General features: G+C 41.8%; 3 protein-coding genes across 3 annotated transcripts; all 3 read right to left on the bottom strand.

Annotated features, from left to right (window-relative positions):
• Positions 1-10,116: 10,116 nt before the first annotated feature.
• On the bottom strand, positions 10,117-22,955 carry LOC106566027 (plakophilin-1). Its single transcript, XM_014133829.2, has 13 exons — positions 22,510-22,955; positions 20,688-20,785; positions 19,224-19,723; positions 16,351-16,492; positions 16,058-16,265; positions 14,436-14,601; positions 13,942-14,059; positions 13,498-13,677; positions 13,124-13,294; positions 12,771-12,924; positions 12,281-12,467; positions 12,001-12,085; positions 10,117-11,187 (listed from the first exon to the last, which is right to left on the bottom strand). The coding sequence occupies exons 1-13, from the start codon at positions 22,700-22,702 to the stop codon at positions 11,113-11,115; spliced, it is 2,277 nt and encodes a 758-aa protein (XP_013989304.1). The 5' UTR covers positions 22,703-22,955; the 3' UTR covers positions 10,117-11,112.
• A 30,685-nt stretch (positions 22,956-53,640) lies between these two features.
• On the bottom strand, positions 53,641-129,107 carry LOC106566028 (transcriptional enhancer factor TEF-5). Its single transcript, XM_014133836.2, is given in 14 exon segments — positions 53,641-56,168; positions 56,404-56,556; positions 56,739-56,882; positions 58,492-58,665; positions 58,869-58,981; positions 58,984-59,004; positions 60,945-61,009; positions 61,956-61,999; positions 62,226-62,354; positions 69,546-69,608; positions 72,593-72,657; positions 91,419-91,668; positions 128,447-128,591; positions 128,902-129,107. Coding segments are annotated over 12 exon segments (1,209 nt in total). The 5' UTR covers positions 91,543-91,668; positions 128,447-128,591; positions 128,902-129,107; the 3' UTR covers positions 53,641-56,054.
• A 1,352-nt stretch (positions 129,108-130,459) lies between these two features.
• On the bottom strand, positions 130,460-142,427 carry LOC106566029 (tubby-related protein 1). The gene is made up of 13 exons (XM_014133837.2): positions 142,186-142,427; positions 138,082-138,205; positions 137,669-137,800; positions 137,441-137,561; positions 137,062-137,175; positions 136,265-136,426; positions 136,076-136,155; positions 135,596-135,763; positions 135,296-135,408; positions 135,031-135,139; positions 133,527-133,625; positions 132,022-132,193; positions 130,460-131,747 (listed from the first exon to the last, which is right to left on the bottom strand). The coding sequence occupies exons 4-13, from the start codon at positions 137,544-137,546 to the stop codon at positions 131,614-131,616; spliced, it is 1,257 nt and encodes a 418-aa protein (XP_013989312.2). The 5' UTR covers positions 137,547-137,561; positions 137,669-137,800; positions 138,082-138,205; positions 142,186-142,427; the 3' UTR covers positions 130,460-131,613.
• Positions 142,428-144,179: the final 1,752 nt, after the last annotated feature.

Genomic DNA, 144,179 nt, shown 5'->3' with positions numbered 1-144,179 from the left:
ATTTGAACATCTTGGCCATGTTCTGTTATAATCTCCACCCGGCACAGCCAGAAGAGGACTGGCCACCCCTCATAGCCTGGTTTCTCTCTAGGTTTCTTCCTAGGTTCTGGCCTTTCTAGGGAGTTTTTCCTAGCCACAGTGCTTCTACACCTGCATTGCTTGCTGTTTGGGGTTTTAGGCTGGGTTTCTGTACAGCACTTTGAGATATCAGCTGATGTAAGAAGGGCTTTATAAATACATTTGATTTGATTTTAAATAATGTTTTATTCCTCATCTGGGATTACACTCGTATTAAATTTGTTAGCGTTAACTCAACCAAGTTAACCCAGATGGTACGCTTTATTTTGGGGCCAAGTGCTAGCAACAATGTTGACTGGAGATATATTTTGAACTGTGCACATTCATGGTTAAGTAATTAGAGCCTATTGAGCATAGGCTATAATCTCTCAGACACCCAGCGCATCCATAAGGTATCCCAACCTTTGTCACAGTTGTTAATGAATCAGATGCAGCTGAGAAGAAGCGAAACAGTTGAATTTAGTGGAACCCATTAGTAACAAGAATGGTAACAAGCATTTGTTGTTACACGTCTCTAATTACAGACCACAATTACTACCAGGTACATGTTGTTAGTACATTGTAACTATGAGCCATTACAGTTAACTACTATACGTGTTACAGTGCAATTACACATGTAATTACACTGTAATAAGGGCCCCTTTAAAAGAAGTGTCACCGAGATGGATAGAGTTTCTCTCATTTTTAAATCAGGCGATCCCAAATGCGGTCGAAACCACTAGTTTGGAAAATGCTGGGTTAAGTTAAGGGTTAGGGTTAGGTAAAGGCATGCAAGTTACAGGTCCAATTCAGCCGTTCTTATCTCTATATCAAATTATTTCTGGGTAACAATTAAGTACCTCAGTGTACACATTTTCAATTAAAATAGTAAAAAAGCAACAAAAATAGCTTCTTAGTAAAGGGACATTTCTCAAGCAGGAATTCATTTTGCTAAGACTGTATGGGAGTGGTCTGAGTGGGGAAGGAAAAGCTGTTATTGGCAGAGAGGTTTGGAACTATCTTTCTTATTGGTCTATTAACTAATTTACTGCATGGTGATGTCACCATGGAAGGCCAAAACTCCATCCCACCAATACAGGCTGAAATCTCAGGCGTTCTATTCAAAAAGCTCTTACACTGAAATGTCAGCTCTTACATCTTTTTCAAAATGTCACACTATTATTCCTACCTCATAGTGTGTAAATATATATATAAAACACAGGAAAGTCACGTTTTTCACTGCACTGGGCCTTTAACATTGGTTTGGCATTGGTTCTGACACCATTCCTTTTCTGCCAGTTAAATATACACTTCCATAATTAGATAATGAAACACCGTGGAGGTAGAATAATGATGTGACAGGGTGGTGCTTCACAAGATCCAGACAGTACAATGCTCTGCCTCTTCCTGATATACAGTATCCATGGCTCTATACCCATGGATGTGTTGGTGAGAACCTGAAGTATCTACGTTAATGATGATTAATGCCATGGTCATAACCACACCTTCCTTGTAAACCACTTATATGCCGACCTGGCTAAGTGCCAAGTCTCAGTAGTGTCAATGATCTGGGATTGTTTCACACTGTGGTTCTGTACCATGTGACAGAGTAGATATTGTGTTCTTTGGTGGGTGTAGTCATCCTTAAAATTAGTTGTAAGCAAAGAATATATCTCAAGTTAAAAGGTCAAACATTACCCAACTCCATTCCCTATACATCCCTCTTAGAAAAAAAGGTGCTATCTGGAACCTAAAAGTGTTCTTCTGCTGTCCCCATATGTATGGGAGTGGGTAGCCCTTTCACGAACCTTTTTGGTACTAGGTAGAACCCTTTCGAGTTCCTTATAGGACCCTTTTCACAGAGGGTTCTACACGTAACCCGTTCTACCAGCAACCAAAAACGGTTCTACCTGGACCTAAAAAGGGTTATCCTATGAGGACTGCCGATGAACCCTTTTGGAACCCTTTTATCTAAGAGTTTATATGGTGTATATTAAAACATTACAATATTCAAACGGGCCAACAAATCTGTACACACCATAGTTTGTTGTTACTTCCTAATCCCAGAGCCATAAATCAGTAAGATACAGTAAATACTGGATGAAAGACATAAACTGGTATTGTGCCCACAGAACAGTTTGCGCCCTATGCCCAGACACAACATTTTTTAATTTAATCTTTATTTAACTATGCAAGTCCGTTAAGAAGAATATCTTGTTTACAATGACGACCTAGGAACAGTGGGTTAACTTCCTTGTTCAGGGGCAGAATGACAGATTTTTACCTTGTCAGCTCGGGGATTCAATCTAGCAACTTTTTGGTTACCGGCCCAGTGCTCTAACCACTTGGCTACCTGACACCCCATGAGACAAGACAGGCAGGGTAAGCAAAACAAATCACAGTGAGGTAATGGGCGTAGACCAGAGCACAGGGTGTGTCTGCTGCTGCACCACCTGCTGTTATTCAGGTGTAGCTCAACCGTCCTTGTATGACCAAGTGGCTATCAAGAGTCGTCTGTGTTTCTGCAGCATTTACCGTGAATGCGATCTCCGTGAACGTCGGAAACATTGCCTTTAAAAGAATGTAAACGTTTAGACAGGCAGCCCAATTCAAAGACCAAAAAATATAACAATTGGGCCGCCTGTCTAAACGCAGCCCCAGAGTGGCATTCCACATTTACTGATCTGCTGCCTCTGGTTGATATGGTTGTGTTAATCAAGGTTTCCCAAACTCAGTTCTCAGGACCCCAAGGGTTACACGTTTTGGTTTTTGCCCTAGCACTACACAGCTGATTCTACTAATCATCAAGCTTTGGTCATTTAAATCAGCTTTGTAGTGTTAGGGCAAAAACCAAAATGTGAACCCTTTGCAGTCCCGAGGACAGAGTTTGGGAAGCGTTATTTAAAGTAGACCATGCATTCACACGGTATTGACATTGGCACTGTTAAGACTGGTAATGCCCTGCGATAGACTAGCATCCTGTCCAGGGGGTGTATTTGTACGTAAAGATGTATCACTCTATAGAAATATGCTCCTGCTCCTATGAGCCAAGACTCGTGCAAGGCTACTTACTGGTATCGTCTTAGAATTTGTGAACTTGGGGAAACAACACAAAAAGCTAACAACACAAAAAGCTAACAAGCATAGAGTTCTCAAGAACAAATGTTTTGAAATTATTCTTTATCCATTATCAATTGAGATCATACAAACAGAATAACAGCAATTATCTTTGGCAAAACATTACATATACAATTTCTCATCTGAATTTAACCCAAGTGTGGAGGTTGGGTCTGTAGGATCCATTTTCAATGTTTACTAAATTAAAAATTATACAATGAAGAGAGACAAGCTCGCAGAGAGACAAGCTAGCTGCAATCAGGTCAGTGTGGGACAAGCGGCTGGACCGCCTTCCCCTGTTTTACAACCCTGGGCACAACGTTACTGTTGATGAGCAGCTTATGCCTTAACGGCCGCTGCCCTTTCAGGCAGTACATACCGTCTAAATACGGAATCAAGATCCGGGCTGCCTGTGATGCTGCTTCATCACATGCGTGGAACTTGCAAGTGTATACGTGGAAGCCAGATGGAGGAGCCCCTGAGAAGAACCAAGGAATGCTGGTTATCCTGGACATGACACAGGGACTCCGTGGCCACAACATCACATGCAATAACTTTTTTACTTCACACAAGCTGGGACAGGAGCTCCTCAAGAGGAAGCTGACGATGGTAGGAACAGTACAAAAAAAAACAATCCAGAGCTCCCACCTCAGCGGATCAATACATGGAACAGGCCTATCAATTCCTCTAAGTTTGTGTTCACGGCTGACAAGTGCCTAGTGTCCTACGTGCCAAAGAAAGGCATAAATGTTGTACTCATGAGTACGCTTCATAGAGATGGGAGAATCTGTTGCCAGGAACATCAAAATACAGAAATCTTAATGGATTACAATGCCACAAAGGAGAAGTGGACAATTTAGACAAGCTGCTGACTGGCTACAGCTACAATGCGTTTGTCATCTGGAAGAAATGGCAGCAGTTTTACGGGTTTTTTTTGGCGTTATTTGTAACTTATTTTGTACATAATGTTTCTGCCACGGTATCTTACCGCAAAAAAGAGTTTCTGGATATCAGGACAGTGATCACTCACCTCAGATTAGACAAAGACTTTTTCTTCAACAAACAAGACACACAAGAAATTCTCCAAACACCCGGCAGGGCCGACATCCACGTTATTTGCAAAAGGAAACGACGCAGGTACAGAGGACAAAGAGCCGGATGCCTGGTCAAGACCCGGAAAAGGCGAGTGGGAAAGCTGCCGTTACCATCAATACTACTCGCCAACGTGCAATCATTGGACAATAAACTAGACGAGGTACAATCACTAATATACTACCAACGGGACATCAAAAACTGTAATATCCTATGTTTCACGGAATCGTGGCTGAATGACAACATGGATATTCAGCTAGCGGGATTCACGCTGCACCGGCAAGATAGAAAAACACTCCGGTAAGACGAGGGGGGGGCGGTCTGTGCATATCTGTAAACAACAGCTGGTGCATGAAATCTAAGGAAGTCTCTAGATTTTGCTCGCCTGAAGTAGAGTATATTGTGATAAATTGCAGGCCACACCACTTGTCTAGAGAGTTTTCAGCTATAATTTTCATGGCTGTTTATTTACCACCACAGACAGATGGTGGCACTAAGACCAAACTCCGTCAGCTGTATAAGGAAATAAGCAAACAAGAAACCACTCACCCAGAGACGGCACTCCTAGTGGGCGGAGACTTTAATGCAGGGAAACTTAAATCAGTTCTACCAAATTTCCATCAACATGTTAAATGTGCAACGAGAGGGAAGAAAATTCTAGATCACCTGTACTCCACCAACATAGACGGGTACAAAGCTCTCCCTTGCCCTCCATTTGGTAAATCCGACCACAACTCTATCCTCCTGCTTACAAGCAAAAATTAAAGCAGGAAGCACCAGTGACTCAGTCTATAAAAAAGTGATCAGATGAAGCAGATACTAAACTACAGGACTGTTTTGCTATCACAGACTGGAACATGTTCCAGGATTCTTCCGATGGCATTGAGGAGTACACCACATCAGTCACTGGCTTTATCAATAAGTGCATCAAGGACGTCGTCCCCACAGTGACTGTACGTACATACCCCAAACAGAAGCCATGGATTACAGGCAACATTCGCACTGAGCTAAAGGGTAGAGCTGCCGCTTTCAAGGTGCGGGACACTAGCCCGGAAGCTTACAAGATATCCTGCTATGCCCTGCGACGAACTATCAAACAGGCAAAGCATCAATTCAGGGCTAAGATTGAATCATACTACACCGGCTCCGATGCTCGTCTAATGTGGCAGGGCTTGCAAACTATTACAGACTACAAAGGGAAGCAAAGCTGCGAGTTGCCCAGTGACGCGAGCCTACCAGATGAGCTAAATTACTTCTATGCTCACTTCGAGGCAAGCAACACTGAGGCATGGATGAGAGCATCAGCTGTTCCAGGCGACTGTGTGATCACGCTCTCTGTAGCCGACTTGAGTAAGACCTTTAAAGAGGTCTACATACACAAGGCTGCAGGGCCAGACGGATTACCAGGACATGTGCTCCGGACATGTGCTAACCAACTGGCAGGTGTCTTCACTGACATTTTCAACATGTCCCTGATTGAGTCTGTAATAAAAACATGTTTCAAGCAGACCACCATAGTCCCTGTGCCCAGGAACACAAAGGCAACCTGCCTAAATGACTACAAACCCATAGCACTCACGTCTGTAGCCATGGAGTGCTTCGAAAGGTTGGTAATGGCTCACATCAACACCATTATCCCAGAAACCCTAGACCCACTCCAATTTGCATACCGCCCAAACAGATCCACAGATGATGCAATCTCTATTGCACTCCACACTGCCCTTTCCCACCTGGACAAAAGGAACACTTACGTGAGAATGCTATTCATTGACTACAGCTCAGCATTCAACATCATATTACCCTCAAAGCTCATCACTAAGCTAAGGTTCCTGGGACTAAACACATCCCTCTGCAAATGGATCCTGGACTTCCTAATGGGCCGCCCCAGGTGGTGAGGGTAGCTAGCAACACATCTGCCATGCATATCCTCAACACTGGAGCTCCTCAGGGGTGCGTGCTCAGTCCCTCCTGTAGTGCAATAAATTCATTTGCAACACTCACACAGTAAAACTCTGTCCCTCATGTGGTGTCTAGACCTGCCTTAATTTGTGTTCAATGGGGCTCATTTATAATTTCCATAAAATACTGTATGTAAAATTTGTCCTTCTAATTTGTTCACTTCAAAGCAATAAACATCAACAGTTTCACTTATTTTTGTTCAAGATAAACATGATTTCTTCCACCCATGTCTTGATTATAATTGATTTTTGTTTCCAATAGCTTTTATTGATGAATGTGATCTAGCAGAGGTAAATGGCAAATGTATACAAAAAAAATGTATTTAACCTTTATTTAACTAGGCAAGTCAGTTAAGAACAAATTCTTATTTACAATGACGGCCTACCCTGGCCAAACCCGGACGACGCTGGGCCAAATATTAACCATCTATGCTGTCTATATTGCTTGCAATTGATTTAAGTCAACATCTAAGTATTAAGTATTTTTACGTAAATTCTTACAGCTGTATTGTTTTAAATACCCAATAATGTTGTGGGTCCATTAGACCCAAGAACATTGGGGCAATAACAAAACATGTACACCACACAAGGGTTAAATACACAGAAGTGACTAAAATGTCAAGGTTAAACATTGGTGACAAACACAATATGTCAGTTACAACATCTGATCATTTCAGTAGCCTATGGCCTAGATTCAGTCCGGACCGCGGAATATCCATGTTATAGAGCTGTTGATATTTAAAGGAAACGTTTCCGTGTTCATGGAGACTGTAATAAACCATACTTTTCAGGCAAGCTAAGGGGCTCTATTCAAGCAAATCCCTTATCCTTTCAGTAAAGATAAAATATTCTAAACATTAATCCCTGATACACAATATCATCCAATGGCAAATAAAGACCATAGGGTATCAGAGTACAAAAGGCATACATCCTTATGACATAACCGGATCATTCATACAATATAACACTTCAGCAAGGTTGGGTTTAGTTAAGTTAACCTTAAGGTTAGGTATATCTTTAGTGAGGTTAAGGTCAGAGAAAAGCATAAAAGTTACCATTGGATTAGAGTACCGCTGTCCGCCGCCATTCATTTTCCTGCCAGTTAAATAGACTGCCCAGTTCATTAGACAATGAAACACTGTGGATGTAGAAGAATGATGTCACAGGTTGGTGTATCACAAGATCCAGACAGTACAATGCTCTGCCTGACTCTATCCACGGCTCTATACCAATGGCTGTGTTGGTGGGAACCTGAAGTATCTACTTTAATGAGAATTAATGGCATGGTTATTACTTGAGTCCCACAATCACACTGGCGTTATTTAGTGCTTCAAAACCCGTTTAAACTGTGTGTGTTTACAGATTATTCAATTTCTTCTCCCTCCATAGATACCAACCATTAGTCTGTGTGATTAATGGCGGCTGAACTAGAGCGGTGTTTGTGAGACATGGGTGGATCCCGAAGGGGATTTTGTCAAAAGTGTCTGTAGAGACCGAATGGTTTGCGCTACAATCTATGAAAAGCTGAGACTCTCACAAACACGCAGATGTAATCTCTATGACGCTCACAAAGAACATCAGAGTCGTTATACGATAATGGGTTCTTCTGCATAGAGGATCATAGGAAATCCCAGGACACAGTGTCTATAATACTGTAATTAGCTCACATAGTTGCTGTCATAAACTCCAAACAGTTGTCACTGACCAGTTGGATATTCATTTCCCACTGAGAAATTATAGCATTCTTATCAATTCATTTTTAGCGGGTTTTTTCTTGGCTGACTTTTTTTTTAAATTGCACATCATTGTCTGTTGTTACTGTACTAATACCTCTTGCTAATCCCAGAGCCATGAATCAGTAAGATAGAGTAAATACTGGGGGAAAGACATAAGCTGGTATTGTGCCCACAGAACAGTTTGCGTCCTATGCCCAGACCAACCACAACATGAGACAAGACAGGCAGGATAAGCAAAACAAATCACAGTGAGGTAATGGGAGTAGACCAGGGCACAGGGTGTGTCTGCTGCTGCACCACTGGCTGTTATTCAGGTGTAGCTTAACCGTCCTCATATTTCAAACATAATTTGTCTTCAGGCCTCACAGAGTTGCATTTCGCATTTACTGATTTGCTACCTCTGCCAATGGTTGTTATAGTTGTGTTAAGTAAAGCATGTACAGTGAGGGAAAAAAGTATTTGATCCCCAGCTGATTTTGTACGTTTGCCCACTGACAAAGAAGTGATCAGTCTATAATTTTAATGGTAGGTTTATCTGAACAGTGAGAGACAGAATAACAAACAAAAAAATCCAGAAAAACGCATGTCAAAAATGTTATAAAATGATTTGCAGTTTAATGAGGGAAATAAGTATTTGACCCCTCTGCAAAACATGACTTAGTACTTGGTGGCAAAACCCTTGTTGGCATCACAGAGGTCAGACGTTTCTTGTAGTTGGCCACCAGGTTTGCACACATCTCAGGAGGGATTTTGTCCCACTCCTCTTTGTAGATCTTCTCCAAGTCATCAATGTTTCGAGGCTGATGTTTGGCAACTCGAACCTTCAGCTCCCTCCACAGATTTTCTATGGGATTAAGGTCTGGAGACTGGCTAGGCCACTCCAGGACCTTAATGTGCTTCTTCTTGAGCCACTCCTTTGTTGCTTTGGCCGTGTGTTTTGGGTCATTGTCATGCTGGAATACCCATCCACGACCCATTTTCAATTCCTTGGCTGAGGGATGGAGGTTCTCACCCAAGATTTGATGGTACATGGCCCCGTCCATCGCCCCTTTGATGCGGTGAAGTTGTCCTGTCCCCTTAGCAGAAAAACACCCCCAAAGCATAATGTTTTTACCTCCATGTTTGACGGTGGGGATGGTGTTCTTGGGGTCATAGGCAGCTTTCCCCCTCCTCCAAACACGGCGAGTTCAGTTGATGCCAAAGAGCTCAGGATTTCAGTCCTTCACGGCGTAGTGTGTTACCAATTGTTTTCTTGGTGACTATGGTCCCAGCTGCCTTGAGATCATTGACAAGATCCTCCCGTGTAGTTCTGGGCTGATTCCTCACCGTTCTCATGATCATTGCAACTCCATGAGGTGAGATCTTGCATGGAGCCCAAGGCTGAGGGATATTGACAGTTCTTTTGTGTTTCTTCCATTTGCGAATAATTGCACCAACTGTTGTCACCTTCTCACCAAGCTGCTTGGCGATGGTCTTGTAGCCCATTCCAGTCTTGTGTAGGTCTACAATCTTGTCCCTGACATCCTTGGAGAGCTCTTTGGTCTTGGCCATGGTGGAGAGTTTGGAATCTGATTGATTGATTGCTTCTGTGGACAGGTGTCTTTTATACAGGTAACAAGCTGAGATTAGGAGCACTCCCTTTAAGAGTGTGCTCCTAATCTCAGCTCGTTACCTTTATAAAAGACACCTGGGAGCCAGAAATCTTTCTGATTGAGAGGGGGTCAAATACTTATTTCCCTCATTAAAATGCAAATCAATTTGTAACATTTTTGACATGCGTTTTTCTGGATTTTTTGTTGTTGTTATTCTGTCTCTCACTGTTCAAATAAACCTACCATTAAAATTATAGACTGATCATTTCTTTGTCAGTGGGCAAACGTACAAAATCAGCAGGGGATCAAATACTTTTTTCCCTCACTGTATTCACACAGTATTGGCATTGGCAACATCAGAAGGCCCTGTGATATGCTAGTGCATGTCCAGTGGGTGTACTTGTACATCAGGCTGCATCACACTACATAAACAGGAGATCATAGGCTCCTAAGATCATAGGCTCCTGCTCCTATGAGCAAAGACTCATGCAAGGCTACTTACTGGTATCCTCTTAGAAAACAACACAGAAAAGCTAACAAGCATAAAGAGTTCTCATGAACAAATGTTTTGAAAATATTCTTTATCCATTATCCAATGAGATTTTACAAAAATAATAATAGCAAGTATCTTTGGCGGTACATACAATACATCAGCTGAATTCAAATACACAGAGGTGACTAAAACAAAAAAACTCAATTCAGCCGTAGACAGAAAATTGACCGCAAGAAGCCCAAACAGATCAAATAAAAACGGAATAATTTCATACCTTGCTTATGTTTGTATACAATCAAATACTGTATGTCTCTATTATTCATGGGAATACTTTGGAACAAATTTCCAACAAAAAAAAAGGAAAAAAAAAAAAAAAAAGATGGTACAATATTTTATGGAAAGAAATTGAAAAAATAACAATATATATTGGGATATATATATTGCACGGACAAAATAATACATGTATCAAAAATGCTTACAGTATGGCTGTACTATACAGAAGAACATAGTAGGTTAAACATTGGTGACAATCACAATATTTTAGTTTTGTGATGTGCTTTGTGTATGCTTTAATTGATTCTATGAAACCCATGAATCCCTGGAAAACGGTGGCAACTGTTAGTTAGTGAACTATTCTGGCTTAATAAATCTAATGAAATGAGTTACAACATCTGATCATTAGCTTTCAGTAGCTTTTGGGTAATCAACCATAATTGTCATGCAAGCTAAGGGGGCCTATTCAAGCAATCCCAGTAACCAGCCATTACCAAATCAAAATCTACATGTTTACAGTGCAAAGGAAAACAAATGATTTCTAGTAAAAACAAAAAGAGCCCAGAAACCCCCCAGAAATACAAGATTACAAACCTTTATACGGAGGTAAGATGGATAACACAATTTAACATAACAGATAGACAATCTGACTAATTTTAATGTGTTTTGAAATCTAAAGTAAACATTCAGTAACCATATAAACTGGACACAGTCTGACATGTACTGTAGTAGGTGTATAGTCCATAGGTACATTGGGAGGAGGTGATGTGAGATCCATGTCAGCTGTCTTCTTGTTACTCAACAACCTGCACAGACCTGTGAGCCACACTGGTGATGTCATTCACAAAGGAACCCTTATTCATCCCTTGCTGTAGGACAAATGATTAAATAGACATTAGAATCCCCCCCCTTGATAGTGATTGTTTTCCTAAATAATGTCATGGTAACAGTTTCTAGCTCACAGCAGGTTTCTCACTAAGTGAAACTGAAATGTCAAGCAACTGAGGTAAGAGATCTAAGCAAAACTATGTTCAGTATCAGGTAAGCATTAAAATACAAGGGATAAGATGTCCTGCGTGTACAGATAAGAGTCTAACACTGTGGTGTGAACCTGTATCCTTAGATTCCTTGGCTGTACCATTGCAGCAGCTCTACAGCTCCTGTGTACATACCGTTGTTCAGGTGAACTGTATACTGTATTCGCCCACCAGACAGAACATAATCCCTCCATTCATTCTCCACTGTTGTAAACAAATGCCTGATCGGGGCGTGGACTAGGTTCTTACTACTGAGGAAACAAATGGCACACCTCGCCTAATACAGACAGATACCAGGGATCTCTACAGCTATAGAAACAGCAAGTAGAGACAACATCAGTCAGCCACACTGAGTCATCCTCCTCTGGGGAAGGAAGGGGTGAAGAGTGATCATGAAGATACCCGTCTTTGTCCTGACTGAGCCAGCCTATTCAGATCCTCCTTTCCTACAAGAGTTATTGCCTCCATTGAAAAAACTCTGCAACCTAATAACGTTGTCTTCGCTGTCATTTTTTAAATGCATTGAAGCGTAAACTGATTGATAAAATGCAATAGCTCTTGACAAAAAAAGGTAAATATCTGCCACAGGGATATCCCATATTACTATGACAAAATTTGTTTGAAATATCAGCTCTAAATTCTTACCTTTTTTAGGAAACTCTGTATGTCCTTCTCTGACCAGAGGCTGTAGAGGAGCACACCTGCAGCTTTGCTTGCCTTTGGGAACAGCCTAACGAGAGAAAGAACAATCCCTGTAAGGCTGGAGTATTCTGAGCCCTTACCCTCAAAGTCAAAGCTCTGTTATCTGGCTTCTTTGGAAAGTCCCCAAAGAGGCTGTCCACAATTGTTAGATTTTGCAAATGTTTTCTTTACATAGAGCAGATCTTGTACTTTTTTGTTACAAAATATAATGAGCAGGCCTTACTTGTTCTTGCTCAGGTCGTTGAGTGAGTTGACCAGGTTGTTGCTCAGCAGGCACTTCCCCAGCTCAGGCTCCTTCATCAGAAGACTGTGGCTGGTTTGGCACGCCATGGCCAGGGTGTCGTCAGACTCCGTCCCTTCCTTGGTCCATGAGCTGAGGATGCCAACCAGCTCTGGTAAGGTCTGTCGGGCTTCAAGACACATCCCATTAGGTCATTCACTTCCCGCAAACACACTCTATGAAGTGTTGCTAACTCGACAACAAGAACAAAATGTTAAAACTAACACAAACTCAGGTCAGGTATAAATGAAATGTTTTCTTTTCTTGTTTAATCCTCTCTGAAAATAAAAGTGGCAAAATTGTTTAGCTAACCTGACCCTGCTGGATGTTTGCTCTCAATGCAAACTAAACCATTATTGAAACAAGGTAGCCTAACATTCTAGGTTCTATCCATTTCACTATGAACATGGTTATGATTGGTGTCCATGCTCACCCATGATGCTCTGAAGGCGTTGGTTCTTGGCTAGGTTTCCCACCAAAGCCACAGCCGTCTTCTGTAGGCTGGGGTTGGAGGATTGCAGCAGGGGAGAGATTTCAGGCAAGCCATTCAGCTTCTGGACAATGCTCTGGCTCATCACTCTAGAAACCTGTGAACACAGAGATGAGGGTCTTATAACGGGTCTATGAAGGGTTTCTAAAGATTTTTTGGGAGGACCATGATTTTAATCGTGATTTTTCTACACACATTTGGTGCATGTTTTTCTCTATACATTTGATGCATTTAAAATCATTTTTGTGTGAAAATAAATAATTAAATAAAGAGTAAAAATGATGTGTCGTTCGTACAATGCCTTGGTTAGCGGTGAGGTTCTGCAGGGCTCCACAGCAGGCCTCCAGGGTGTCTTCTCTCTGGCTGGACCTCAGCAGAGACAGGTAACTCTGCATAGTCTTGGAGTGGAAGAGCCAACCTGCTCCTTTAGGATGCTGCTCCTCCATCACGGGGTAGTCAAAGTGACTCTACAGGAGTAAAAGTTATTATCAATCATCAGATTTTTTAGGTGTTCAGATCTATGATGGACGTTGATGTACACAACATTTGTGTGTTTTAAAACATTCAATACTGTGCAGTACACGATGATGTCATTGTGTATCTATGTACAGTTTCCATCCATCTCTCTCATCTCTCCCTTGATGTCATTAGACCTATATGCCTGTCTCACCTCCTGCTCCTGGACCTTGCTGCTCTGTTGGCTGAAACAGCCGATGGGGCCGGTCTCAGCGGAGGCGTTGGCCCGGCTGATGGTCCCGGCCAGGGCAGAGATCCGGCTGAACAGGGCCGGGGCCTCATTCTCCAGCTGGAAGCTCAGGTTGTGCAGGACACAGACACAGTTCTCCACAGACTGGCACAAACAGAGGCAAAATAACTGGTTTGGTTAGTTTGCATTAATCTGTACCTACCATACACATGTCCATGGTATTATTCTTCAAACACCAAGATAAAAAGTAGGTATCAAGAAAACGTAAGTAATGGAGAAAATGTATCCCATGATATTTTCACATGCAGGTAGAACTTATATTATTTGGAATTGTGAAGAATGGCATTCCATAAATGCATCATCACTTGTTTCAACGTTATTTTAAGATATTTAATGTTGCACGCCCACCTTGTCATCTGGCCTCTCTGCAGCTACACAATCCTGGACGTAACTGCCCAGAGAGTCGATGAGGCCTCGACAGTTACGCATGGCCTGCCTGTTGCTTTGCTTCGCACAGCTCAGATTTCTGTTGGAAAAGTTAAACTAGTCTTGTCATGCATCAGGAAGAGGCAGGTCAGCATTGTATAGTCTGACAGTGGAGGACATGACAGATTAGAACAAAACCGTACTTTATCATCCATTTGTGCCATTCACCCAATCCTCTGATACAGCACCGACAAGTTGTCGGCTGGGAGCCTACTGGTTCAGGCTACTGGTTCAGTCAATGCAGTGCCCCTGGAGCAATTTATGTTAAGTACCTTGATCAAAGGCGCAACAGTAGTAGATACTCCTCCCATTGCCAGTTCATACGTTTGTCTTTGTAACCTCTGAGCTAACTGCTAGTATACAGTAGATCTGTGCAGTGTGCACCCCGGTCTACAGTATTGATCGATGCGTCTCACCTTAGACATGCTGTAGCATGGTAGAAGACCTCTGGGTCCAGGTTCTTGTTGGTCTCATCTACTCCTCCTGTGTAAGGTACTACCACAGTCTCAGTCAGAACAGGCAGAGCGCTACGCACAAGCTCTGGCTTCAGACTGTCTGCAGACGACAGGTTCCAAAGAAGACCTGGAGAGACAGGACAAAGTTCTGAACTTCTGAGTTCAGTGGCAGTAGAAACAGCAGTTGTTCAAATAACTGATTACCTCTAATGCTACTACTGTGACATGATCATGGATCTTAGCCAGTTCAACTCAAACACAAAAATTAAACAAAAGCAATACTAGTTAGCGACACAGTGCACTTTGATCAAACTGTCATGACACGGGCATGGCATGTACTTTCCAATGCATAACTAGGCAAGAGAACAAAAACAAGCAATCCCTGTGAGTCTCCATGACCAGGGTTGACAGGCAATATGAGGTGTTTCAGTGCTTCAATCTACTACATCTCTGTCATTGTCACTGTACAGCATAGACACTGTAGCTACGTACTGTTGCTAGTCAAGAACCAGGGTAAATATTTGATAGCATTAGAGCCAATTTTAGAGCACGGCTTCAGGAAGACAGAACAATAGTGAGAGCAGGATGCTCTATCCTCTAGAACAGCCTACTGTGAGACATCTCACATATCAAGTTTCGCTGGTACAACGGCACACCATAGATCATTTGTGTGACTGACAGCAAGAACTGATTAGGATTAAGGTGACAGGGTTTAGTGAGTGTTTCCCTGTGCTTTATGGCATGAATGCACTTAAAGCAGAAATTAGCAGTTCAAACAATAACAAAGCGTACTCCCCGCCCCTGTTTCGGTAAAAAGCAGAGGGATGGGCTGGGAAAATATGACCAAAATAATAGACATAATAGAGCTATGGATACAACTGTTACGTTCGTCGTAAAGATTGGACCAAGGTGCAGCGTGGTAGGCAAACATTTTACTTTTATTTAAAATGAACACCGACAAAACAACAAAATACAAAACGAACGTAAAGGCTACACAGCAACTATACAAAAACAAGATCCCACAAACTAAGGTGGAAAAAAGGCTGCCTAAATATGATCCCCAAATCAGAGACAACGATAGACAGCTGCCTCTGATTGGGAACCATACCCGGCCAACAAAGAAATAGAAAACAGATTGCCCACCCTAGTCACACCTTGACCTAACCAAAAAGAGAATAAAAGGGATCTCTAAGGTCAGGGCGTGACAACGAGGACTGTTTTAACCATGTTTTAAGGCTATATAGTGCTTGTTTTACTTTGTTTACAAACACTGGAGTAAAACAAGCATGCATTTTTGGTTATGATGGGGTACGACAGTTGAACTAAGCTCATGACGCATTTCTAAGTTATATTTTTCATGAATCAAAGGTATATCATTCATTTAGATGTCCAAAAATGGATGCAGAAAATGCAGATTGCCCCTTCAATTTAAATCTGCACATTTTTGCATCAGAAAGCAACACAAGCGTGTTTCATAACCGCTTGCATTCACACACTGGTGCACATGTCTGCCAACTGTCAACTGTCTATGATGTCACTAGACAGAGAAGTGTTGAGTATAGAAAGAGAACAGTCGTCTGTACCTGTGAGTTGTTTCTGTGTCTCGGTAGAGTCTGTGTCTCGGAGCAGGGCTAGGGCCTCAGTGATGCCCCCACAGCGCTGGACCTCCTCCTTGTTGCCCGCATCTTTAAAGGCAAGGTTCCGCAGGGCGGCCGAGGCTGTCTGTTGGACCTGGGGACTGGGACTCTTCAGCAGGTTCACCAGAGGAGGGATCCCTTTGAGCTGCAACACCTGAGAGACAGGTAAAGCTGTTAGATGTCCTAACAGGACAGTGTTGTTTAGTCCAGGTCCTGGAGACCCACGTCTGTATCCTTACCTCCTGCTTGGCCTTGTCCTCTGAGTAGGTAGAGTGTTGGATGAATGAGGCGCCATAGTGCTGGTAGTTCACATCTCCACTGGACAGGTACTGCACCGCCTCCGCCATGGTAATATCAGCAAGCTGGCCATCATCATTCATCCTGTTGGGAAACCCCATATAGGTACACGACATGACCAAAAGTATGTTGACACCTGCTCGTCGAACATCTCATTCCAAAATCATGGGAATTAATATGGAGTTGGTCCCCCCTTGCAGCTATAACAGCCTCCACTCTTCTGGGAAGGCTTTCCACTATATGTTAGAACATTGCTGCAGGGACTGGCTTCCATTCCAATGGACGAATCTGGGTTAAGCGGATGCCAGGAGAACGCTACCTGCATTAATGAGGATCAGACACTGATGTTGGGCAATTAGGCCTGGCTCGCAGTCGGCCTTCTAATTCAACCCAAAGGTGTTAGATGGGATTGAGGTCAGGGCTCTGTGCAGCCCAGTCAAGTTATTCCACACCGATCTCGACAAACCATTTCTGTATGGCCCTCATTTGTGCACAGGGCACTGTCATGCTGAAACAGGAACGGGCCTTCCCCAAACGGTTTCCACAAAGTTGGAAGCAGAGAATCATCTAGAATGTAATTGTATGCTGTAGGGTTAAGATTTCCCTTTACTGGAACTAACGGGCCTCTCCCAAACAATGAAAAACAGCCCCAGACCATGATTCCTCCTCCACCAAACTTTACAGTTGGCACTATGCATTGGGGCAGGTAGCGTTCTCCTGGCATCCGCCAAACCCAGATTCATCCGTTGAACTGACAGATGGTGAAGCGTGATTCATCCCTCCAGAGAATGCGTTTCCACTTCTCCAGAGTCAAATGGCAGTGAGCTTTAAAATACTCCAGCCTGGCATTGCACATGGGATCTTAGGTTTGTGTGTGGCTGCTCGGCCATGGAAACCCATTTCATGATGCTCCTGACAACCAGTTCTTGTGCTGATGTTGCTTCCAGAAGCAGTTTGGAACTTGGTAGTGAGTTTTGCAATTGAGGACAGACAATTTCTACTTGCTACACGCTTTAGCTACCGGAAGTCCTGTTCTGTGAACTAGTGTGGCCTACCACTTCGCGACTGAGCTGTAGTTGCTCCTATACGTTTCCACTTCAAAGTAACAGCTCTTACAGTTGAATGGGGCAGCTCTAGCAGGACAGACATTTGATGAAGTGACTTGTTAGAAAGGTGACATCCTATGACGGTGCAACGTTGAAAGTCAATGAGCTCCTTCTACTGCCAAAGGTCTGTCTATGGAGATTGCATGGCTGTGTGCTTGATTTTATACATCTGTCAGCAAAGGGTGTGGCTGAAATAGCCAAATTCACTCCTTTGAAGGGGTGTCCATACTTTTGTCTATACAGCGCACTCAAAGTATTTAGACCTCTTCCCTTTTTCCACATTTCGTTACATTACAGCCGTATTCTAAAAAGTATTAAATAAATTGTTTTCCTCACCAATCTACACAGAATACCCCATAATGAAAAAGCAAATGTATAAAAATAAAAAATGAAATACTTTATTTACATAATTATTCATACCCTTTGCTATGAGACTTGAAATTGAGCTCAGGGGTATCCTGTTTCCATTGATCATCCTTGAGATGTTTCTACAACTTGATTGGAGTCCACCTGTGGTAAATTCAATTGATTGGACATGATTTGGAAAGGCACACACCTGTCTATATAAGGTCCCATAGCTAACAGTGCATGTCAGAGCAAAAACCAAGCCATGAGGTTGAAGAAACTGTCCATAGAGCTCCAAGACAGGATTGTGTCGAGACACAGACCTGGGGAAGGGTACCAAAACAGTTCTGCAGCATTGAATGTCCCCAAGAACACAGTGGTCTCCATCATTCTTAAATGGAAGAAGTTTGGAACCACCAAGACACATCCTAAAGCTGTACGCCAGTCCAAACTGAGCAATCGGGGGAGAAGGGTCTTGATCAGGGAGGTAACCAAGAACCCGATGGTCAGTCTGACAGAGCTCCAGAGTTCCTCTGTGGAGATGGTTGTCCTTCTGGAAGGTTCTCCCATCTCTGCAGCATTCCACCAATCAGGCATTTATGGTAAACTGGCTAGACGGAAGCCACTCCTCAGTAAAAGGCACATGACAGCCCACTTGGAGTTTGCCAAAGGGATGTTTTTCAGTGGCAGGGACTGAGAGACTAGTCAGGATCGAGGGAAAGATCAACGGAGCAAAGTACAGAGAGATCCGTGATGAAAACCTGCTCCAAAGCACTCAGGATCTCAGACTGGGGCGAAGATTCACCTTCCAACATGACAATGACCCTAAGCACACAGCCAAGACAATGAATGAGTGGCTTCGGGACAAGTCTCTGAATATCCTTGAGTGGTCCAGCCAGAGCCTGGACTTGAACCCGATCAAACATCACTGGAGAGACCTGAAAATATCTGTGCAGCGACGCTCCCCATCCAACCTGACAAAGCTTGAAAGGATCTGCAGAGAAGAATGGGAGAAACTCCCCAAATACAGGTGTGCCAAGCTTGTAGCGTCATACCCAAGAAGACTCAAGGTTATAATCGCTGCCAAAGGTGCATCAACAAATGTGATATTTCTAAAAACCAGTTTTTTCTTTGTCATTATGGGGTCTTGTTTGTAGATTGATGAGGGGGGAAAAAAACGATTTAATTAATTTTAGAATAAGGCTGTAACATAAGAAAATGTGGAAAAAGTCAAGGGGTCTGAATACTTTCTGATTGCACTGTATAGTGTATCAACAGCTGTTCAGAAACATTTGAAAATCAACTCATCATCAAACCCCAAAGCAGCATTTACACAATATCTCACATTCACTCCTTCCACTCACCCTGCTTCAATCTTGCTCTTGACCACTGATATCTTGGGCTCGGCCATGGAGGGGTTTGATGGTGACCTCTCAATACGAGTTTGGTTGCTGGTAATTTGGCCGCTGCTTTTCGTCTGACGGGTGCCAATCAACTGGCTGTGCTTTTTCTGCACATCGTTGCCGTTGACAATGACCTGAGAGGGGCCGTTGCCGTTGGAGATGAACTGGCTGTTGCCCCTCTCAGTAAGGAAGAAGCTGGACCTGTTGGATTGGAGCTGCCGGGCGGGGGCCGAGGACTGCAACTGCTGCAGGGCTGAAGCCGGGGCCTGGGCAGGGCGCTGTGTAGTGGTGGGGAAGGGGTCCACATCAGGCACACTGCGGCTGCTGTTGCGCTGACCCCTGGCTACGGGGGGACTGAGAGGTAATCGTCTCTCCCACTGGCTGGAGCTGCTCATGTTTCTCTGAACAGTAGACCCCTTGGAGGACAGTACCATTCGCTTGGTGCTCTGCTCATAGCTGAGCTGCAGAACGAAGTCATTTTAGTAAATGCTAGCAGACACTTTGGAATCAGGAATATTGCAACACTTTCACCAGCACCTAGCAGCAAGTAGTGTAGCTGTTAAGAGCGTTGGACCAGTAACCAAAACGTCACTGGTTTGAATCCACCTCCCTGAGGTCAAAAATAAATAAATCCATTGATGTGCCCTTGAGCAAGGTACTTAACCCTAATTGCTATGGGTAAGAGTGCTGCTAAATGACTACAATATAAATGTAGCACTTACAACTTCATTCGAAAATAATAATATATATAATGAGTGAAGATAAATATTGTGTACTGCATATAATCAATTTATTGTTATTGATAACTATTGACTTGTCTAATTGGCAGAGGGCAGTGGGACATCAAAAACTCCAAAGCTGGTTGGAAACTTGGCTTGGACCAGATTTCAGTTCAGAGTACTCATAATGCCTCATCTATGTGAAAGTACATGATTAAGACAGAGGTGTGTGTTAGAAAAATGAGTCAGATGCCACTATGAGAGGATGCCTCTCTCTGGAGTTGTGCTGGAGGGAAAGCTCCTTGGAAAGAGCAACATTCCTCATACTTCTGGTGACTGGGCAGAAACTCACATGTTGACTCCCAGTCCTGTGGTTAGTCAGTCATCTGCAACACCTGCTTCTACCTGACTACTCTCATGACAGAATGTTCACATAAATCTAGTAGCTGGTCACAGTGGGTATAGTTCTGGGTTCCGAGATTAGTCTCAGACAGACTACCCCATCACCATGGTATTGCTTTCATATTAAAAGCCATCACTCAATAGGAAATAATTGTATGAGATGAACACTGATGCTCACTATAGTCCCCATACTGTATACTGCTAAATACAACGGATAAACCTAGCACAGTTATCAAAAACATGGGGCAATGTATTCTATCTTCGTATGTATGTGATGTGAAAATTAAAATTAAAAGCTTCATACCGTTCTTGAGAGGCCATTTGTACCATTCGAGAAGGCAAATCCATTGGGACTGGTAGGTGACTTAATGGAGTCAGTGAATACGCTGGTGTACATAGGACCTGTGGAGAGAAACATGAGAGATCGTAAATGACTCTTAAAAGCTGTGTAAATATGAATTATCACGGTAAAATATTGGGTGTAACACTGTTCATTAATTATATTTTTTACGTGATTGAATAAACGCCAAGAAGCAAGTCTCCAAGCCGTAATGATTCATGTTAATGCATGTGACATTTTCTATTGTCTGTGTGAACTGTTAACACGCCGTTCAGGGGCGGGTTCTACTAAGCTAACAAATGGAATTGTTTTAAGATGGTCATACCATGGCTCATTTAGCTATTTGATTTGGAATTATAGGACACGTTTAGGTATATATACAGTATTATTATTTTTTTTAAATGTAACCTTTATTTAACTACGCAAGTCAGTTAAGAACAAATTCTTATTTACAATGACAGCCTACCCCGGCCAAACCCAGACTACACTGGGCCAATTGTGCCCCGCCCTATGGGACTCCCAATCACGGCCGGATGTGATGTTCCAGTCCCTGGATTCAAACCAGGGACTGCAGTGACGCCTTGCACTGAGATGCAGTGACTTAGACTGCTGCCATCAAGGCAAAGTGTGGTTACTTTGAAGAATCTAAAATCTAAAATATATTTAGATTTGTTTAGCACTTTTTTGGTGATTCCATGTGTTATTTCATAGTTTTGATGTCTTCACTATTATTCTACAATGTAGAAAATAGGAAAAATTAGGAAAAACCCTTGAATGAGTAGGCGTGTCCAAACTTTTGACTGGTAATGTATATTTTTTTAAATAAAATATTTAATTTGGCCTTTACTACTATATCTCATAGAAACGCAGTAAATAGCACATTAATAAATAGCAAAACAGAGTTAAAAAAAATGTAGATGAATATGTTCCAAATGAGCCTGAAAACTAAATATTCTACCTATTTTCTGTTTTGACATGATCAATTGATTGGTATTGTACTCCTAACATCATTGTCATGCAATCCACAGTGTTTTATGCAGCTTTTAGATAATGAAAAGGGAACTATGCATTGTAGCGAAATATGTATTGTCGCTCTGGATAAGTGTCTGCTACAAGGCTAAAATGTCATAAACGTATTTAGCTATAATAGTTCAGTCATATAATTGGTTATTTGTTGTATGTTTATACATATTTTTCCTGAACCTGCTTTCTTTAATGTTGTTTTATTATTCAATGTAGGCTACTTATTACATATGAGAAATACAATTGACTAAGATTTCCAATGTAGGCTACTTATTACATATGAGAAATACAATTGAGTAAGATTTCCAATGTAAACTTCTTATTACCTAGTTTTTTTTTTACCAGAGTTGTGGATAACCAACTGATAAATCCTATTTGTCTAATGATTATTATCTCGTTATGGCAATTGATTACATTTCCTTTTGAACATTTAGAACAGGACTGAGTGGTAACAAACAAATTAATATTTTTGGCATCAATAGGCCTAAACATAATTATGAGAATATAGACTGTCCTTTAGCCTATGTATACTATATTAAAATGACACATGTTGCACTTTGTTTACTTAACAGAGTTAACAACAGTGGAGCTAATGATATCTAATGTATTGGGGTTATTAATTTACTCATGAATAAATCATTAACAATGCAAATCTAACGGTGGTAAGTCAAAACATATTAAACCATAACCTGATTAGACTGTAGGTAAAATAAAATAGCATTCAAATAACGTAATACGTTTTTATTCTAATAATGATGCTTACTCGTTGGCGATTTCGTTGGCGACGATAAAGATCCATTTTTACTGTACTTCGACTTGCCCCTCTTAATGGTTTGCACCTGATCCAAGACACGCTGCTGTTTGGACCGAAGTTTGTTATCAGACGGCAAAGCAAGAGATGTCTCCTCCACATTCCCAATGGCCATAGCCGATTTCAACGGGTCCATTGTCATCATGAAGGTCTGTTTCCAGTTGTAAATCCAAAGTGTTATGGTTCGTAGCCTACTGTACCTTGCTCCGTACAGGTGGCGTTTGTACAGGCAATCTAATATATGAAATGCGCACTTTACCCTGCCCTCAACAATGAACCACGCCCATTATAAATAATATACACAGTTGTCTGTGTCTGGTGTGTCTGATATGAATGTTCATATTACTAGTAATGATTGGTCTTCCTGTGCAGCTACTGTCTAGTGATTCTGTAGAAGACTATAAATGACTCAAACCCATATGAAGTCAGTGCTCAAACCCATCAAAGCCTGCTCTGACAGGTAGCCTACTTCTCCCCAGACATTCCAGCTGAGCTCATGTCATATAACCACTGAGCGAGCTGCTGAATCCTTTCAAAACCTCTTTGGGATTGTCTACCTCTCCAGCACATGCTCTTTTTTTGTAGACCTTTTTGACCCAGTGGCCTCATGTGTGGAATTTTATTCATATTTTTAAGAGTTTCATAATTAATAAACATTTCAAAAAAGCTGCCGAGTCAAACGGTTTTGTAATATTTCAGTCTTCTGTGATGTATATAGTGTAATATTGGGATGCAAACTCAAAATGTAATACATTTCAACTCTAAATCTGACATTGTACAGATGTCTTATTTTTTAAGCCCATAACCATGTGTGTAAGGAGTATATTTTTGTTTCAAAGTAGATTTGTTTAAGACTACCAAGAATCACTCTGTGTGAACTTGATTTAGCCCACTGCAGTAAAATGTTGACCTCTGATGATCATAGGCCTATTGTTTTGTATTTTCTTGTGTGCAAATGTTTTTTTCTATTTTACCCTACAGCACTGTTTCAAATGTTGAAAAAAATAAAAAAAATATAAAAGAGAGCTTGAATGACCCTACAGTTGTAGACCTATAACAATACAATAATAACATGTTGAGATTAAGATCACTGTATTGGTGAATTACATACAAGGTCCAACTGAAGTGTAACTACCGCTTTTAACCCAACCCCTTCGAAAGACATACAGTGCCTTCAAAAGTATTCACATCCCTTGACTTTTCCCCCATTTTGTTGTGTCGCCGCCTGAATTTAAAATGGATAACATTTTGATTATGTGTCACTGGCCTATACACAATAGCCCATAATGTCAACGTGGAATTATGATTTTAGAAATGTTTACAAATTAATAAAACATTTAAAGCTGAAATGTCTTGAGTCAATAAGTATTCAACCATTTTGTTATGGGAAGCCTAAATAAGTTCAGGAGTAAAAATTCGCTTAACAAGTCACATAATAAGTTGCATGGACCCACTCTGTGTGCAATAATAGTGTTTATTAATATGATTTTGGAATTACCTCATCTCTGTACCCGACACATACAATTATTTACATTTAAATTTTACATTTTAGTAATTTAGCAGACGCTCCTATCCAGAGCAACTTACAGTAGTGAATGCATACATTTCATACATTTTTTTTTCTTCCGTACTATCTGTAAGGTCCCTCAGTCGAGCAGTCAATTTCAAGCACAGATTCAACCACAAAGACCAGGGATGTTTTCCAATGCCTCGCAAAGAAGGGCACCTATTGGTAGATGGGTAAAAAATAAAAAGAAGGCATTGAATATCCCTTTGAGCATGGTGAAGTTATTTATTACACTTTAATTACACCCAGTCACTCCTAACTCAGTTGCCGAAGAGGAAGGAAACTGCTCAGGGATTTCACCATGAGGCCAATGATGACTTTTAAACAGTTACGGAGTTTATGGCTGTGAAAGGAGAAAACTGAGGGTGGATCAACCATATTGTAGTTACTCCACAATACTAACCTAAATTATGATTGAAAAGAAGGAAGCTTGTACAGAATAAAAAATATTCCAAAACATGCATCCTGTTTGCAATAAGTCACTAAAGTAAAACTGCAAAAAATGTGGCAAAGAAATGTACATTATGTACTGAGTACAAAGCGTTGGGGTTGGGGAAAATCCTACACAACACATCACTGAAAACCCCAATTCATATTTTCAAGCATGGTGGTGGCTGCATCATATTATGGGTATGCTTGAGTTTTTTAAGATAAAAATAAACGAAATAGAGCTAAGCACAGGCAAAATCCTAGAGGAAAACCTGGTTCAGTCTGCTTTCCACCAGACACTAGGAGACAAATTCCCCTTTCAGCAGGACAATAACCTAAAGTCCAAATATACACTGGAGTTGCTTACCAATACAACATGGAATGTTCTTGAGTGGTCTCGTTACAGTTTTGAATTAAACCGGCTTGAAAATCTATGGCAAGACATGAAAATGTCTGTCTAGCAATGATCAACAACAAACTTGACAGAGCTTGAAGAATTCTAAAAAGAATAATGTGCAAATGTTGTATAATTCAAGTGTGCAAAGCTCTTAGAGTCTTACCCAGAAAGACTCACAGATGTAATCACTGCCAAATTCTAATATGTATTGACCCAGGGTTGTGAATACATATGTAAATGAGATATTTCTAAAATGTTCTCACTTTGTCATTATGAGGTATTGTGTGTAGATGGGTGAGAAAACACATCTATTTAATCCACTTTGAATTCAGGCTGTAACACAACAAAATGTGGAATAAGTCAAGGGGTATGAATACTGTCTGAAAGCACTGTATACACATACATATACATGTTCATATTATTTTAGTGTTTTTGAGGTGTGGGGGGCTGCCAGACTAGGCCCTGAGATCTGTTGTGATAATAACAATATGCTCAATAATAACATTTGATAAATACAATTACTGAATTCACCATGGTGATCACTACATTCATCATAATACCAACATCCATGACAAACTGTGATTTCCACACCAGACCAGACGCTGAGTCACCATGGCAGGTAGCCAAGTGGTTAGAGCGTTGGGCCAGTAATTGAAAAGTTGTTGGATTAAATCCCTGAGCTGACAAGGTAAAAAAAAATCTGTAATTTTGCCCCCGAACAAGCCAGTTAACCCACTGTTCCCTGGTAGGCCGTCATTGTAAATAAGAATTTGTTCTTAACGGACTTGCCTAGTTAAAAATCATTTAAAAATAATTCTGCCTTTTCACACACCTGACTGTACTGTGACAACCCTTCACCTTTTTGACCCTCAACATGTTCATGAAGAGAACATTCTGTACTGTATTATTCACTCTCTCTCAAGCCTGTGACACATTTCTAACAAAGCCTCAGTGAAACAACTGGACTGCTATTATAAAGGTGAGATAGACAGCAACTGGACTGCTATTATAAAGGTGAGATAGACAGCAACTGGACTGCTATTATAAAGGTGAGAGACAACATCTTGACTTCCATTATAAAGATGAGGTAGACAACTGTCACGAATCTCTCTGGAACTTTCATTGTGCACACCTGGCCCCTATTCCCACTGATTGTATTTGTATATAACAACTTGACTGCTATCATCACAGTGAGACAGACAACAACATGACTGCTATCATCACAGTGAGACAGACAACAACATGACTGCTATCATCACAGTGAGACAGACAACAACATGACTGCTATCAACACAGTGAGACAGACAACAACATGACTGCTATCAACACAGTGAGAAAAACTTTTATGAGGCATGCGTGAGAGAAAGAGTTCAGACAGGAGTAATCATATCCAAATGAATAACATTCCATTTCAGCCTTCACTGAGTGTTTTCAAAAGCACTCTGCCAATTATTGAATATGGTGAACCTATTTGCCAGAGTTGTAGATAACCAAATTTGTCTAATGACTATTATTTATTTAGGGCAGTTGATTAAACATACTCCATTTTGAAGAACAATCGCCGTAAGAATACCCTGGGAAAATACCACGATGGTTTAATTAAATTGTCAGATTTGATGGCGTTAACCCGGCCACTCATCATCATTGTAAAAATGCACTGGTGTAGACAGAAAGAAAAAGCACCACACCCATGGGTATTGGCATAGCTTGGCACCACAGTCAAAGGTACAGATTTTGGTGGTGTCCAACCTACACTTGGCAATCTGCACCAAGCATTCATTTCTCACTTTGGTGAACCCTTAGAAGTGCTGTGACTTCAATACAACAGTAAAACTCTGCTCTAACGACACTTTAAACATGCCTGAACATCAACACCTAATTCCATCCGTCAATCATCATGCTTTCGATACAGACTAACAGTTTGTAGTTTCCAAAAGTCAGCAGTAGACCGAGGCTACATTACATTATAATCAAAACCCAATGACAATGTAAAGGGCAGACAACAAATACTATTTAAATAATGTAAGTGAATGTACAAACTAAAAAATAGCATTCATAATCTTGATTTCACTTGACATTTAAATGTCCTGTTTAAGTGCATTTCCTCCAAAGACTACACCACAGATAGGATACATTACATGGTTCATATTTGAAATATGGATCACCTTACACTCCTAATTTGTTTAGATTTGAACGTGATTGCAATCCACAGATGGTCAGTATCTGTTGGCTTCTGTATATGTGCAACATTGCTCTCTAGTGGTGAACAAGAGGCACATGTAGAAATGGAGAGAGCTTCATACTGCATGATCAATCAATCATTCAAATTTATTCAGGGAGCAGATGTCACAAAAGTGCAATACGGAAACCCAGCCTAAAACCCCAAACAGCAAGCAATGCAGATGCATGACTCTGAATTTACATTTAGGTCACAGTCTTGAAGGAGTTCCCACATATGCTGAGCACTTGTTGGCTGCTTTTCCTTCACTCTGCAGTCCAACTCATCCCAAACCATCTCAATTGGGTTGAGGTCGGGTGATTGTGGAGGCCAGGTCATCTGATGCAGCACTCCATCACTCTCCCTCTTGGTCAAATAGCCCCTACACAGCCTGGAAGTGTGTTGGGTCATTGTTCTGTTGAAAAACAAAATGGAAGTCCTACTAAGCACAAACCAGATGTGATGGCTTATCGCTGCAGAATCCTGTGGTAGCCATTCTGGTTAAGTGTGCTTTGAATTCTAAATAAATCACAGACAATGTCCCCATCAAATCACCCCCACAGCATTACACATGCAGAAATCATCATATGCCCATTATCTTAACATCTTCCTTTTCATATATAATTAGTTTTAGCACTTCATGCCATTTTAATACCACAGTGAAAATACTTATTTCCATTATCAATGTGTTTTTTTTGTAAGATAAAAAAAATGAATTGTCCATCTCTTTATGGACATGGTCTTATGTTATCCCTTGTCCTAGTTTGTCACACTGGTAGCTTATTTGGCACCTCTGGGAGCCTCAGGGCCTCTCCCGGCACCTCTGTGTTGTTGGGAACCTCTGGGAGCCTCAGGGCCTCTCCTGGCACCTCTGGGATGTTGGGCACCTCTGGGAGCCTCAGGGCCTCTCCTTCCTCTTCCACAGCCTCCTGAAATTGTGGAGGCACGGTCTGCAGAAATAACATGCCCTGGTGGGGTCTACCCCGTCTCCTCGTTATGTGTCCTGCCCACACCATCCAGAGGATAGTCACAGTCTTCCCTTGTGGCCCTCCTGTGCCCTATGTTCTCCTGAACTGGGCGTATGTCCTTCCGGTTCCTTCGATACTTTTGGCCCTTTACTTCCACTTCATATGACCTTGCGCTGGTGTGCCCTATGCATGTGCCAAGACTCCATGTTGCATCCCTGGCATGAGGTGACAGGAGCACTCTGACAGCTTGGCCTTGTTTTACTACAGGCACATTTTTTGCATGCTGGTCATAGTAATGTTTTGACTTGTCCTGAAGTGCACGCTTGTGTACCTGAACATCCCTAATGACCTTTAGGGCGAGGAACTTGGGAGCTGTTGGCAACAGAGAGTGGGTGCGTCTAGACATTAAGCACTGTACAGGACTGCTGACGAAACCCTCTGTGGGAGTATTTCTCCACGCCAAAATGCCTTGCCACACATCTGTGCCTTCCTTCATAGCCTGTGATGAGCCATACCATTACTCTGACTGTGGTAGGGTGAGGAGGTCACATGATGGAACTCCCAGGCTTTTGCAAACAAAGCAAAGTCTTGACTCGTGAAATGGGGCCCATTATTCGTAACTACACCACTGTCAGGTATGCCATATCTGCTAAACTGCTGCGTACAACAGTCAATGATGCAATCGGCTGTTGTGTCAAGCACTTTCTCCACCTCCCAAAAATCTGAATAGTAGTCTACTACAATCAGAAAAGGAACGTTCTTGACTGTGAACAGATCCATTCCCACTTTAGACCAAGGACGTGCTGGTACGTCATGTGGGTGCAGCGTTTCCTTTTGCTGCTTAGGTAGATTAGCGTTACATATGTTGCACACAGCCACAAAATATTTGATTTATTGGGTCATGTTGGGCCAGAATACTGAGTCACTAGCTTTCCTGAGACTGACTTTGGCCCCTGAGTGCCCTGCATGGATACGAGAGAGAATCATCGGGCATAGAGTTTCTGGCACTACCACCCTGTAACTTTTGTAGACAACCTCTTCCTGCATTGTGAGTCCATCTCTGTATGTCCAGTAGTCCCTTACCAGGATGGGCGTACTCTTTCTTGTGCCCTGCCAGCCTCTCAGGATAAAAGACTGAAGTCTTGTCCTCTGCTGAATGAGCTTTAATAGTATCCCATGTCTGCAGGGACATGTTTTCATCAGTAGCATGGTTCATATCTTCAAACTCAGCCTGTAGAGCATGTACAGTCTCATTTGACCTATATTGCGGCTGACTAGTTGTTGGTAGTGCTGCTGTAGTCAAGAAATCTGAAATGTGAAGCTCTACTCCTTTCTTGAATACTACCTGTAGTTGATAACGCTGAAGCTTTGGCATTATCCTTTGAAGTCACTTCAGGGCAGAAAGAAGAGTTTTTTTTAAAGATAACCTCAAGCGGCTTGTGATCAGTGAGCATACCATGAAGGTATTGATAGAAATGGTCACAGACGAACACTATGGCTAGGCACTCCTTTTCAATTTGGGCATATCCTTGATCCATGAGTGTCAATGTCCTTGAAGCAAATGCAGTGGGCTGCGCCTTCTGCAGGAACGCTGCCCCTAGGCCTTTGTCACTTGCGTCACATTGTAGGGTCACTTCCTCAGAGAGGTCATAGTTCCTCAGTATTGGTTTGGTTGTTTACCAATTTCTTGATTTTCTCCAATGCATCATCATGTTGAGGAAGCCATGCCCACAGCACATCTTTATTGATCAGCCGACGCAATGGCTCATGTTGGGGTAGGTTCCTTGTTCCTTGTCAATCATTGGCTTATTGGTGAAATCAGCAGTCAGACAATATCTTCTTTAAGTAAATCAATCAAACCTTTATTAATGCAATTGCAGACAGAAGTTGACAACGGAAACACAGCATGAATGTTTCAGAGTAAGTTCTGCAACCAACCAAAGGGTGCAGCTGATTATATACTGTGATCACTTCCCTGGTGGTGTGATCATCTACGTCAGTGTATATGTGCAGCAGTAAGCTGAGGTTACCTTATGAGGTAACCTAGTACAGTAGCTTCTCTGAATTGTCCACTGTCACACAAGATCAAAATGTCAAAACCAGATAGTGTTTACTTCACAGCTCTTTACCTAGTTCTGGTCTGACTCACACCTAGCCTGCAGGCACGTTCTTGCAACAGCTAGAGCATAACCACAAAGACTAATATAGATCGCTTGTGCAACGTATAGTGGCAGAGTTTTAGACACAGTATCTATTTTAAGGCCTGCAGCAAAACATATGAATCTTAAGGTTCCCTTAATCAATAATGGGGAGGGTTTTTGGGACCCTACCCCCTACACTCACATACGTCAGACAGGTGAGGTAAGAATTTGGCTAAGTAATTTACAAAACCAAGCAGTCGCTGCACTGCTTTTTTATCTGTAGGTGGCTGCATTTGCTGTACTGACTCCACCTTCTTGGGGTCTGGCTTCAGGCCTTCAGGTGTCGAAAGATGTCCCATGTATGTAATTCTTGTCAGCCTGAGCTTAGCTTTGTCTTTATTCAGCTTTACATTCATCTCCCTTGCTCTTTGTAAGAGCTGAGTCAGGTTGTGGTCATGGTCCTGCACTGCTTCTTCCATTGTAGCACCACAGACATCATCAGCTATGACGCTTATTCCTGGCAGTCCCTGAAGTGCATCAAGTTGCCTTCGCTGATATTCCTCAGCAACTGGTTTCACTCCAAAAGATAACCTTGTCCACCGGTATCTACCATTAGGTGTTCAAAATGTGGTGAGGTAACTACTCTCTTCATGCAAACTTACCTGCCAGTACCCATTTTTTCCATCCATAACCAAAAAGATTTTAACTTTCTCCAAGCTTGGCAGTACCTCTTCAATGGTAGGAATGTGGTAATGTGCCCTACATAAGGCTTTGTTTAGGGTACTTGGATCGAGGCAGACTCTTATTTTGCCAGACTTTTCCACCACAACTATGTTGCTTATCCACTTAGTAGGTTTGGTGACCTTCGTAATGACAACCTGTTCCTCCATTGAATCAACAGCCTTTAGTATATTTTACTACAGTACATGCACCCATCTTTAGTATTTTTCTGCCATGCATCACTGTCCGATGAATTATATTTACATTTTCTATCGACATAGTCTCTGTATTTGTTCTGAGTGGCATAATTGACAGATTCTGCCTGTTCAGAGACAGTGTTCATCTTTTTTAATTGGATCTGCGTCTGTTTGCTTGCTCTGCATATATGGCTTTAGTTAGCATAAATTGTTGTTCGCGCAGGATACTTGCTCTAACTCTGTTATCTTTACAGCCAATGATCATTTCAGCTCTCATTTACCTGAAATCACATGAATCAGACAATTGATGCAGCGTCACAACATATTGACCAGACATCTCTGCTTGAGTTTGTTCACGTGTTAAAAATGAATCTTTCATAAATCACATTACGAGTGGGTTCAAAATGAATCTTTCATAAATCACATTACGAGTGGGTTCAAAATGAATCTTTCATAAATCACATTACGAGTGGGTTCAAAATGAATCTTTCATAAATCACATTACGAGTGGGTTCAAAATGTCTTTGTAAAACGTCAAGGATTTTCTAGGTGACGCTGAGGCATATTGCACTCTCTTTCAATAACACTGAGCAGTGTTGCCAATCGCACATGCAGGTCTTTTTAATCTAAGCCTGTAGCAATTTTATCATTCTCCCACTGATGACGGAAAAACAACCAGTTTTGATACAAATCGGCATTCATGTCCATGGCGCTAGGCACCGGAATTTGACTGAGAGACATTGCAGGCTCTTCGTCCTCGCTCATCTTTTCCACTCGTTTGCGTTTATCCGACAGCGATTACATTATCCACATACCTTATCCTCTTTTCCATAGCGCTTGGCTTTGGGTTCATAGCTCTGACCATGTTTTTATGTGTATGTGAATAACTCACATCGGAGAGTTTGGTAAAGTTCAAGCATAATCCTTTACTCAGGTATTACATGTTACAGGTCACGACATCTTAATCAGACACTCATAACGCACCTGTTTATATATCCTAGATAGGTGCCCCACTAGCGCCATCTCTAGATTGGCATTATGCCCATTATCAGATTTCCACTGGTCTAATGTCCATTGCTCGTGTTTCTTGGCCCAAGCAAGTCTCTTCTTATTATTGATGTCATTTAGTAGTGGTTTCATTGCAGCAAATTTGATCATGAAGGCCTGATTCAAGCAGTCTCCTCTGAACAGTTGATGTTGAGATGTGTCTGTTACTTGAACTCTATGAAGCATTTATTTGGGCTGCAATTTATGAGGCTGGTAACTCTAATGAACTTATCCTCTGCAGCAGAGGTAACTCTGGATATTCCTTTCCTTTAGCAGTTCTCATGAGAGCCAGTTTCATCATCGCGCTTGATGGTTTTTGTAACTGCACTTGAAGAAACTTTCAAAGTTCTTGACTTTTTCCGTATTGACTGACCTTCAAGTTTTAAAATAACGATGGACTGTCATTTCTCTTCGCTATTTGAGCTGTTCTTGCCATAATATGGGCTTGGTCTTTTACCAAATAGGGCTATCTTCTTTATACCACCCCTACCTTGTCACAACACAACTGATTGACTCAAACCCATTTTTTGTCTTCAATATTCTACAATGTAGAAAATAGTAAAAATAAATAAAAACCCTTGAATGAGTAGGTGTGTCTGATGAACACGATGGGAGACAGAGAGCTGTTTCAAGCGCAGGGCGCAGCAGGTGTTAATTTGTAAAGGACCACAGGAGGAGGCAGGTAGCTGGGTCCAGGGGCAGGCAGAAGGTCATACACAGGAAGAGGCAGGTAGCTGGGTCCGGGGGCAGGCAGAAGGTCATACACAGGGGGTCCAAAAAGGCAACAGTACAGGCAGGGAAAAGGCTAGTAACATCGTCCGGGAGATCAGGCAATAGGTTGATAACAGGAAATCCGATAGGCTAAGGTACAGGCAGGGAATAGGCAAAATGCGTCGTTAGTGAGGCAGGCAAAAACTATCACACACAGGAGGATAAAATTACAGTAAAAACAGCACTCCAACTAGAAGTGTGTCACAAAAGAACCAATACCTCACAATGATGGGGTGCAAAGAACTGAACTAAATAGTGTGTGATAATGACATACAGGTGTGTGAACAGGTGATCAGAATTCAGGTGATTGGGATCTGGAAAGTGAGCTGCGTTCAGGGTATCTACGTGTTTGAGAGTGTGAGTTGGAAGCAGACGTCACAGTGTCCAAACTTTTGACTTGTATACTGTATATATAAAACATATATCACTTAGACTTTTTCCATCATTAATTTAGGAGTGTAACATATATAAAAAAAACATATAATTCAGACCTTTTCCATCATTAATTTAGGAATGTAATATACAAAAAAGAATGAAAAATATTCAGTATTTTTCCATCATTCTTTGCATTAAACTGAACCCCTGACAAAAGCATGACAGGGTTACAGTTCTGTTCTTTTTAAAATTGCATATTATATTTGCATATGCAGCAATGGTTGCACTGGTCTTCATTTTACAGTACATTCAATTACAAGGTAGATACATTAAAAGTGTTATCTTCCTAATGAAGTGCAAGTACCCAAACAACTTGATCTTATCAGATATTGTGAATCTTTATATACGTGTGCATTGATTGGTTACCATAAAATGTGTTAATTTCATAAATAATGATTAGAGCAAGTGACTTGATAAATCAATGGTTTCTAAACACTGCATAAAACAAGCTAATGCATCCAAATCTCTCCTTTTGAGACAGCGCACCAGTCAGCGATCTGATCATCTCCTCCAACACGTCTACGAAATAAAAGCCTTCTGTACAGGTTAAGATGGGAACTGTGCATTGTCCCCAGTTGTTTTGTACATTTGAAACTGGCCATGTCACAGCATCTCTTGTCCTGCAGGGCACTCTGATGCTGAATTACTCACCCTTACACCATGCCCAGACCGGACGCGTGTGGGCATAAATGTATTTTATCCCCTTACACCAAACGCGATCACGACACGCAGGTTAAAATATCAAAACAAACTCTGAACCAATTACATTAATTTGGGGACAGGTCGAAAAGCATTAAACATTTATGGCAATTTAGCTAGTTAGCTTGCACTTGCTAGGTAATTTGTCCTATTTAGCTAGCTTGCTGTTGCTAGCTAATTTGGCTAAGCCTTTATCGTTCGTTGGCTTTTCTACAGAACTATTTGGTGATCGTCTAGGTATGCCTTGAAGATCGACCGGTTGGAGACCACTGGTTTAGATGGTACAATGATTTTCTATACTATACTTGCTTGTTTTGTCAGATAAACTGAAATTAGGCAAACTATTCGAATTTTAGCAACCAGGAAATGTCAGAGCGATTTCTGCATAGTGCACCTATAAGGGTATGCTTCCTACAGAAGGACTTTATAACACATTCATAACCGATATACCTATGTACTGCTTATGAATGTGGTATGAGTCATAATGTCCTAACGTATGTATCGTTCAAGTAAAGGGTTTAGGCTAGTCCTATTTGTCTTATCATGTTTTACGGCTACAAACCTCTAGTAATAATAAGACTGCAAACTACACCAGTCCAGATATAGTCTATGTGCTGCAAAGTGTATGTGACTTCTGAATAAACTGTAAGAACAAACTGACTAAAATCAGCTGACTTTAACATTTGCTCCACTCTTTTAGAGAATTACTGAGTGGATTAGAAATGCAAGGCCTTTGAACTAATCTCCATCTTGTGCCTTGGTACAGTGGTCAAACAAGTATTTAAAAAAAATTACCTAGCTAATCCTGCTTTGAGGTCATTCTATTACAAACTAATTACCTCACAAATGAATATGAATGTTTCTTGTGGTTGACATTAGAATGCAGTGTACAATACAGAGCAGAGATCACTATGTGTATGCTGGGTTCTGATTGACATAAGGCCTTAAAGCTAGGATCCGCGAAAGGTAAAACAGTTTTTGTTTTAAAACGAGAAGATGAGCATCCAGCAACTTAATAATGATTAAAATCATCAAGTGCTGAAAAGCTTGCTCAATAGAAAGGGCTTGCTCTGGGGTGAATTTGCGGTATGGATGTGGTACATGTATGTACATGTATACAGTACATGATATGAATGTAAGGGTGACTCTACAGCTTTGGCAGAATGCCCAGGCGTTGTAGAGAGCTGTGAGATTAGTGGAATGGGGTGTAACATAGTGGACCTCCCTCACCAAAATATGAATACAACAGACCTGTGTGTGTGTGTGTGTGTGTGTGTGTGTGTGTGTGTGTGTGTGTGTGTGTGTGTGTGTGTGTGTGTGTGTGTGTGTGTGTGTGTGTGTGTGTGTGTGTGTGTGTGTGTGTGTGTGTGTGTGCTCAACAGCTCTCCGATCATGGCGTAGCGCTGCAGACAGTGCTTGCTGAGGTAACGAATACCCCTGTGAAGAGGAAGGACAGACATCACAACATTCTAAGCCTAAAAGCCTATGTGTGCCATGCAACATGAGATGCATACTCTCAAAACAACACTCCCCAGCAGTTGAGGAAAAAAGCCTGGTGGTGTTGCTGTCAGCCATGCTTATAGGAATGAATGAGCTGATGGCAGACATTAGCAGAGGTCAGTAGCTGCCTGTGTGGTTAGAATAGTCCCTGTGGGGTTAGAATAGTCCCTGTGGGGTTAGAATAGTCCCTGTGTGGTTAGACTGGACCCAGTGTGGTTAGACTAGTCCCAGTGTGGTTAGACTAGACCCAGTGTGGTTAGACTAGTCCCAGTGTGGTTAGACTAGACCCAGTGTGGTTAGACTAGACCCAGTGTGGTTAGACTAGTCCCAGTGTGGTTAGACTAGACCCAGTATGGTTAGACTAGTCCCAGTTTGGTTAGACTATTCCCAGTGTGGTTAGACTAGTCCCAGTGTGGTTAGACTAGTCCCAGTGTGGTTAGACTAGACCAAGTGTGGTTAGGCTAGTCCCAGTGTGGTTAGACTAGTCCCAGTTTGGTTAGACTAGTCCCAGTGTGGTTAGACTAGTCCCAGTGTGGTTAGACTAGTCCCAGTGTGGTTAGACTAGACCCAGTGTGGTTAGGCTAGTCCCAGTGTGGTAAGACTAGTCCCAGTGTGGTTAGAATAGTCCCAGCGTGGTTAACCTAGACCCAGTGTGGTTAGGCTAGTCCCAGTGTGGTTAGGCTAGTCCCAGTGTGGTTAGACTAGTCCCAGTGTGGTTAGACTAGACCCAGTGTGGTTAGACTAGTCCCAGTGTGGTTAGACTAGTCCCAGTGTGGTTAGACTAGTCCCAGTGTGGTTAGGCTAGTCCCAGTGTGGTTAGACTTGTTCCCGTGTGGTTAGACTAGTCCCAGTGTGGTTAGACTAGTCCCAGTGTGGTTAGACTAGACCCATTGTGGTTAGACTAGACCCAGTGTGGTTAGACTAGAACCAGTGTGGTTAGACTAGCCTCTGTGGCAGCGGAGGTTATAGTCCCTGAAGTAGAGTATATTGTGATAAATTGCAGGCCACACTACTTGCCTAGAGAGTTTTCAGCTATACTTTTCGTGATGGTTTATTTACCACCACAGACAGATGGTGGCACTAAGACCGCACTCAGTCAGCTGTATAAGGACATAAGCAAACAGAAAACCACTCACCCAGAGGCGGCGCTCCTAGTGGCCGGAGACTTTAATGCAGGGAAACTTATATCAGTTCTACCAAATTTCCATCAACATGTTAAATGTGCAACCAGAGGGAAAAGAATTCTAGATCACCTGTACTCCACACGCAGAGTACAAAGTTCTCCCTCACCCTCCATTTGGTAAATCCGACCACAACTCTATCCTCCTGATTCCTGCTTACAAGCAAAAATTAAAGCAGGAAGCACCAGTGACTCGGTCTAGAAAAAAGTGGTCAGATGAAGCAGATACTAAACTACAGGACTGTTTTGCTATCACAGACTGGAACATTATCCGGGATTCTTCCGATGGCATTGAGGAGTACACCACATCAGTCACTGGCTTTATCAATAAGTGCATCGAGGACGTCGTCCCCACAGTGACTGTACATACATAAACCAACCAGAAGCCATGGACTACAGGCAACATTCGCACTGAGCTAAAGGGTAGAGCTGCCGCTTTCAAGGTGCAGGACTCTAACCCGGAAGCTTACAGGAAATCCTGCTATGCCCTGCGACGAACTATCAAACAGGCAAAGCGTCAATACAGAACTAAGATTGAATCATACTACACCGGCTCCGACGCTCATCTTATGTGACAGGGCTTGCAAACTATTACAGACTACAAAGGGAAGCACAGCCGCGAGCTGCCCAGTGACACAAGCCTACCAGACGAGTTAAATCACTTCTATGCTTGCTTCGAGGCAAGCAACACTGAGGCATGCATGAGAGCATCAGCTGTTCCGGACGACTGTGTGATCACACTCTCCATAGCTGATGTGAGTAAGACATTTAAACAGGTCAACATACACAAGGCTGCGGGGCCAGACGGATTACCAGGACGTGTGCTCCGGGCATGTGCTGACCAATTGGCAGGTGTCTTCACTGACATTTTCAACATGTCCCTGATTGAGTCTGTAATACCAACATGTTTCAAGCAGACCACCATAGTCCCTGTGCCCAATAACACAAAGGCAACCTGCCTTAATGACTACAGACCCGTAGCACTCACGTCCGTAGCCATGAAGTGCTTTGAAAGGTAGGTAATGGCTCACATCAACACCATTATCCCAGAAACCCTAGACCCACTCCAATTTGCATACCGCCCAAACAGATCCACAGATGATGCAATCTCTATTGCACTCCACACTGCCCTTTCCCACCTGGACAAAAGGAACACTTATGTGAGAATGTTATTCATTGACTACAGCTCAGCATTCAACACCATAGTACCCTCAAAGCTCATCACTAAGCTAAGGATCCTAGGACTAAACACCTTCCTCTGCAACTGGATCCTGGACTTCCTGATGGGCCACCCCCAGGTGGTGAGGGTAGCTAGCAACACATCTGCCACGCTGATCCTCAACACTGGAGCTCACCAGGGGTGCGTGCTCAGTCCCCTCCTGTACTCCCTGTTCACCCACGACTGCATGGCCAGGCATGACTCCAACACCATCATTAAGTTTGCAGACGACACAACAGTGGTAGGCCTGATCACCGACAACGACGAGACAGCCTATAGGGAGGAGGTCAGAGACCTGGCTGGGTGGTGCCAGAATAACAACCTATCCCTCAACGTAAAAAAGACTAAGGTGATTATTGTGGACGACAGGAAAAGGAGGACCGAGCACGCCCCATTCTCATCGATGGGGCTATAGTGGAACAGGTTGAGAGCTTCAAGTTCCTTGCTGTCCACATCAACAACAAACTAGAATGGTCCAAATACACCAAGACAGTTGTGAAGAGGGCACGACAAAGCCTATTCCCCCTCAGGAATCTAAAAAGATTTGGCATGGGTCCTGAGATCCTCAAAAGGTTCTACAGCTGCAACATCGAGAGCATCCTGACTGGTTGCATCGCTGCCTGGTACGGCAATTGCTCGGCCTCTGACCGCAAGGCACTACAGAGGGTAGTGCGTACGGCCCAGTACATCACTGGGGATAAGCTGCCTGCCATCCAGGACCTCTACACCAGGCAGTGTCAGAGGAAGGCCCTAAAAATTGTCAAAGACCCCAGCCACCCCAGTCATAGACTGTTCTCTTTACTGCCTCATGGCAAGCGGTACCGGAGTGTCAAGTCTAGGACAAAAAGGCTTCTCAACAGTTTTAACCCCCAAGCCATAAGACTCCTGAACAGGTAATCAAATGGCTACCCGGACTATTTCCATTGTGTGCCACCCCTCTTTTACGCTACTGCTACTCTGTGTTCATCATATATGCATAGTCACTTTAACCATATCTACATGTACATACTACCTCAATCAGCCTGACTAACCGGTGTCTGTATGTAGCCTCGCTACTTCTATAGCCTCGCTACTGTATATAGCCTGTCTTTTTACTGTTGTTATATTTCTTTACCTACCTATTGTTCACCTAATACCTTTTTTTGCACTACTGGTTAGAGCCTGTAAGTAAGCATTTCACTGTAAGGTCTACACCTGTTGTATTCAGCGCATGTGACAAATCAACTTGGATTTGATTTGATTTGCTGTGTGAGGATGGAGCCACATCCCTGGTTAGGATCAGCAGTGAGAACTGAAAACTATGACTGGAACTCCTTCAACAAGACATTCACAGAGCAACTGAGAGTCAACTTTGAGGCTGAATGCTCACCACTGTCTATAGCCAGACTAATCAACTTTTATTGTCACAGTCTATGCTCAAAGTCCTATGTGAGATAGAGGTGAGAACATTATACAGAGGTTCAATAAAACAGCTATGAAGGCACCTGCCTGTCACCTGGCAGCACTATAAATCATGAATCCACACAGACTAACAATGCAGAGGGCCACCACACTGTCTATCTCCTCTCTTGCAGTGGACCATTGCAGACTGACCCTACTAACACACTGCTGACATAGGACACACACTGACACAGGACAGAGGAATGGGGGCCGGTGGAAAGACCAGGAGGGTCACAGTCAGAATGAGGGGTCTTCCACTGAATACAAAGGGTGAGCCTAAGCTTTACCCAGTGTCAATACTTACTGCCTTAGTCAACAAAAGCAAAACACATTCCTAAAAGAGGCCTTTAGTTTACAGGTAGGCCATACAAACATCATGTGAAAACCCAAAACTGTTCTGGCATTGTCAATACCCACATTTGACCTATGGTTTAATAGATGTCGATACCCACATTTGACCTATGGTTTAATACATGTCGATACCCACATTTGACCTATGGTTTAATACATGTTGATACCCACATTTGACCTATGATTTAATACATGTCGATAACATGTCGATACCCACATTTGATCTATGGTTTAATACATGTCGATACCCACATTTGACCTATGGTTTAATACATGTCGATACCCACATTTGACCTATGGTTTAATACATGTTGATACCCACATTTGACCTATGGTTTAATACATGTCGATACCCACATTTGATCTATGGTTTAATACATGTTGATACCCACATTTGACCTATGGTTTAATACATGTCGATACCCACATTTGACCTATGGTTTAATACATGTTGATACCCACATTTGACCTATGGTTTAATACATGTCGATAACATGTCGATACCCACATTTGACCTATGGTTTAATACATGTCGATACCCACATTTGACCTATGGTTTAAAATGGAACAATACGTCTAAGTGAATTGAGAATTTAGAAAATGTTTTTTTTTTTTGCTAAAATTGCCACACTGAGATGAATATTACATGAAATAGCTACTGCCATGCAGTAATGTTTGTTAAGTGTGTTTCTGACCAGTAAAAGGGGTTTCCTGACCAGTAAAAGGGGTTATTTGTCATTGTAGTTTGGTCAGGGCATGGCAGGGGGTGTTTTTGGTTTAGGTTCTATGTTTTCTATTTCTATGTTTAAATCTAGTTTTCTATTTCTATGTTGTGTTTTTGGCAATGACCTCCAATTAGAGGCAGCTGGTTGTCGTTGTCTCTAATTGGAGGCCATATTTAGTTGTATTTGTTTCACTTGTGTTTTGTGGGTGGTTATTTTCTGTATAGCCTGTGTGCCTTATGGAACTGTTCGTCGTCTGTTTATTTTGTTTTGAGTGTTCTTTCAAATAAAGAGGAAAGATGAGCACTATACCCGCTGCATTTTGGTCATCGTTCATCGACGCCTGTGACAGAACCACCCACCAGAAGAAGACCAAGCAGCAGAGGAAGGAGCAGCAGGAGAAGTATTTGGAGTCATGGACGTGGGATGAGATCCTCGATGACAAGGGTCCATGGAGCCAGGCTGAGGAGTACAAGCGCCCGAAGGCGGAGCTGGAGGAAGCAAAGAGTGAACGACGGAGGTACGAGGCGTTGTATTCTCATATTCAGGAGGTGGAGAGGCAGCCCCCCCAAAAATGGGGGGGGGGCATAAGGTGAGTTTTGCTAGGTCAGGTGGGAACCCCGGGCTATTCGGAGGGAGCCATGGAGGAAACCAGAGCCGGTCGAGGAGTCAAGAGCGGATGACGACGCTGGATTCCGGAGAAAGGGACCGGTGGAGAGCACACACGACGGAGCAGACGCACAGAGGGAGGAGCTAGGCAGCATGGGGGTATACGCACTATGTCGCCCATAAGCACTCAGAGCCCGGTGCGGTCGATACAGGCTCCGCGACGTCGTGCGACAGCTAGCCGGCAGCCAGGGAGAAGTGCACCGGCGCAGCGTATCTGGCCTACAGTGCGGATCCTCGGCCCAGGATATCCCACGCCTACTCCACGCACGATACCTTGCATTCCCCAGCACAGCCCAGTTTGTCCTGTGCCAGTGCTTTGCCCTTGCCGGGCTAGAGTGAGCATGGAGCCAGGACGGGTTATGCTGGCTGTAAGTGTCAGACCTCCAGGGAGAATCCTGGGTCAAGGATATCCTACGCTTGCTCCAGGTACGGTGCGCCGCATTCCCCAGCACAGCCAAGTTCGTCCGGTGCCAGCGCTCCGCCCTTACCGGGCTATAGTCTGCATTGGGCCGGGGCGGGTTGTGCCAGCCCTGAGCGCCAGACCTCCAGTGCACCTCCAAGGCCCAGTATGTCCTGTGCCTGCTCCGCGCACTCTCCAACCAGCGACGCTCCCCAGTCAGGAGCCTCCAGCGACGCTCCCCAGTCAGGAGCCTCCAGCGACGCTCCCCAGTAAGGAGCCTCCAGCAACGCTCCCCAGCCCGGAGCCTCCAGCGACGCTCCTCAGCCCGGAGTTTCCAGCAACGCTCCTCAGCCCGGAGTCTCCAGCGCGCTTCTCAGCCCGGAGTCTCCAGCGACGCTCCTCAGCCCGGGGTCTCCAGCGACGCTCCTCAGCCCGGGGTCTCCAGCGACGCTCCTCAGCCCGGGGTCTCCAGCGACTCCCCTCAGCCCGGGGTCTCCAGCGACTCCCCTCAGCCCGGGGTCTCCAGCGACGCCTCTCAGCCAGGGGCCTCCAGCGATGCCGCGTAGCCCAGAGTCTTCTGAACGGGAGCAACGCCCAGAGCCACCTCCATAGTGGGAGGATTGGGAAGGGGGGGTGTAGCACAGGGACCGTCATTGACGGTGGCCACTCTCCCTTCCCTCCCTTTAAGTTTGGGGTTGTTTTTGTGAGGTTTTTGTTTTTGAGGTGCATTCGGGGTCTGCACCTTTTGGGGGGTTACTATCACGTCCTGACCAGTAAAAGGGGTTATTTGTCATTGTAGTCTGGTCAGGGCGTGGCAGGGGGTGTTTGTTTTGTGTGTTTTTGGTTTAGGTTCTATGTTTTCTATTTCTATGTTGGGTTTTTGGCAATGACCTCCAATTAGAGGCAGCTGGTTGTCGTTGTCTCTAATTGGAGGCCATATTTAGTTGTGTTTGTTTCACTTGTGTTTTGTGGGTGGTTATTTTCTGTATAGCCTGTGTGCCTTATGGAACTGTTTCGTCGTCTGTTTATTTTTGTTTTGAGTGTTCTTTCAAATAAAGAGGAAAGATGAGCACTATACCCGCTGCATTTTGGTCACCGTTCATCGACGCCTGTGACAGTTTCAGTGTTAAGTGTGTGTGTCCCTAACAAAAAAAGATTGCAGTCAGAGTGCCGTATAACTACAGTTAGAGTGCAGTATAACTGCAGTATGCAGCAATTACTGCATCCAAAATACCACAGTTGACTGCAGTTACTGCAAATTTACAGCAGTTTCAAAAAGGCAATCTTTTTTTGTAAGGGGTGTGTGTGTGGTATCTGGTATGTAAACTTGTTCACGCAAGCACGTTAGCTACTACGTATTCAAAACAGAGGACTTTGCTGGCAACATAAGCTTAGGATCCTAAAGTTAGACACAGCCAACTGCTTGCCCTCCCTAGGTGGCAGTTAGTGTCACGACTTCCGCCGATGTCGGTTCCTCTCCTTGTTCGTTCGGCGGTCGGCATCGCCGGTCTTCTAGCCATCATCGATCCACTTAATTTTCCATTTGTTCTGTCTTGACTTCCCACACACCTGGTTTCAATTCCCTCATTACATGTTGTGTATTTAACCCTCTGTTCCCCCCATGTCCTTGTCTGGAATTGTTTATTGTAAGTGCATGTGCATGTGCTCATTTATCTGGTGTGCAACGGGTTTTGTACCCATTGATTGTTTGTTCTGGATTGCCAGTGGTTTTATGTATTAAACTGCTCCATTGTAAACAGTTTTTGCTCTCCTGCGCCTGACTTCCCTGCCGCCAGTATGCACCCCTTACAGTTAGCCATATCTATGGCTAAAAAGAGTAGGTTTTTAACTAGATGTTTTATAATTGGAGTTCAAACACTGGAGTAAAAGTCTTAGCTAGGCACCAGGGAGCTCGAGTGAGATTCTTCAGGGAGGACTGGCTTTAGACAAGCTTGCTAACACTACCCTTAGCTGGCTATTGACCACTACAGAATACATTGATGTCAGTGTACCACAACATAAACAAACTGCACCAAAAAAGGTTTTAGCTAACGTTGACTTTCATAACGACACAGAAACCGCCCCTATAAATGCTAGCTACTAGATAGCTACATACATTGAGGCGCTGGGTGTCAATATGGTGCTAGTAAACTTTAACAAATAGCTAGCTAGCTAATTATTGTAGCTGGCTAGCTGGTCATTGGCCAGTGATTTCAATGAACTTAGCCAGAAAGGAAGAAGGGAAGAGGCGACTCCGGGATGCTGGCCTTCTAGGCAGAGTTCCTCTGTCCAGTGTCTTTGTTCTTTGCCCATCTAAATCTCTTATTTTTATTGGCCAGTCTGAGATAAGGCTTTTTCTTTGCAACTCTGCCTAGTAGGCCAGCATCCCAGAGTTGCCTCTTCACTGTTGACATTGAGGCTGGTGTTTTGCAGGTACTATTTAATGAAGCTGCCAGTTGAGGACTTGTGAGGCATCTGTTTCTCAAACTAGACACTCTAACGTACGTGTCCTCTTGCTCAGTTGTGCACCGGGGCCTCCCACTCCTCTTTCTATTCTGGTTAGAGCCAGTTTGCCCTGTTCTGTGAAGGGAGTAGTACACAGCGTTCTACGAGATCTTCAGTTTCTTGGAAATTTCTCGCATTTCTAGCCTTCATTTCTCAGAATAAGAATAGACTGATGAGTTTCAGAAGAACGTTCTTTGTTTCTGGCCATTTTGAGCCTCTCATCGAAGGCCAGTTTTATTGCTTCTTTAATCAGAACAACAGTTTTCAGCTGTGCTAACATAATTGCAAAATGGTTTTCTAATGATCAATTAGCCTTTTAAAATGATAAACTTGGATTTGCTAACGCAACATGCCATTGGAACACAGGAGTGATGGTTGCTGATAATGGGCCTCTGTACGCCTATGTAGATATTCCATAGAAAATCGGATGTTTCCAGCTACAATAGTCATTAACAACATTAACAATGTCTACACTGTATTTCTGACCAATTAGATGTTATTTTAATGGACAGAAAATGTGCTTTTCATTCACAAAAAAGGACAGTTCTAAGGGACCCCAAACTTTTGAACGGTAGTGTATATGTATATGACATGTGTTTAGACAGTATGGACAGTATATGAATAGAAAAGGTGTGTACAGTAGAAGTTATATAGGATGACGCTTGACTAGAGTACAGTATATACATATGAAGTGGGTAAAACAGTATATTTAAACATCATTAAAGTGACCAGTGTTCAATGACTATGTAAGCTGCAGGGTAGAGTACTGGGTGGTAGCCGGCTTGTAACAGTGGCTAAATTCAGGGCAGGGTACTGGGCGGAGGCGGTTAGTGGTGACTAACAGTTTAATGGCCGGGAGAAGCTGTTTTTCAATCTCTTGATCCCAGCTTTGATGCACCTCCACCTTCTCTGCTTTCTAGATGGTAGTGGGGTGAACAGGCCGTGGCTCGGTGACTGAGGTCCTTGATGGTCTTCTTGGCCTTCCTGTGACACCAGGTTCTGTAGATGTCCTGGATGGCTGGCAGTGTGCCCCTGGTAATGTGTTGGGCTGACCGCACCACGGTCCTTGAAACAGCCTACAAGGCAGCATCCTAACTTATCAGCCTCTGAGGCTGAAATTGTATATTTTCAGCCTGTAAGGAATGGAGCTCACCCAGTGTAAATGCAAATATTATCCACAAAACATAAAGTGTCCCTTATAAGTATACACATATCAGTTATTATGCATGCTAACAACCAGCATAGATCACAAGGTAGCTTGCGAGCCAGCCAACAAGACTACCTAGCAAGCTCGGAAGACTTGCCAAGTTAGCTGCGTTGTTCCTTGCATGTGATTGGCTGTGGCATTGGGGGCGGAACGCAGCCTGGGAGAAAAAACTGCCTGTCAGGTATTTTCAGCGGTTAAATGCCCCACATTGCGATCAACGTAGCCACGGGCTCCTTAAGGTGGGTGTCCTGCATTTTATCAACAAATTCAAACAAATTCAAACACCACTAACTTACAAAAAAAGTTGATTTGTCCAGTCTTTCCGTAACACATTCTAACCTGTTGTAACAGGTGTCGTAAGGATCAGACCAAAACGTAGCGTGAACGTGTATACTCATCTTCTTTTTTAATGTGATGAAGGAAAAACAAACAAATCACGTACACAAACCGACCGACCGACCGACCGACCGACCGACCGACCGACCGACCGACCGACCGACCCTAACAGTCCTATCAGGTGCTCAGACACTAAACAGGAGACAACTACTCACAAATACCATAGAACAAACACCCCTCTTAAATAAGACCTTCAATTAGAAGCCATGAGGAGCAGCTGCTTCCAATTGAAGGTCAACCCCCATTAACTAAACATAGACATAGAACGACTAGAACTAACATAGAAATAAACTAACAAGAACATAGCCCAAAAACCCCGGAACACTCTAAACAAACACCCCTATTACATAATAACATAACCCAACAAACCCTGAACCACATAAAACAAACACCCCCTGCCACGTCCTGACCAAACTACAATAACAAATAACCCCTTTACTGGTCAGAACGTGACACCTGTATCTTTTGCAGCAGATAGGAAGAGGCAAAGCAAGAGGTTTCATTCTCGCCAAAATATGTCCAAAATGTGCCCAATGCGTTTCTATGGTCAAGATGATCTCGTTATAATACAGATCTCTATTTGCAGTCACGTTGCTCGTTTGACAAGATATATATCATAAGAATGTGGTACTGATGATGTTAAACACTTCTCCAATCTTTCTTGAAATCTGATATTCTGCACAGCGCAAGACGAGATGTAGGCAATGTAAAATATCGTCAACCAATCACATTTGTCAAATCCTTTCGGTCTAAATTCCAGTTAAACATGGAGAGGACCATTAACTACTTACAAAAAGCATGCTTCTGATGAAGAGCTACAAAAGTAAGTAAATAACCGTATTAGACTAAAAAGATATAAGGTGATTTCGTTCAACTTGTGAGGCTCTCCATGCTAATTAGTTGCTCATTCAACATCATTTGCTTCTACTTCACTCAATCTGGCTTTCAAAGTCTCCCTTCCTAACTATTTTACATCCCCTGAGACCAACCAGAACATTTTAATTGGCCAAGAATTCCCAGATTTTCATAAAACAACCACACATTTTGTGTCTTGTTTCTGCATGTCCAAATTTTGCGCAACGCAAAGGAGTAGCCTATATGCGCACTTCAATGAGTTACTTCGGTGCACCAGGTTTTTTTTGTGGGGGGTGCTGCCACAAAAAAAAACATCACTGTACTGTGAATGTCCAGCAAAATCATCTCTTTGTCCCGCATTTGGGAATTTTACATGTTGGTCACCCTAGGTGGTATCAAGCAGCTGAACAAATGAATGCGTGATACCTGGTACTTTTGTTTATCTCCTGATCTCGACAAAACAACTTTTGTTATGTAGTGATCATGAGATAAATAAGTTGTGATCTTGACATATCTAGGGAATTATACTTTTTTTAATTCATATGTTCTCTCTGGACTTCCGTAGATATAAGTAGGACAAGTGACATCCTGGCAACTTTGAGAAAAAACACTATATCGGAGTTGTGTCTGTTGTTCATTTTATAGCTGTGGTTCACATGCGTATCTACCCTGTCATTGGCTAGAATGGTCCCACCTGATCTTGCCTCCTCCCGACTGCCATCCATTTTCTAAGACATTTTTAATTGTGACATTTCTTTTCATTGTTAGAGCTGCCACTTGAGTATTTGGTCAATATAAGGGATAATCTGTGGTGGTGGTGGTGACACCAGGGACACTTGCTCGCTTTGCATTGTGGGACTTTAAGTTTCGATGGAAATTTGTTTGCCCGTGTTTGCATTTGAGGATTTGTGTCAAAACAAAAATGCATAGACATATCACAAATCAGTAAAGTCAATAATAACAACAATTTATATTTGTTCATCAGCCCTCACATTCAACTGACTGGACATACACACCTTGTCTATATATACAGTACTTTCGGGAAAGTATTCAGACCCCTTCCCTTTTTCCATATTTTAATACGTTACAGCCTTATTCTAAAATTGATTAAATTAATGTTTTCGTCTTCAATCTACACACAATACCCCATAATGACAAGGTGAAAACAGATTTTTAGTCATTTTTGCAAATGTATAAAAAAAACGGAATTGTCTTGTTTACATAAGTATTCAGACCCTTTGCGATGATACTCGAAATTAAGCTCAGGTGCATCCTGTTTCCATTGATCACCTTGAGATGTTTCTACAACTTGATTGGAGTCCACCTGTGGTAAATTCAATTGATTGGACATGATTTAGAAAGGCACACACATGTCTATATAAGGTCCCAAAGTTGACAGTGCATGTCCGAGCAAAAACCAGGTTGAAGACAATGTCCATAGAGCTCCAAGACAGGATTGTGTCGAGGCACAGATCTGAGGAAGGGTACCAAAAAATGTCTGCAGCATTGAAGGTCCCCAAGAACCCAGTGCCTCCATCATTCTTAAATGGAAGAAGTTTGGAACCACCAAGACTCTTCCTATAGGTGTTCGCCCAGCCAAACTGAGCAATCAGGGGAGAAGGGCATTGGTCAGGGAGGTGACCAAGAACCCGATGGTCACTATGACAGAGCTCCAGAGTTCCTCTATGGAGACAGGAGAACCTTCCAGAAGGACAACCATCTTTGCAGCACTCCACCAATCAGGCCTTTATGGTAGAGTGGCCAGAAGGAAGCCACTCTTCAGTAAAAGGCACATGACAACCCGCTTGGAGTTTGCCAAAACGCACCTAAAGGACTGTCAGACCATGAGAAACAAGATTCTCTGGTCTGATGAAACCAAGATTGAACTCTTTGGCCTGAATGCCAAGCGTCCCGTCTGGAGGAAACCAGGCACCATCCCGACGGTGAAGCATGGTGGTGGCAGCATCATGCTGTGGGGATGTTTTTCAGCAGAAGGGCCTTGGAGACTAGTCAGGATCGAGAAAGATGAATGGAGCAAAGTACAGAAACATCCTTGATGAAAACCTGCTCCAGAGCGCTCAGGACCTCAGACTGGGGCGAAAGTCAACCTTCCAACAGGACAACAACCCTAAGCACACAGCCAAGACAACGCAGGAGTGGCTTCAGGACAAGTCTCTGATTGTCCTTGAGTGGCCCAGCCAGATCCCTGACTCGAACCCAATCGAACATCTCTGGAGAGACCTTAAATAGATGTGCAGCAACGCTCCCCTTCCAACCTGACAGAGCTTGAGAGGATCTGCAGAGAAGGATGGGAAAACTCCCCAAATACAGGTGTGCCAAGCTTGTAGCGTCATATTAAAGAAGACTCAAGGCTGTAACCGTTGCCAAAGGTGCTTCAACCAAGTACTGAGTAAAGGGTCTGAATACTTACGGTACCAGTCAAAAGAAAAACCCCATTCAAGGTTTTTTCATTATTTTTACTATTTTCTACATTGTAGAATAATAGTGAAGACATCAGAACTATGAAATAACACATGGAATCATGTAGTAACCAGAAAAGTGTTAAACAAATCAAAAAATATTTATATTTGTGATTCTTCAAAGTAGCCACCCTTTGCCTTGATGACAGCTTCGCACACTCTTGGCATTCTCTCGACCAGCTTCATGAGGTAGTCACCTGGAATGCATTTCAATTAACAGGTATGCCTTGTTAAAAGTTCATTTGTGGAATTTCTTTCCTTCTTTATGCATTTGAGCCAATCAGTTGTGTTATGACAAGGTAGGGGTGGTATACAGAAGATAGCCCTATTTGGTAAACGACCAAGTCCATATTATGGCAAGAACAGCTCAAATAAGCAAAAAGAAACGACAGTCTATCATTACTTTAAGATATGAAGGTCAGTCAATACGGAAAATTACAAGAACTTTGAAAATTTCTTCAAGTGCAGTCACAAAAAGTATCAAGTTTTATTATGAAACTGGGTCTTATGAGGACCACCACAGGAAAGGAAAACCCAGAGTTAAACAGCTGCAGAGGATAAATTCATTTGCGTTACCAGCCTCAAAAATTGCAGCCCAAATAAATGTTTCACAGAGTTCAAGAAACAGACACATCTCAAAATCAACTGTTCAGAGGAGACTGCATGAATCAGGCCTTCGTGGTAGAATTGCTGCAAAGAAACCACTACCAAAGGACATCAATAATAAGATGAGACTTGCTTGGGCCAAGAAACATGAGCAGTGGATATTAGACCAGTCGAAATCTGTCCTTTGGTCTGATGAGTCCAAATTTGAGATTTTTGTTTCCAACCGCCGTGTATTTGTGAGACACAGAGTAGATGAACGGATGATCTCCGCATGTGTTGTTCCTACCGTGAAGCATGGAGGAGGAGGTGTGATGGTGTGGGAGTGCTTTGCTGGTGTCATGACGTTGCCCTCTTTGGGTACAGTGAGCACTATTCCCCCCCTCCCTCTGCACCAGCCCTTTTCTATGCACCATCCCCCAACCTCTGTCTCCCACACCCAGGCTGCTGTGGTCAGAAGAGGTCGTAAATTCCTAGAGAAGATCCTGCCTCATGGCCAGACAGTATAGAGAGAGTGAGTTTTCATAGAGAGAACAAAGGAATTTCTTCCACCTCACAGGACTTGATAACCGCACAATATTCAGGTTCTGGAGAAGGTATAAAAGACCGGTGAAGAATCCAGCAACGAACTGGTCCGTTTGGTACAATTTTGTGAAACTCATGAGAGACAATACCGCCACATTACCATGACCATGTTTATAGAAGAGTCTCAGTTATGAGGCTTACATCTATCTAATGGTTGTATAAAATTAATGAATAACGATGAAGCTATTTGTGAGATGATGGGATGCTATGTAATGATTTTAATGTGAGAGAATTGTATTTCTGTTTAAAGTTTCACTAAGTCATTGGCACGCCCCCAGGGGCACAGACAGGACCTGGCGTCATGAGACAGCCCTTCTCGATGTTCCGAATAAAACCCCCCACCTGGGTTTTCTATCAGCAGACCTGCTTACCTCGATAACAAGAGGGCCAAGGTTTGAGAGGAGACTGAGCTTACCTCAATTACGAGATGGCTAAAGGTTGCAGACCAGCTTACCACGAGAGGGCCAAGGTTTGAGGAGAGACCATAAACCTGAGTATAAGCTAAGGTTTGAGTAGATGGCTGAATCTTTTAACCATACCACGTGGTTAAACTCTTAGACTATCGATACCGACAGAATAAGAACAAGTCTTTGATATTAATTACTAGTCTGCAGCTAGGAATTCGGTATCATTGAACGCGAAGACCGACAACCGCCGAAACACCTATTCTATAACAACATGAATGGGTTGGCGCCCCCCCTTGGGTTGTGCCATGGCGGAGATCGTTGTGTGCTATACTCGGCCTTGTCTTAGGACGGTAAGTTGGTGGTTGGAGACATCCCTCTAGTGGTGTGGGGGCTGTGCTTTGGCAAAGTGGGTGGGGTTATATCCTGCCTGTTTGGCCCTGTCCGGGGTATCATCGGATGGGGCCACAGTGTCTTCTGATCCCTCCTGTCTCAGCCTCCAGTATTTATGCTGCAGTAGTTTATGTGTCGGGGGGCTAGGGTCAGTCTGTTACATCTGGAGTATTTCTCTTGTCTTATCCGGTGTCCTGTGTGAATTTAAATATGCTCTCTCTAATTCTCTCTTTCTCTCTTTCTGTCTTTCTCTCGGAGGACCTGAGCCCTAGGACCATGCCTCAGGACTACCTGGTATGATGACTCCTTGCTGTCCCCAGTCCACATGGCAGTGCTGATGCTCCAGTTTCAACTGTTCTGCCTGCGGCTATGGAACCCTGACCTGTTCACCGGACGTGCTTGTTGCACCCTCGACAACTACTATGATTATTATTATTTGACCATGCTGGTCATTTATGAACATTTTAATATCTTGACCATGTTCTGTTATAATATCCACCCTGCACAGCCAGAAGAGGACTGGCCACCCCTCATAGCCTGGTTCCTCTCTAGGTTTCTTCCTAGGTTTTTGGCCTTTCTAGGGAGTTTTTCCTAGGGAGTTTTTCCTAGCCACCGTGCTTCTTTCACATGCTTTGCTTGCTGTTTGGGGTTTTAGGCTGGGTTTCTGTACAGCACTTTGAGATATCAGCTGATGTACGAAGGGCTATATAAAAATAAATTTGATTGAATTTGATGAATGAATGTCACTCTGAACTAGCCATTCTAACCACGACCGAGAGCACGATAGGGCGGACAGACTCTCCAACAGAAACAAACTTTCAACAGAGATCCCGACGACACACTGAGCGTAAATATATATATTGATTGCAATTGTTCCCGAATGAGTGAGCGTTCATGTGCAAAGGATCAGCATTTCAATTGTTATAATATTCAACTCTGTAGTGCCTTCTCAGCTGAGCCCCACTCCCCTTTTGTCTAACAAGCCGGCATACCGGTTTAGCCCACTAGGGCACATTCCTCTATCATTTCTTTGTAACCATATCTACTTTGTTTGTTTGTGTTATGCATTTCTGAGAATTACTTAGTTAGTAAATTAATTATTTTAAGACAATTGATGTATGGATGACTCATAGTGAAGACTGGGTTCTTGCAGACAACCAACAATTTACGACGTTTGGCTTGAGACTAACGTGAGGTAAATAATAATTCATTAATTCGAAGACAAATTGATCAGATATTAAAATATCTGAAAGTTATATTAGGAAAATTATAACTTTGTAATCTGAATATTTTCCTTGGTGCCCCGACTTCCTAGTTAATTACAGTTACATGATTAATCAGTTTAATCACGTAATAATAATTACAGAGAGTTATTTGATAATAAGTCTTCAGTTTTAATGATGCCAAAGACACGACACTGGTGACACTGTTAGTGATTTATTTAGAATTCAAGGCACACTTAACCAGCATGGCTACCACAGCATTCTGCAGCAATATGCCATCCAATCTGGTTTGCGCTTAGTGTGACTAACATTTATTTTTCAACAGGACAATGACCAAACACACCTACAGGCTGTGTAAGTGCTATTTGACCAAGAGGGAGAGTGATGGAGTCCTGCATCAGATTATCTGGCCTCCAAAATCACCCGACGTCAACCAAATTGAGATGGTTTGGGATGAGTTGGACCGCAGAGTTAAAGGAAAAGCAGTGTGGGAACTCCTTCAAGACCGTTGGAAAAGCACTCCAGGTGAAGCTGGTTGAGAAAATTCCAAGAGTGTGGAAAGCTGTCATCAAGGAAAAGGGTGGATACTTCGAAGAATCTAAAATCTATTTTGATTTGTTTAACAGTTTTTTGGTTACTACATGATTCCATATGTGTTATTTCATTGTTTTTATGTAGGTGTGTCCAAACTTTTGACTGTTATTGTATGTAAATGTAATATTTCATTTTTATTTTATACATTTGCAATCATTTCTGAAAACCTGTTTTTGCTTTGTCATTATGGGGTATTGTGTGTAGATTGATGAGGGGGAAAACAATTATGTCATCCATTTTATAATAAGACTGTAATGTAACAAAATGTGGAACAAGTCAAGGGGTCTGAATACTTTCCGAATGCACTGTATGTGTCTGGGCTTGAGCCTCTGAGAATCTGGGGCCAATAATAAAAAAAAATATATAGTGTATCTTGACAATATACCTGAATAAAGCCATAAACTCTTAAAAAAGGTCCTATCTTGAACCTAAAGGGTTCTTCGGCTGTCCCCATAGGAGAACCCTTTGAAGAGTCCTTTTTGGTTCCATATAGAAACCTTTTTAAAACGGGTTCTCCTATGGGGACAGCCGAAGAACCCTAATGGAACCCTTTTTTCTAAGAGTGTGCTAATATCATAGGCCTGCTTGGGCCTACTAGGCCTACTCTTGTGGTCTCCTGGTCATCAGTAGAAATGTAACAGAGGACCAAGGAAAGTATACAGTACAACATAGGCCTACTGTTTATGCAATACTGTTTGAACAGTATAACACTGCCATCTACAGTAGTTTACAATGTATTTAATCTGTGAAGGAAACTGTATTGACCAATCAAATGAACAAACCTGTTTTAATGAGTTTTCAGGGGAAAATGGCCCCAAAGGCACCATGCGTCTTTTATTGTTAGATTATACATTTTGATTTGATTATATAATACAACCACCTTAGTTTGAAGATAACAGAAAATACTAAAATGCAATGCACAATTGGTAACCAAGGCCACAATAAACCACCTTTTAACCAAACAAACTTGCCCATACCATTCAGATTATGATACATAAGACACAGTATCTCATCATCAATGTCAACAAAAACACACGTTTTCAACGGCTGCTGAAAGTCACAAAAACGAACAGAAAACAATTAATTATGATAATGATAATAAAAAACATGGGCCTGTAAAAAAAGATAAAATTGAGAAATCCACTAGTAAAGATTTAGCAGTTGTTTTAAGTCTAGCTCTTGAAGTGTGACATTCAAAGCCTGGTGTACTAAATCCACCATACAAAGTCTGATGTATGAATTCTTATGACAGAAGTCCAGTGAACCGTCCAAGGCAGAGACCCATCCCCTAGCTAGTGGATGACAGTTATTGTGTCTTTAGTATAAAGTTCAGCTCAGCAATACTTGTAACACCACCATTTCAATGGCAAAGGATAAACACATGGCCCATATCCCAGCCCAGCCCTGCCCTCCCACCATTCTTTTCAATATAAATAACAATCAATGGTCAAACACCACAGCACAGAAGATAGCTCTCTTTCAAAACATAAAATCTGTTTTTCATTGGCTGATGGCATTGGCAAATTAAGATTCATTTCTTGAAGGTTTGCTCATAAAATAAGAGATAGCTTTTGTTTTTATTAATTCAATTTAGGAAAGAGAAACTTATTTTACACCATGTAGGGTTAGGGAAAGGGCATACGTAGTCAGTTGTACAACTGAATGCATTCAACCGAAATGTGTCTTCCACATTTAACCCAACCCCTCTGAATCAGAGAGGTGTGGGGGGGCTGCCTTAAGCAACATCATCGGCAAAACAGCAGATTCTTCCACCGTGCCGGCTCAGGAATTCAAACCAGCAAACTTGCGGTTACTGGCTCAACGCCCTTAACCACTAGGCTACCTGCCGCCTTGCCAGATTGAAAGTGATATGCATCAATTGGGATCTCTTGAATGGGGAGATTGGATTAGAATACCATGAGTTCTTAAATTAGTTAAAACTCACTGTAAAATTTGGTCAGTTCCAATTTGGCAAATTCTAATCTAGTGAACATTTCACAGTAAGGTCTACACCTGTTGTATTCGGCGCACGTGACAAATACAGCTTAATTTGATTTGATTCTCAAGCCATGTTTTTAAGAAAACAGTGTTAATGTTAATCACAAATATAAACACGTCCCCAAAAGAATCCTATGTAACACATATTCCTGTAGCCTCCATTGACTCCCAGTACAGAAACGGTTAATTTCAATAACATAACTAACGGCTGAAAATAAACATATTTGTTGCTTCACCCCTTCTTGATCTTTTAAGTGCACCACAGCACATTGATGTGTTGTTGTCTAGAGACCCGTAAAAGCCCAGGGATTGGAAACTGAGTGATCTGATCATGCTATGCCCTTGCTGTACACTTGGACTGCAGTTAAACTTGTAACCATTCATGATAACACATCACGAGAAAAATGAGTAATAGTTTAATCCATAATATAATATTGCTGGATCAGAAGTGCGCTTCAAGGATCTAGATGAGAAAGGATGAACTGCATAGTCATGTTCAGTTTCCTATTCTCCTATTCAATGATGCATTTACATCTGTCCGGTTTCTTTCTGTTTATTTAAAGACAAGAGGTAGTAAATAAGGCATTCCAGAGTGGCTGGCAACTGATCAATACATGTCTTTGGAGAAAGGCACTTGGTTGCCATCCTATCTAATTTATAAACAACCCTTGGTAGGACCCTTCTACATTTGGATTATTTTGTGTTTGCTCTTCTTCCATGGTTGTTGTACCTGTACCTTTCCAATCTATCCACTTCTTCTTATATTGCTTAGAGTGTGTTCCCTTGGAGACAACGCTCTTAACCTTGTTCACTTTCTCATGCCCTCAGTGAATCTCAACCTACTGTACATTTACTGTCATTACCAATTTGACCCACTTGTCTCAGCATATTTAACTATATGGGTTAAAAAGTTGCCTTTAAAACAAAACAATGAATTATAATTTCCTTTCTTGTATTTTGACAGACTTCTTCCTTTTTCCTATTTCACATAAATGTGTGGAAGTTTAAAATGTTTTCATGTCAGTTCATTCTAACGTCGTTTTGAATGTTACTTGGCAGTTGAGCAGTCTGTACTGTACATATTGTCACGCAGTGCTTCGTCAGCTGATTCCCAAACCTCCCTGCAGAATGGTGGGTGGGTCAGTCTTCGACGAGCCTGTAGACGTGGTAGAGCGGTGGGTGGGTCAGTCTTTTACGAGTCTGTAGACGTGGTACTGTGCCCCGTGTTCACTCGTTGAGACCTCGAACACAAACGCTATACACAACAAGGTCTCCTGAGTGTCACGGTCTGTCACCACCTGGAGAAGGAACAGTAGGTCAACAACAGGTCAAATACATATCATCCAACTGTAGTCCTATACAGTAGGTGAAATATCAATCAATTCACAAAGCACAACAAAAGGAGGAACAATGAAGCAAAACAATGAGGTCAAAAACATAATCTATTGTTCTTGGTTGAAATACAGTGACAGTGTATTCCCAAATAGTAAATGAGTTACTATCTTATTATCTTGTAATAAAGCATAATGTTACCTGAAGTATAGTGAAGTTTTCCAGAACACTGTTCATCATGTATTTTTCTGGCAGGTGTTTGAGCTTGTGGATGAAGTTGATCATGTACTCGCACATGGGAGAGCGATGGATCCTGTAGACACACTTCCCTCCCTCCATCCGGGCATACTCCGTCTGAAATTCACAAAAGGAGAGATTTTAAAACTCAGCAAAACAACATCTGACTTGAGGTAAACATTGTGATTGCATGAAATGCAATTATAGTGTCTGACATTACATTTTATTTTACCTTTATCTAACCTGGTAAGTCAGCTGTTTTGTGACTATAAAGCAGACCCAGTGGATAATGGGCTCACCTCTACTTTCTCGACCACCTGTTTGCCGAAGGAGCAGACTTTGGTGGAGACGGTGATGGTCATGTTCTCAGAGCTGCTGTACTGGCTGCTGACTCCATAGAAGGAGCCTGGGCCGTCCTGCATGCCACTGCTGTTAAGATCCGCCTGCAGAGAGGACACACACAGGACAAGTCAGATTAACGAGAGACTAACAGGCCTAACCCCTTTTTATTCTACTCTAAATGAGAGAATACTCAAACTACCAAAAGGGACTGTGTGACAGTGTGACTGTGTGAGAGTGTGACTGACAGTGTGACTGTGTGACTGAAAGTGTGACTGTGTAACTGCGTGAAAGTGTGACTGTGTGAGAGTGTGACTGACTGTGTGACAGTGACAGTGTGACTGACTGTGTTACTGAGTGACTGGCAATGTGAGAGTGTGACTGACTGTGTGACAGTGAAACTGTGTGACTGATTGTGAGAGAGCGTGATTCTGTGAAAGTGTGACTGTGTGACAGTGTGACTGACTGTGTGTCTGACTGTGTGAGACTGTGACAGTGTGATTGTGTGACTGTCTGTGTGACTGACAGTATGACTGTGTGACTGACAGTATGACTGTGTGACTGACAGTATGACTGTGTGACTGACAGTATGACTGACTGTGTGAGAGTGTAACAGTGTGACTGTGGGAGAGTGTGACAGACTATGTGACTGACTGTGATAGCCTGTATAACAGTGTGACTGTGTGACTGACAGTGTGACTGACTGTGTGACTGTGTGACAGTGTGACTGACAGTGTGACTGTGTGGCAGTGTGACTGACTGTGTGACAGTGTGAGAGTTTGACTTTCAGTGTGAGTGTGACTGACAGTGTGACTGACTGTGTGACAGCATAACTGTGTGACAGTTTGACTGTGTGACAGTTTGACTGTGTGAGAGTGGGACAGTGTGACTGACTGCGTGACAGTGTGAGAGTGTGACTGACTGTGTGACAGTTTGACTATGTGACGGTGCGACTGTGTGAGAGTGTAACTGACAGTGTGAGTGTGACTGACAGTGTGAGAGTGTGACTGACTGTGTGACAGTGTGACTGACTGTGTGACTATGTGAGAGTGTGATAGTGTGGCTGACTGTGTGAGTGTGACTTTCAGTGCGACTGGTCGTGTGACTGTGTGACTGACTGTGTGACAGACTGTGTGACAGTGTGACAGTGTGAGAGTGACTGACTGTGTGAGAGTGTGACTGACTGTGTGAGAGTGTGACAGTTTGACTGTGTGACTATGTGAGAGTGACTGAATGTGTGAGAGTGTGACTGCCTGTGTGACTGTGTGACAGTGTGACTGCCTGTGTGACAGTGTGAGAGTGACTGAATGTGTGAGAGTGTGACTGACTGTGTGACTGTGTGTCAGTGTGACTGCCTGTGTGACAGTGTGACTGCCTGTGCGACAGTGTGACAGTCTGACTGTGTGACTGTGGAGAGTGTGATTGACTGTGACAGTGTGAGAGTGTCTGACTGTGTGAGAGTTTGACTGCCTGTATGACAGTGTGACTGTGTGAGAGTTTGACTGACTCTGTGACAGTGTGACAGTTTGACTATGTGACTGTGTGACTGACAGTGTGACTGATTGTGTGACTGTGTGACAGTCTGATTGTGTGACAGTGTAGGTTTAAATGTGTGAAAGATATATTTTTCTGCTTTCAACCATGTATAAAATCCATACACTGCCCAGTAAAAAGGTGAGGATTACACAATAATAAAAGTGATTTGTCACCCACCCAAAATTTGACTAGGAAAAAGGCGTTCTGTGGGCCTTTCTCATAAAGCTCTTTGAGTCCGCCCTTCTTCTCTGGGAACTTGTCGTAGATCTGCCTGATGTCCACTGCCTCCAGCAGAGGGTCACTGTAGGACGGGTTGGTCTGGCCAATGTGGACAAACAGGTGTTTGCTGTACTGCAGGGTGGAGAGAGAGGAAGATGGTCAGACCAGCCGCCATGACAGAAGTCTAGCTTGGCCATACTGAGTTAGCGCTAGAAATTGAGTCTGTCTCGCGTGACTATGTGGACTGTAAAACAAAACAAAGGCCTTTATCAACAACTTTGATTAGCACTGGTTGGTTAATGTGGTTTGGTGGTGTAGTTGGTTTGGTGACTCACGTTGTCAGGGTCCCTCTGCACCTCCATGAAAGCAGAGTACTCAAGCATCCGCAGCTTGGAGGAGGCGATGGTCCGGTCCTGCCACACGGGCACCGCCGTAGCAGCCGGGGGGAGGGGGGGGCCAACGGCTCATAGTCTGACAGAGAGAGAGCGAGAACAGAACACACACAGAGAGAGAGAGAGAGAGAGAGAGAGAGAGAGAGAGAGAGAAAGAGAACAACAGAACACACACAGAGAGAGAGAGAGAAAGAGAGAGAGAGAACAACAGAACACACAGAGAGAGAGAAAGAACAACAGAACACAGAGAGAGAGAGAGAGAGAGAGAAAGAGAACAACAGAACACACACAGAGAGAGAGAGAGAAAAGAACAACAGAACACAGAGAGAGAGAGAGAGAGAGAGAGAGAGAACAACAGAACACAAGAGAGAGAGAGAAAGAACAACAGAACACACAGAGAGAGAGAGAGAGAAAGAGAGAGAACAACAGAACACACAGAGAGAGAGAGAGAGAGAGAGAGAGAGAACAACAGAACACACACAGAGAGAGAGAGAGAGAGAGAGAACAACAGAACACACAGAGAGAGAGAGAACAACAGAACACAGAGAGAGAGAGAGAACAACAGAACACACAGAGAGAGAGAGAGAGAGAGAGAGAACAACAGAACACACAGAGAGAGAGAGAGAGAACAACAGAACACACAGAGAGAGAGAGAGAGAGAACAACAGAACACAGAGAGAGAGAGAGAGAACAACAGAACACAGAGAGAGAGAGAGAACAACAGAACACACAGAGAGAGAGAAAGAACAACAGAACACACAGAGAGAGAGAGAGAAAGAACAACAGAACACACAGAGAGAGAGAGAGAAAGAACAACAGAACACACAGAGAGAGAGAGAGAACAACAGAACACAGAGAGAGAGAGAAAGAGAGAGAACAACAGAACACACAGAGAGAGAGAGAGAGAGAGAGAGAGAACAACAGAACACAGAGAGAGAGAGAGAGAACAACAGAACACACACACAGAGAGAGAGAGAGAGAAAGAACAACAGAACACAGAGAGAGAGAGAGAGAAAGAACAACAGAACACACACAGAGAGAGAGAGAGAGAGAGAGAACAACAGAACACACAGAGAGAGAGAGAACAACAGAACACAGAGAGAGAGAGAGAGAAAGAACAACAGAACACAGAGAGAGAGAGAGAGAAAGAACAACAGAACACAGAGAGAGAGAGAGAAAGAACAACAGAACACAGAGAGAGAGAGAGAGAGAACAACAGAACACAGAGAGAGAGAGAGAGAGAGAGAACAACAGAACACAGAGAGAGAGAGAGAGAGAAAGAACAACAGAACACAGAGAGAGAGAGAGAGAAAGAACAACAGAACACACAAGAGAGAGAGAGAGAGAGAAAGAACAACAGAACACAGAGAGAGAGAGAGAGAAAGAACAACAGAACACACAGAGAGAGAGAGAACAACAGAACACAGAGAGAGAGAGAGAGAAAGAACAACAGAACACAGAGAGAGAGAGAGAAAAGAACAACAGAACACAGAGAGAGAGAGAGAGAGAGAAAGAACAACAGAACACAGAGAGAGAGAAAGAGAGAGAGAAAGAACAACAGAACACACACAGAGAGAGAGAGAAAGAACAACAGAACACAGAGAGAGAGAGAGAGAGAACAACAGAACACAGAGAGAGAGAGAGAGAAAGAACAACAGAACACACACAGAGAGAGAGAGAGAGAGAAAGAACAACAGAACACAGAGAGAGAGAGAGAGAGAAAAGAACAACAGAACACAGAGAGAGAGAGAGAGAGAACAACAGAACACAGAGAGAGAGAGAGAGAGAACAACAGAACACACAGAGAGAGAGAGAGAGAGAGAGAGAGAGAAGCATTCAGGCTGAGGTCTCCAAAGCTGATGTTTCATTTCTGTATTAATGTTAAGCACCATATATAGTGCTGATGTGTATGTTATATCACGTGTATCATTACTGTCATCATTGGACAGTTCCGTCTTTTAGGGATCATGAATGAGGATGTACTGTATGAATGCTAACTGACTTTGACTCCATACTCACTTGATATAGGGGGAGGGGGAGGGCCTGGTAGAGTTGTGTATGGAGACGGTGCAAAAGGTTTGATACTGAAAGAGAATGATTATCACATCACAGTTGAGGAGTCAAACGTTTCAGTTTTCATCCAGCTGTGTTTATTCCACATATTTCCAAAAGTGAAATTCCATGTGAAACCTGGTTATGCTAGTGGCATGTGGCTTTGGGCTTCATTGGCATGTCAGACAGACGTGGATCCACGGTATATGACACGTTTCTCAACATAGGCATGTCTGTGGCTGCACCAGCTAGACGTAAGTCCACCTCTGCTTCACTCTGTCACCACTCTACACCATACATTTAGTGATGCTATTTACATACACTGATTGGTTGGTGGATTGATTATTTGATTGGTGTTTCTCTGTGTGTGATTTCAGAGGGATGCTTATGTGTGATACGTGAACGTTCACAATGGGCCAAATCCTAACTTCAGATACGCTTTTTGTGTAAGTCATGCATAGATGTCAATGGAAGATTTGCTTTAAATTTGGAGTGACAAATATGGATATCAAGTTAGGTGCTGTCATAGACTAATGTAACATTATGCTCCCAGTTTGTCATGAAATCACCCTATCGTGAAACGTCTTTACATCCCAAATGGCCAGAACGGAACGACTTTGCAAACAACTTCACAGCATGTTTGGTCTTCTCTCTCTCAGACGTAAAGCTGGTTGTGCCCTGGTCGTAAAGTTAGTGCAGGAGCAGGACACATACTGAAGCAGAGTTAGTGCTGCCTTGTGCTACAGCTGGACCAGGAGGAAACTTACGCATAGCTGGTGCGGCCAAACCCAGGAGTCCTTCCCTGGTTGAGCTCTAGAATCAGCCTGATGTGCACAAATGCGATCCGTTAAACGTGCCAAAGAGAACCCGCCATTCCAATTCCAGTCACAAGTGTCAATCAAATAAACAACCAATCAAACGAACAGTCCAAACACCTGAACCTGTCACTCAACAGATAGTAAACACAGTCATACTCACTCCTGAGAGGGGCCGGGTTGTCCTGGGATAGGGCCTGGCCAAAACTGGAAGGCAAAGATAACAGAGTCGGTTTCACAGAGTTTCACAAAAGCTCTGTCCACAAGTTATATATTCACAGGCTCATTTGGTCAAGCTTTACATGAAGTAGCTCAGCGACTGTACTGTATTCCCATAGCCTACATCAATTACTAGTACAACAATAATGTAAATACTGTCAATGCAGAGAAAAAGCAACCATTGCAACCCCAAACCCAGTGTAGAAGGGCTCACCCTGGCTTGCGGGGGGTAGGGAGAGTGGGGCAGTGGGGGTAGCTGGCTCTTGATCAGGCTCGGAGACACGATCTGAGCAGACGACAATGCTGCCATGTTCTGGAGGGCCTTGTCTTTAGATGCCTGGTCCTGTGGACGAGGAGGGGGAAGTGAAGGAGATGCACCACTAGGGGACAGTCTCACACCTAGTATACACTGACCTGTTGACATAACTATTAGGCTACTCACAGTGCCCCGAGAGGAACACAGTTGGTTAAATAGTTTTCAAAAAAACAACACAACTATTACTACTAGCTATCACTACTATATTTATACTGTAAATATAACATTCTCTGATCTTCTTATGTACTCCCATTAGGATCTTTAGTAAACAAACAGCCAATCTAATAAATAAATAAAACATCTTGAGTCTTAACTGCAACTACGTTTGGAGTACTACTAGGCTACAATAATGAAAAAGAAGACGTGAAGAGAACATGTATATGATTAATTCAACGAAGCAGATCAAAAAGATTTTAAGCCACATAATCAAAGAGAACATTCCAGGAGTCACATGATTCTAATTAGTAGAGACCTTGAAGGAAAAGCCTCCTGCAGAAAGACAGACTGTCTGAGAAACTGTGGTTGACACAACCACTCTTATTATGGAAAACGACAGTAAAATAGAACAAAAAGTTCCTCTTGTTTCAATACAGAGAAACAGGACTCTTGATGAATATATACTGTAGGACTAATGGCCGCATTGACCAGTACACTGCACTGTATGTGGTCAGATTGCAATTGGTATGAATTTGATTTGTCTGGAACGTTCTGCTGATTGTAATGGTCAGAGATAGAAAAGCAAAGCGTAGATGGTTATGGTTAAGCTTGGCATGTTTGTACCTGGACAATCGAGAGCATTCAACTTTACTGTATGTCTACCAGCAACAAAAAAATACTGAAACATCAGAAACAGCACTTTGTGTGTGCCTCATCACACTTGAACCAGTATCTCAACCCTCATAGCAATATTGCAATCATATTGTCATTGTACAAAGCAGAGTAAGAGGGAAAAGTGAAGTATCTCTAAAGGCCAACACCTTTTGGTGTATTCTTATCACTGTGCAACTATGTGACATTTCATAGAAGGAAACAACATATCCTACATTTGCCTTGTTGGTAGTATTACTTCACGTCTTGAAATAGGAAAGACATGTACCTGTAGAAGCAGCAGAAAGCTGACCTAAAGAATCTCCAAATGCCAAATCTTTAGTGTAAACAAAGTGAAATGAAAGTACCAAAACACAGCGAGTGCACTGTGCGAAACTGGTAGCAGTGATTTACTGAGCCACAACTGACTATAGACTCTGACCAGGTAGAGGAACACAGGCAATGTTTATGTTTCTCTACAGTATCATAATGTGACGATTCTAGCACTAAACAGTGTTAGCGCAGCCCTAGGTTAAGTAGTACCGTATATATTGGTAGTGGATGGGGTCATAGAACTGCGAACAGTATAGAAGATCTCTGAACCTATGCGCTACATAAATGCGTTGCCTCATAATTGGACCAAAATATCACAGTGAAATGAATTACAATATTATCTTGGGGATGCTCAATCAGATTGTGATATTGGTCCTTCAAAGTATTGATCAGAAAAACTTTCTGGTTTTGCATCCAAATTCCACCATGACTCAACATCCTCTCGGATCACAATTTGTATCAATAATAGCCTACGGACATGGAAGCATTTTGCTACACCCGCAATAACATCTGCTAAATGTGTGTGCATGACCAATACATTTTGATTTGATTTGGAACTGACATGGAATGTTTGCTAATGCTGTTGCAGACTTATTTTTGTACGTAGCATACACTAAACAAGTGTTACAAAGAAGTGTGTCCTCAGAGAAGCAGAACCACCCTGCAAAAACATGATAATCAATGATTATCATGATCAGGTACGATGCACAGCAATGTGGTTCCAAGCACACACGTTTCCTATGGCTAAGATCTGCTTTATTATGGGATAGCAGTGAGGTTGGGTTGCCATGCCAGCAGAGGGCATTAGCAGAGTGGACAATGCACTGGCACCCCCAAGCAGGTGGGAAGCAAATCGTATAAGTCAAATCCACTTACCAAATTCATGGCCTAAATCAAAGGAAAGAGAAACCATTAGTATACACATCTAAAGGCATATAATTATAGGGATATTGTGATAGACTATGGGTTTGCTAATAGGCTGTGTCAGTACAAACTAAAAACATCAATAATGTACAAGTTCTAGATGTACTGTAGGCCACTAGGATGTTGACATAAAATGAATATTCTTATCCCTGAAGAAAGGTTAGCTAACATTAACTGAAAGACAACAGGTATAATTCATTACAGAGATAGAGTTAGGTAACTAACTGAAAGACAACAGGTACAATTCATTACAGAGATAGTGTTAGGTAACTAACTGAAAGACAACTGGTATAATTCATTATAGAGATACAGTTAGGTAACACTAACTGAAAGACAACAGGTATAATTCATTATAGAGATAGAGTTAGGTAACTAACTGAAAGACAACTGGTATAATTCATTATAGAGATAGTGTTAGCTAACACTAACTGAAAGACAACAGGTATAATTCATTACAGAGATAGAGTTAGGTAACTAACTGAAAGACAACAGGTATAATTCATTACAGAGATAGTGTTAGCTAACATTAACTGAAAGACAACAGGTATAATTCATTACAGAGATAGAGTTAGGTAACTAACTGAAAGACAACAGGTATAATTCATTACAGAGATAGAGTTAGGTAACTAACTGAAAGACAACAGGTATAATTCATTACTGAGATAGAGTTAGGTAACTAACTGAATGACAACAGGTATAATTCATTACAGAGATAGAGTTAGGTAACTAACTGAAAGACAACAGGTATTATTCATTATAGCGATAGAAGGTATAATACATTATGATGTACTCATAAATGTATTGCAAGACTTTATAATGACTTAGTATCATCTCTTTTTGAGCCTGTTGAAAAACTGTTACATACAAAGGCAGAACATATAATGTTTTATTATTAACTCATTCTAAGGATTTATAACAAGTGATAATGCAATATATCTGTTGGCTCTATGCCAGGGGTGTTAAACATATGACAGGTGGGCCGCATATATCTCACATCAGCAAAATGAACACTAAAGCAAGAGCAGAATGCTAAACTAACTATAACATCCCTTTTGTAGTTATATCTTAATACTCCATAAGGAGACCTGATGTAAGGAAATGGGAGCTGAATTTATCTGGGACAGGAACTACGCAATGGACAATAATGTAGGGAAAGGTACAGTATTTCCCTCTCATTCAAATAAATGTCCAAACATTGAGGTGGTTACAATAATCAGTCTACTAGATACAGTCTACTAGAAAATAAATAGAGAAGTCTAAATAAAGAAGGGCCAATAAACTTCAATGAAGGTAAAGGGTGAACTACCAACTACATTTTTGGGAAATGCTTTATACAGTATGCTAACTGATGGTAATATACACTTGAACACAATTTAACTGCACACGGGCACACTTTAACTGTACGCTGATTCACTTTGTGTTTGTTTTGGGGTTGAGGGATTTAATGAAGATCTAAACTGGATGAGGATTAGTGTAACTGTAACACCTCTGCCTGCCGTCCTCTGATGGAATGAAGACAAGTGGCATATATTCATTATATATATATAAGAGAGAGAGAGATAAGACAATGGCCCTAAGCAATGACCATATATATATATATATATATATATATATATATATATATACAGTGCCTTGCGAAAGTATTCGGCCCCCTTGAACTTTTCGACCTTTTGCCACATTTCAGGCTTCAAACATAAAGATATAAAACTGTAATTTTTTGTGAAGAATCAACAACAAGTGGGACACAATTATGAAGTGGAACTAAATTTATTGGATATTTCAAACTTTTTTAACAAATAAAAAACTGAAAAATTGGCTGTGCAAAATTATTCAGCCCCTTTACTTTCAGTGCAGCAAACTCTCTCCAGAAGTTAAGTGAGGATCTCTGAATGATCCAATGTTGACCTAAATGACTAATGATGATAAATAGAATTCACCTGTGTGTAATCAAGTCTCCGTATAAATGCACCTGCTCTGTGATAGTCTCAGAGGTCCATTTAAAGCGCAGAGAGCATCATGAAGAACAAGGAACATACCAGGCAGGTCCGAGATACTGTTGTGGAGAAGTTTAAAGCCGGATTTGGATACAAAAATATTTCCCAAGCTTTAAACATCCCAAGGAGCACTGTGCAAGCGATAATATTGAAATGGAATGGAGTATCAGACCACTGCAAATCTACGAAGACCCGGCCGTCCCTCTAAACTTTCAGCTCATACAAGGAGAAGACTGATCAGAGATGCAGCCAAGAGGCCCATGATCACTCTGGATGAACTGCAGAGATCTACAGCTGAGGTGGGAGACTCTGTCCATAGGACAACAATCAGTCGTATACTGCACAAATCTGGCCTTTATGGAAGAGTGGCAAGAAGAAAGCCATTTCTTAAAGATATCCATAAAAAGTGTCGTTTAAAGTTTGCCACTAGCCACCTGGGAGACACACCAAACATGTGGAAGAAGGTGCTCTGGTCAGATGAAACCAAAATCGAACTTTTCGGCAACAATGCAAAACGTTATGTTTGGCGTAAAAGCAACACAGCTCATCACCCTGAACACACCATCCCCACTGTCAAACATGGTGGTGGCAGCATCATGGTTTGGGCCTGCTTTTCTTCAGCAGGGGCAGGGAAGATGGTTAAAATTGATGGGAAGATGGATGGAGCCAAATACAGGACCATTCTGGAAGAAAACCTGATGGAGTCTGCAAAAGACCTGAGACTGGGACGGAGATTTGTCTTCCAACAAGACAATGATCCAAAACATAAAGCAAAATCTACAATGGAATGGTTCACAAATAAACATATCCAGGTGTTAGAATGGCCAAGTCAAAGTCCAGACCTGAATCCAATCGAGAATCTGTGGAAAGAACTGAAAACTGCTGTTCACAAACGCTCTCCATCCAACCTCACTGAGCTCGAGCTGTTTTGCAAGGAGGAATGGGAAAAAATGTCAGTCTCTCGATGTGCAAAACTGATAGAGACATACCCCAAGCGACTTACAGCTGTAATCGCAGCAAAAGGTGGCGCACAAAGTATTAACTTAAGGGGGCTGAATAATTTTGCACGCCCAATTTTTCAGTTTTTTATTTGTTAAAAAAGTTTGAAATATCCAATAAATTTCGTTCCGCTTCATGATAGTGTCCCACTTGTTGTTGATTCTTCACAAAAAAATTACAGTTTTATATCTTTATGTTTGAAGCCTAAAATGTGGCAAAAGGTCGAAAAGTTCAAGGGGGCCGAATACTTTCGCAAGGCACTGTATATATATATATATATATATATATAGTGCATTCGGGAAAGTATTCAGACCCCTTGATTTTTTCCCATATTTTGTTACGTTACAGTCTTAATTTAAAATGTATTAAATTGTTTTTTCCCCCTCATCAATCTACACACAATACCCTATAATGACAAAGCAAAAACAGGTTTTTAGAAAATGTTGTCTTGGCTGTGTGCTTAGGGTCATTGTCCTGTTGGAAGGAGAACCTTCGCCCCAGTCTGAGGTCCTGACGCACTGGAGCAGGTTTTCATCAAGGATCTCTCTGTACTTTGCTCTGTTTATCTTTCTCCTCTATCCTAACTAGACTCCCAGTCCCTGCCACTGAAAAACATCCCCATAGCATGATGCTGCCACCCCCATGCTTCACTGTAGGGATGGTGGCAGGTTTCCTCCAGACGTGACGCTTGGCATTCAGGCCAAAGAGTTCAATCTTGGTCTCATCAGACCAGAGGATCTTGTTTCTCATTGTCTGACAGTCCTTTAAGTTTCTCCCTTCTCCACAGAGGAACTCTGGAGCTCTGTCAGATTGACCATCGGGTTCTTGGTCACCCTGACCAAGGCCCTTCTCCCCTGATTGCTCAGTTTGGCCTGGCGGCCAGCTTTAGGAATAGTCTTGGTGGTTCCAAACTTCTTCCATATAAGAATAATGGAGGCCACTGTGTTCTTGGGACCTTCAATGCTGCAGACATTTTTTGCCTTGACACAATCCTGTCTCGGAGCTCTATGGACAATTCCTTCGACCTCATGGCTTGGTTTTTGCTCTGACATGCACTGTCAACTGTGGGTCTTTCTATAGACAGGTGTGTCTATATAATTCATGTCCAATGAATTGTATTTACCACAGGTGGACTCCAATCAAGTTGTAGAAACTTCTCAAGGATGATCAATGGAAACAGGATGCACCTGAGCTCAATTTCGAGTGTCATAGCAAAGGGGCTGAATACTTAGGTATTTCTGTTTAAAAAAAATGTTTAACCTGTTTTAGCTTTGTCATTATGGGGTATTGTATGTAGACTGATGCGGAAAATGCTAATTTAATCAATTTTAGAATAAGGCTGTAGCGTGATGTGGAAAAGGTCAAAGGGTCTGAATACTTTCAGAATGCACTGTATATGTATATATATTCTGCTGAATATAAGCAGAAGGAGCATGATGAGGAATAGGGCACACCCAATATTATCTAGAAATAGTAGAAATATAGCAGAAGTATACAGTAGGACACGTGTTCTAAGCATACTGCTATAGTAGTGTATAGAGTATGATGGTTTAATTCTAACATGTAGGTATTTGCATACGATTGGAGTAGTTAACTCTCATACAGAAGAACATTCAGAGACATCCAATGGAGATTGGGGTCAGAGCGGAGAGAAGGGTTGAAGGCAGAAGAAGATTTGAGGAAAGCCTATAGGCAGAAGCATGGCTGGCATAGGTACAGTAGGGACAGGCGTGCAGCTGTAGCGACAAGGCCATCATGCAGCAACACCGTTCACCACAGACAGATCATACTGCTCACAGCATTCCTCTAGGCTACACTACAGTACTGTACTAAGCATTGAGAAGTATTTCAGTGGTCAACAGATGACCATACTTTTAGCCCGTTGCGCCCTGTGCCGTGCATGCATGGTAGCTACTAGCTAAGACTTGTTGCTATAGTCTCTCCCAGACACGTTAGCCTACATGATGAGTCACACAGTGACCTCAAGCCAATACACCCCTATGCAGACTGAGGGTCTCCTACAGTACTATTTACCAGTGTTGGTATTTTCTAGTCATGGAGAACCTATCCATCTACGGCTGTAAGAAGAACAAAAGTGCTAATTGGTTAGCGCAAAGCCAAGCCTTGACCAGCCCCGCCCAGCCCGCAGAGAAGCGCATACCTTCAGCTTTGACTGGATCTCGCGAGATTTTCTCCGGGCGAGAACCTGCAAATGGCTAGAAACCTGCAGAGAAGAAGAGCCAAGAGGAGAAGAGCCAAGAGAAGAAGAGAAAAGGAGACCGAGAGAGAGACGACAAGAGAGGCCGTAACCAAGGAGGAAAGAGAAGCCCAGTCACAGTTGGCAGGAGGCCTGTTCAGTAGCACCTACCTTGATACCTGCTTGGTATTCTCGAACTTTCTTCCGTGCTAACACCTGTATGTGACTAGATACCTAAAGGGGTGCGAGACAGTTATAAAAATCATAGAGTATGCACACACATGGACATACATATGGATACAAACAGAAACAAACACACACACACACACACACACACACACACACACACACACACACACACACACACACACACACACAGACAGACATACACATGAATACACGCAAACACACACCAAGCACACACACACACACACACACACACACGGACATACACATGGATACAGGCACACACACACTAAACACACACACACACACGGACATACACATGGATGCAAGCACACACACACCAAACACAATCACACGGACATACACATGGATACAAGCACACACACACCAAACACACACACACACACGTACATACACATGGATACAAGCACACACGCACGCACGCACCCCCGCACACACACCAAACACAAACACACACAATTATACAGCTCCTCAAACATTATATGAAGGCGATTCACATAACGCTACGTTATTTGTATTTTTTGTATCTTTGATTTGGATGGTGTTACTTGTCTTCAGTACAAATAGAAAAGACAGACAAATGTAATTTCTACAAATTAATAAAATACTGACACAATTGGCTGAGCTGTTACTGCAGTACATCTACAGTTGAAGTCTGAAGTTTACATACACCTTAGCCAAATACATTTAAACTCAGTTTTTCACAATTCCTGACATTTAATCTTAGTAAAAATTCCCTGTCTTAGGTCAGTTAGGATCACCACTTTATTTTAAGAATGTGAAATGTCAGAATAATAGTAGAGAGAATGATTTAGACAGAACGCGTCTCCTTCCTGAGCGGTATGACGGCAGCGTGGTCCCATGGTGTTTATACTTGCGTACTATTGTTTGTACAGATGAATGTGGTACCTCCTGCTGAGGTTTTGGTCAATTTTGGTCTTGGTCAATCTGAGATCAATTTCTTTTCATTTTCCCATGATGTCAAGCAAAGAGACAATGAGTTTGAAGGTAAGCCTTGAAATACATCCACAGGTACACCTCCAATTGACTCAAATGATGTCAATTAGCCTATCAGAACCTTCTAAAGCAATGACATCATTTTCTGGAATTTTCCAAGCTGTTTAAAGTCAGTCAACTTAGTGTATGTAAACTTCTGACCCACTGGAATTGTGATACAGTGAATTATAAGTGAAATAATCTGTCTGAAAACAATTGTTGGAAAAATTACTCGTGTCATGCACAAAGTAGATGTCCTCACCGATTTGCCAAAACTATAGTTTGTTAACATGACATTTTTGGAGTGGTTGAAAAATGAGTTTTAATGACTCCAACCTAAGTGTATGTAAACTTCCGACTTCAACTGTAGTTCCCATGTTCCAAATGTTACAGCTACAGGATATCTAATACGTCTTGTAGACTTTTCTATCTCAATGCCATCAGATTGTTAAATAACCATCACTAGCACAGAGAGGCTGCAGCCTACATACACAGACTTGAAATCATTTGCCACTTTAATAAATGGAACACTAGTCACTTTAAATAATGTCACTTTAATAATGTTTACATATCTTGCATTACTCATCTCATATGTATATACCGTAAATTCCGGACTATAAGCCGCAACTTTTTTCCCAGGCTTTGAACCTCGCGGCTTAAACAATGACGCAGCTAATATATGGATTTTACCCGCTTTCAAAAAAATTAAAAAAAAATAAACACATTCTGTGACGTGCTCAGTTTTTTGGCGGCATGAAGCTTTCATTAGACCAATGAAATTGCCGAACGGGTTAAGGTCAAAAAACTTTTTTGTTTACTGTTTAGATTAAATTGAGCCTCTCAAACTTCCCATCATTCTGATTACGGTAGTCATTTTGTCACCCTCATCATGGCAAAGACACAGAGAAATGCATATGATGCAGCTTTCAAGTTGAAGGCGATTGATCTGGCTGTCGGAAAAGGATATAGAGCTGCTGCACGGGAGCTTGGTCTTAATGAGTCGATGATAAGACGTTGGAAACAGCAGCGTGAGGAATTGACTCAGTACAAAAAAACAACTAAAGCTTACTGCTATTTTCTTTTTTACAAGCCGTGTTTCGTTAAAGCCTATTTATTTTTGTTACAAGCCGTGTTTCGTTAAAGCCTATTTATTTTTGTTACAAGCCGTGTTTCGTTAAAGCCTATTTATTTTTGTTACAAGCCGTGTTTCGTTAAAGCCTATTTATTTTTGTTACAAGCCGTGCTTCGTTAAAGCCTGTGTAAAGTTCATTTGTTTCAATGTACCGGTAGGCACCTGCGGCTTATAGACATGTACGGCTTATTTATGTTCAAAATATATATATTTTTTACAATTCAGTGGGTGTGGCTTATATTCAGGTGCGCTTAATAGTCCGGAAATTACGGTACTGTATTCTATACTATCTACTGTATCTCAGTCTATGCCGCTCTGACATTGCCCGTCCATATATTAATATATTCTTAATTCCATTCATTTACTTAGATTTGTGTGTATTAGGTATTTGCTGTGAAATTGGTAGATATTACTTGTTAGATATTACTGCACTGTCGGAGCTAGAAACACAAGCATTTCGCTACACCCGCAATAATATCTGCTAAACATGTGTATGTGACAAATAACATTTGATTTAATTTGACTTCTAATAATAAATGTAGGTAAAATCGTTCAGCATATGAGTGTCTGCTAAATGACTTCAATGTAAATGTAATGTAAAATCAAGTCATTATAAAGTCTGAGTGGTAAAACATTTTTATCAACCCATTGCTGTAAAATAAAAAAGTATTGTTACCTGTTTTCTGGTCCGGGTTTTGCCTGTCCTCAGCTTGATGTACCTAGCTATCAACTCATTGCGACCTGGAACAGAGAGGTGAACAACACCATGAAGAATACAACCTGGAAACAAAGACACATCTCATTGACACATTTAACAACCATACAGCTTTTCTATAGCTGGTACACAGATGATAAAGGAGTATGCTCTGAACTATGGTCAGTTAAGCATTTTTCACCCAAAAGGTTGTTCATATTTGGAAAGAAAAGGCTGATCCTAGATCTGTGTCTGTGGGCTACTTCTACGTTAACATGATTATTCACAACAAACACAAGGTGGAGCTAAAGGTCTGCTGCTAAATATCTACAGGATCTCAACAGAATGCTAGGTGCTGCACACGTCGACCTCCCAAAAGGTTCTTCTTAGGAACACACACATTACTCAACCTCTCAGTCAGTAGGTGAACATTTCTTTATATCACTGACCCTGGGACACCACTTCCAAAATGTTTTCAACAGGCGTATAAAAGAACGACAACTGGCTAGTTCAGGAGCTTTGATTTCATTAGCTCGTCTGACACCTCCTGACTTTCAGCTCATGCGTCACATAATTACAGACACAGTACTTATAAAAAAAATAGAAGGAACATGTTGTTCATTATGTAACATCTACACTTGACATTCTGCACAAACAGGTCGGGCAGAGCAGGGCCTTCTATCCTTGGCATTAATGGCTTTATCTCAGACAGAAGACAGGGGCTTTAAAAGGGGTTACTTTTCTCTGAATGCAACTTATCTGAATGTTTTTCAAATGAGAGAGCAACCGAACAGTGGAATCTATCAATGCTCAAAGTGATTAGTATTTTCCAGGGTTGTCAGGTCAAGTTTGTTGGATTTTCCAGGTACAGTTTGTGTTTCTTTGTACTAGGTAGGGAGGTCTGCATTTCTAAACATCTCATTTTAACATTTGCTGACTAGTAAGAGAAATGATAGGAAGTTCCCCCAAGAGGATCGGTGTGAATGTGCATCAGTATATATCTGTGTTTATGTGAAAGAAGGAGACATATAAATAGAGGGAGAAAAAGAGAGTGAAAGAAAGGGAGAAAGAGAGACAACAGTATCATGAATAATGACCTAAACTCCCCCACAAACCAGCCATCCGCTCATGGCACTCTCTCTAAAACACACACACACTCGTTTGTTTTACTATCCTTGTGAGGACCAAACAATTTGTGACTGACCGCCTTGATTCGGTCTCATGTAGCAACATTTTAAATAGTTTTTATTTATTTATTTTTTTACTTTCGATAAAAGCTGAGAAACCCAGATACAAAATTGTATATCATACACTGCATTTGAGGAACAATGGGAAAGTAATTCTGCTTTGAAAGTTGATGAACTTGTAACCTCACTTTTGAGAAAATGGCCTTTGAATGTTTGGTAGACCTACTGGAGAACTTTTCTTTGTCAACACCCATTCAGCATAGTTCACACCTTCTTAACCTCTCTAGGCTAGGCGGGACGAATTCGTCCCACCTACGTAACAGCCACGGCTATCCTGTGGCGCGATTTTCAAAACCTTAAAAATCCTATTACTTCAATTTCTCAAACATATGACTATTTTACAGCCATTTAAAGATAAGACTCTCGTTAATCTAACCACACTGTCCGATTTCAAAAAGGCTTTACAACGAAAGCAAAACATTAGATTATGTCAGCAGAGTACCAAGCCAGAAATAATCAGACACCCATTTTTCAAGCCAGCATATAATGTCACCAAAACCCAGAAGACAGCTAAATGCAGCACTCACCTTTGATGATCTTCATCAGATGACAACCCTAGGACATTATGTTATACAATACATGCATGTTTTGTTCAATCAAGTTCATATTTATATCAAAAACCAGCTTTTTACATTAGCATGTGACGTTCAGAACTAGCACCCCCGCAAACTTCCGTGGAATTCGCTAACATTTTACTAAATTACTCACGATAAACGTTCACAAAAAGCATAACAATTATTTTAAGAATTATAGATACAGACCTCCTCTATGCACTCGATATGTCCGATTTTAAAATAGCTTTTTGGTGAAAGCACATTTTGCAATATTCTAAGTACATAGCCCAGGCATCACGGGCTCGCTATTTAGACACCCGGCAAGTTTAGCACTCACCATAATCATATTTACTATTATAAAAATTTCATTACCTTTTGTTGTCTTCGTCAGAATACACACCCAGGACAGCTACTTCAATAACAAATGTTGGTTTGGTCCAAAATAATCCATCGTTATATCCGAATAGCGGCGTTTTGTTCGTGCGTTCCAGACACTATCCGAAATAGTAAAGAAGTGTCGCGCGCATGGCGCAATTCGTGACAATAAAATTCTAAGTATTCCATGACCGTACTTCGAAGCATGTCAACCGCTGTTTAAAATCAATTTTTACGACATTTTTCTCGTAGAAAAGCGATAATATTCCGACAGGGAATCTCCTTTTCGGCAAACAGAGGAAAAAATCCCAAAGGCGGGGGCGGTCGGGGTCACGCGCATAAGCTAGTGTCTCTTGATGGGCCACTTGAGAAAGGCGATAATGTGTTTCAGCCTGGGGCTGGAATGACGACATTCTGCTTTTTCCCGGGCTCTGAGCGCCTATGGACGACGTGGGAAGTGTCACGTTAGAGCAGAGATCCTTAGTAAATGATAGAGATGGAAAAGAAGTTCAACAAATGGTCAGACAGGCCACTTCCTGTAAAGGAATCTCTCAGGTTTTGACCTGCCATTTGAGTTCTGTTATACTCACAGACACCATTCAAACAGTTTTAGAAAATTTAGGGTGTTTTCTATCCATATGTAATAAGTATATGCATATTCTAGTTACTGAGTAGGAGTGGTAACCAGATTAAATCGGGTATGTTTTTTATCCAGCCGTGTCAATGCTGCCCCCTAGCCCTAACAGGTTAAGCTTTAGCTCCACCAATCTCTTTAAGGGTTGATCCAAGCCTTCTGTCCTAACAACAGCAGTCAAGCACCCAAGCTATCTGGCTAACAGTTGTCGCAGTGACATTCTATTAAAATGGACACTTGCCTAGTGGAGTCTTTTGTTAAGACATGTAGCTAGCTAGCTAAACAATTAACTTCTTATGGCTTGGGGGCAGTATTTTGAGGTCTGGATGAGAAGCGTGCCCAAAGTAAACTGCCTGTTACTCAGGCCCGGAAGCTAGGATATGCATATAATTGGTAGATTTGGATAGAAAACACTCTAAAGTTTCCAAAACTGTTAACATAATGTCTGTGAGTATAACAGAACTGATATGGCAGGCGAAAACCCGAGGAAAATCCATCCAGGAAGTGGGATTTTTTTGATGTGGGTATTTTCAATTGAAAAATTAGAGTATCTAATGGGTTAGGACCCAGATTGCAGTTTCTATGGCTTCGAGTAGATGTCAACAGTCTTTAGACATTGTTTCAGGCTTGTTTTCTGAAAAATACAGAAGAATGGTTTGCGCGTGTGACTGAGTGTGTGCCCTTCGTCGTTTTTCCTTTCTATTGAATACGCTATTGTCCGGTTGAAATATGATTGATTATTTAGACAATTGACAACCTGAGGATTAATTATAAACCTCGTTTGACATGTTTCGACGAACTTTACCAGTACTATTAGGATGTATTCGTCTGCATGTTTTGACCGCCTTTGAGCCAGTGTATTACTGAACAAAACGCGCCAACAAAACTGAGTTTTTGGGATATAAAGAGGGACATTATCGAACAAAACAAACATTTATTGTGTAGCTGGGACTCTTGTGACTGCAACCAGATGAAGATCTTCAAAGGTAAGTGATTAATTTTATCGCTATTTCTGACTTTCGTGACTCCTCTACTTGGTTGGAAAATGTTTGTATGCTTTTGTAAGCGGGCGCTGTGCTCAGATAATCGCATGATATGCTTTCGTTGTAAAGCCTTTTTGAAATCTGACAAAGTGGCTGGATTAACAAGAAGTTAATCTTTAAGCCGATGTTTAACCTCTCTGGGCTATGCGGGACGAATTCGTCCCACCTACGTAACAGCCACTTGCAGCCTGTGGCGCGATTTTCAAAACATTAAAAATCCTATTACTTCAATTTCTCAAACATATGACTATTTTACAGCTATTTAAAGACAAGACTCTCGTTAATCTAACCACACTGTCCGATTTCAAAAAGGCTTTACAACGAAAGCAAAACATTAGATTATGTCAGCAGAGTACCAAGCCAGAAATAATCAGACACCCATTTTTCAAGCCAGCATATAATGTCACCAAAACCCAGAAGACAGCTAAATGCAGCACTCACCTTTGATGATCTTCATCAGATGACAACCCTAGGACATTATGTTATACAATACATGCATGTTTTGTTCAATCAAGTTCATATTTATATCAAAAACCAGCTTTTTACATTAGCATGTGACGTTCAGAACTAGCATACCCCCGCAAACTTCCGGGGAATTCGCTAACATTTTACTAAATTACTCACGATAAACGTTCACAAAAAGCATAACAATTATTTTAAGAATTATAGATACAGACCTCCTCTATGCACTCGATATGTCCGATTTTAAAATAGCTTTTTGGTGAAAGCACATTTTGCAATATTCTAAGTACATAGCCCAGGCATCACGGGCTCGCTATTTAGACACCCGGCAAGTTTAGCACTCACCATAATCATATTTACTATTATAAAAGTTTCATTACCTTTTGTTGTCTTCGTCAGAATGCACACCCAGGACTGCTACTTCAATAACAAATGTTGGTTTGGTCCAAAATAATCCATCGTTATATCCGAATAGCGGCGTTTTGTTTGTGCGTTCCAGACACTATCTGAAATGGTAAAGAAGTGTTGCGCGCATGGCGCAATTCGTGACAATAAAATTCTAAATATTCCATTACCGTACTTCGAAGCATGTCAACCGCTGTTTAAAATCAATTTTTACGCCATTTTTCTCGTAGAAAAGCGATAATATTCCGACAGGGAATCTCCTTTTCGGCAAACAGAGGAAAAAATCACAAAGGCGGGGGCGGTCAGGTCATGCGCATAAGCCCAGAGTCCCTTGATCGGCCACTTGAGAAAGGCGATAATGTGTTTCAGCCTGGGGCTGGAATGACGACATTCTGTTTTTTCTCGGGCTCTGAGCGCCTATGGACGACCTTTTGAAGTGTCACGTTAGAGCAGAGATCCTTAGTAAAAGATAGAGATGGAAAAGAAGTTCAAGAAATGGTCAGACAGGCCACTTCCTGTAAAGGAATCTCTCAGGTTTTGACCTGCCATTTGAGTTCTGTTATACTCACAGACACCATTCAAACAGTTTTAGAAACTTTAGGGTGTTTTCTATCCATATGTAATAAGTATATGCATATTCTAGTTACTGGGTAGGAGTGGTAACCAGATTAAATCGGGTATGTTTTTTTATCCAGCCGTGTCAATACTGCCCCCTAGCCCTAACAGGTTAACACTTGTATTTTTATGAATGTTTATTATGACTATTTCTGTATTTTGAATTTGGCGTGCTGCAATTTCACCGGATGTTGTCGAGGTGGGTCGCTAGCGGAACGCCTGCGCCAGAAAGGTTAACCATAATCACAACTCATGACGTTACTACCCTGCAGGAATCTGCAGGTAGCTGACCAACCAGGTTCAACGTTAGCTAGCTAACAATAGGCTATAACAAGCAAATGGCTCTGCGATACGAATAATAAGATCATACACATAACGTTAGCTAGCGAGCCAGCCAGCTAACATTAGCTAGCTAGCTAACAGTACACTTTAACTTGAAATGAAAACCACTTTGTCGAAATTAGAAATGTGTAATACCTAAAAAATGTAGCTAGTTAGACTATCTTACCCGTCGTATTCATGGTTGGATGCTTCTCCCTGTCACGGATGCTATGCTTTCCCTTAGTTTGAAGATGTAATCCGGAGACAGGTGTTTTCTCCATCTCCTTAGCTATCATACTCTAATTCCACAGATTTCAAAACTCGGTCCTCCAGAAAGTGGAGAGCAATACTTATGCAGTTCTACAAAGCAATATATATTTTTAAAAAGCAGCGTTAGACAGGATTACCTACACATACTAACCAGCTCAAATAGACAGAAGTATATTCGTATTTACAGATGGCATACAAGTTTGTTATTCACAATGACGGCCAACCCCAGCCAAACCCTCCCCTAACCCGAACAACACTGGGCCAATTGTGCACCACACTATGAGACTCCTGATCACAGCCAGATGTGATACAGCCCAGGATCAAACCAGGGTCAGTAGTGACACCTCCCGCACTGAGATGCAGTGCCTTGACCGCTGTGCCACTCGGGAGCCTGAAAGGCACATGAAAGTTCGCATGTTCTGCCAAAAAAAGTATTTTTATCAAAATAAAAAAATATTACGTTCAAACTGCTCTCGTGTGAAGTAGTGACATACGCCTAGTTTGATGAAACAGGTCACGTTTATTCCCATTCAAAGTCATTTTATCCCTAACCCCTAATCCTAATTGTAACCCTAACCCTAAACCTATCCCCTAAGCCTGAAATAGCCTGTTTCCTTGTGGGGACCAGCGAAATGTCCACACTTGTCCGAATGTTCCTTGTTTTGGATTTCTGGTCTCCACAAGGATAGTAAAACAAAACACACACACACACACACACACACACACACACACACACACACACACACACACACACACACACACACACACACACACACACACACACACACACACACACACACACACACACACACACACACACACACACACACACACACACACACACACACACACACACACACACACACACACACACACACACAGTCCAAGTTACGAACAAAGGATAGCCAACGCTTTACATTATTGCAAACCCATGTTGAAAAAAAACCCTGTGACAGGCCAAGCCAACTGACTTCAGACAGCACCTCAGACACAATGACAGAAGAAAAGCTGACAATATGCCTTTTTCCTTGGTCCTTGGACTTCTTTAGGCTCTGCTCTGCTTGGTGTAATTAACATAAAAGTACTACATGTTAGGAGAGGAGTGCTGGCAGGACTTGAGCCCTCTGTGCCCTCTCTCTCTCTCTTTTTGTTCTCTCTCTTCCCCCATCTATCTCTCTCTGTCTCTCTCCCCTCTCTCTCTGTCTATCTCTCGCTCCCCCCATCTATCTCTCTCTCTCTCCCCTATCTCTCGGTCTCCCTCTCTCTCTCTCCCCCTATCTCTCTGTCTCTTTCTCTCTCTACTGAGATGAGCTGCCTGGCCAGCCGATACTGAACTGAAGCAGCCAGTCAGTCAGCCAGCCGGCCGGCCCCTCCCCCTGAATTAGGAGGGACACGCCCGCCCCAGCGCCTCCACATTCCTAGCATTCCTCCCAGCCTGTCACATCTGTGCTAGCCAGTCTGATTGGTCAGGTCCCTACTAGCGCAGTCGGTGCGGACTGCGGACACACACATGCACACAGCGCTAAGCAAGGGTTAGCTGGCTGGGGTGGAGGTTGAGGGTGGGGCGAGGGGTTGGGGGTGAGAGGTACGGGGTCAAGGGTCAGGGGTTGAGGAGGGAGGATAGGGAATGAGGGGTAGGGGTGGAGGGTGAGGGGTTGGGGTGGAGGGTGCGGGGTTGGGGTGGAGGGTGCGGGGTTGAGGAGGGGGGTGAGGGGTAGGTTGGGCGGAAGGGTGAGGGGTTGGGGTGGAGGGTGAGGGGTTGGGGTGGAGGGTGCGGGGTTGGGGTGGAGGGTGCGGGGTTGAGGAGGGGGGTGAGGGGTAGGTTGGGTGGTGAGGGTGAGTTGTTGGGGTGGGGGGTGGAGGGTGAGTGGTTGGGGGAGGGATTGGGAGTGGAGGGTGAGGGTTTGGGGGGAAGGTGAGGGGTTGGGGGTTGGGGTGGAGGGTGAGGAGTTGGGGGTGGGGGGGCTGGGTAGCTGGGGGGGTTGGGGTGGAGGGTGAGGAGTTGGTGGTGGGGGGGTAGGTGGGCAGCTGAGGCTGTAACTCTTGGAGGAGACACAAAGCCATAACTGTCTTTACCAACAACTGCCACCTGGCATCAGGGCTGCCCCCCCCCCACACACACACACACCCCTCCCTTCCCAAAATAACCCCTGTGTGTGACCCCTTACCCAACGGACAGTAACACCTGCCACTGACTGTCGCAGTCAGGAGGTGGGAGAGAACAATTACAACCCCCCTACACCCCTGGCCCCCTACCCTCTTCAGCCCAACTGCTACGATCAATCTTCTAGATTGAGGAGCTGTGGAACTAACTATCAAACAACTGGCTTCTAGAATCTGTTCCCTCTGTACCGAATACATATTTTCAACATAAAAATAACTGGAAATTAGCTTAATTTACAAAGGCAGTTCTAAGAAGTCTGTTCTGTGTTTCTTCATTAACGGTTGTAAGTAACTGACTGGGGTTGTGAGCCATGGAATTACCAAGTCTTTTAGACAAGACTTTTGCAAAGTAGAAGATTGATTTAGAGAGGCAGACTGGCTAGGCCTGTTCAGACTAGACAGAAGGTTCAGCTAGGCGGAAGAGACGGGGTCTCCCTTCAAGGCCTCAAGTCAGGTGGTGGACAGGTTGGCACACACACACACACACACACACACACACACACACACACACACACACACACACACACACACACACACACACACACACACACACACACACACACACACACACACACACACACACACACACACACAGTCCAAGTTACGAACAAGGATAGCTAACACATACACACACACATGCACAAGTGTATGCTCACACAATAACTTTCTGTACATCTCCCTCGCTTGCCATCTTACCTCTATCTCAATCAATCGGCAACCACTCTATTTCACCCTGTTTCCATCTCTCTCTCGCTCCCTCCCTCCCTCCCTCCCTCAGATTGCTCAACACTCAGTTTGCAGAGCCCCGCAGGCTGACTCTGCCGTGATGAACCTCTTCCCTGCCATGACTATCCTCCTCTTTTACTGCATGTCCACTGGAATGTTCCACTTACACACTGAGATGGGGAGCAGAGTTAACTCACCGCTACCCTCTCTCCCTCTCTCCCTCTGTCCGTCTGTCTGTCTGTCTGTCTGTCTGTCTGTCTGTCTGTCTGTCTGTCTGTCTGTCTGTCTGTCTGTCTGTCTGTCTGTCTTGCTTGCTCTCTCAATTCAATTCAATTCAAGGGGCTTTATTGGCATGGGAAACATATGTTAACATTGCCAAAGCAAGTGAGGTAGATAATATACAAAAGTGAAATAAACAATAAAAATGAACAGTAAACATTACACTCACAAAAGTTCCAAAATAATAAAGACATTACAAATGTCATATTATGTACAGTGTTGTAACGATGTCTGTCGTATCTACTCCCTCCCTCTCTTTCTCTCTCCCTCCCTCCCTTTCTCTCTCTGTCTATCTATCTCCCACCCTCTTTCTCTCCCTCCCTCCCTTTCTCCCTATGTCTATCTATCTATCTATCTATCTATCTCCCACCCTCTTTCTCTCCCTCCCCCTCTCCTTTGTGTCTTTCTATCTCCCTCCCTCCCTCCCTCTGTCTATCTATCTCCTCCCTCCCTCTCTTTCTCTCTCTCTCCCTCCCTCCCTTTCTCCCTCTATCTATCTCCTCCCTCTCTTTCTCTCTCCCTCTGTCTATCTATCTCCTCCCTCCCTATCTTTCTCTCTCTCTCCCTCCCTCCCTCTCTCCCTCTGTCTATCTATCTATCTCCCACCCTCTTTCTCTCCCTCCCTCCCTCTCTCCCTCTGTCTATCTATCTATCTCCCACCCTCTTTCTCTCCCTCCCTCTCTCCCTTGTGTCTTTCTATCTCCCTCCCTCTCTCTCTCCCTCTATCTATCTCCTCCCTCTCTCTCTTTCTCTCTCCCTCCCTTTCTCCCTCTGTCTATCTATCTATCTCCCACCCTCTTTCTCTCCCTCCCCCTCTCCCTTATGTCTTTCTCTCCCCCTCCCTCTCTCCCTCTGTCTATCTATCTCCTCCCTCTCTTTCTCTCTCCCTCTGTCTATCTATCTATCTATCTATATATCTATCTCCCACCCTCTTTCTCTCCCTCCCCCTCTCCCTTATGTCTTTCTCTCCCCCTCCCTCTCTCCCTCTGTCTATCTATCTCCTCCCTCTCTTTCTCTCTCCCTCTCTCTCTCTATCTATCTATCTATCTATCTATCTATCTATCTATCTATCTATCTATCTATCTATCTCCCAACCTCTTTCTCTCCCTCCCCCTCTCCCTTATGTCTTTCTCTCTCCCTCCCTCTCTCTCTCCCTCTGTCTATCTATCTCCTCCCTCTCTTTCTCTCTCCCTCTGTCTATCTATCTATCTATCTATCCCCACCCTCTTTCTCTCCCTCCCCCTCTCCCTTATGTTTTTCTCTCTCCCTCCCTCTCTCTATCTATCTCCTCCCTCTCTTTCTCTCTCCCTCCCTTTCTCCCTCTGTCTATCTATCTCCCACCCTCTTTCTCTCCCTCCCCCTCTCCCTTGTGTCTTTCTATCGCCCTCCCTCTCTCTCTCCCTCTGTCTGTCTATCTATCTTTCTCCCTCTCTCCCTCTGTCTCCCCCTCTCCCTCCATCTCTATCTCGCTCCCTGTCTATCTCCCTCCCTCTCTCCCACCTTTCACATTGAGGTAATCCTAAAATTGCTAACATACTGTTTGGCCATGACAGACAACATTCCTGACATCTCAGCTAGAGAATGACAGGGAAACACCAGGCCCTCTTAGTCATCACACGCTGCTTTCCTTTCCTTTCCACTCCTCTCTTGTCTATGAAACTCAAATTCAGCCATACTAGCATACTTATCTACCAACTGCTGCATATATAACTCTGTCCTTCTACTGACTTCTACTGCATGCAATGAACCCATCGCTCATTCCTAGCGCAGTGTGCAAAGGTCACTAGGAGACATGTGTTTCCCTCCAGTGCCCTATTTTGCTGTTTTTTCCTTCTTACCCAGAGTGCATTGCAGGAGGAGGAGGTGTGCTCAGGGCTTGGCAGCATGCCTTTCTCCAGCAAGATAACACAGGTGAACAATGTTTTAGCCGTGCTCCACCACAAAACAAGACACACCCTCCTCCCTTCATCCTCTTCCTCCTGACCCCTGAACTCTGCTGGGTGGTGGCCCAATACACACAGACGAACCATGGCCTCCATGTTCCAACCATTTTGGGGGTGTTCTACTTATTGATTTTTCATTCCAAATTATATTTTTCATCTTAAGGTCATCTGACATTCTGACCATAGGGGGAAACCTGGGCAATTCTGAGTGCCACATGATATCTGTGGTCAGTAGTCATCAGGGAACACTACCGATTTCCCACAAGAACATTCCTTGTGGAAAGATCCAGATGGAATTCCCAACAGGAGGGATGATGATGACTTGCCTGGTTTTGGAGGCCACGGCATTGGACTTGCAGCGCTTCCCCAGTCAGAGACTGTGGAGTAGACAGTATTACACACAGTGCAATCGTTAAAATTCCCCCGGCCTCACGTCAGGGCAGAATTTAGATGTCTGAGGTCATCGCCTTGTGAGAATGCTTCTTCTGGGTTGGGGGCATGCCTCGCTGCCAGGAGGGCCTCAGATGACGTAAATGGATAGGGTGTTTACTGGTTTGGAAAAAAGAAAGCAGCCGCTCTTCTTGACCTCTACTGGGGGTCCTGACAGTGTGCTGCGAAGGGACGGAACACGCTACGGTTCGACCTGCCACTTCTGTTGTACTCCTTTTCTGAGAAACAACACTGAGATATAGGTTCTGAACACTTCACTGTCCTGCTAAACCAGGAGAGGAGCCACCATCTTGCTTTTCCATTAAAGTCTCTTCTTCAATAGACTCGAGGGAAGGTCAATAGACAGACAGAGGTTAAACCATGGCAATGTTGTCAGAGGAAACTGTGCACTTCTGCAGTGCTATTAATGCATTATCGCGTAATTGGCAACACATTAACAAATTCACAGACAAATGAAAGAGGTGCTATTCTGGTCCATTCGCATTCATAGTAGGTTACCTGTAACACCCAGCACACCAACTATGAAATAGCATTTAGCAACAGGTCCCTCTGATATATAGCCAGGTCAATGAATACGCTCTAGCTAGCTAGCTAGCTAGCTAGCCATCCAGTCAGATCAGATACAGTTAAAATGACGTAACTGTAACCGGAGGCAGACTAGACACCACATCCCCCAGGAGAGGAGAGCTAGTCAGAGTTCCGGCCTTGTTTAGACCGCAGCCAGCCTAGCCAGAAACACAGCTAGCACAGCGGCAACTAACACAGCGGCAGCTAGCACAGCGGTAGCTAGCACAGTGGTAGCTAACACAGCGGCAGTTAACACAATGGCAGCTAGCACAGCGGCAGTTAGCACAACAACAGCTAGCACAGCGGCAGCTAGCACAGCGGCGGTTAACACAACAGAAGCTAGCCCACGGCAGCTAGCAGCTTAGTCATCTGTCTGTCCACTAACAATCAAATCTGTCTCAGAACACAAAGAATGACATTCCTGATAGACGCATGCTAAACATTCCATTTTACAGCAGCAAGGACAGAACAACAATGCAGACAACCATGAAAATAAAACAACAAAAAAATCCCTTAAATATATATAGTCTTGAAAAACGTTCTGATAGAAGCGGATGTTGGATTTCAAATGGTTTCAACAGTGCAGGATAGAATTTAAGTTTATGGGACATGAACAATAATTAAAGGACTTGATGGTTACACAACAGGACTTGAGGAGACTCAGCCTATATCATATCCTCAGCCTATATCATGCTGGTTAACATAACATTGTTCCCCAAAACCAAGAGGTTGTGTGAGGACATTGTGAAGTCAAACCCCCTGAATAAGCCCACATCTCAACCCATGCTCCATGCATTTCCTGACTATTCACATTTCAATCTGTTTTATGTTCTCCAACTTGGCTGTCTTATTCAAAACCAGCAGCCCAGCCAGCCATTCCTTTGAGTTCTCACCCATCAGCAGCCCAGCCAGCCAATCCCCTGTTTTCTCACCCATCATAGGGAGAAAAAGTAACTTTAGAAACTGGTTGCATTTGTCTAACACCTGAATGTTTTATGATTCTAATCAGCAACTTGCCAATTTCTCCATCTGTATGCAGTGGATTTCAGCAAGGAACATGCTCTCTCCACCTGCGATTTAATAAACATGCTGGTGGAGGAAATAGCTTAGATCCCTATAGGACCTTGTGATGGTTTTATAGCACTCTTTGCAATGTTTTTGTTTCCATGGTTTGATTTATGGCGTTGAGATTTCAATTGCAAAGTCGGTCCAACTGGTTCAAGAAGCAGCAAAAGCTATTCTGGAGACCAGGTGAGAGACAGTGCATAACTGGTTATTGTAAGAAGCACCTTAGTGTGTTAGACTGACATGAAGTTATAAAGGACACTTGGTTTTGCCACTTTCCTAATTCACAGTAGGTCTAAGGACTGCAGATGAGGAAGAGAAGAGCAATAAATGGCAGGTGGCAAATAGCTGGAGACAGCACTGACAGGTGATGACACTGACAGAACCGGTTTGAAGCGCTAAGGAAAGCCAGGTGAAAACCAAGCTAAGGGGCGCTGCCTGTGGTGTCTTCTGGGTAACTCAGCTCCAGCTCTGATGCTATGTTTCTAGTGAGACTGGAACAACCAGCCCCTGGGTCAGGGGACGACAGGCTCAGACCTGTTCGGTTTCTGAGCACTATCAGAAAAAATTGCTGTGACACATCGTATGGGAGAGCATATATGCATTGAGCAAGGACAGCTAGAGCCTCACCATGATGTTGTGATAAGAATGATGAAAAAATATCAAGTAATATTAAACATAAAAAAACAGGATGTTTCTTTCTATAGGTTGTTATCAATAACATCATATTGAAACATTCCATTCCCAGCTGGGGGCAAGCCGCAGCACGCTCCAATGCATTACAGCAGAACACAGCTGGAATAGACCCTACAGCTCTCAATATATTGGCCCCCATTTAATTGGAAATTTGAGTGACATAATATTAAACTGTACTTTACCTGACAATTATGTGTGGTTTAGGTACATTTTCCGTCCATAGTGGCCTCTGCCTGTAAAGCAGCAGAAGGGCGCAAATGCCCATGTAACGCTAGCTAGAAATAATGTTTGCCAGCTAGCAACTTTGTAAAGTCGCCTCAACATTATGTTAAGCTCTATACTTTTTATCTCCAACCAACGTACCTTAGCTAGCTAATATTATACCTCTTTCAGCATTGATTTTAAGGCTGTTTAACCACGATTGCTGCTGGAAACCAACTTATAAAGATATTGAATAATGGACCAGCTATACCTATTGCCGATAGTAGTATTGACAGTAGTCAAGACAGACAACTTTACCAGGACAAGTTTAGACTCAAAATATAGGCTACTTGCCGATGTCAAGCTCTTTACAAAAGCCTTCTCTGATGAAGCAAGCTAAATGACACGAGCTTAGCTATATGCCGAATGGATATGCTACCCTCACGTAGCCTCTCTTAAACAATTGGTAGTCTTAAACAATCGGTAGTAATTTTCTGCAGACCAGTTAGTGTACACTAGTATAGAGTAAGTTTATTAAATCTATTTATAAAGGTTTGGTCGTCCAGGAAGATCATAATACCTCCCGTGGCCACCACACAACCACCGAAGTAAAATCAAAAGCTTGATTATAAAACCCTTAAAAAAAACAAATCTCAATTTCTCGAAAAATACTACAGCGTTTGCGATACAGACTAGACGTCATGTTGGGGAGATCTAAAATCGAAAATACTATGTAAATAATCCATTACCTTTGATTCTCTTCATCAGATGTCACTTCCAGGTATCACAGGTCCATAACGAATGTAGTTTTGTTCAAAAAAGCTCATCATTTATGTCCAAAAATCTCCGTCGTTAGCACATGATGTAAGCCAGCCGGACTTCTCGTCATGAACGAGGGGAAAAAATATATTTCCGTTCGTTCAAACATGTCAAACGTTGTATAGCATAAATCATTAGGGCCTTTTTTAACCAGAACATGAATAATATTCAAGGTGGACGAATGCATAGCCTTTTATAACGTATTGGAACGAGGGTACCCAACATGAAGTAGCGCGCCAGGTGTCTAATGGGACATCACCGTTCCATGGCTCTTGTTCGGTCAGATCTCCCTCCAGAAGACTCAAAACACTTTGTAAAGGCTGGTGACATCTAGTGGAAGCAATAGGAAGTGCCAAAATATTCCTAAACCCCTGTGTTTTTCAATGGGATAGGTTTAAAATCAATACAACACATCAGGTATCCACTTCCTGTCAGAAAATGTCTCAGGGTTTTGCCTGCCAAATGAGTTCTGTTATACTCACAGACACCATTCAAACAGTTTTGGAAACTTTAGAGTGTTTTCTATCCATATATAATAAGTATATGCATATTCTAGTTACTGGGTAGGATTAGTAACCAGATTAAATCGGGTACATTTTTTTTATCCAGACGTGCAAATGCTGCCCCCTAGACCCAACAGGTTAAACAATCGGTAGTCTTAAACAAATCTACTCTGAAACAAAAGCATACACCTCACACACATGGTTATGGGCTTTAAAAAAGGAAGACACCTGTAGCATGTCAGATATAGAGTTGGAATGTATTACATTTTGAGTTAGCGTGCCAATATTATCACAAGACTGAAATATAACAAAAACTTTGACTTAGTAACACCAGATTTTCAGTGTTTTATATTATTTTATCATGTTTATTAATTATGAAATTATGAAAAATATTCATTTGATTGCAGGAAAGTACTACATGCTATCCACAATGTTGAGCATTAACAATGTTCCTGGCATAGTCTGTTGTGATGTTAGGCCTCTCGAGTTTCCTCTCCGTGTGGGAGGTGGGAATTTACCAGTTGTGAAGTCCTAAATAACAGTTGGATGCATTCATCTGATTTGAACTAGTTGAGAAATGCAGATTGGCTAATGGCATTGGCTAATGGCCAACAAGCTGCGTCAACCATAAACTAAAAGTACAGCTATCATGCTTATAAACAAATTATAGAGTTAACAAAACCACATTAATACGTTGCTTTTTATAAATAAGGTTTTGTTGTTGCATTTAACTGCCGGAAATAGTGTTATAGAGGCCATTTCCTTAGTAGGTAACGTCAGAGGTCACCATGTGGGAGAAGTGGGCGCTCAAGATGATAAACGAGATTTGCACAAGTAAATACCAGTTGCAGGGATGTTCAAGTGGAGTTTTCCCAGTCATATGTGGTAAACTCCATAGAGAATGATAGAGGCCTCTAGTGGGCAAAATGCCGTATTAAAATGGGAAACTGGATCCCACTAGGCACAGACGTAAATTCAACGTCTATTCAACGTTGGTTCAAAGTAATTTCATTGAAATTATGTGGAAACAACATTGAATCAACCAGTGTGTGTGCGGTGGGGTGGGACTTACAACTTCATTGGCTGGTCCCTCCTGGTGACTCTGTTGGAGTCATGTCCAACCGGGACATCAGGAGGGATCAGCCAATCGTGAAGAAGAAAACTCACTACTTCAAAATGAAGATTGCCTGAATGGCGCTGCCACTGCTGTCACGGGCGCGACAATGGCACAGATACAAAGATAAGTCCTTTATCTATCTCTATGGGTAAATTCCCACTTCCATCTTGGTTAAGAACACACCATGACACTGCCTCCTTCACGGCCAGATTTGCACGTGTGACTCATACACGGGGCGTGTCTGTAGTACGGTACATCTCCCACTCCGGGGTAATGTGATGGGCTGTCACTGTTAAGTAAGCACAACACAGGGTGCATTGGACAATTCATTGAAAACTTCGGCTTTGGCTTGCTTAAATAGTTTCAAGCTTCAAGTTTTAATGGCACATGCACAAGTACAGTGAAATGCCTTTCTTGCAAGCTCTGACTGCCTTTCTTGCAAGCTCTATCAGTTTGCAAGAAAGGGTAATACCTGTTTTCTGAAATGGGTACAAGAGGGAAGTTCGTAACTTAGCATTTTCACGAGGTGCTGCCTGAAACATCCTATTCTCAACAACCGAGAATAGGCATACTGTATATCCGCAGCTATAAACCAGACTGTAAAAAATCTAAACATAGTCAACCTATCGTTCTTGTAATTTCTTTGGCCCGATCAGAATCAGCTGCCAAGGGCTGCTTGAATGCAGGGGGGAGAAGATGTTGTGTTGTTGTCTCTTTGCGTTTCCATCTTGCTCCGGGATATAGGCTACTGGGGTGATGTCGGTGTAAATGTGTCAACATATTTGAGGTGTTGGCAGCTGCATAGACTATTCTCATTGAGTGTGGCAACATACTGTTATCGTTTTATCCACAACTCTCTGTCCATCGCCATTTTAATCTCCTGGAAGCCAAAATGTTTCCAAACTGGAGGATCCTCCAATTCTGGTTTATCGACCCCACCACTCACCACAATCGTACAGAACAAGTTCCTAGTTGCGCCTCACACAAGGACTGTTTGAAATGCGGCAATTAAGATTTTAATTTGGATTACAATGTATGCATAGGCTCTAGTTGTTTTAACAGAATAGCCTGAAATGTTTTTTTCAGCTCAGATTTACTCAAGAGGCATAGGCCTACAACGGTCCTGGGGATCCCAAGGGGTGAATGTTTTGGTTTTTGCCCTAGCACTACACAGCTTACTCAAATGATGAACTCATTATCAAGATTTTATCATTTGAATCAGTTGTATAGTGCTAAGGCAAAAAACTAAATGTGCAGCCCTTGGGGTCCCCAGGACCCCACTGCTATAGGCCTAGTGTTTTTATTTTATAATTTTTTTATGTATTCATTCAGTGTGGACCGAACCGAGGTCCTCATACCGAACCGAGGTCCCCATACCGAACGGTTCGGTACAAATATGTGTACCGTTACACCCCGAATGTTTACTGATCATAAAAAGCATGCAGTTACTTGCTTTATAACTATGATATAGACCCTAGCAGGGGCTAAGCAACCCTGTCCCTGGAGTGCCACAGGTACTAAACGATTTTGTTTCAACTCAACACCACACCTGACCAACTGATCAGTTCAATTGAACACACCTGGTCTTCCAGGTCGGTTAAATCAAAAACATAGGACCAGGGTGTTGCCTACCCCTGACCTAGAGCTTAATGTGCACAATTGTTTTGCATGGAATAATTGGAAATTAGTAGTTCTGATATGCTCTCCAAGAGGTGATCATATTACAACAAAATAATTGTAACATTTATTTGAAAATCACACACAGCTCAGGTTTTAGCAGAGCTGGAGATGTACCTTATTGTGACATTTATTGATAATAACCAATAGACTACAAACTGCTGAGATTTAATTTTCCTTCCTGACTACAGAAGGGAATGGGATCCAAACACATTAAGCCACAGGTGTTTCCATACATGAGCCAGAAAGTGATGCAGGGCAGATTAACACATGGAATGAGTTGGATTTTTGTTTCTGTGTGTGTGTGTGTGTGTGTGTGTGTGTGTGTGTGTGTGTGTGTGTGTGTGTGTGTGTGTGTGTGTGTACGTACCAGTTCTATATCTAGTTAAATAAGAATTAGAAAAAGTTTGTTAGGTATAACTACACAAATAAACTACTGTCTAGACTGTATTGGTTGATGACAAAGAACGTGTCTTTCAAGGTCAAACATCAATGATGTGGCAATCAAACCATAGCACTCTGTTTTGGCATCAGTACATTGACTGCCTGACACATCAAGTCATTTCAAAAATTATACTTGATGTTTTTAAGACCATAAATGGCCCATGATGAAAAACAGTAACATAAAAAATGTATTGTGTGTGAGTGTGGGATTGCTTGCTTGTGTCTTACTCACCATACATCTTGCCTTCGTCTGAGAGGATGATCTTCCTCCGTCCACAGGGAGGGTAGATGGCCAGGGCCTCCTGGAAGCTCTGCTCTATGTCTGGGCTCCACACCCCCTCGGCGTCCCCGTCCATAGCCTTGTCCAGCTCATCGTTCCCCTCTTCCAGCCCATCCTCCGGGCTACCGTTGGCACTCCACTCGTTGGAAGCAATGGTGGCGGCTCCCCCTGGGCCCGACGACGAGCCCCACAGTCAGAGGATCTGGGGGAGAGAGAAAGAGAAAGAGAGAAGAATACACAGTCATTATCATCATCATCATCATTGTAACTGCTGTCAACAACTTCATCATCATTGTTACCATTAGCAGGCGAGTACATTTCAAATTCGTCGTATAAAGAAGGCTCCTTTGGTTGTCCGTTTTGAAATCTTTAAATGTGTATGAACAAACAATACAGCCCTTGATTATTGATATCATTGACACAGTTTTATGTGTCTAAAACTGCCAAATGAATTCAAGCTATTCTATAAAACCTTGTTTTAATAGCAAACTAATCAGCAGTGACCTCAAAGAATTATTGTGGTTAGGGGAATGCTTCCCAGTGTGGTCGCTTTATGGCTGAGAGCAGGCCCGAGATCTTAAGTATTTTTCAAGCTGCCTCTTCTTCATTGTATTGCAGTGTCCCCTAAGTATCCATCATTCCATGATGCGTGTGTTTTTATATTTGAAATATGGCCGATGTTGAAAAAAATACACATATTGGACAAATATGGGGAAGGCCATTTGGGATGGTTCTATGGGTTAACTCAACTCCTCACGTTACAAGAACATTTTGAGGTTCCGCTGAAAAACAAATTCATGAGGACATCAATGGAACATTTTAAAGTTGCGGTGTTGAAAACTTCCATAATGCAACTTAAAAAATATGAAGTGGAGGATTAAAAGAGATGTGAAAAGTAAAGCTATTGAATTGTTTACAAAAAATCACAACTACCACATGAACATGTCTCTGCACTAAACAACAAAAGATGCACATACGTTTTGAATAAGGGAACCGGGTTACCGAGATTTAGCAAGATTTCCTTACCAAACCCTCTCCCTTTTCCCGGGATAAATAACTGCGAGAAATAAATTATGTATATGAACAGCATGACATGAAATGTAACTGGTAAATGATATGCAATGTCTAAATCTCTAAGGCGATTCTGCTATCTCTGTTTGAAGATGGCGCCGAATAACATGGCTGACGTTTTACATTCTCCCATCCAATTGTGCTATTTTGTAAAAGAAATTGCGTTTTATGTGACTTATTTTTTTACTTATTGTGTACATAATGTTTCTGCTACCATCTCTGATGACCAAAAATAACTTCTGGACATCAGAAAAGCAATTACTCACCACGGACAGGAAGAAGCTTTTTCCTTTAATGAGTCCAACGAGAAGGATATCCTGCTTTCACTGGAACAGGCCCAGATCCACGTCTTTTGCATGATGAAAAGACGCTGGAAAAGGGGACGCTGATCGGGGATCCTTCTGAGAATCCAGAGGCGAGCGAGTAAACTCCCAATGCCTTTCATTCTTCTTGCTAACGTGCAATCGTTAAAAAATAAAATTGATGACCTACTATTAAGATTATCCTACCAAGAGGACATTAAAAACTGTAACATCTTGTTTCACCGAGACGTGGCTGAACGAAGATACAGATAATATAGAGCTAGCGGGATGTGTGTGTCTTTTTGTCAATAAAAGCTGGTGCACGATGTCTAATATTAAAGAAGTCTTGAGGTATTGCTCGCCTGATGTAGAGTACCTTATGATAAGTTGCAGACCACATGATCTACCAAGAGAGTTCTCATCTGTATTATTCGTAGCCGTCTATTTACCACCACAAAACAAGGCTGGCACTAAGACTGCTCTCAACCAACTCTATAAGGCCATAAGCAAAGAAGAAAATGCTCACCCTGAAGCAGCGCTCCTAGTGGCCAGGGACTGTAATGCAGGCAAACTTAAATCAGCTTTACCAAATTTTTACCAGCATGTCACATGTGCAACCAGAGAGGAAAAAAATCCTAGACCACCTTTAATCCACACACAGAGATGCGTACAAAGCTCCCCCCGCCCGCCATTTGGCAAATCTGACCATAATTCTATCCTCCTGATTCCTGCTTATAAGCAAAAACTAAAGCAGGAAGTACCAGTGACTCGCTCAATACGGAAGTGGTCAGATGACGCGGATGCTACACTACAGGACTGTTTTGCTAGCACAGACTGGAATATGTTCCGGGATTCATCCAATGGAAACCCAGATGCGAGCTGCCCAGTGACGCGAGCCTACCAGACGAGCTAAATTCCTTTTACGCTCGCTTCGAGGCAAGCAACACTGAAGCATGCATGAGAGCACCAGCTGTTCTGGATGACTGTGTGATAACGCTCTCGGTAGCCGATGTGAACAAAACCTTCAAGCAGGTCAACATTCACAAAGCTGCTGGGCCAGACGGATTACCAGGATGTGTACTCAAAGCATGCACGGACCAACTGTCTTCAATGCCATTTTAAACCTCTCCCTGACTGAGTCTGTAATACCTACATGCTTCAAGCAGACCACCATAGTCCCTGTGCCCAAGGATGTGAAGGTAACCTGCCTAAATGATTACCACCCTGTGGCACTCACGTCGGTAGCCATGAAGTGCTTTGAAAGGCTGGTCATGGCTCACATCAACTGCATCCTCCCGGACACCCTAGACCCACTCCAATTCGCATAACCCCCCAACAGATCCACAGATGACGCAATCTCAATCGCACTCCACACTTCCCTTTCTCACCTGGACAAAAGGAATACCTATGTGAGAATGCTGTTCACTAAGCTCATCACTAAGCTAAGGACTCTGGGACTAAACACCTCCCTCTGCAACTGGATCCTGGACTTCCTGATGGGCCAACACTGGGGCCCCTCAGGGGTGTGTACTTAGTCCCCTCCTGTATTCCCTGTTCACCCACGACTGCGTGGTCAAACACAACTCCAACACCATCATTACATTTGCTGACAATACAACAGTGGTAGGCCTGATCACCAACAACGATGAGACGACCTATAGGGAGGAGATCAGAGAACTGGCAGTGTGGTGCCAGGACAACAACCTCTCCCTCAATGTGAGTAAGACAAAGGAGCTGATCGTGGACTATAGGAAAAGGAGGGCCGAACAGGCCCCCATTAACATCGACGCAGTTATAGTGGAGCGGGTCGAGAGTTTCAAGTTCCTTGGTGTCCACATCACCAACGAACTATCATGGTCCAAACATACCAAGACAGTCATGAAGCAGACACGATGAAACCTTTTCCCCCTCGGGAGACTGAAAAGATTTGGCATAGGTCCCCAGATCCTCAAAAGTTATTACAGCTGCACCATCGAGAGCATCCTGACCGGTTGCATCACCGCCTAGTATGGCAACTGCTCTGCATCTGACCGTGAGGTGCTACAGAAGGTAGTGCGAACGGCCCAGTACATCACTGGGGCCAAGCTTCCTGCCATCCAGAACGTACGTATATAATAGGCGGTGTCAGAGGAAAGCCTATAAAATTGTCAGAGACTCCAGGCACCCAAGTTATAGACTGTTTTCTCTGCTACCGCACGGCAAGCGGTACCGGAGCGCCAAGTCTAGGACCAAAAGGCTCCTTAACAGCTTCTACACCCAAGCCATTAGACCGCTGAACAATACATAAAAATCTCCTTTTGTACACTGCTGCTAATCACTGTTTGTTTGTTACCTATGCATAGTCACTTCACCCCCACCTACATGTACAGATTACCTCAACTAGCCTGTACCCCTGCACACTGACTCGGTATTGGTGCCCCCTCTATATAGCCTCGTTATTGTTATTCTTATTGTGTTACTTTTTATTATTACTTTTTATTTTAGCGTACTTGGTAAATATTTTCTTCTTCTTGAACTGCACTGTTGGTTAAGGGGTTGTAAGTAAGCATTTCACGGTAAAGGCTACACGGCGCATGTTGCAAATAAAGTTGGATTTCGATTTTTTTTTATCTGCAGAATCAATCATCAACGCCCAGGGTGGAGACAGACAGCGCATCTCAGTATTGAGCACAGTTCTCAATGCATGTATCACCTCATTATGGTAACTTTTTTTCTTGTGAAAGTTAAGACTATAGCCTATCCTAGGCTATGCTACAGTAATAAAGGGACTTAATGTGCGTCTAATTAACACATCGCCATCTGTTTTTTTTATTTTATTGTAAAGATTTTTTTCAATCTGCAGAGTTTTAAAACACCCTATCACTCAGATATCGTTGCTTTGAATCAGTGTGCACTCAAGCACTCTCTCACAGTATTTCTCTCTCTCTCCATCAATTCCATTAAAATTGCATCCAAAATAGATAGGCCTTATCTTGTTCAAGATTAATATGCAGTATATATTACTGAACAAAAATATAAATGCAACATGAAACAATTTGAATAATTTTACTGAGTTACAGTTCATATAAGGAAATGAATTACGCCCTAATCTATGGATTTCACATGACCGTGGTTACACGTGGTCGGCGGTTGTGAGGCAGGTTGGACGTACTACCAAATTCTCTAAAATGACGTTGGAGGCGGCTTATGGTAGAGAAATGAAGATAAAATTCTCTGGCAACAGCTCTGGTGAACATTCCATGAGCCAGCATGCCTACTGCACACTCCTCAAAACTTGAGACTTCTGTGCCATTGTGTTGTTTGACAAAACTGCACATTTTACAGTGGCTTTTATTGTCCCCAGTACGAGGTGCACCTGTGTAATTATCATGCTGTTTAACCTCTCTAGGGTAGGGGGCAGTATTTGCACGGCCGGATAAAAAATGTACCCGATTTAATCTGGTTATTACTACTGCCCAGAAACTAGAATATGCATATAATTGTTTGATTTGGATAGAAAACACCCTAAAGTTTCTAAAACTGTTTGAATGGTGTCTGTGAGTATAACAGAACTCATATGACAGGCAAAAACCTGAGAAGATTCCAAACAGGAAGTGCCCTCTCTGACCATTTCTTGGCCTTCTACACTCTCTTTATTGAAAACTGAGGATCTCTGCTGTAACGTGACACTTCCTATGGCTCCCATAGGCTCTCAGAGGGCGCCAGAACGTTGAATGATGACTTTGCAGGCCATGGCTGAAAAACAGTAGCGCATTTGGTAAGTGGTCGATCAGAGAACAATGAGACGGGGGCGCGCGTGCACATGAAGAGTCCATTTTAGACTTTTAGTCTTTGAACGAAAACAGGGTTTCCCGGTCGGAATATTATCGCTTTTTTACGAGAAAAATCGCATAAAAATTGATTTTAAACAGCGGTTGACATGCTTCGAAGTACGGTAATGGAATATTTAGAATTTCTTTGTCACGAAACGCGCCGGGCGCGTCACCCTTCGGATAGTGTCTTGAACGCACAAACAAAACAGAGGATATTTGAACATAACTATGGATTATTTTGAACCTAACCAACATTTGTTATTGAAGTAGAAGTCCTGGGAGTGCATTCTCATGAAGAACAGCAAAGGTAATCCAATTTTTCTTATAGTAAATCTGAGTTTGGTGAGTGCCAAACTTAGTGGGTGTCAAAATAGCTAGCCCGTGATGGCGAGCTATCTACTCAGAATATTGCAAAATGTGCTTTTGCCGAAAAGCTATTTTAAAATCGGACATAGCGATTGCATAAAGGAGTTCTGTATCTATAATTCTTAAAATAATTGTTATGTTTTTTTGTGAACGTTTATCGTGAGTAATTTTGTAAATTCACCAGAAGTTTGCGGTGGGTATGCTAGTTCTGAACGTCACATGCTAATGTAAAAAGCTGGTTTTTGATATAAATATGAACTTGATTGAACAAAACATGCATGTATTGTATAACATAATGTCCTAGGAGTGTCATCTGATGAAGATCATCAAAGGTTAGTGCTGCATTTAGCTGTGGTTTGGGTTTATGTGACATTATATGCTAGCTTGAAAAATGGGTGTCTGATTATTTCTGGCTGGGTACTCTGCTGACATAATCTAATGTTTTGCTTTCGTTGTAAAGCCTTTTTGAAATCGGACAGTGTGGTTAGATTAACGAGAGTCTTGTCTTTAAAATGGTGTAAAATAGTCATATGTTTGAGAAATTGAAGTAATAGCATTTCTAAGGTATTTGAATATCGCGCCACGGGATTACACTGGCTGTTGAGTAGGTGGGACGATTTCGTCCCACATACCCTAGAGAGGTTAATCAGCATCTTGATATACCACATCTGTCAGGTGGATGGATTATCTTGGCAAAGGATAAATGCTCACTAACAGGGATGTAAATACACTTTGTGTATATGGAACATTTCTGGGATTTTTTATTTCAGCTCATGAAACATGGGGCCAACACTTTACATGTTGAGTTTATATTTTTGTTCAGTGTATATAGATAGATGTCCTAGCCTACCTCTTTCAGGTAATAAATTCAATGCAGTATTAGCCTTATATGCTAATGATGGGTTACTCATAAGCTTATAATTTATAGCCTCTGTCACTTGCGCATTACGCACCGGCGCTCAACTGGCCTGTCTCCTTAAAAAACGCTCCTTAGCTCTTGGAGTTGGAGTCCCAGGAAAAGCTAGACTAAATGCATTTCGTATACTTCTTATTATTGGAAGAGGGACGCAAGCTCTTGTTTGCTGAATGTTAAATACAGCAGTCAATAGAAGGCAGGATGTCGGTAGGCAATAGCAGTTATTTATTCAGACCCATAACCTTTCAGATGGCATTAGGCTATAGCAGTTATTTATTCAGACCCATCACCATTCAGATGGCATTAGGCTATAGCAGTTATTTATTCAGACCCATCACCATTCAGATGGCGCTAGGCTATAGCAGTTATTTATTCAGACCCATAACCATTCAGATGGCACTAGGCTATAGCAGTTATTTATTCAGACCCATCACCATTCAGATGGCATTAGGCTATAGCAGTTATTTATTCAGACCCATAACCATTCAGATGGCATTAGGCTATAGCAGTTATTTATTCAGACCCATAACCATTCATCATGTTTAGACCCACATTCAGATGGCGCTAGGCTATAGCAGTTATTTATTCAGACCCATCACCATTCAGATGGCGCTAAGGCTATAGCAGTTATTTATTCAGACCCATCACCATTCAGATGGCATTAGGCAATAGCAGTTATTTATTCAGACCCATAACCATTCAGATGGCGCTAGGCTATAGCAGTTATTTATTCAGACCCATCACCATTCAGATGGCGCTAAGCTATAGCAGTTATTTATTCAGACCCATAACCATTCAGATGGCATTAGGCTATTGCAGTTATTTATTCAGACCCATAACCATTCAGATGGCATTAGGCTATAGCAGTTATTTATTCAGACCCATCACCATTCAGATGGCATTAGGCTATAGCAGTTATTTATTCAGACCCATAACCATTCAGATGGCGCTAGGCTATAGCAGTTATTTATTCAGACCCGTAACCATTCAGTCTACTGAAGAGAAGTGAAAGCCTGCTGCATCTTATTCTTCTATTATTCAGGCATGTCATTACAATGTTGTTGAAAGTGAGGAAGGAATGAAGCAACAATTGAGAGAGAAAGAGGAGGTAGGCTAATACATCCGTCACACAACATTAGGGCAACATTAGGGCAAATATTATGAAAGGTATTAATGTGTCAGCCTACTAATTATGAACATTTTAAATAGGCACTATTACATTTCAAAATTAAAATCAAATTCACTAGCCTATAATTGTAACGTTGTAGGCTGCATGTCCTGCACCAGCATTGTATGTTGTCTCCCAGCTTCATGGTTTGAACGTGGTGTGTAATTCAGTCCATACAATACAGTACAGTAATACAGTCTACACTCAAAAAGATTAGCCTACTGGAGCTTGTTTCAGTTATTTACCCAAAAATAGAGAGCTACATTTATGGGCTTTTGTGTTTTTCTGTCGTGTGTAATGTGCGGTAGTCTATATATCATAGGCTATGTATTGGATAACGGTACAATAATTTGGGCTTTTTTGGGCTTGGCTCATTAAATGTCTTTAATTTATGGCTCATCAGGCTTGAATTTCCATGCCAATCAAAGCTCTAATCCAATCCAGACATATTTATATGCTTTTTCATCTGGGCATGGACACTACAAGGTGTCGAAAGCGTTCCACAGGGATTCTGGCCCATGTTGACTCTAATGCTTCAGCTGTGTCAGGTTGGCTGGATGTCCTTTGGGTGGTGGACCATTTGGGTGGTGGACCATTCTTGATATACACGGGAAACTGTTGGCGTGAAAAATCCAGGAGCATTGCAGTTCTTGACACAAACCGGTGCGCCTGGCACCTACTACCATACCTCGTTCAAAGGCTCTTAAATATTTTGTTTCGCCCATTCATCTTCTGAATGGCACAAACAATCTATGTCTCAATTATCTCAAGGCGTGAAAATATTTTTTTATCCCCTCTCCTCCACTTCATCTACACTGAGTGAAGTGGATTTAACAAGTGACATCAATAAGGGATCCTAGCTTTCACCTGGATTCACCTGGTCAGTCTATGTCATGGAACGTTGCTAATGTTTGGTACACTCAGTGTATATGACAGTCTAGCACTTCAAATTACATCAGATCAAAGGCAGGAAAACCAGTTCTACCTCCTGAAGGAAAACCCTCCAGTCTGACTAGGCCTGAATGTAACGCAGTAGGCTAGACACAAACCTAGCACCACCACTAAGTCTAGTGCCTAAGTCTGGTTGAGGGAAAGTCTGGTTGAGGGACAGTATGAGATTTTGAGGTAAAGCTGAGAGCTTTGGGCCCCTCAGGACCAGGGTTGGTCTTAAACCCAATGACTGAATGTGGAGATCACGGCAAAATTCGAGAATCTCTCGCCCAGCAGTCAGCAGGTAGGTCAGCAGCTCAAGTATTCAAAGCTAAAAGTCCACAGAGATCAGGCTGCAGCTAGACATCTACCCCAACAAAACTCAAGATGAGCAGATCCAATTACCAGAAACATCCACAATCACTACAGTAAACATCCACTGTGGAAGAAAAGTGTGGGTGCTTATAGCATAATGCACATGCACTGGTCTAGAAGAATCCATTGCATGTCAGGTCTATTAAGACCAGAAATGTTGTGTCAAATGTGTCCAATTGTGTGTTCTTATTTGGTGGCAGTCCCATTTTTTTTGTTGGTAGTGAAGACACACAAACCCACCCTTCTTTAACACTGTCCGGGTGGTCAGCAAGACCACTCACTATGTGTTAAGACACATTTAGAATGTGTAAAGATATTAGATATTAAGATATTAACTAAGCTGTTTCTCTCCGACACACACGAGGTGTAGGATCATAGACGTATAGGTATTGAGTAAGAGTCTCCTAGCTAACAGGGACTAACTTGTGGAATAGTGAGAGGGATTTGTTATGGGGATTTGACAATACTGATCAGAATCCCTGGGTAGTGGGCTATAGTAGTACATGAGTTTAGTGGGGTGCTGCTGTGCTGTGTGTGAAAGAGCTATCATGGAGAGCGAGGCTTAAATTCCAGACATGTCCTTATTAAGAAAGGGCTGTGAGCGTTCACTGTTTCTCCTTCTGCCTCCCTTGTGTCAACCCGACGCCCTCCATCCCCTCCCCCACTCCACCCCTCCGCCCAGCGCTCAGAACGTCTCTGCCCAAATAAGGACGGGAGACCAGGGGATACATGTAAGGGGGAGGGAGAGGAGGGGAAAGAGGGGAGGGGGGCGGATTGTCCAATTTAGGCGTCCACTTCAGGGTCTGGAAAACAGTAGGATTGTTTCTGCTGGAATGCAACATCAGCAGAGAGAGACAGAGAGAGACACAACCACACTCACAGCCTCTCCATGACACTGCCTGACGTTAACTAGCAGAGAGAGAGAGAGATAGAGAGAGAGAGAGAGAGAGAGAGAGAAGGCGTTGTCAACGCTATGCCCATATAGAATGTTTCACTATATTACTGGGTAATTCAATTTGATGCAGTAGAACAGTGAAGAATAGACACAACAAAGGAAACTGAGAGAGCTGCATTTAACTGTGTGATTGTGTATTTAACTATCAACAAAGGTTTTACAAATCAGATCAAATGCTACAATATACCTATTTCAATTAGCCTACTACGAAAATTGGGAACTCCTGGGACCAAGGCAATCAACAATTTCAGTGTTAACATTATTAGACAGTATTACCGCTATTAGACAGTGTTAACATTATTAGACGGTGTTAAAGTTATTAGACAGTGTTAACGTTATTAGACAGTGACATTATTAGACAGTTAATGTTATTAGACTGTGACATTATTAGACAGTGTTAACGTTATTAGACAGTGTTAACAGTATTAGACAGTGTTAACATTACTAGACAGTGTTAACATTACTAGACAGTGTTAACGTTATTAGACAGTGTTAACATTATTAGACAGTGTTAACGTTATTAGACAGTGTTAACATTATTAGACAGTGTTAATGTTATTAGACAGTGTTAACGTTATTAGACAGTGTTAACGTTAGACAGTGTTAACATTATTAGACAGTGTTAACATTATTAGACAGTGTTAACGTTATTAGACAGTGTTAACATTATTACACAGTGTTAACATTACTAGACAGTTTTAACATTACTAGACAGTGTTAACATTATTAAACAGTGTTAACATTATTAGACAGTGTTAACATTACTAGACAGTGTTAACGTTACTAGACAGTGTTAATGTTATTTGACAGTGTTAACATTATTAGACAGTGACATTATTAGACAGTGTTAATGTTATTAGACAGTGACATTATTAGGTGTTAACGTTATTGGACAGTGTTAACGTTATTAGACAGTATTAACTTCTCTGGGCTAGGTGGGACGTGACCGTCCCACACTATTCAACTGCCAGTGAAATAGCATGGCGCGAAATACAAAACAGCAAAAATCTCATCATTTCATTTTCTCAAACAATCAACTATTTTACACCATTTTAAAGATAAGACTCTCGTTAATCTAACCACATTGTCCGATTTCAAAAAGGCTTTACGGCGAAAGCATAAAATTAGATTATGTTAGGACATAAACTTCACAAGAAAATCCACACAGCCATTTTCCAAGCAAGGACATGCATCATAAAAACCAAAAGTACAGCTAAAATATTCACTAACCTTTGATGATCTTCATCAGATGGCACTCATAGGACTTCATGTTATACAATACATGTATGTTTTGCTCGATAAAGTTCATATTTATATCCAAAAACAGCATTTTACATTGGCGCGTGATGTTCAGAAAATGTATTCCCACCAAAACCCCCCGGTGAATGTGCACATCAATTTACAAAAATACTCATCATAAACATTGATAAAATTTACAACAGTTATTGAAAGAATTATAGATACACTACTCCTTGACGCAACCGCTTTGTCAGATTTCAAAATAACTTTACGGAGAAAGCACATTGTTCAATATTCTGAGTACATAGCTCAGCCATCGAAGCAAGCTATACAGCTACCCGCCAAGTTCTGGCATTAACAAAACTCTGAATTAGTATTATAAATATTCTCTTACCTTTGCGATCTTTGTCAGAATGCACTCCGAGGACTCCTACTTCCACAAAAAATGTTCGTTTTGTTCGTAATACTCCATATTTATGTCCAAATACCTCCGTTTTGTTCGTGCATTCAGATCACTATCCAAAGGCATAACGCACGAGCGCAGTACCAGAGATGAAAAGTCAAAATGTTCCATTACCGGTCATAGAAACATGTCAAACGATGTTTACAATCAATCCTTAGGGTATTTTTAACATAAAACGTCGATAATATTCCAACCGGACAATAGTGTATTCATTACAGAAGAAAAAGAAGGAGGGGCGCACTCGCGGGATCACGCATCCCCAAGTCCTTTGTCCATAGGCAGTCCACTCATTGACTGAGCTACTATTCTCTGCCCAGTAACAGGAGAAAGATGGAAAAACTTTCTGAAGGCTGTTGACAGCCAATGGAAGCCTTAGGAAGTGCAACGTGACCCCACAGACACTGTAGTTTCGATAGGGATTCAAAAGAAGAAATACAATTCTCAGATTTCCACACTTCCTGGTTGGATTTTTCTCAGGTTTTTGCCTGCCATATGAGTTCCGTTATACTCACAGACATCATTCAAACAGTTTTAGAAACTTCAGAGTGTTTTCTATCCAAATCTACTAATAATATGCAAATATTTGACTCTGGGCCCCGAGTATTAGGCAGTTTACTCTGGGCATGCTTTTCATCCGAAATCGAAATTACTGCCCCCATACCCTAAAAACTTAACGGTATTAGACAGTGTTAACATTATTAGACAGTGTTAACGTTATTAGACAGTGAAATTATTAGACAGTGTTAACGTTATTAGACAGTGTTAAGTTATTAAGACAGTGTTAACGTTATTAGACAGTGTTAACGGTATTAGACAGTGTTAACGTTATTAAGACAGTGTTAACGTTATTAAGACAGTGTTAACATTAATAGACAGTGACATTATTAGGTGTTAACATTATTAGGCAGTGTTAACGTTATTAGACAGTGTTAATGTTATTAGACAGTTTTAATGTTATTAGACAATGTTACCGTTATTAGACAGTGTTACCGTTATTAGACAGTGTTAACGTTATTAGACAGTGTTAACATTATTAGACAGTTTTAATGTTATTAGACAGTTTTAATGTTATTAGACAATGTTAACATTACTAGACAGTGTTAACATTATTAGACAGTTTTAATGTTATTAGACAATGTTAACATTACTAGACAGTGTTAACATTATTAGACAGTGTTAACATTATTAGACAGTGTTAACGTTATTAGATAGTGTTAACGTTATTAGACAATGTTACCATTATTAGACAATGTTACCGTTATTAGACAGTGACATTATTAGACAGTGTTAACGTTCTTAGACAGTGTTAATGTTATTAGACAGTGTTAACGTTATTAGACAATGTTAACGTTATCAGCCAATGTTACCGTAATTAGGCAGTGTTACCGTTATTAAAACACCCAACCATTCATAGGGATTATAAGGAGTTTTGTAACATAAGGTTACATTAGGCGGAAGGAGACTACAATATGACTTTGACCTGGAATGCCAACATAGCAACAGTATTGGAAGAACACTGTAAATCAGTGCCTCGGCACTCCATGACCATGTGGGCCTTTGAAAATGTAAAACCCTCAAAACCCTTTAGAAGACACAGGCTGTATATCAAATCGGCTGTTCCTCACACAGATGAAAGGCCCTTTGACTCCTTATGGGTGACACACAACAGTCCTGTGATGGGAGGCACACTGATCCGGACACAAATATGAGCACACACTTACAAACATCACACATAAACTCTTCTAGAATACTTTCCATGAATGGAGTCTTTCGCCTGTTGCCAGATGGGATATTAGGCGCCTTGATTGAATGACATGGTACGCTCAGATTGAGCACAAAGTCAGATGAGACACACACAAGCACGCATGCACACACTTCCCCTCCTACACTCTCTGGGAGTGTGTCCAGCCACAGACCTGACTGAGACCATCATGCTACAGAATTCCAATGTGCAGCAGGAATGTAAATACCAATGGAAAGCTATGCACCTCGCACATTCATTCAAACTCCACCATTCACAGCCCAAAAATCCTGTTTTCCCAGGCCTCATAGAGCTATCACGTTGCACTTCGTTTTCAGCAATCTGGTATATCTTTGCACAGGCCTCTTCTACAAAGCCTCAGCAATCTGGTATATCTTTGCACAGGCCTCTTCTACAAAGCCTCAGCAATCTGGTATATCTTTGCACAGGCCTCTTCTACAAAGCCTCAGCAATCTGGTATATCTTTGCACAGGCCTCTTCTACAAAGCCTCAGCAAGTTTGGTATCCTTTTCTTCCTAAACTGCATAATTCCACTCATACATCCCATGTAATTCTTGATATGTTATTGATATGTCTTTCTTCTATGGAAAGTTGTAGGTATAAACACAGGAAGTGATTCCATGAGAGTCCTGAAAATATGCGTGTTATAACATGTGTATTACTGTCCACAGTCAACGTGGGAAAACCCCCACAGTCAGCCACAGACAGTAAAACAAATAGAGGTTGTGTGTGTTTTGGCTGTGGGTGGAGGATTGTAAATGGATAACCAGTGATTTATTCACTCACACAGTGCATGTAGATGAGATCATGCTGATACATTCAAAATATGATCCGTTTGTTGTTGGTTGTTTTTGTTGGGAGAAAGGGGGATGAAAAGGAACAGACAACCCTGACTCTAAAGAGGGCTGTAACATTATGACATGGGGACTGTCCTTGCTCCATTCCAAAAGTGGTGGAAGAGTCACGTTTCATTCATACGCTGCACTTTGAAACAAACATGATTTATTTCAGAAATAAATCATAGTTTTACAGAGACTAAACATACCCTGAGAGGAAGAAGTCTGCCTTTTGAGCTGGGACAATAGTGTAACTGATGAGGAAACCAGCGTCAGACAGACACCATCCTCACAAGTTAGATAAGGACTGGACAGCCAACCAACGCTGTCAATCAAATGAAGTCATCTTACCATGAAGTCACTTCAAGTTAATGTGTAAAATGCGCTCGACAAACACACAACGCTCAACTGTGACACTACAAATTGAACTTGAATGGGATAATAATACTGAAGTGATATGCATTTGCTCAACGTCATGCCCATAAACAATAAAATAATTGTATTTTTAGAGATAGATACAAAGGCCATGAAATTGTATCTCACATAGTCAACAGTGACATTAAGCCCCTTAAAGGTTTCGTGATGGTCCCAAGGGAACATTCTCAGGGGACATTTGTGAAGTTCCCCGTAAGTTACTAGGACGTCACTGAGGACCATATCAGGACGTACTCAGGACTTTAATTTTACTAGTCCTTAGGACGTCGTGTGATGGTGGACCTTTTTATAGTTCCTGGTTTGTCCTGTGGACGTTCTAGGACGTTGTGTCATGGTCCCCTGAAGGTTTTTGTCACGTGATGGTGCCAAGTGTCCCAAACCATTATAAGTAAAGTAATGAAATGGTGTGGGTTTTTAAAGTAAGTGGTACACTGTTCAGCTAAAATAGTGTACAAATCTTTAATCAATGACTTTATTTGAAATTATCACTTAGTACTAACTTCTCAATATGACCACACCTGGGATTTGAACTCACAACCTCTGGATTTGGGGTAGGCTGACCTTTCTGCTGTGCCACAAAGCCTGCAGAACTTCAGAAGTGCCCTACACATTCATTACCTATAATACCTCTCTGCATTTAGCGAAAGAGTGCAATCTGCTAGGCTTGGGCGGTATACCGCAAATACTGTATACTGGGGTGTTTGGAAAAAGTCATTTTAGATATCAGTTAATCTGACTATTCACTCATTGATTTCATTTATTCATTTGAGCAATTTGAGTTTGGGTTTTCAGTGTAGTTGTTAATGTTGGTGGGGTATATTATTCTGTTTTAATGTTACTCCTGAATCACAATGATAAATATAATAGTCTTTCTTCAGTGTATTTTTAACAAAGGTGAGATTTACTTTGAAGTGCAAAGTGTAAATAGTCCTACAGCAGGGTTTTCGTCAGCTGGCTTTGCGGTTCACCAATCTGGGCCTAGAGGGGCTTTGTAAGAGTAACATTTTTATTAAAAATGTTTATTTCACCTTTATTTAATCTCACTAGGATAGGGGGTAGCATTCGGAATTTTGGATGAAAAGCGTGCCCAAAGTAAACTGCCTGCTACTCAGGCCCAGAAACTAGGATATGCATTTGTAGATTTGGATAGAAAACACTCTAAAGTTTCCAAAACTGTTAAATTAATGTCTGTGAGTATAACAGAACTGATATGGCAGGTGAAAACCTGAGGAAAATCCATCAGGAAGTGCCATTATTTTTGAAATGGGTGTTTTTCCATTGAAAGCCTGTCCACCAAATAAATGGTTATGACCCAGATTGCATTCCCTATGGCTTCTACTAGTTGTGAACAGTCTTTAGACATTGTTTCAGGCTTTTATTCTGAAAAATGAGGGAGAATGACAACATTGAGTGAGTGGACCCTGGGATGTCCCCAGAGCTGGTTACTGCGCGGGACCGAGAGCGCACCTTTCTTGTTTTTATTTTATATTGACGACGTTATTGTCCGGTTGAAATATTATCGATTATTTAGGCTAAAAACAACCTGAGGATTGATTATAAACATCGTTTGACATGTTTCTACGAACTTTACGGATACTATTTGGAATTTTCATCTGCCCGTTGTGACCGCATTTGAGCCATTGGATTACTGAACAAAAAGCGCCAACAAAAATGAGGTTTTTGGATATAAAGAGGGACTTTATCGAACAAAACAAACATTTATTGTGCAACTGGGAGTCTTGTGAGTGCAACCATACAAAGAACATCAAAGGTAAGTGATTAATTCTATTGCTATTTCTGACTTTCGTGACTTATCTACTTGGCTGCTAACTGTTTGTAATGTTTTGTGTGCTGAGCGCTGTCCTCAGATAATCGCATGGTTTGCTTTTGCCATAAAGCCTTTTTGAAATCTGACACGGCGGCTGGATTAACAACAAGTTAAGCTTTATTTTGATGTATTGCACTTGTGATTTCATGAAAGTTAAATATTTATAGTAAATTAATTTGAATTTGGCGCTCTGCAATTTCACCGGAAGTTGTCGAGGTGGGACGCTAGCCCACTGTTCCATATGAAGTTAAGCAGGTAGGCCAGTTGAGAACAAGTTCTCATTTACAACTGCGACCTGGCCAAGATAAAGCAAAGCAGTACGACACAAACAACAAGACAGAGTTACACATGGAATAAACAAATGTACAGTCAATAACACAATAGAAAAAATCTATATACAGTGTGTGCAAATGAGGTAAGATTAGGGAGGTAAGACAATAAATAGGCCGTAGTGGCGAAGTAATTAAAATTTAGCAATTAAACACTGGAGTGATAGATGTGCAGAAGATGAATGTGCAAGTAGAGATACTGGGTTGCAAAGGAGAAAAAAATCAAAAATCAAAATATGGGGATGAGGTAGTTGGATGGGCTATTTACATATGGGCTATGTACAGGTGCAGTGATCTGTGAGCTGTGAGCTGCTCTGACAGCTGATGCTTAACTTCTTATGGATGGGTGGTAGTATTGAGTAGCTTGGATGAAGAAGGTGCCCAGCGTAAACTGCCTGCTACTCAGTCCCAGAAGCTAAGATATGCATATTATTAATAGATTTGGATAGAAAACACTCTGAAGTTTCCAAAACTGTTTGAATGATGTCTTTGAGTATAACAGAACTCATATGGCAGGCAAAAACCTGAGAAAAAAATCAAACCAGGAAGTGTGGAAATCTGAGGTTTGTAGTTTTCAAGTGATTGCCTATCCAGTATACAGTGTCTGTGGGGTCATTTTGCACTTCCTAAGGCTTCCACTAGATGTCAACAGTCTTTAGAACGCTGTTTCATGCTTCTACTGTGAATGGAGAGAGAAGAAGAGCCATTGGAATCAGATGACTGAGAAAATGACATGAGCTCAATCGTGCACGCTGCCGTGAGAGTTAGGTGTGTTCCTTTTCATTTCTGAAGACAAAGGAATCATCCGGTTGGAATATTATGGAATATTTATGATAAAAACATCCTAAAGATTGATTCTATACATCGTCTGACATGTTTCTACGAACTGTAATATAACTTTTTTGACTTTTCGTCTGAACTTACTGCGCGAGCACAGTGCATTTAGATTACTCGACGGAACGCGCAAACAAAAAGGAGGTATTTGGACATAAAGCATGGACTTTATCGAACAAAAAAAAACATTTATTGTGGAACTGGGATTCCTGAGAGTGCATTCCGATGAAGATCATCAAAGGTAAGTGAATATTTATAATGATATTTGTGACTTCTGTTGACTCGAAAATGGCGGGTATCTGTATGGATTGTTTTGATGTCTGAGCGCTGTACTCAGATTATTGCAAAGTTTGCTTTCGCCGTAAAGCTTTTTTGAAATCTGACACTGGTTGCATTAAGGAGAAGTGTATATTTAATTCTGTGCAAAACACTTGTATATTTTATCAAAGTTTATGATAAGTATTTCTGTAAATTGATGTGGCTCTCTGCAAAGTCACTGAAAGTTTTGGAGGCAAAACATTACTGAACATAATGCGCCAATGTAAACTGAGATTTTTGGATATAAATATGAACTTTATCGAACAAACATACATGTATTGTGTAACATGAATTCCTATGAGTGCCATCTGATGAAGATCATCAAAGGTTAATGATTAATCTTAGCTGTATTTCTGGTTTTTGTGACGCCTCTCCTTGCTTGGAAAATGGCTGGGTGGTTTTTCTTGTCTAGGTGCTGTCCTAACATAATCTAATGCTATGCTTTCGCTGTAAAGCCTTTTTGAAATCGGACACTCCGGTTGGATTAACGAGAAGATTATCTTTAAAATGGTGTATAATACTTGTATGTGTGAGAAATTTGAATTATGTGATTTTTGTTGTTTTGAATTTGGCGCTCTGCTATTTCACTGGCTGTTGGCGGGGACGCAAGCATCCCACATTTCCCAGAGAGGTTAACGGGATTTCAGCCGTAAGAAGTTAAAGTTAGTGAGGGAGATATGAGTCTCCAGCTTCAGTGATCATTGCAATTTGTTCCAGTCATTGGCAGCAGAGAAATGGAAGGAAAGGCGGCCAAAGGAGGAATAGGCTTTGGGGGTGACCAGTGAGATATACCTGCTGGAGTGCGTGCTACAGGTGGGTGCTGCTATGGTGACCAGTGAGCTGAGATAAGGCGGGGCTTTACCTAGCAAAGACTTAACCTGGAGCCAGTGGGTTTGGCGATGAATATGAAGCAAGGGCCAGCCAACGAGAGCATACAGGTCGCAGTATATGGGGCTTTGCTAATGAAACGGATGGCACTGTGATAGACTGCATCCAATTTGGTGAGTAGGGTGTTGGAGGCTATTTTATAAATGACATCGCCGAAGTCAAGGATCGGTAGGATAGTCAGTTTTCCGAGGGTATGTTTGGCAGCATGAGTGAAGGATGCTTTGTTGCGAAATAGGAAGCCGATTCTAGATTTAATTTTGGATTGGAGATGCCCTTAATGTGAGTCTGGAAAGAGAGTTTACAGTCTAACTAAACACCTAGGTATTTGTAATTGTCCACATATTCTAAGTCAGAACCGTCCAGAGTAGTGATGCTGGACGGCCGGGCAGCATTTAGTTTTACTTGCATTTAAGAGCAGTTGGAGGCCACGGAAGGAGAGTTGTATGGCATTGAAGCTCGTCTGGGGGTTAGTTAACACAGTGTCCAAAGAAGGGCCAGAAGTATACAGAATGGTGTCGTCTGCGTAGAGGTGGATCAGAGAATCACCAGCAGCAAGAGCGACATCATTGATCTATACAGAGAAAAGAGTCGGTCCGAGAATTGAACCCTGTGCCACCCCCATAGAGACTGCCAGAGGTCCGGACAACAGGCCAACGATTTGACACACTGAACTCTGTCTGAGAAGTAGTTGGTGAACCAGGCGAGGCAGTCATTTGAGAAACCAAGGCTGTTGAGTCTGTCGATAAGAATGTGGTGATTGACAGAGTCGAAAGCCTTGGCCAGGTCGATGAATACGGCTGCACAGTATTGTCTTTTATCGATGACGGTTATGATATTGTTTAGGAACTTGAGCGTGGCTGAGGTGCACCCATGACCAGCTCGGAAACTAGATTGCATAGCGGAGAATGTACGGTGGGATTCGAAATGGTCGGTGATCTGTTTGTTAACTTGGCTTTCGAAGACCTTAGAAAGGCAGGGTAGGATAGATATAGGTCTGTAACAGTTTGGGTCTAGAGTGTCTCCTCCTTTGAAGAGGGGGTGGCCGCGGCAAAAGTTTCATATCGCAGGGGCTAATGCAGTACGCTACAGGATGTTTTTGTGCTGGTCAAGGTCAGTCAGGCCAGGAGTGAACCAAGGGCTATATCTGTTCTTGGTTCTACATTTTTTAAATAGGGCATGGTTATTTAAGATTGTGAGGAAAGCACTTTTAAAGAATAACCAGGCATCCTCTACTGATGGAATGAGGTCAGTATCCTTCCAGGATACCCGGGACAGGTTGATTAGAAAGGCCTGCTCGCTGAAGTGTTTTAGGGAGCGTTTGACAGTGATGAGGGGTGGTCATTTGACCGCAGACCCATAAAGGACGCAGGCAATGTGGCAGTGATCGCTGAGATCCTGGTTGAAGACAGCAGAGGTGTATTTAGAGGGCAGGTTGGTCAGGATGATATCTATGAGGGTGCCTGTATTTACAGATTTGGGGTTGTACCTGGTAGGTTTATTGATAATTTGTGTGAGATTGAGCATGTCCCAGTTTAGGTCACCTAACAGTACGAGCTCTGAAGATAGATGGGGGCAATCAATTCACATATGGTTTCCAGGGCACAGCTGGGGGCAGAAGGTGGTCTATAACAAGCGACAACGGTGAGAAACTTGTTTCTAGAAAGGTGGATTTTTAGAAGTAGAAGCTCGAATTGTTTGGGCACAGACCTGGATAGTATGACAGAACTCTGCAGGCTGTCTCTGCAGTAGATTGCAACTCCGCCCCCTTTGGCAGTTCTATCATGTCAGAAAATGTTATAGTTAGGGATGGAAATGTCAGGATTTTTGGTGGCCTTCCTAAGCCAGGATTCAGACACGGCTAGGAAATCCGGGTTGGCAGAGTGTGCTAAAGCAGTGACTAAAACAAACTTACGGGGGAGGCTTCTAATGTTAACATGCATGAAACCAAGGCTTTTACGGTTACAGTGCGTTCGGAACAGAGAGTAAAAGGAACAGGTTTCTGGGCGCGGAAGAATAGATTCAAGGCATAATGTACAGACAAGGGTATGGTAGGATGTGAATACAGTGGAGGTAAACCTAGGCATTGAGTGACGATGAGAGAGGTTTTGTCTTTAGAGACATCATTTAGACCAGGTGAGGTCACCGCATGTGTGGGAGGTGAAACAAAAGGGCTAACTAAGGCATACTGAACAGGGCTGGAGTCTCTACAGTGAAATAAGACAATAATCACTAACCAAAACAGCAATGGACAAGACATACTGACATTAGGGAGAGGCATGCGTAGCCGAGTGATTATAGGGACCAGTGGGAGGCTATGCGAGCTGGAAACACAGCTATTCAGACAGCTAGCAGCCCGGGGCTAGCAGGCTAGCAGAAGGGCCTTAGGGGGACGTCGTGATGGAAGAAGTCTGTTGTAGCCCCCTCGGACGGTTACGTCGGCAGATCAGTTGTGTTGGATTGGCAGGGCTCCGTGTAGGCAGTAAAAGGGTCCAGGCCAATTGGCAAAATAGGTATTGTAGACCAAGAAATTGTCTGAATGTCCTCTTCAGCTAACAGTCCAATATGCTCTAGACAGCTTGCGGGCTGCGGTTAGCAGGCTAGCGGATGGGCCTTCAGGGGACGTCGCGACGGCGGAGCCTGTTGAAACCCCTCAGGCGGATAACGTCGGTAGACCAGTCGTGATGGATCGGCGGGTCTCGATGTCGGCAGTAAGAGTGGTCCAGGCCAATTGGCAATTTTTTTTATTGCAGCCCAAGGAGTGGCTGATGGACCTCTTCAGCTAGCCGGGAGATGGGCCTAGCATAAGGCTAGTTCCAGGCTCACTGGTGCTTGCTTCGGGACAGAGACTTTAGCCAGGGGGTAGCCACTTGGATAGCAGCTAGCTAGCTGCGACGATCCAGGTGAAAAGGTTCAGAGCTTGCGGTAGGAAACCGGAGATGTGGAGAAAAAGCAGTCCGGTATGCTCTGGGTTGAATTGTGCTGTGCAGACTGGCAGGAGTTGACCAGGCTAAGGTTAGCTAATGACCGCTAGCAGTGGCTAACTGACTATTAGCTGGTAGCTAGTTAGCTGGCTAGCTTCTGTTGGGGGTTCCGGTTCTAAAGTATAGAAAATAGCAGATCCATACCACATTGGGTGAGGCGGGTTGCAGGAGAGTATGTTGAAACTGAGGTTAAAAATATAAAAAAATATATCCGAAATATATATACGAAGGGAAAAAAAACATATATACACGGGACACGACAAGACGAAGACGTCTGAACTGCTACGCCATCTTGGATGACAAGCTCCGCATGGTGTGATGTGTAATGAAACTAGGGTGCGCATGCATTGGGTAAAACATATATTTTTTTTTGGGGGGGGGGGTTCTTTGTGACCATCTGGTGATGTCTCTGGGACAAACCGGGAACTAGACTAAAACCTCCAGAGGACAATGACACAATGTCCTGATGGCTTTAGATGACCATTTCGTGATGTCCTAACGACACATTATTGTTTGCAGGGAAAAAGGGCGGCAGGTAGTCTAGTGGTTTAGAGTGTTGGGCCAGTAACTGTGTGGTTGCTGGTTTGAATCTGGAGCTGACAAGGTGGACAATCTGTGGCTGTGCCCTTGAGCAAGGCACATAACCCTAGTTGCCCTGGATAAGAGTGTCTACTAAACAACTTAAAAATGGTACATGTTGATGGACTGCATGGTCTTCCCTCCCATTTATTCATAATGCTTTTAGTCAGATTGTTCCTGTCTGTCAGAATGCAGGCTTTGTTAGGACTGCTGTTGCAGCTGGGACACTTGCTGGTGAGGGAGAGATGACCCCTGAGGTCAGACCCCAAGCCCTGCACACACCCATTTTTCACCAATACTAGACACACACACTCACACACACACACACACACACAACAGACAGACAGACAGACAGACAGACAGACAGACAGACAGACAGACAGACAGACAGACAGACAGACAGACAGACAGACAGACAGACAGACAGACAGACAGACAGACAGACAGACAGACAGACAGACAGACAGACCAGATTTTTCTCTCTTTCTGCACACAATCCCAGAAAATAAATCCCATTCTCATGGCTGAAGGGCATATTCTCAAACACAATTACACACAGATGCGCATTCTCTCTCTTTCTCGGAGACACCCACACACTCCGGGCCTCACAAACACACACTTGACGAAGAGAACAACAGGACTTGGCGATTGAAGGAGCAGCTGCTCTCTTAGGTCAGATTACAGTTACAGTAAACATTTTTGACTCTCTTGACAGGACTGGAGACACTGCCTTACCCTTGACCAGCCCACACACACAGACACACACAGACACACACTCTTGCTCTTCCTCTCTCTACTCAAAGGCAGCTTATTTTACCACTGGGTTACAGTACACACACAGGTTTAAATCCATTTAAAAATGTTCCATTTCAACAGTTGAAAAGGAAAGTGAGCTGCCTATTGAGTAGCCTAGTCGAGTCTTGCCTCTGAGAGGAAAGAGACGGAGAGAGGGCCAAGACCCTGCCAACCCTCCCTCCCTAACTCCCTCCCCTCCTAGACTCCCAAGAGTATGAGAGCCCCATCTCAGAGCACTAGAGGAGCTCCCCCTCCCCCTCCTCTTCCCTCCCCTGTCTGTGTTTGGCCCTAATAAATTCTCTCCAGCTCCTCCAATAACTTCCTCCTACTTCCTCTTTGGCACAGCTCTCAGGAAACAATCAGAGCTGAGGGTGAGAGGAGGGCTGGACGACCAACAGCTCACACGGTAAGAGGCAGAGGGAGGGAAGGGGAGAGAGAAGGAGAGACAGAGAGAGAGAGAGAGAGAGTAGGGAAAAGAGAGAGTGAGGCAGAAAGAGAGAGAGGGTAGAGGGGCTTATATTTACAGTCAGTAAGGCAGTTCACAGCTTGATACCATTTCGAATTCCCCCAAAAAGGCATGTTTGAGTTGGAAAAGTCTGAAATCAAACAACATATTTCCAAGTCTGGCAGAAGGAGATATAACATTTCTATCTTTCACAATCTTCCTTGACACATAAAAAAAAGTATTCCTTGAAGTACAAAACATCAACCCAGGGCCTGAATGGGGCAGTAATTGACTAATAGCAGCAGGTAGCCTAGCGGTTAAGAGCATTGAGAGCGAAAAGTCGCTGGTTTGAATCCCCAAGCCAGCAAGGTATAAAAACCTGCCGTTCTGCCCATGGGCAAGACAGTTAACCCCCAACAACAACTGCTCCCTGGGCACTGATGACGTGGACGTCAATTAAGGCAACTCTCTGATTCAGAGATTGGTTGAACGTATTCAGATGTGTAACTGACTAGGTATACCCCTTTCCTAGTACAACACAGACTAGGGTCTACCTCAGTGTCTTTTTATTTTATTTTAGTCATTTAGCAGACACACATATCCAGAGCAACGTAAAGGAGCAATTAGGGTTAAGTGCCTTGCTCAAGGGCACATCTACAGATGTTTCACCTAGTCGGCACGGGGATTCAAACCAGCGACCTTTCGGTTACTGCCCCCTCTTAACCGCTAGGCTACCTACGGGCCCCATGGAGTAAAGCCTTAATCTGGCCCACAAACAGAGGAAAGACTGACAAAGCAGAGAGAGCGCCAGACTGCTTCTTTTACAGCCTGATTCAGCAGTTTAATCTTACATTTTCCAGGGAGCGTTGCAGCGCAGTCATCCTCTCCTCCTAGCCTAAGTTGGTCATTCTGTGGTGAGACCAGCGGTTTGGTGGCTTAATCTGTGAAACTTTTACGACATGCGTAATTTATGCACAAGTATACACGCTAATAAAGCCACTCATCTACCCATATCAATTATGGAGTCCTGCTACATAGCTAAGATGTGGTACTTGCCTCGCAAGAACAATAAGGAGGTTGAGAAGAGAGAGGGGTTTTTTATAAATAAAGGAACAAACTTTCAAACCCAAACCCAGAGGTGATCATCATTTTAAAATGACTTCACAGCCTTTGTGTAGCCTAGAACTCTTTTAACAGACAAATCATGTTGATCCTTTAAACAACACTTCTGGACAAGTATGCTTAGTATAGTCTAAATTGTTCAGTAAGTGTGTGGTTTGGTTTTAAAGGGGTCGTCCTCCAAATCCACACTCTGGAGGTAGGGATTAAGAGCAAGGCTTCGTATGAGTGAGTGCCCCTTAAAGTCAATGGAGAACCACTCCAACACAATGGCCACACACATCAGGCATAGGACTAGATCCCAGATAGCCAGGACCAGTTTGTTGCCCCCGTCATTTATAATGGACACCAGCTAGAAACCCAAACTAACAAACAGATGCATACTCTCCTGTTTACTGCTGTATGAAGCATGGGTCACTGGGCCCACAGAGTTCTGTTGTCATTTTCTGGATACGTACATTAGAGGGTTGGAGCTGGTCGCAACAAGAGCAACTGAAATTTTTAGCCATTTGGGACAAACGGACACAAAGACTTTCCTGTTCTAGGTCACTCCCAAGCGCCTCCATTGAGTAGTCGGGGAGGCCAGAAGTCTTATCTGTTAGATAGGACCTTGGCTGAATTTGGAGAATATGTAAACAAGCCCATGCACTCAATGCATTAACTTTAATCAAATGTTGATTAATGGTATTTTAATTAGGCTACTAAGACACAGAAATTGCTGAGGGGTACATTTATTGGACCATGGAAAAAAGGATAGCATCATTTACGGTATGTTTATAACCGAATCATAGAGGATTGAACTGGGCTGTAGCCCGTTCCTGCAGGCAAATGACCTCGTGGCCTCATGGGTGGAATATTATTCATATTTGTCATAATGAATAAAACTAAATAATTCAACCCGACGAAAATCCTGTGTTTCTATGTCAAACAGTTTTGTCATACACTATTTATACAAAAGTATGTGTACACCCCTTCAAATGTATGGATTCATCTATTTTAGCCATACCTGTTGCTGACAGGTGTACAAAATGACGTTAAATCTACTAATTTGAAGGGGTGTCCACGTAATTTTGCATATATAGTATACAGTTGAAGTCAGAAGTTTACATACACCTTAGTCAAATACATTTAAACTCAGTTTTTCACAATTCCTGACATTTAATCCTAGTAAAAATTCCCTATTTTAGGTCAGTTAGGATCACCACTTTATTTTAAGAATGTGAAATGTCAGAATAATAGCATAGAGAATGATTTATTTCAGCTTTTAGTTCTTTTATCACATTCCCAGTGGGTCAAAAGTTTACATACACTCAATTAGTATTTGGTAGCATTGCCTTTAAATTGTTTAACTTGGGTCAAATGTTTCGGGTAGCCTTCCACAAGCTTCCCACAATAAGTTGGGTGAATTTTGTCCCATTCCTCCTGACAGAGCTGGTGTAAGTCAGGTTTGTTGGCCTCCTTGCATGCACACGCTTTTTCAGTTCTGCCGACACATTTTTCTATAGGATTGAGGTCAGGGCTTTGTGATGGCCACTCCAATACCTTGACTTTACTGTCCTTAAGCCATTTTGCCACAACTTTGAAAGTATGCTTGGGGTCATTGTCCATTTGGAAGACCCATTTGCGACCAAGCTTTAATTTCCTGATTGATGTCTTGAGATGTTGCTTCAATACATCCACATCCTTTTTCATCCTCATGATGTCATCTATTTTGTGAAGTGCACCAGTCCCTCCTGCAACAAAGCACCACCACAACATGATGCTGCCACCCCCGTGCTTCACGGTTGGGATGGTGTTCTTCAGCTTGCAAGCCTCCCCCTTTTTCCTCTAAACATAACAATGGTCATTATGGACAAACAGTTCTATTTTTGTTTCATCAAACCAGAGGACATTTCTCCAAAAAGTATGATCTTTGTCCCCATGTGCAGTTGCAAACCGTAGTCTGGCTTTTTTATGGCAGTTTTGGAGCAGTGGCTTCTTCCTTGCTGAGCTGCCTTTCAGGATTTGCCAATATAGGACTCGTTTTACTGTGGATATAGATACTTTTGTACCTGTTTTTTCCAGCATCTTCACAAGGTCTTTGCTTATGTTCTGGGATTGATTTGCAGTTTTCGCACCAAAGTACGTTCATCTCTAGGAGACAGAACGCGTCTCCTTCCTGAGCGGTATGACGGCTGCGTGGTCCCATGGTGTTTATACTTGCACACTATTGTTTGTACAGATGAACATGGTACCTTCAGGCATTTGGAAATTTCTCCCAAGGATGAACCAGACTTGTGGAGGTCTACAATTTTTTTCTGAGGTCTTGGCTAATTTCTTTTGATTTTTGCATGATATCAAGCAAAGAGGCACTGAGTTTGAAGGTAGTCCTTGAAATACATCCACAGGTACACCTCCAATTGACTCAAATTATGTCAATTAGCCCATCAGAAGCTTCTAAAGCCATGACATCATTTTCTGGAATTGTCCAAGCTGTTTAAAGGCACAGTCAACTTAGTGTATGTAAACTTCTGACCCCCTGGAATTGTGATACAGTGAATTATAAGTGAAATAATCTGTCTGTAAACAATTGTTGGCAAAATTACTTGTGTCATGCACAAAGTAGATGTCCTAACCGACTTGCCAAAACTATAGTTTTTTAACAAGAAATTTGTGGAGTGGTTAAAAAACAATTTTTAATGACTCCAACCTAAGTGTGTGTAAACTTCCGTTGTAATATTGGGATGCAAACTTAGAATGTAATACATTTAAACTCTATACCTCACATGGTACAGGTGTCTTTTTTAAGCCCATAACCATGTGTGTGAGGTGTATACTTTTGTTTCAAAGTAGATTTGTTTAAGACTACAAACAAACACTGTGTTATCCTGATTTAGCCCATTGCAGTAAAAGGTTAGATTAAGTTTCCCAAATTAATATTCTTAATGATACAACTAATTTGCACTCTTGAGGCCTAAGTTAGATGTTATACTATGTTGTAAAGGCCAGTTTGCTCTGAGGCTCTCTCTGTGTGTTTGCAACAGTCACAAGTGGTATTTGTTCAGACCTCTGTTGACAGAAGGGTAAGTGCCACCATTTGGAAGACCACTTCTGGGGATGGTGCTAAAAGGCAACCAACATCTGCACAAATGGGCAGAGCTCATTAGTCATTCTTCTGTGGCTTCAACACAAACCAGTGAAGTAGGGTTGTCCCGAAGAAAAAAAAACTTGGTTGACCTGTGTTCTTTCGACACACCCTATGTGTTTTAATAAAATCAACTATATGTATGCTACTGAGCTTGTCTGATGCTTTAAGCATACAGTGATTAAATAATTAAGACACACAAATGACTCAAGATGGAACCAGAAATCAAGATAGCCTAACCAGAAGAAAAAAAACAGTTCCCGACCCTCCTCCTCCCGCTGCTGCTGGCCTTCGCAGATTCTGCTGTTACACTCCTGAAGTTGCCGGTAGATAATAGGCCACTTTACCTTGCCATTTCTACCGATCTGCGTGCCAGTTATGATTTTGCAACAGTATGCACACTTTCGTGGAACAGTTTCATTTCATTTACAATAAAATCTTTGTATCTCAAAATCCTTATCATATGGTTAATCAAAATTCTAAAAGTAACGTATATTGCCATTACCAACTATGTAAAAATAGCCTACATAAAGCTAACAAATAAAAGCATTGCTGCCTGTAAGTAGAAAATATCCTGATAAAAATAAATAGACTATAAATCACATTGGCTATGCATGGCCTGTCTGCAAGGAACTGAGGAACTATTGTCATTCTCAACATATGTAAAAACAGGCTTTGTTTACTTGCTGTTTGAGGTGAAGAAAAGAAGCTCCACAGTGGTGGTGAGTTAAGACAATCAGAAATACTATCAGAACCTCAAATGGCAGTGGTGTAAAGTACTTAAGTAAAAATACTTTAAAGTACTACTTAAGTAGTTTTTGGGGTATCTATTTTACAGGGTGACATTCACTTTTACTTTTATTTTCTATTAAGGTATCTTTACTTTTACTCAAGAATGACAATTGAGTACAAATTCCACCACTGCCAAACGGGCACATTTATAGGCCTACATTTGCCAGGTAGCCTAGGCCTACTTCTATGTATAATTCAGGTGCGCGTCCTTACTCAACATTGACAGGAGCACTACAAACAAAAGACAATGAATAAATTGACAACTCGTAAATGGAATGAAATAAACCAAAACGTGTTCCTCACAAGTGTAGCCTTGGTTGTGCAGTCCGCAAATAACGTGTCCACTCCGACAATGAGAACGGTAGAAGACTTTAATAGTAATATATTGAATGCATTAACATAAATGACCTTAACCAAACGAACATTGTAGATTAGAAATGGTGGTAATTAATGGTAAATGTACTACTGGTGATACTGGTGTGCCATCTCCGTGGCCTCCTCAATGGATTAGTCCACTCAGACAGGCATGAATCAGACAGGTGTCTCGTTTGCCATAAAAAATAATATATATATATATATATATATATATATTATTTTTTATATATATATTTGTGACTGCTCGACTAAAAATATCTCGGTCGACCAACAGCCTATCGACCAAACAATCGACCAGTCGACTAAATGGGGTCAGCCCTACAGTGAAGTTGCTCTCAAATAACCAAAGATAGACCTAGAAACAGCCCAGAATCTCTGTTACAAACAACTACCTACTGTATTTTCAAGGAAGGTACATTTCAAAATAGTAGATGAATATAGGAGATGAACAGTAGTACAAAAAATATAAAATGTTCAAATTATATGCTGTCTGAGCAAGTTGATTTAAAAAACACAAATATTATAGACTCTGTTTATATTGCAGTACAGAAAATAGCCCATTTTATTCATGACCATTAAAACCACAGTTGTGGCAACATAAAAAAGATTTCTCTGATTACATTGTTAAATTACCCAAGAGAGTGACACAGCATACCCATGCCAATGCAAAATGCATGAAGATCTGAGTGAATGCCTGGACAGTACCGTAAATTCCGGACTATAAGCCGCAACTTTTTTACCACGCTTTGAACCTCGCGGCTTAAACAATATATGGATTTTTCCCGCTTTCAATAAAACACATTCTGTGACGTGCTCAGTTTTTTGGTGGAATGAAGCTTTCATTAGACCAATGAAATTTCCGAACAGGTTAAGGTCAAACAACTTTTTTGTTTACTGTTTAGATTAAATCGAGCGCTCTCAAACTTCCCATCCTTCTGATTACGGTAGTCATTTTGTCACCCTCATCATGGCAAAGACACGGAGAAATGCATATGATGCAGCTTTCAAGTTGAAGGCGATTGATCTGGCTGTTGGAAAAGGAAATAGAGCTGCTGCACGGGAGCTTGGTCTTAATGAGTTGATGATAATGATAATAATAATTCTGAGGCTATTCAACTCCGACACCGAAGGAGATGACTTCAGTGGTTTCAGTGTACAGGAGGAGGAAGATAGTGACCAATGACTTTCTTGGTAGGCTACTGTTTACTGCTAATTTTACATTTTTTGTTACAAGCCGTGTTTCGTTAAAGCCTATTTATTTTTGTTACAAGCCGTGTTTCGTTAAAGCTTATTTATTTTTGTTACAAGCCGTGTTTCGTTAAAGCCTATTTATTTTTGTTACAAGCCGTGTTTCGTTAAAGCTTATTTATTTTTGTTACAAGCCATGTTTTGTTAAAGCCTGTGTAAAGTTAATTTGTTTCAATGTACCGGTAGGCACCTGCGGCTTATAGACATGTGCGGCTTATTTATGTTCAAAATATATATATTTTTTTTTAATTCAGTGGGTGCGGCTTATATTCAGGTGCGCTCAATAGTCCGGAAATTACGGTAACTGTGTTCTAATTTAATATGAAATAGCCACATCATCACCCCCCAAAGGGCTATTTGACCAAGAAGGAGAGTGATGGAGTACTGCATCAGATGACCTGGCCTCCACAATCACCCGACCTCAACCCAATTGAGACGGTATGAGATGAGTTGGACCGCAGAGTGAAGGAAAAGCAGCCAACAAGTGCTCAGCATATGTGGGACCTCCTTCAAGATTGTTGGAAAAGCATTCCAGGTGAAGCTATAGAATGCCAAGAGTGTGCAAAGCTCTCTTCAAGGCAAAGGGTGGCTACTTTGAAGAATCTCAAATATAAAATATATTTTGATTTGTTTAACACTTTTTTGGTTCGTACATGATTCCATGTGTTATTTCATAGTTTTGATCTCCTCACTATTACTCTACAATGTAGAAAATAGTACAAATAAAGAAAAACCCTTAAATGAGTAGGTGTGTCCAACCTTTTGACTGGTACTGTATATTATCAGCTTTTGCATTGGAAAAGGACATGTTGTAAGTAGGGCTGGGAATTATCAGGGACATCACGATACGATTTTATAACGATACTTATGTGCCACTTTGATATGTATTGCGATTCTCACGATTCTTACAATTCTATATTAATTGCAATTCGATACTGTGGTTTTCTGCGATTCGATGTTCCAAGTATGTCTGCTGCAGAAGGCCAAGAGGGAGCCATGAGAAAACAAGTTTTGATCAGTCATGGAAATAAAAATGCTAAAGACAAATTGGCTCCCAATTTAAAAATAACATGGGAGAACAAGCTATGAAGGAATAATACTGCAGTATGGTGCAGGTACAGCCAACTAGAGTAAAAATAATATTGCGATATTGACAAAACGATACGATATCTCGTCAAAAATAATATCTCGAGATCTAACTGTATTTTTAATATCTGCACTTAACAGTCTTACCACCATTCTGTCTTGAAACAAAAGCCCCTGCTCAGTGCTTGTTCACTAACCTGGGATGGAACAGGTTAATTAAATTATTGCTTCAACCGCTGGCCTGAGGAACTACAGAAAGGAAGACCAACAAAGAAACGAGACACTTTAACAGGATATTGTTCAAATAATCTAATAATTGACCAGGAGCCTTAAAGCAGACAGGCAGCTATGGCCTTTTGCCTTAAAAGTAAAGCTGCAAGACGTTAAAAAAAAATTACTTAGCCCATGGACTAGATTCAGAGTGAGTTGCAGTGTTGCAGTTTGTTTGAGAAGAGCTGATTGTGTTGGGACTGAGAGCAGAGCAAGAGCACTAGCCCACTACATGCATGTTGCATAAACACACTGAGAACAAGGGATCTGTTAGAGCAGCAGATTTACCCTCCTCTTGTCCATCCTCGATCACCATCTAAAATATCACACCTTCATTCACCAAGGATGCTTCAATTGCTTTCTTCTATTTCCACATGTTCAGAGAGAAAGTATTTTGGTCCAGCTTTGTAGATATTAAAGGGTATTAAGTGTGATCAATCTTCAATCTCAACGTTCACCCAAGTCCTCGTTGGATTTCACTTCGTTGGATTTCACTTCAAATCAAATGTTATTGGTCCCATACACATATTTAGCAGATGTTATTGCGGGTGTAGCGAAGTGCTTGTGTTCCTAGTTCCAACAGTACAGTAAACAATTCTAACACAGGAAACTGAAATCAACAATATGTAACTTCAAATTATGGTCTGATGGGTTCTGTTTTGTAACGGACCACCCAAAATAGGTTAAGACAATTGTTGATTCCCCTAGTTTCATTTCACCATGTTTTGCCAGTAAAGTGTATAAATTATTAATAACGTCCACAAAACTGTATTTTACTTGTTTGTGCATGTAGCTCCAATTACTTCACTGTCAAGCCTAAAAAATCCCAAATACTATCTACCCTCTTAGAAAAAAAGGGTTCCAAAAGGGTTATTCGGCTGTCCCCATAGGAGAACCCTTTTTGGTTGCAGGTATAACCCTTTACGGTTCTAGGTAGAACCCTTTTGGGTTCCATATAGAACTCTATATTGAAAGGGTTGTACATGGAACCAAAAAGGGTTCTGCCAGGAACCAAAAGGGTTCTACTAGAACTCAAAAGGGTTCTTCAAAGGGTTCTCCTATGGGGACTGCCGAATAACCCTTTTAGGTTCTAGATAGCACCTTTTTTTCTAAGAGTGTAGGGTAAAATATGCCTGATTGTTTTTTTGTTTGGTTGCACTATTGGTTGCACTACTATGATACAAAGCAGGCTGCACTATAACATGTGGGCCAGACAGCTCGCGCCCTGGTGTCTACCATCCAGCACATGTTGAATTTATCCACGAACACCAGACGCGATCAGGACAACCAGGTTGAAATTCCAACTATATTAGCTAGCTAGCTTGCTGTTGCTCACTAATTTGTCCTGGGATATAAACATTGGGTTGTTATTTTACCTGAAATGCACAAGGTCCTCTACTCCGACAATTAATCCACAGATAAAAGGGTTAGTTTCTAGTCACCTCTCCTCCTTCAGGCTTCTTCTTCTTTGGACTTTATATGGCGGTTGGCAACCAACTTTAAGGTGCATTACCACTACCAACTGGCCTGGACTGTGGACCTCAGTTCATCTTTCAATCACCCATGTGGGTATATGCTCCTAAAAACCAATGAGGAGATGGCACATGGGTATATGCTCCTAAAAAACAATGAGGAGATGGCAGAGGCGTGATTCACAGCGTGTCAAGCCTCACAAATCAAACCAAGTTCTATTTTAGTGACTGGCTATGCAGACGCTCGTTGACGCGCGCGAGCAGTGTGGGTGCAATGACTGAATAACATGTATGTGTAAATGTATATATCGCTCAGACACGCGACGCGAGCGGTGTAGTCAGCATGTAAGGCATCACCTCTAATATATGGAAGTATACTGAACAAAAGTACGAACACAACATGCAACAGTTTATATAAGGAAATACAGATATGCATCTGTTAGTCACAGATACCGTAAAAAAAGTAAGGGTGTGGATCAGAAAACCAGTCAGTATCTGGTGTGACCACCATTTGCCTCGTGCAAAGCAACACATCTCCTTCGCATAGAGTTGATCAGGCTGTTTATTGTGGCCTGTTGTCCCACTCCTCTTCAATGGCTGTGAGAAGTTACTGGATATTGGCGAGAACTGGAACACGCTGTCGTACACGTCGATCCAGAGCATCCCAATCCCCATGCTCAATGGGTGACATGTTTGGTGAGTATTCAGGCCATGGAAGAACTGGGACATTTTCAGCATCCAGGAATTGTGTACAGATCCTTGCGACATGGGGCCGTGCATTATAATGCTGAAACATGAGGTGATGGCAGTGGATAAATGGCACGACAATGGACCTTAGGATTGCATCACAGTATCTCTGTGCATTCAAATTGTCATCGATTGTGTTCTTTGTACATAGCTTATGCCTGCCCATACCATAACCCCACCACTGCCACGGGGCACTCTGTTCACAACACTGACATCAGCAAACGACTCATCCACACGACGCCATTCACGTGTTGTTGTTGTTGTTGTGAGGCCGGTTGGACGTACTGCCAAATTCTCTAAAACGACGTTGGGAGGCAGTGTATGGTAGAGAAATTAACATTTAATTATTTGGCAACAGCTCTGGTGGACATTCCTGCAGTCAGCATGCCAATTGCATGTTCCATCAAAACATGAGACATCTATGGCATTGTGTTATGTGACAAAACTACACATTTTAGTGTGGCTTTTTATTGTCCCCCAGCACAAGGTTCACCTGTGTAATGATAATTCTGTTTAATCAGCTTCTTGATATCCCACACCTCTCAGTTGGATAGATTATCTTGGCAAAGGAGAAATGCTCACTACACCTGCATTGCTTGCTGTTTGGGGTTTTAGGCTGGGTTTCTGTACAGCACTTTGAGATATCAGCTGATGTAAGAAGGGCTATATAAACACATTTTATTTTATTTTATTTGACTAACAGAGACATAAACAAATTTGTGCACAAAATTTGAGAGAAATACAATTTTTTTGCGTATGTAAAATTTCTGGTATCTTTTATTTTAGCTCATGAAACATGAAACATGAGACCAACACTTTACATGTTGCATTTATATTTTTGTTCAGTGTGATTCACCAGAGGAAGACATACTCCCCTGTTTTAGGGTATGAACTCCAGAGTGGCACAGCGGTCTAAGGCACTGCATCTCAGTGCTAGAGGTGTCACTACAGACATCCTGGTTCGAATCCAGGCTGTTTCACAACCGGCTGTGATTGAGAATCCCATAGGGCGGCGCACAATTGGCACAGCATCGTCTGGGTTTGGCCGGTGTAGACTGTCATTAACTGACTTGCCTAGTTAAATATATATATTTTTTTAATAAAAACAATTCCAAAAATGTCCCTTCAACCTGACTCTATGACCCTCTGTCAGAATAAATACTGTTTCCCTATACTGAAACTCATATTGCCACAATGCTCCAACAGACATCACACACTACACTTACTATATTGTAGCTGGAGTACTAGTTCTATTAGGCAACACTTTTATCACAATCTCAACCAAATACTGTATGTCAACTTCAATCTGTACTGGAGACTGTATAGGCAAACACTGGTCTATCTCCTCGAGAGTCAGAGAACATGTAACTGTGACTGGGAGTGCCTGCAGTGCTTCAACAACTTAGCTAGACTACTCAGTCCATCTGAAAGATTTACAGTTGGGCATACAGGATGCAGATGACCTGGAACTAGTGTTTGTAACTTTGTATGGATCCATTATGTCAACTGTGTTCGTATGTCAATTATAAGCAAGCCCTAAATTGTGATTTGGTGTGATTGCTTCATATCGTTTCACCAAATGGTGACTGACTGGCTGCATCTTTCGTGTCAAATATTTTGTAATAATCTGTTCTCGTTTCAGAGTGAATGGCTTATTTACCATTTGAATGTAACAGAGGAAAGTCTGAGATATTACAAAGACACAGAACGTGCCTATAATGTCAACCGTAAATGTTAACAGGCTATTAAAATGACGTAGCGAGAAACCTGAAAGACAACATTCTATTTTTTGGCCAAACCTGTTGAATGACACTGATTGTACTGTAGCATTGTTGTGTGCACCTGTTTACACGATTGTTAAGAAAGAACAACAATAATAAATCCTAAGTAAAGGATCTCACAGATTTTTGGATTTCTAATAAGCGAAAAAGGAAAAGTCTGTTTACCCAATCTTAACCAATAGTACACCATGAATGTGTGATGCTTGAAGAGGTATTTATACAGTCATACAATTATAATTACAAACAATTTCCATGCATTGAAAATCCTAATATAAAAATGTCCAGTGAAACGTCACTGGTCCCTGTGGAAGAGATCAAGAAAGATCCACAACTCTAAAATACAAACCCCTTACTTAAACATTATTTACCCATACAACAGAAAGGATGGTTGAAAGAAACTGTTGGAAAGAATCCGGTTTTCTTCAAATACCGTCAGTAGGCTACCGCGAAATGTTTTGATTAGAAATCTGCACTAATTTGGCTGTCCAAACTCTTATTACAAGTGAGATGATGATGCATCTAATTGTCATGTAGCATACATGTATTGAGCATTGACACAGCTGTAATAGGGTTGTTACCTGAGACTCTAAACTATTGGATGATATCATTTCACAAGTATTAATAAAAATACTACTGTCTATTTGTCAGACTGTTTAGACTGTGGAGTAGTGTCTTGAAAATACATGTAACATACTAGAATCCTTCTCATCAAAGTCAGTAAGGGATACACATAACTTAATAATAAATCATTCATTAAGGCACATCCAAATACAAATGAATACTAAATAAAAATAAAAACAGACATTTAATGTGTTTTGGACAAGAACAGGAAATACTTTCCAAGTGTCCTAAGTAAATCTGAAAGTTTGTAGACAACAGTGCGTGTAGAGTGTGTTCTGGTGTGTGTCCTAAAGCTATGATACGTTATGATATGATTGCTATATTTAGTCTCTGTTGTATATTTACATATATTATTAACATGGATAAATAACCATGTCAAAATGTAGCCAGATCAGCAGTATATATGTGTTGCGTGAAACAGATTCGTTTTGTCAGTGTTTCCATTTTCTGAAGAAAAAAAAACAACTGTAAACCTGTATTGAACATAACATAATAGATTACTGTAATAAGATGAAGAATACGACGAAATAAATGTGTATTTTTGACCTAGGCCTTGTAGCGCGTATATGTTTTTGGTTAATTGACACAATATGTTTTTGGTTACTGAAATGTCAACTTCTAAAAATGCAACAGCAGCTAGCAATATGAATTGGTTGGGGGGCTCGTATATGGCCTCTTCTCTTCGACACAATGTTACCAAATTGGGTGATTCACTTACCTATGGGGTGCAGTAAAACAGCGCGTAAAATATCGAGTTATGTATTCCTCCAATTTGCCTTTTTCTGTCTGTCAATCCTCGGGTATGTAAAGACTTGATTCTTCTGGAGAACAAGTTAGGAGGAAAGTGATCAGGATCCAAGCAGCTGTATGAAAAAGAAAGGAAACATGCTTGTTGTCCCATAGTTATGACAAAGAAAGCAATAGCCTACTAACGTCTTATGATTGTCAATGAGTAGAGTCAATAAAGTTAAATCTTAGCAAAGATGTCCTGCACACAAAAAAAGTCACACACAATTTATATAGCCGATGAATCCGTCATTTTCTTCCCTCCCAAAGGCAAGGAGTTCCATGGAAAAATGCAAAAAATGACAATGATCTAAAAACTTCACCATGAGAGCATGAAAACTTCACCGAAAGCTCTTAAACAAAGGGAACAAATTCATGCTTACTCACCTTTTTTTTGAAGTCACCCCTCCTGACAAAAGCGAAGATAACTTACTTATTTTTATACTATATATTTTTTTGGCGCCTTATAGTTTTCAGTAATATTTCTCCTGGTTTGACAGTGTAAGTGGAATGTTAAGTATGACTTTGGTATGAAATCAATGAACGCACTACACTGGAAAACGAAGAAAAAAACTTTCAAGGAGGAGCCATTGGGTACCGTCAATCAAAATACTTGGGGGCAGTGCCTCCACTCAAATCTCCACCCCCATGACTTTTACTGCAGGATATTCCAGAGAAGTCTTTATCAATATATAATTATTCTTTGAAGTTGCCTTTTGTTCTCTGGCCGTGCCACATAAAATGACAACATGAGCTATGCAGTAACATGTTTATAGTATCAGTAAATATCACATGACTTGTTTTGCTCAGTGTGAAACTTTCTATGTCTATTATTAGACTACTTTGCTACAAATCCGGTGGAATAGATAATGCATACAAAATGAAGTGTGTTATATGAGACCTGTAGGCTACAATTAATAAAGTAATAATAATTACAACAACAATATTAATAATTACACAACAACAACAACAATAATAATATCCTTGTTAACATTTAGTCTACACAAACATTAAACTGTATCCTTATTATTATTATTATATTAGTGTATGTTTCCTGCCGAAGAATTTACACATTCCACTGAAGTAAGGTCGAATATAGGTCGAAAATGTCATTATGCATGTCAAGAGTGTCAAACTCCATGATGTAACCCTTTCAGGTTCGAATTCATTAAATGTTTTAGAAGCTTTCATTTGAACATGTAGGCCTATTCACATCTGACAATAGAATAGCTCCCTCTGTTGGTAAAAATAATGATTTCGATTGTTGGCATTGTAAGTAGGCCTACGGGGCTAATAGAATTGGTTGCTGCTGAAAATATGTTTTAAAAAAGTAGCATTCCTCCAGAGAAATGTAGACGGCAAAGAAAACGTGTGGGTAAAATAACAGCTTAATAGTTATAACTCGCTCTGTTAACTAAACATGGACACTTCAAGAAGACAACTTTCTGTTAAGTCAACTCTGAGGAAGTGTGCACATCATTGCACTGCATCTGTCCAAAAACCTTGTCTGTGATTAGCTTCATTGCCTCTGCGAGTTTGGACAACTGCCGGAGCAGGTTCGGGCAGAGAACACACCTTCCACTTGCTCTCAGGATCCTCAGCTGTCAGCCCAAACAGGTTTTTCATCCTAAATTGAAGTTTCTTCTCTCACTCCACATTTTGTAAGGCAACAACATCTGCAGAACAGTACGACTGTCTCAGAAAACTAGAAAACGAACAACTGATTAATTTGAAACCAATGTTCTCATCATAACTGCTGACATTGTGTCATAAAGCATTGTCATTCAAATGAAAGAGGTCGAATCAATGCAGGTTCCCAGGGAGCATTGAGTTGCCAATTATCTATCAAGTTAACACTAATATAGTACTGTGTCAAATGCACAGTAAACTATACAGCATAATGTTGGGTGTTTACTGTATGCAATATACATTTATCCTGTAAGAATTCATTTTAAACATGTCATACTTTATTTGCAGATGAATTCATTATTGAGCATGTTATCTTCAATTCTGCACTTTGACTTTCATTCAAGAGAAGTTCACAAGAGACTGAAATGCATTGTTTACCTTTGGAACATATATTAACTATCCTTATCAAAACAACAATGGTCCACATCAGTGCCTTATATTTGTCAATATCTGTCAATATAAGGCTCTTGTCCACATGATTCTTACAAGACAGAATCTAGCCTAAGAGAGAACATATAACTTAAAAAGGCAGGTATCAGAACAACAACAAAATTGTCACTTGAGTGGAATGTGAACAGCAAATGAGATGATTAGAGAAACACTTGTGACTGTCCACAGTCACATGGTACAAGCATATTGCCTTTATACCTCTGCCTCATAACTGTTCACAAAGAAACCTCTAATTTGTCAAATTAAGTCAATTTCATAATCTGGAAATACCACAAATAATGCATGGAAACAAACATAACCCTAAAAATAATAAGAACAAGTAGGCCTAAATAAATATACTTTGACATATTTTGAAATTAATTTTCTATAAGTCCACGTAGACACAGTTTTGTTTTACCAATATATAAAAAATTTTACAAATAGATTCATTTTTTACCAACACATTACTGTATTTGTATTCCAAATTAAACGCAACAGAATGAATGAATAATGGGCATGTACTATGCTATAAAAGCATTGATGTAGGTGGAAAATAGGCTTTCACTCTTCAGATGTCACTTTCATCCCCCAATTGGTCCACATCCCCCTACACTGAAATGGTGTAATGCCAATGCCAAAGCACCAAAGCTCCAGTGCTCAGACTTGCATGGTGCATCAGCATCCCCTCACGTCCGTCACTGCACTCAAGGATCACCAATTGGTCAAAAATAATCTTGTTCCCTGAAAAGCTCATGATTATCATTGCAATGAGACACAAACAAACAAAACAATCCCGAGGCAGTCCATGTGATATGAAATACACTTGGACCCCCATCTCATCTAGGACTTCCGTTCTTTTATGTGCCTTGCACTGATGTTGAGTAATGGTGAAGGAAATTCTTGTTTCTGGTAGTTGACATCTGTATGCCAATAACGAGTTGCAGCAGCTTGAGGAGGCACCAGAGCCTAAATGGTTTCCTCTTATTCACAGGTTATTTTGCCATCGAAGCTTGATAGAGCGATGGCAAAGGCCTGCACTGCACACATAGGGTAGCTATAGTCCAGAGTGAAGGCATCGTCTGCTACTCGTCCAAACTGCATCACAATATAGTCCACTAGAATAAGAAAATAAAGAAAATATTTTAAACACACAAAAAAACATTTAACATTTACATTTTTAACAGGAAAATGGCAAATTACATTTTAGCTAAAAACTCTCAGAAAATATACTGTATTTGGGAGTTTTGTGACTTTATTCAACCTTATTCAACTTGTTTTATTCTTAGACTTTTGTTCACCTGTATTATTTATGATATGTACTAGAAATAAACAATATGTAAATAATGTAATGATTGCGGATGAGAATTTTTGGTTTGAGTCTCTTCTCACAATCCTTGCTGTGGACGATCTGAAAGTTCTTGATGGAGGCCTGTGTGACCCTGCCGTTGAAGTTCAGCACATGGGACGCCGTCTCCTCATTCCACGTGGGGGTCTTGTTGTGGAGTTCGATTAGATTGTCCAACTTTCTATTCTGGAACTTCATCAGTAAACCATCGTTGTCCTGAAGAAATGGGGGTGGAATAAACGCAGCAACATTAGCTAGGTCGTTCCATGAAATTAGTGCCTTTTGCCTCCCATTTATATTTTAAGTAGAAATTTTGCACAAATATAGAATTTCAAAAGCCTGTTATATTCAGTTAAGTGTCCTTTAATATAGACCACAAAATTCAAAAATGTTTAAAGCCCGAGTTATTTTGTTGCTTTGACACAGTCATTTCTGAAGATTATTTATTTCACGTGATTAGTGATTTATTTACGTCTGTCCCTCATTTTAAGGTCAACCCTGTTACGTGAACTGAGCTCCCATTTTAACATGGTGAAACTTCCTTTTGAAATATTTTTTTTCAAAAGAAACATTTATCATCTAATAGTGAAATCATAGAGTAAAAGCAGGTGAGCTGGTTGTACTCTTTTTGGCCATTTTCTGGTGGAAAACTGGGCGGGTCGAGCATAACACGTCAACACTGTTACCCATAGATAGATGTAACCGATGTGAAATGGCTAGCTAGTTAGCGGTGGTGCGCGTTAATAGCGTTTCAATCAGTGACGTCACTCTCTCTGAGACCTTCAAGTAGTTGTTCCCCTTGATCTGCAAGGGCCGCGGCTTTTGTGGCGTGATGGGTAACGATGCTTCGTGGGTGTCAGTTGTTGACGTGTGCAGAGTGTCCTTGGTTCGAGCCCAGGTAGGGGCGAGGAGAGGGACGGAAGCAATACTGTTACATAGACAGGCTAGAATGTAAAAAAAATCATAATTGTGACGCTTAAATTCAATTACCTCTTCCTTTTGTACACAACAAGCTTCCATTCTCCATGTCACAAGGGGATTTATGGATGATTTAAGATGATATAATCAACCCTGTTACGGTCAACCCTGTTACAGTCAACCAGGTTACGGTCAACACTGTTACGGTCAACCCTGTTTCGGTCAAACCTGTTTCGGTCAACCCTTTTACTTTATTTAGCACTTATTACTAAGCACTTACTATAGTCACATTTTTATTTAACATCTTGAAATAGGAAAATATGTATTTTATGAAGTTGAACATGTGGTCTTTATGACAGAATGTTAAAATTAGGTGACATCAAGTAATTGTTTTACCAAGTTACACATCTCAAAAAGCACCAAATTGGTGGAATGACCCAGCTGGTCACAATAACAATATGGATAATGAGGAATAAGGTGATAAAATCATCAGATATACTGTACCATATTGTATGTAGCTTACACAGCATGTAACGTCCTACAAAGACGAAATCATGATGAACAGCACTGCTGTTCTGTCCTCATCCATAACTCTGACAGAATGACATCTGTATAACACCGGTTTGCTTACACTGCGAGGTCGGATGGGTACTCGTTCACTGTTCTTGCCCATCCCTGGGATGATAACGGTCAACCTTCTGGGACCCTTCATTCCCAAGACATTTGTTTCCTATACCCAAAGGTCAGAGAGATAAGAAGCGGAATTAGGAATGACATTTTTATGGAAGTTGGATTCCATCATAGATCAATTTAAACAAAGATTTTGTAATAAAAATCTAATAATGAACAGTCTATGAACTCCATTGAACAAAAAATATAAATGCAACATGTAAAGTGTTGGTCCCATGTTTCATGAGCTGAAATAAAAGATCCCAGAAATGTTCCATACGCACTAAAAGCTTATTTCTCTCAGATTTTGTGAACAAATTTGTTTACATCCCTGTTAGTGAGAATTTTTCATTTACCAAGATAATCCATCCACCTGACAGGTGTGACATTCCAAGAAGCTGATTAAACAGCATGATCATTACACAGGTGCACCTTGTGATGGGGACAATAAATGGTCACTCTAAAATGTGCAGTTTTGTCACACAACACAGTTTTGAGGGAGCGTGCAATTGGCATGCTGGCTCATGGAATATTCACCAGAGGTGTTGCCAGAGAATTTAGTGTTCATTCCTGTACCATAAGCTGCCTCCAACATCGTTTTAGAGAATTTGGGAGTATGTCCAACCGTCGACCACGTGTATGGCGTTGTGTGGGCGAATGGTTTGCTGACATCAACGTTGTGAACAGTGTGCCCCATGGTGGGTTGTGGGGTTCTGGTATGGGCAGGCATAAGCTACAGACAACAAACACAATTGCATTTTATCGATTGCACAGAGATACCGTGACGAAATCCTGAGGCCCATTGTCGTGCCATTCATCTGCCGCCATCAGCTCATGTTTCAGCATGATAAGGGACGGTCCACTTCGCAAGGATCTGTACACAATTCCTGGAAGCTGAAAATGTCCCATGTCTTCCATGGCCTGCATACTTACCAGACATGTCACCAATTGAGCATGTTTGGGATGCTCTGGATCAATGTGTACAACGGCGTGTTTCAGTTCCCGCCAATATCCAGCATATTCACACAGCCATTGAAGAGGAGTGAGACAACATTCCACAGGCCACAATCCACAGCCTGATCAACTCTATGTGAAGGAGATGTGTCACGCTGCATGAGGCAAATGGGGGTCACACTGGTTTTCTGATCCAGGCCCCTACCTTTTTTTTAAGGTATCTGTGACCAAAAGATGCATATCTGTATTCCCAGTCATGTTAAATCCATAGATTAAGGCCTAACGAATTTATTTCAATTGACTGATTTCCTAATATGAACTGTAACTCAGTAAAATCTTTGAAATTGTTGCATATTGCGTTTATATTTTTGTTCAGTATACTTATAGCCCCTTTACAAACACCTTGTAACCCATTTTACTATACCATAATAATTAGCAGTTTATAAAATACTTATTAACCCTGTGGAAAAACCTTTATAAATGGTTCATTAATGTACATTTCAAAGCCTTACGTAAATAATGGCTGCTAATTCTTGGCGAGCGTTGGACATGTCTGGTAGAGCTCTGTCTGGGTGCAGTGCATTATCAAACACTGTGAACTTCGTGCCCAAGTAGTTGGACCTATGGAGTGTAAAGAATCACTCCGTGAATTACACAAGCTTAAAGAATCGCTCCATGAATTACACAAGTTTATGAAATGCCTGATTACAGTTGCAATAAAAAACATGTTTTATGGAAATGTTACAGTTTGATCTATGAATGTAGGTTACAGCATACCTCAACTTTCCAATGAAATTTTCTCCACCCCGAGACAAGTCTGTGGGGTCTATGGAGATAAGGTAATTGGAGGTTGTGCTTTTCTTTCGTTTTCTCCCAGCCAGTAGAAAGACCTGTAAAAACACATAATTAATCCCTTGGACAATGATTCCTCAAATGAATATCATGCTGTATCACAAGTCCACAACTTGGTTTTATGCTCGTTGGCTCCATCTCGGATTGGTTTCAAAATGAATCTCAAATCTCTAAAGCTGTGTGTGACAGTAAACCCCCTAAACCTGTCCTCTGAGAGTGCCTCACCTTCTTTTCATTGTCCAGGTGGAGATAGTATGTGGGGTATAGGCCTTTGTCCAAGCCCCTCTGGTCCCGGGTCACCTTGCATTTGACAGTCACCCCCTGCTGGGCTGGCTGCAGAACAAACTCCTCCAGGCTGTCAAACTCAATGTCCGGGGACGGAGGCCTCTCCTCCTGGAAAGAATATGGTTATAAGCTTATCAGCATCTTTAACCAATGTTCATTTGGGGACCTTTTAGGTTAATTTATACATAATACTTTATCAGAGGATTTCAGAATTGTATACCCCACCCTCCATCACTGTGGCAAGACTGTGACCTAGCTAACTAAACAGTCTATGACCTAGCTAACTAAACAGACTATGACCTAGCTAACTAAACAGACTATGACCTAGCTAACTAAACAGACTATGACCTAGCTAACTAAACAGACTATGACCTAGCTAACTAAACAGACTATGACCTAGCTAACTAAACAGACACAAACCTTTTTCTTCTTCCCTTTTCCCTTTTTCTTTTTTCCTTTTTCTGCCTCGGAGTCAGAATCATCACTGTCTGATGCTTTGGCTGGTAGAAAATAGAACGTTAGGGAAATATCAGACAACTTTATTTTACTGACCAGCAGGAATACGGTCAAACATCGGAGCTGTATTTAATTATAACAGAAAACACTTGCCTTTCTTCTTCTTCTTCTTGTCCTTGTCTTTGTCCTTGTCTTTGTCCTTGTCCTTTTCCCCCCCTGCTGAGAACATGGATGCTGGGTTGGCGTTCTCCTTCTTCTTTGATTTTGACTTGCTGGACTTGGTTTCTGGTTCGCTGTCTTCACTATCTGATTTGGCTGGTTTAAGAGAATACACTTCAGGTTATGATCGTATCACAGTGCACCTACAGTGCTTTACCAATGGTACTGTGACACTGCAGTATGTGCTCTTGCAAAAGGGGTGTCACGCCCTGACCTTAGATTGCCGTTTGTTTTCTCTATTTTGGTTAAGTCAGGGTGTGATTTGGGTAGGCATTCTAGATTTTGTAGTTCATTTCTATGTTTTCTATTTCTTTGTGTTGAGCCGAAGTATGGTTCCTAATCAGAGGCAGCTGTTTATCGTTGTCTCTGATTAGGAATCATACTTAGGCAGCCCTTTTTCCACTTTCAGTGGTGGGATCTTGTTTTTGTATTGCTCAGTGAAGCCTGCAGAACGTGACGTTCGTGTTTTTTTGTTTATTATTTTTGTATAGTGTTCTGAGTATAATAATAATAATAAATATTTATCACGAGCACTCAACACGCTGCACCTTGGTCTACTCCTTACGCCAAACGTCACAAGGGGTGTGAGACTTCCGATGTTGGAGATGTTTAGACACAAATCATACATGACGATGGGTTATTGATTCTCAACCACAAAGTCAATCATTATCCCTAAAGTTGCAGCAGTTTAAAATGAGTACTTAAAGCTATAGTGTTAAGGCTTACTGTACCTTTCTTCTTGCTCTTGGAGTCTGACTTATCCTTATCTCCATTTACAGAGAACAGAGAAGCTGGTTCCTTTTTCTTGGTGTCTTTCTTTGTTTTTTTGTCAGACTCTTTGTCATCTGAAAAAAGACGTGAGACGAAAATACTTCTATTAGTGATGCTATTTTGTTTGTATGTTTTGCACACTGTCTTGTTGTGTAATCTGCAACAGCTTGTTAGGTGATGACAGCATAAGGCTGTGGCCTTCCGCCTCGTGTGCAGGACTAGTGTTTCCTTTCACTCAACATTACAATTCAATCTCCTACCTAATCCTCTTAAAACAGGTCTTATTCTTGTTGTCTACTAACTCCTTTAAGAAAATTGCTTTCCTATAAATCTGCCCACCTTTAGCTTTGGATTTCTTCTCTTTGCCATCTTTGTCAGAACCTTCCTTTGTGGTCTTTTTTCTTTGTCTTCTTTTGTGGAGTCTCTTCCTCATCATCGTCATCATCTTCTGTATCTGAACCTTGGGCAGAAAAGAAGAGTACATTTTATTGGGTTTTGCAGAAGTTTTGATGCTGTAACATGCAGTTCACCTTGAGCATAATACCAGTTATGTTTCTGACTGCTCACCTTTCTTTTTCTTTGGCACACTTTTTGTTTTCTTCTTTGGCTCGTCTTTCTCTTTTTCTATCCCTTTCCCTTTGTCTTTTTCTTTTTCATTTTTTTCTTCATCTGCTTTCTTTTTCTTTACCTTTTTTCCATCTATTTGACAAACGTAATGAAAAGAAACAACATCGTTAAGAAGATTGAAAGAGGGATGACCTCCAAAGAAATGTAATGTTTTGATATATTTATTCTTTACATTTTTAAGCCGCTCACTCTATCTCAGATAAAAATGATTTGTTTAAGAATCAACATTTTGGCAGCAAGTTGACTTCGCCTGGGTTCTCGGACAGTCTGTTTGCTGCCAAAATATTGGTGATCTTTTACACAATAATTTCCATATATCTCTTTGGAAGATATCTCATCTGAACTGTCCGTACTTTGAACTGCAGGACTCTCCTCTTCAGACAGGTCATCGCTCTTCTTGCTCTTGGTCTTTTTGGGCTTTGCGTCGACACCATTGGTGGCTGAGCTCGCTGTCTCTGCCTTCTTCTTCTTTGGCTTCTAGAAAACATTATCTATAGGAAGAAGAGTCAGGTATGAGATGAGGAGAGGAGAGAGGGTCAGACACCAGAGACAGATGACACAGATATGAAGTAAGGAGAAAATCCTAATTTCAGATCTACATTGCCTTCAGAAAGTGTTGACTTACCCCTTGACTTATTCCACATTTTGTTGTGTTACAGACTGAATTCAAAATTGATTAAATATATGTTTTTTCACAACCATCTATACACAATACCCCATAATGAAATAGTGAAAACATGTTTTTAGAAAATGAAGCACATTTATTGAAAAAGAAAAACAGTCATATCTAATTTACATAAATATTCACACCCATGAGTCAATACTTTGTAGAAGAACCTTTGGCAGTGATTACAGCTGTGAGTCTTTCTGGGTTAGTCCCTTGATTTTCCAACATTTGCACATTATAATTATCAAAGTTATTCAAGCTCTGTCAAATTGGTTATTGATCATGGCTAAACAACCATTTTCAGGTCTTGCCATAGATTTTCAAGTTGATTTAAGTCAAAACTGTAACTCGGCCACTCAGGAACATTCCCCGCCTTCTTGGTAAGCAACTCAAGTATAGATTTGGCCTTATGTTTTAGGTTATTGTCCTACTAAACGGTGAATTCATCTCCCAGTCTCTGGTGGAAAGCAGACTGAACAGGTTTTCCTCTAGGATTTTGCCTGTGCTTAGCTCCATTCCGGGTTCTTTTTTATCCTGAAAAACTCCCCAGTCCTTCACGATTACAAGCATACCCATAACATGATGCAGCCACCACTATGCTTGAAAATATAGAGTGTGGTACTCAGTAATGTGCTGTATTGGATTTGCCCCCAACATAACGCGTTGTATTCAGGACAAAAAGTTAATTGCTTTGCCACATTTTTTGCAGTATTACATTAGCGCCTTGTTGCAAACAGGATGCATGTTTTGGAATATTTGTATTCTGTACAAATATACTACTTCCTTCTTATCACTCTGTCAATTAGGTTAGTATTGTGGAATAACTACAATATTTTTAATCATCCTATCACAACCATTAAACTCTGTAACTCTACCTTTTGCATGAAGCATGCATTTATGTCAATGGGCACTGGTGTAAAGTACTTAAGTAAAAATACTTTAAAGTACTGCTTAAGTAGTTTTGGGGGTATCTGTACTTTATCTGTACTTTTACTTCACTAAATTCCTCAAGAAAATAATGTACTTTTTACTCCATACATTTTCCCTGACATCCAAAAGTTATTGTTACATTTTGAATGCTTAGCATGACAGGAAAATGGTCCAATTCAAGAGAACATCCCTGGTCATCCCTACTACCTCTGATCTGGCAGACTCACTAAACACACATGCTTTGTTTGTAAATTATGTCTGACTGTTGGAGTGTGCCCCTGGCTATCCGTAAAATAAAAAATACAATAAAAAATGGTGTCTGTGATTTATTTCGTATTCAAGGCACACTTAACCAGCATGGCTACCACAGCATTCTGCAGCGATACGCCATCCCATCTGGTTTGCGCTTAGTGGGACTATTATTTGTTTTTCAACAGGACAATGACCCAACACACCTCCAGGCTGTGTAGGGGCTATTTGACCAAGAAGGAGAGTGATGTAGTGCTGCATCAGAAGACCTGGCCTCCACAGTCACCTGACCTCAACCCAATTGAGATGGATGAATTGGGATGAATTGGACCACAGAGTGAAGGAAAAGCAGTCAACAAGTGCTCAGCATGTGTGGGAACTACTTCAAGACTGTTGGAAAAGCATTCCAGGTGAAGCTGGTTGAGAGAATGTCAAGAGTGTGCAAAGTTGTCATCAAGGCAAAGGGTGGCTACTTTGAAGAAACTCAAATATACATTTTTATTTTGGTTACTACATGATTCCATATGTGTTATTTCATAGTTTTGATGTCTTCACTATTATTCTACAATGTAGAAAATAGTACAAATTCAAAAAAAGCTGGAATGGGTAGGTGTGTCCAAACCTTTGACTGGTACTGTATATTGGTCGATTTCTTTTGTAAAATTAACCAACAAGCTATCTACCTTTGATAAGCAGCTAGCTGGTGGCTTGCTAGCTAGTTAGCTCCCATGCCAATTTCAAGTCTTTCTAAACTAATATCTGACTAACTCAGAAATATGATGAAAGTTAACTGGCAAGTGCATCATGCTTTCTGACATTATGTTAGCTAGCTGTCCCCAGTTAGATAATGTGTTTTCACTTATTGCATATGCATGTACTTTTTCCCACCACTGGAAATGTGTGCTTAGGAGCATGATGATTTTAGTGACTTACCATTCAAAAGACAGTGGAATGTGCAAGCAGAAAGGTATGGAGACAGAAACAAGTCAAGCACTGTACATTTCAAATCACACTACTATAAATACAGTACACTTGATTATCCAAAAATGCATATTTTCTTAGTACAGAGTTTCAAGACATTCTCTTAAAACTGATTTGCTTTCAAAAAGGAAATAGTAATCAATCCATTAATATCTTCATTTGGAACAGATAATAATCATTAGAATATTCAAGTTCATTTATTTTATGTAACCTGTCCTAATGACACAGTGACCTAACAAACTGGTCAGGACTGAGAAAATCACAGTCAGCTGCCTCAGTCACGTGAACATGTTGCATCACATCCAGTGTTACAGAGGTTATGTAGTTGTATATTAGTTGTAGTAATAGTGTTTTAGAGATTTACATATCAACTGCGCAAGGCTGTTCTGGAAAACAAGTATAGAAAGTAATGGCTCTGGACTTTTAAATCAATACAAATGTAATTGAAATTGGGCAGATGTTTTACTTGCATTCTTAAAATCACTCTTGTGCAGTTGGAAGTGCACTGGACAACCCAACTCTATTCAAACACAAGCACATACAGCTTCTCTCCCAATTAGTCCCATGTCCCACAGTAACCAGACAGTTGTCCCACTACATGAGCCTTGATCTGGTATTATGTGAAACAACCTCCCAGAAATCCCTTTCAACACAACACACCACAAAACAACACACCACAACCCAGCATCCCAAGACACCGAGAATAAGAAGGATGTCAGCCACTGTGATCCTGCTGGTCATTTGAACACTGACTGACGGGGTGCAGCGATGGATGTCCATGGTAATCCGATTAAGATGTGGCTCTATTTCTGTCCTCACCTTAGACAAGCTGTCACTTGAGTAATGGCAGCCTATAGGCAAAGCCGTCAGGCAATTGTGAGGGGGGAAACCGATGACCGAATTCAAAATCATTGCATCAACTGCATCAAAATGTTTAAGGAAACAATATTTTTCATATTTTTGTATCCTTCAGATGGGTAAATCCTTCCCCCTCAGTTTTAATGGACATGAGGCCTCTGACAGTGGGGCAGAGAAGGAAGAGGCAAATTATCCACTCTCATCTTACCACCTGTGGGTTTTTCAACATGACGTGATAGCCAAGGACAACCACAGTCCATTAACAACACTTTTTCTGAAATAAATCTGGGTAGTATGTCCATAAAATAGGAAGAGAGACATGATTGGTTGTTTCGTGAATGACAGACAACATAGAACCCCCTCCCAAGTCTTTCCCACACTACAGCACAATTATCCCAGAACCTCCACACAACTCAGTGGCTAATTCCACATAACCAGCACTACTATGCACAACAGGCCAGGCTGGGGGAAATCATCTACAACTGTACAACTGTAACAATACCTAGTTAAATAAACTTGCCTGGTTAAATAAAGGTTAAATAAAACATTTAAATAAAAAAATAACTGTAACAATACCACAGCAGCATTCTGTTGTAATAATCTGATTACTGGTCAACTGGTCTGATATCCAGTGAATTGTCTAACGATCTAAACACCATGATGGTATATCTGAATCAAAATGCTACATAAAGAAATGCTCATCACCATTATTCCTTCTCTCACATCCTTTCAACAACAAAAGCTCTTCAAAACTCAGTTTCTATAACGTTACCTTCTCTGCAGACATGGTGTGGCCAGTGACTTCGGCTCTAATAAACTACAAACTCCTCTTTACCGAAAACGTTATTAGTAAAAAGAAACACAAAAGGAGGCAATTCAACACAATGGAGGTTAATTAAGAGAGTGAGGAGCCTTGAACTGAATGATTCACCATCAGCAGAAAGTTGCTAATAGGATTTATGTGTAAAGCCATCTGTTCTTCAGAGACACGTCAACAGGACGAACCAACATGGCGTGGGACTAGGGGTGAGGAGTGTGTTACGAGTACACAGAGGACAAGCACAGGTCCACTATATACATCTTGACACCCCCCTCCTGGATGTCATGGTCGATGTGACTCATAACCAACCAACTGTGTCTTGAATACAACAATTTATGCTCACATGACCAAAAAAAGTGGCACAAATAGACATGTAGATGGACAGCTAGTGTCTTAACAATGGACAAAAAAGGCACGCCCAGCTACCTAGATGTGGTTTTTGTTATGGTGGACTTTTACCTTCTGTGGAGTGGACTCATCTTGAGACCTGTGGAATACATTTTGAAATAGCATGAGACTTTTTAATAGTTATTTTACTCAGACACTCGTTCTGGCAAGACAGAAATGACATTGTGTTGAATAGAGCTGACAGTATTCATTATTCTTCATGATAGAGTGTGATGTCTGTTCTATAAAATGTATATCTATAGAATTGCACTCTCCAGAACACATCCCAGCAGAGGTTGGTTTGTGCCATTATTATTATTGGTCTGCCCAACGCATCACCGGGGGCACACTGCCTGCCCTCCAGGACACCTACAGCACCCGGTGTCACAGGAAGGCCAAAAAGATCATCAAGGACATCAACCACCCGAGCCACGGCCTGTTCACCCCGCTACCATCTAGAAGGCGAGGTCAGTACAGGTGCATCAAAGCAAGGACCGAGAGACTGAAAAACAGCTTCTATCTCAAGGCCATCAGACTGTTAAATAGCCATCACTAGCCGGCTACCACCCGGTTACTCAACCCTGCACCTTAGAGGCTGCTGTCCTATGTACATAGACATGGAATCACTGGCCACTTTAATAATGGAACACTAGTCACTTTAATAATGTTTACATTTAGCTTTACTCATTGCATACGTATATGCTGTATTCTTTTCTACTTTATTTTAGTCAATGTCACTTCAACTGCTCGTCCTAATATATGTAGTGCATTCGGAAAGTATTCAGATCCCTTTACATTTTCTACATTTTGTTACGTTACAGCCTTGTTCTAAAATGGAGTAAATAAAATATAAAAAATCCTCATCAATCTACACACAATATCCCATAATGACAAAGCGAAAACAGTTTTTTTGAATTTTTTGAGTATTAAAAATAAAAAACTGAAATACCTTATTGTAACGTACAACAGGTCAGCCACCAGGGGGAGACTCGTCAAGGCTTGGTGACAGACGGAGTATACATCACGAGGTGATGACTCCCTCTGCTGGACGTGCCAGGTCTCGATGGGCTCTCCGGCCAGGACTAATTGGGGCTGATTGTGGTTGGTGAGTAATCAAGGGCTGATTGCTCACCAGCTGGACGGGTCCTATAAAGCGGCCAGAAGGGCAGCACACGGGAGAAGGGACTGGGGAAAGAAAAGTTACTACTGTAAAGTTGGGGACGGTTCCAGAGGTAAAAGGAAGGAGTTCAGTTTTTGCTCCCCACGGGATACAGCAAGACCCAGAGCCCAGAGCCCGGAGAGGGTCTCATGGGGGAGACCTATTCTTTTATTTTGTTTTGTTATTCAAATAAACACCCTTGAAACCGAGCTAATCCTACTCTGTCCGTGTCTGATCTGTGTAAACGTTTTGATCAAACCCCCTGGTCTGCCACAAGTGGTGGAGAATGCGGGCAATCTGATAACTTGGTCAGATCAGGGTTGACGTTTACGTAGCATCATCATGGACGAGTAGATAGCTCAGTTCGTCCAGGCCCAACAAGCACAACAGGCGGATCAGG

Source organism: Salmo salar, chromosome ssa12, assembly GCF_905237065.1.
Source record: "Salmo salar chromosome ssa12, Ssal_v3.1, whole genome shotgun sequence".
Taxonomy (NCBI): domain Eukaryota; kingdom Metazoa; phylum Chordata; class Actinopteri; order Salmoniformes; family Salmonidae; genus Salmo; species Salmo salar.
The sequence above is the reverse complement of the archived record's forward strand: the minus strand, read 5'-3'. Positions and strand labels throughout refer to the sequence as shown.

Bases quoted from the DNA above. Each gene is read 5' to 3' on its own strand.
- LOC106566027 (XM_014133829.2), bottom strand. From the start codon at position 22,702: ATGATGACAATGGACCCGTTGAAATCGGCTATGGCCATTGGGAATGTG. The intron at 14,060-14,435 runs GTGAGACGCATC...CTTTTCCAACAG, and splicing joins CATGCTACAGCATGTCTAAG to AAATCTGAGCTGTGCGAAGC. The intron at 13,295-13,497 runs GTGAGACAGGCA...TTACTCCTGTAG, and splicing joins GCAAGGTCCAGGAGCAGGAG to AGTCACTTTGACTACCCCGT.
- LOC106566029 (XM_014133837.2), bottom strand. From the start codon at position 137,546: ATGATGACGATGATGAGGAAGAGACTCCACAAAAGAAGACAAAGAAAA. The intron at 136,427-137,061 runs GTACAGTAAGCC...CTCTTAAACCAG, and splicing joins CTCCAAGAGCAAGAAGAAAG to CCAAATCAGATAGTGAAGAC. The intron at 135,764-136,075 runs GTTTGTGTCTGT...TATTCTTTCCAG, and splicing joins GAAAAGGGAAGAAGAAAAAG to GAGGAGAGGCCTCCGTCCCC.